At 40.6% G+C, this 104239-nt stretch overlaps 2 protein-coding genes across 4 annotated transcripts; one reads left to right on the top strand and one right to left on the bottom strand.

Annotated features, from left to right (window-relative positions):
- Positions 1 to 13220: 13220 nt before the first annotated feature.
- DMGDH (dimethylglycine dehydrogenase) lies at positions 13221 to 83579 on the bottom strand. 3 transcript variants are annotated; one of them, XM_086698095.1, is made up of 16 exons: positions 83147 to 83543; positions 81896 to 82070; positions 71828 to 71926; positions 70196 to 70360; positions 67329 to 67533; positions 59867 to 60115; positions 57619 to 57817; positions 50348 to 50541; positions 49154 to 49307; positions 47292 to 47457; positions 46228 to 46358; positions 44756 to 44973; positions 43159 to 43316; positions 40130 to 40189; positions 19546 to 19680; positions 13221 to 13864 (listed from the first exon to the last, which is right to left on the bottom strand). In XM_086698095.1, the coding sequence occupies exons 1-16, from the start codon at positions 83239 to 83241 to the stop codon at positions 13649 to 13651; spliced, it is 2619 nt and encodes an 872-aa protein (XP_086554221.1). In that variant the 5' UTR covers positions 83242 to 83543; the 3' UTR covers positions 13221 to 13648. The 3 variants fall into 3 exon arrangements, with proteins under 3 accessions (XP_086554221.1, XP_086554228.1, XP_086554236.1); XM_086698102.1 differs by having other exon boundaries at positions 50348 to 50517; positions 83147 to 83525; XM_086698110.1 differs by lacking the exon at positions 40130 to 40189 and having other exon boundaries at positions 83147 to 83579.
- On the top strand, positions 83112 to 100529 carry LOC112860571 (S-methylmethionine--homocysteine S-methyltransferase BHMT2-like). Its single transcript, XM_086698141.1, is given in 11 exon segments — positions 83112 to 83445; positions 88442 to 88574; positions 90362 to 90453; positions 91636 to 91827; positions 93897 to 93918; positions 93921 to 93962; positions 93965 to 94036; positions 94264 to 94382; positions 94384 to 94447; positions 94693 to 94921; positions 99317 to 100529. Coding segments are annotated over 11 exon segments (1080 nt in total). The 5' UTR covers positions 83112 to 83412; the 3' UTR covers positions 99399 to 100529.
- Positions 100530 to 104239: the final 3710 nt, after the last annotated feature.

Below are 104239 nucleotides of genomic sequence, written 5' to 3'. Positions count from 1 at the left end.
TTCAGTGCCGCGAGCACAGAGCCTGACAAAGGGCTCAAACTCACAAACCATGAGACCATGACCTGAGCCAAATCAAGTCACATGCTTAACCAACTGAGCCACCCAAGCACCCCTTTTCCCCTCAATTTTAAGAGTTCTTTATATATTAGAGATGTTACCTCTTTAACTATCTTCATGCCTATGATATTTCTCACATTGGGTCTGAAGGATAAATCCCTATAACTCGAATTGCTGAATTAAAGTGCATGTGCATTTTGAGAGAGTATGATACTATGATACGTATCACAAATATTTTCTCCCAGTTTGCCAGCTGTCAAATATTTTGTTATGATGTTTTTTGATATGCCAACATCATTTTTTTTAATGTAGTCAAATTTATCAATTCTTTTTGTATTGCATCTGGATTTTGAGTCATGGTTAGACTTTCCTTATACCAAAGTTAAATTCACCCATGTTTTCTTCTAGTTTTTGTATGGCTTCACTTTTCACATTTAGATCCCTCATCCATTAGGATTTATTTTTGTGTATGGTGTGAAATATGGATCTAATTTTATCTTTTTCCAAATGCTTACCCAGTTATCCTAGCACCGTTCATAAAGAAAATAAAGAAGTCCATCTTGGGGCAGCTGGGTGGCTCAGTTGGTTAAGCTGCCTTCGGGTCAGGTCATGATCTCCCAGTCCATGGGTTTGAGCCCCACATCAGTCTCTGTGCTGACAGCTCAGAGACTGGAGCCTGCTTCAGATTCTGTGTCTCCCTCTCTCTCTCTCTCTCTGCTCCTCCCCTGCTTGCAATCTGTCTCTTGCTCTCTCTCAAAATAAACATTAAAAAAGTATTTTTAAAAAGGCAGTCCATCTTTGCCCCACTGCTATGAGATGCCACATTTATTATAAGCTTAATTTTCTCATATACTTGAGTCTATTTCTTGGTTTCCTGTCCAGATAACAGTACCACACTGTTTCAGTTACAGAGGCTTTTCAATATGTTTTAATGTATGATAGGAATAGTGACTCATAACTTAATTTTTACTGTTTTCCTTGTTATTCCTGTATGCTTATTTTGTCATAGAAACTTTAACATCAACATGTCCAGTTCCATTAAAAAAAATTTTGCTGGGGGGCGCCTGGGTGGCTCAGTCAGTTGAGCATCTGACTTCGGCTCAGATCATGATCTTGTGATTCGTGAGTCTGAGCCCTGTGTCGGGTTCTGTGCTGACAGCTCAGAGCCTGGGGTCTGCTTTGGGTTCTGTGTCTCCCTCTCTCTCTGCTCCTCCCCCACTTGCACTCTGTCTCTCTCTCTCTCTCTCTCTCTCAAAAATAAATAAATAGTTTTTTTAAATGTTTTTAATTTGTTGGTATTTTTATTGGAAGTGCATTAAATTTATAAGTTAAATTAGGAACAACTGAAATATTGATAATATTAAGTTGCCATATCTAAAAATAAAGGTTATCTTCCATTTATTAAGTCTATTTTTGTGTCTTGTAGAAGTTTTAAAAATTGTCCTCATACCAGTTTTGTGCTTTGCTTGTTAAATTTATTCCTAAGTATTTTATCTTCTCTGTGGCTATTGAAATGGGGCTTTCTGTACCATTATCTCCTTTAACTGGTTATTATTTGTGGACATGAAGGTTACTGCATGGTAATTTATATTCTGCCAAATACTGAATTATTTTACTGTTTGTGCGAGTTTAATTATTGATTTTTAAGAGTGTTTCCAGTACATAATCATATTGATAAAAGCCATTCCAATCAGTTAGAAGATGCAAAAATTAGGACTGAAATAAAGGCAGCTCCCAACTCAGCAATGGGTATAAAAGTTAATTTGGGGGTAGGTGGAGAACTTGGAACTTGGGCTATGTTTTTTACACAGAAAAGATAGTATACATAATACCTGGTTTGCATTCCATCCCACACAAAACCTATTTAACCCATAGTTAAATCTCTTAACTCCTCAAGTCAATAAGAAAAAGACCAACAATCAATTTTTAAATGGGCAAAATATAGAAACATAACAATAGCCTACAGAAAAGGAAATAAAAGCGGTCATTAAATAAATGAATAGATGTTCAACCTCGCTCAAGAGGAAAAATACAAATTGGAACTTCAATAATAAGGCACTGGTATTAGTGATAACTCACTGCTTTGGGTGTGGTATAAAGAAACAAACCCTCGGGGCGCGTGGGTGGCTCAGTCGGTTGAGCTTCCGACTTCAGCTCAGGTCACCATCTCGCGGTCCGTGAGTTCGAGCCCCGCATCGGGCTCTGGGCTGATGGCTCAGAGCCTGGAGCCTGCTTCCGATTCTGTGGCTCCCTCTCTCTCTGCTCCTCCCCCGTTCATGCTCTGTCTCTCTCGGTCTCAAATAAAATAAACGTTAAAAAATAATAATAAAAAAAAGAAACAAACCCTCTAATGTATTCATCATAAAAGTGAAATTTGGCATAACCTCTAAGAGAACAATATCTACTTGCATATCTCTCAAAATGCACATACACTTTAATTCAGCAATTCCAGTTATAGGGATTTATCCTTCAGATACACCCAATGTGAGAAATAGCATATGCATGAAGATAGTGATTTTAATTTTACTTTTATTAGAAAAAGGCAAATAAGGGGGCGCCTGGGTGGCTCAGTCGGTTAAGCGGCGGACTTCGGCTCAGGTCATGATCTCCTGGTCCGTGAGTTCGAGCCCCGCGTCCGGCTCTGTGCTGACAGCTCAGAGCCCGGAGCCTATTTCAGATTCTGTGTCTCCCTCTCTCTGACCCTCCCCCGTTCATGCTCTGTCTCTCTCTGTCTCAAAAATAAATAAACGTTAAAAAAATAAAAAAAAAAAGGCAAATAAGAAGGCTTGGTCAAATTAATTATGGGATACCAAGCAGTCATTCAAAAGGCTGATATGGAATAATCTCTAAGATATATCATTAATTTTTAAAAGGCAAAAAAACATTATGCTTTGTACACCTTCATTTAAAAATATATGTATAGATGCGCATATGTATCTAAATTCATGTATTTTCATATATTGAGAGAGAGATGCTTATGCATTGATAGAGTATCTCAAGGAAACAGAAGAAATAATAATTTTGATTGTCCTTGGGTACACAGGTTGCAGAAAAGGAGAAACACTAACTTTTCACCACATATCCTTTATGCCTTATAAATTTTTAACTCTATACATATATTATCTATTTCTAATAATATTATTAATGGTAATAACATAATTTACATTTAAACAAAAAGTAAAATCCATTTTGAGAACAGAGTGCTAAGCACAAATATTCCCCAATGAACATGTTTGTAAAGCTCCAAGGTCCTGAAGTAAGAAAGTCACACAGAAGCTCTTGCCATGCCTCTTGATTTCTCCAGTTCACAGACCCCAGGTTCTTGGCATGGTACTAACTGGCTACAAGGTATGCTGAGAAGTCAGGACACCTGTGTTTTGATCCTTCGTTCAACCTGTTTCATTTTAGTATCTTTGAATATGATAAACATTGTATACAAAGGCTAAACATTTCTAAACACTTTATCTCTAAATGTGTAACGGTTGAGGTAGAGATAAGAATGCCAAGAAGTCTTTCTTCAGATAGAAAACCTGAAATTCACTAACTAAATGTGGTAAACCGTGGTTGGTATTACTCAGTGCCGCCTTATACCCCACATAGTCCAGAAGGAGATAGACTTGAACAACAGAAAGAATATCCAAACTTTGTTATTTTAGATGTCAGCTCTTTGGGGTGCCTGGGTGGCTCAGTCATTTGAGTGTCTGACTCTTGCTTTTGGCTCAGGTCATGATCCCAGGGTCATAGGCATGGAGCCTGCTTAGGATTCTCTCTCTCTTTCTTTCTCTCTCTCTCTCCCTCCCTCTGTCCCTCTCCCCCACTCATGTGCTCTCTCTCTCTCTCTCTCTCTCTCTCTGTGTCTCAAATAAAAAATAATGCTTGCCATACATTTAGTTTTGGAAACTGATCTAGAATGACTTTGTTTCTACCATATCTAATTGAGGGGGAGATGGTCTTCTTGAAGGCCTGTAAGGTCATATACCAGGCTTACAGATGACTGTTTTTTCTTTTGTTTTTTCTTTTTTTAATTTTTTATTTATTTTTGAGAGAGACAGAGAGACAGAGTGTAAGTGAGTTAGGGGCAGAGAGAGAGGGAGACACAGAATCCAAAGCAGGCTCCAGGCTCCAAGATGTCAGCACAGAGCCCGACACAGGGCTGAACCCACGAACCAGGAGATCATGACCCGAGCCGAAGTCAGATGCCCAACCGACTGAACCACCCAGGCATCCAGCAGATGACTGTTTTTAATATGTCTTCACCCTTCTTCTAGTCACCAGTACTTACATTTATAAGTTATATTAACTATTATCAGTGCTAACTACTATCACTGTAATAAGAATCATCAAGCATGTAGGAAGCTAATTATGTATAAGAAGCCTCCTCTGTTCATTGTTGGTTTCGTTTGGTGTGTTAATATATGTACATGTATTGAAAGAAAAAGGGTCAAATTTTAAAAAGAAGAAAGATTTCTCTTAGGTCTAGTATAATTATGTATATATATATACACATATATATGTATATATATGTATATATATAGTATAATTATACTATATAATATATATAATTATATATAGTATAGTATACTATATATATAGTATAATTATATATAGTATAATTATATATATATACGCATATATATGTATATGGCTCCAGATTTCTGAAATTGATAGTCTAGATAAGAACAGCTATAGCCAACTCACATTGAAACTCTCTTGACTCCTTCATCTTTACCATTGCTTATCACCTCTTATCTCCTCAAAACCAACTAGATGAAAGTAGACAGTGGAAAATAGTGCCACTCCTAAAAAAAGATTTTGGCATAGCATTTTTTTGTGCATAACACTAAGGGGTGCCTGGCTGGTTCAGTCAGTAAAGCATGCAACTTTTGACTTTGGGGTTGTGTGTTGGAGCCCCACGTTGGGTGTAGAGATTGTTTTTTTAAAAATCTTTAAAAAAAAAACTAAGACAGCACACTGAAGTGTATACAGGTCAGTGAATTCTCACAAAGTGAACACCCATGTAACCACTACACAGGATGTTGGTATTGCATTTTATCTCATTTCTTCTTTCCTTCCCTCTACCTTTCATACAGCCTGGGACTTAATGTTTGCACAATATTTACTGTATACAACAAGTGAATTGCATTCGCTTTTTCTGTACTGAACACTGCATATCAATTTATTAAGTAGTTCTAAACCAGTACTTTCTAACCATGCTTAAATACTTCAAACCAATGTGAACACTTCAAAAATTAAAAAGTCATGTTGTGTGACAACAACAACAAAAAAATAAGAACCTACTCTTACTAGATTAGAAAATGGAGCTAATTTATAGGCCTATATTAATTTTTTAAGTGAAACACGTATCATTTTTAATACGTTAAATTAAAAGGGCATATAGTGAGAAGTAGGTTTCAATCCCTCTCCGGGAATATTAGTGTTACCCTTCCAGAGATAGTCTATACATACATAAATACAATTTAAATATTAAAAGTCTTTCTGGGGCACCTGGGTGGCTCAGTTGGTTGAGCGTCCGACTCTTAGTTTGGGCTCAGGTCATGACCGTGCAGTTTCATGAGTTCAAGCCATGTGTGGGGCTCTGCACTGGCAGCCCTCTCCCTCTCTCTCTGGCATCTCCCTTACTCATTCTCTCTCTCTCTCTCTCTCTCTCTCTCTCTCTCCCTCAAAAGTAAATAAACACTAAAAAAATAATAAAAGGGGCGCCTGGGTGGCTCAACCGGTTAGGCGTCCAACTTTGGCTCAGGTCATGATCTCACACAGTTTGTGAGTTCGAGCCCCGCGTTGGGCTCTGTGCTGACACCCCAGAGCCTGGACCCTGCTTTGAATTCTGTGTCTTTTTCTCTGACCCTCTCCTGCTTGCACTCTCTCTCAAAAATAAACATTAAAAAATTAAAATAATAATAATAATAATTTAAAAACCCTGCCTCTTTTTATATGACACAATTATTTTTTAGTAATAATCATGAAATAAGACAAAAACTAACCAGAAAAGAAACGCAGAGTGAGAATTTTCTATTACACTTTGCATCATGCCAATAAAAGTAATAGGAAAAATAGAAGTTAAGTAAATATTATAGTAAAGCAAGGAGTTAATATTTTTAAATTATATTAATGTATTTTTGGAAAAGGAAAGTTGTTTTTTTCTTCCTTTTTTAATGTTTATTTATTTTTGAGAGACAGAAAAAGAGCAACGAGCGGGGCAGGGGCAGAGAGAGAGAGAGAGACACAGAGTGTGAAGTAGGCTCCAGGCTCTGAGCTGTCAGCACAGAATCCAACACGGAGCTCAAACTCACGAGCCATGAGATCATGGCCTGAACCGAAGTTGGATGCCCAACCAACTGAGCCACCCAGGTGCCCCCATGGGAAGTATTTTTTTCAAGTTTAGTTTTATTTATTTTGAGAGAGAGATAGAGAGCCAGCAGGGGAGGGGCAGAGAGAGAGAGAGAGACAGAATGCCAAGCAAGCTCCGCGCTGTCAGCACAGAGCCGGGTGAGGGGCACAAACTCAAGAACCGAACTGTGATATCATGACATGAGCCGAAGTCAAGGGTCAAAAGCCTAACCGACTGAGCCACCCAGATGCCCCTGAAAAAAGAAAGTATTTATACCAACGTATTGGTCTGTTATAATAAACTGGTTGCTATCTGTGAATAATAAAGTCACCTTTTCTGTTTTTAAGCCTTACACTTTGCAGTGACTTCACTGAAATTAATCTTCTTCATATATTAATGTTTAATCGACAGTATAACCAGATTTGTCCAGTTAACTCTGCACATAGTTGATTGAAGGACATATTTTAAGGTTTTAAATTTCAAACATTTGTTTTACATGAGCAACAGACGTACAAATAATTAGGAAAAGACTTTAACGTAATAAGTTTGACAGAAATTCATAAAAATCCCCTTTCACAGCAAACTCCAGAAATGGCAGGACTATCTCTGTTTCTTTGGGGACAACTATACTGGTTTTCAAATATCCCTGCAATTGAAAATTTTCTACTAAAATATTTTCAGCAGAAAATTCGTCATACATTTCTATTATATATATTATATATATTATACATTTTCCACTAAAATATCTTCAGAAAATTCATCACACATTTCTTTTATATATATTATATATATTATTATATTTCTATTCTATTATATATATAAGTATTATACATGGTTTTTCTTCATCTGCTAAAATCAGAGCAAACAGATGAATGATAATAAAGTTTGACATTATTTGATCTGCAGCTTTAAAACAAGAGCCCAATCATTGGTGAAAAAGATCAAGGCACTCAAATACTGCTTGGCTGATTTCTTCCAGCAATGTATGACCAATACCTTTTGTTGTTTCTCCCGACGTTCTTTGAAATGGGATTGTTTATTCTGAATAAATGACCATTTCCTGAGATTTTGTTACTGCATGGTTAATTACCTTATCCACAACTTTTATGTATTGCTGCTTTGATTAGAGTCTGACACAATAATATTTTATGTAAATAATTTGTCCAGTAACTAATAAGTTACTGAGAAGTCACAACACAGGTAACTAATAAACTATGCCACTGATGATTATATTTTCTTTTTTTTTTTTTAGTTTTTTTAATGTTTATTTATTTTTGACAGAGAGAGACGGAGCAGGAGCAGGAGAGGGGCAGAGAAAGAGGAAGATACAGAATCTGAAGCAGGCTCCAGGCTCTGAGCTGTCAGCACAAAGTCCAATGCAGGGCTCAAACTCACAGACTGCGAGATCATGACCTGAGCTGAAGTCGGACGCGTAATGGACTAAGCCCCCCAGGCGCCCCTATATTTTGTTAGTTCTGTCTTTAACTTTAACGATTAACAGTTTAAAAAGAAGAAATTTGAATTTTAAAGATAGTATTCAAAACCACTAAAGTATTTCATGTGTGAACTAAAATCCGCACTCACTCAACACGATATTGTGCCTCACAATTTGCCCTCTGTTTCATAATAAACACCAATGGAAACCCTCAGTGATCACATGGAATAACAGAATTGAAAAAACTCAACTTCTGCTGCTTTGTATTTACAAGCACTCAACTGATTCAGCATGGGATAACCAGGTCCACAGGGAATGAAGACCCAACCTGTGCGTGAAGTAAGCTTGAACGATTCCAGCAGTAAAGAACTTACTCTTGGAATGAGCACACACAGCTAAGTCTGTTAGTGGTAAGGGCCAGTGGTGTAACTGGAGCTTCTCTAAATTAATTTCCATGTGGAACACAATGTTTAAAAAGATAAATAATAAAATTGCACCGATTTGAAGTAGATAGATGATCAAAACACCAATAACTGCAACAACAAATGATTTAGCCTAAAAAAGTATTTTTAGGGGGAAGAGGATTTGACATAATGAAATAAAGAGAACTGAGATAACTAATGGTGTTATTGAGCCTGCCTCTCATCTTCTTACTGTGCAAAAAAAAACTTCTCACTATGCGATTTATTAAAACAATTGATTGCTTAAACTGCTGTTCGTGGGCTATTTTCATACTTGCAGCTGAAAGCTTCCAAACTGATACCTTCTGTACCTGAGTAGGAAACTGCTCCTAGATAATAAGAGTCTGTATTCCATATCTCCAGCTCCTTACTTCCTAGTCCTTTTTGGTTTTCTTTTTCTCTTTCTTTTCTTTCTTTTTCTTTTTCTTTCTTTCTTTCTCTCTCTCTTTCTCTTTCACTTCTTTCTTCTTTCTTTCTCTCTTTCTCTCTCTCTTTTTTTTTTTTTGAGAGAGAGAGAGAGCACTTGGGAGAGGGATGAGGGGTGGGTAGAGAGAGAGAGAATCTAAAGCACGATCCATGCTCAGCATGGAGCCTGATGCGGGGCTCAATACCATGACCCTGGGATCATGACCTGAGCCGAAATCAAGATGCTCAATTGACTGAACCACCCAGGTGCCCCGGTCTTTTGTTTATTTGTTTGTTTGTTTATTTCAGTAATCTCTATACCCAACATGGGGCTCAAACTCACAACCCCGAGATTAAGAGTCACTTGCTCTTCTAACTGAGCCAACCAGGTGCTCCCTTCCTAGTCCTTTTTCAATACAGTCAGCCATTTGCCCTCACCAGTCCCCTGAAATAGCCCAGGCCAATGGCACCAACCATGTTCTGTTGCTTAACCTTACGGGCACTTTTTGGCCCTTAATTTTATGTGACATCTGGTATCTTTGGACACTGTTTGCCCCCCTCTCCTTCTCAAAATGTTCTCTCACTTGGCTTTCATGACACCTCAGTATGTAAGTAAATATACACCTGGTTTTGTTAGTTAAATGCTTGACCTCTCTGGTCTATAAACTCCACGAAGGCAGGGACCATGTCTGTTCACTGCTTTCCCAGTGCCTGGCCTGTCGAAAGTACTCGATGAACATGTGTAGGAGTAACCCCTCCTTTTTTTTTTTTTTTTTTAACTTTTTAAATGTTTTTATTTTATTTTTGAGAGAGAGGGAGACAGAGTGCAAGTGGGAGAGGGGCAGAGAGAGAGGGAGACACAGAATCCGAAGCAGTCTCCAGGCTCTCAGCTGTGGGCACAGAGCCTGATGTGGGGCTTGAACTCGCAGACCATGAGATCATGACCTGAGCTGAAGTCAGACGCTTAACTGACTGAGCCACCCGGGTGCCCAGGAGTAACCACTCCTATGCTCCAGGGCATGCTAACACTTGTAAAATCTATACCTAGAGAATATGTAATTAAGTAATGTGTTACCCCTTTATAATTCCTAAAATAGCTTCTATAAACTACTGAAGTACTCTGGAGATTCGTTAATGCCAGACAGATAAGCAAAAGCAAGATAATTTTTATTTTTACATGACGGTTCATCAGAAGAAGAGTTTGATTTAGGGTTGTTTTTATGAGACTTTGGCTAAAAGATGCTATTTGTATAAATGAAACTTTCTTCCTCTCGCAGGTGCTTTGTTTCCTAATAATGTCAATCTTTTTGTTCAATTCAAACATGCATAAAGTCCTCTTAGTAATGTTCCAAAATCTGTTTGCTATTTAATGTGCCATACGGCATACTTAAAAATGGGTTTATCTGTCACCTTTCCCATCAATAGAAAAGGGGTGAGACATAGATTAGTTAGATGTGAACATTAGCAACATAACAACGTCCGTAAATGTTTTGATAATGTGTTGACTAGAAAGTGTTTTTGCAGTTCTAAGAAGCTCTCCTGGCTCAAGGGAAGAAAGCACCCATCATTCACCATCACATTCTTGAACATTCTTTCCTAAGCTGTAGACACGGACTTTTACACATCAGTAGCGTACTTTGAAGCATGCTGGTTGTTTGCTCTTCATGGCTGACACCAATCCTGGAACAATTCCTCTGAGGCCTCTCTCAGTATATGGTCCCATCTCCAGCAGCTGGTGGTTTTAGAGTGGCTCTTTTGAGTCAAGGTGTTCACCTACCAACTGGCTGATGGGCCGGCCATTGGGAACTGAAAGCTTCAGAATCTGGTCTTTCTCTCAGGGCCACTCCTCTTCTCAGGAGCTCTGGTTACCCCAAGGCTTCTCTTTCATCTTCTTTTCTTCATCTTTTCAGCTTCAGCTTTCAGTCCTAATCATTTTATTTGGATGTTTCACACTTGAAACTCCCATGGGATGAAGTCTGGTTAATTTGGTCCATCTTTTCACGGCCACATTGTGTTAATCGGTCATTAACACAGGTCAGCCTGTGCATTGGCTGAGGCCAAACCTGGCACCTAGGCCAGGCCCACTGGCTGGGTTGGTGTGGGAGTGCCAGGGTGACTTAATAGCACCCAACATACCACAAAAGAATGAGCACAACTTCTTAAGGAAATCAGGAAATACATTTCTTTTATACCATGAGTAGGATTTCCTTTCTTTTTTAATGTTTATTTTTTATTTTCTTTTTATGCTTTTATTAATTTTTTTTTTAATTTTTTTTTCAACGTTTTTATTTTTATTTTTGGGACAGAGAGAGACAGAGCATGAACGGGGGAGGGGCAGAGAGGGAGGGAGACACAGAATCGGAAACAGGCTCCAGGCTCTGAGCCATCAGCCCAGAGCCCGACGCGGGGCTCGAACTCACAGACCGTGAGATCGTGACCTGGCTGAAGTCGGACGCTTAACCGACTGCGCCACCCAGGCGCCCCTGCTTTTATTAATTTTTGAGAGAAAGAGAGACAGAGCATGAGCAGGGGAGGGACAGAGAGAGGGAGACACAGAATACAAAGCAGGATCCAGGCTCTGAGCTGTCAGCACAGAGCCTGATGCAGGGTTCAAACTCAACAAACTGTGAGATCATGACCTGAGCCAAAATTGGACGTTTAACCAACAGAGCATCAGGCGCCCCAATGTTTATTTTTGAGAGAGAGAGAGAGAGAGAGACAGGGCACAAGCAGGGGATGGGCAGAGAGAGAGGGATACACAGAATCCAAAGCAAGCTCCAGGCTCAGACGCACAGCACAGCAAAGAGCCCGAAGTGGGGCTCAAACCCATGAATCATGAGATCATGACCTGCGCTAAAGTCAGATGCTTAATTGATTGAGCCACCCAAGTGCTTCTGGGCAAGATTTCTTTAAACATTTAATATTCACCTAAATTTTCTATGCTTTTTATTGATCTGCTTTAGTGCTATATTAATAGGACATGAATTCAGTGTTGTGCTTTCATCATTAATTAATGCATTAAAAAAACCCTCCTGGAATTGTCTATTTTGCAGAGAAGAAATTCAGAGATGGAAAATAAGTACCTTAGTGGTTACAGGGCTACAGACAGAGAATGAGAAGTGGGATTTCCCAGGTAAAGGGTTTAGCCAGCACCTAATATCCAAACTGAGAGAGTGGATCTGGAGGGTTTTTTTAAATTGAGGTATAATTGGTTCATACAATTAGTTTCAGGTGTGCAAATAATGATTCGATATTTATATACACTGTGAAATATCCCCACCAGGTGAGCTACCATCCATCACATCACCACAAAGTTACATTTTTTCTTGTGATAAGAACTCTTAAGATGTAGTCTCTGAGCCACTTTAAGATACGCCATGCTATATTAACACTATTCACCATGATCTCCATTACATCCCCAAGGCTTACTTATAGCTGGAAGTTTGTACCTCTTGACCCCCTTCATCCATTTTGCCCCCCACCAACACCTCTTCACTGTGGCAACCACCAATTTGTTCTCTGTATCTGAGTTTTGTAATGTTTGTTCATTTTGTTTCTTAGATTCTGCATAGAAGTGAAATTATATAGTACGGTAGTTCTATTTTTACTTTCTTGAGGAACCTCCATACTGTTTTCCATGGTGACTGCACCAAGATAATATTCTTGATAATTAGGAAGTTATCAAGATTATCAAATTTTGTTACCGAGAAAATTTCCCTCTTTTCTCATATAAAATAAAGACACATGGAAGGGAAATTAATGGTCTGCCGGAATTCTAATATATGATTGCTTTAATGAAACATTTTAAACGTATGTATGCTTGGCATCTTTGCAACACTTACAAGTTAAGAAATTATTTTCTAATCTGTTCTAATTACAGAATTTTACGTCTCACATCCAACTTTAATACCCAGGAAAAGCTCAATAAATGTTTAACAAATGTGTGTCTAACAAATTTTAAGTGATAAGTTACCTTTTACAAAAAAAAAAGGTTGATTTGTTCAGTCCACTGAATTTAATTTCAAAAAATTTATGAGGGAATTATTTCTAAATGGATTTTTTTCTTGCTGTACATAGTGCTAAGGGCCATCCTGTCATCTCTTTAGCTCTTGTTTGACCTGCTTTGTCAGATGCTTCGTGAAATGATATTCAGAACGGCACATGTGATGTCAACTTGCATTAATTCTTTCCCAAAGAGAGGTGTTCAGTATTCAAACTGTGTTTTTACTGGCACAATCTATGTTTCAGCTTCATTTCAAAAGGTCTTCAAGCAATGCTTCCTTTGGAAGCCTGTTCTTTTTGCAACTACTCTTTTAAAACAACCTTTGGAAGGACAATAATGATGTCCCATAATACTGCTTACAGGGAATTCATTAGGAAAATAAGTGTTTCAGAGAGTTGAATAACAATTTATGTATCAATATTAAATTTTACTGTTTTCATTGTAATACATTATAAAAATTAAAACTATCCCTTATTCAACTACTGTTTCCTAATGAAACACATCAATGAATAGTATTGCATTTGTTTTTATGTAGAACAATTAGTTTGTTGTCAGGTAACAAGAACCATATGCAGATGCTCTAACAATTATATAATTTCCTCTAATTCAGTTATAATAGTGATTGTATATTCGCAAACACCTAAATGTTTTGCTGAATTTCATAAACAATATAGGGTAATAAAAACATTCATTTCAAATACCTTCATTTGAAAGAACAAAGTACAGCACTAATCCATTTTTCTTCCTTGTTTAGAAAAGAATTGTTATTTTATTAAGATGAGAAATCTAGATTTTGATGATTTTGAATGAATTATTCAAATTATTCATTTGAATGAACCCATGAATTATTGGTTTCTTGTATTCCCCCCCCAAAACTCAGTTATGATTTTTGGTAGTCATAGAGCAAACATAATTCAATTGCCTGCTGAGGGTCTTTTTCAAATTTTGTCCTTTCCATTTTTCTTCCGAAGCCGGTTTCTGGCTGGTTCTGTCAATACCAAGGGTTCCTGTATGACGGTTGCCGGATAATTTGTGCCTAACAGTTCAACTTCCACCTGTTGTCCTACTTTACTTAGCTCGACAGGCACATAGGCAAACGCCAGACTCTTCTGGACGCTGTAACTGTAGCTTCCAGACGTCGTGTTGCCAACCACCTGAAAAACAAGACCCAGCCATCCTCAGCAGCTTGGCCACAGCCTTGTGCTCCTCCTCTCCAGACAGAACTCTGAAAAAATAGGTTTGCCTTACAATCTGAAAGTTTTAGGGAATACTGTTTATGGGGCTAACAGCGGGCAGAAAACATTCTCGTAAGTGAATTTAGGCTTACAAATTATGAAAAATAGTTTTCAAAATAAATCATCAACAGTACTCTCACACTTCTCACTTTTAGGTAAGAACACCTGGTTTTTTTGAGTAGCTGGCACTATTTTGCTCAGTTTGGTGGCAAGAGATCTGATGGGAGGAAGACTCAAATATTTTTGCTTTAAATTTGAAAAGCATTATCTTCCAACCAGCTTGGCAATAATAGATACAAGGGAAAATTCCTAATAATCCAAATGTAAATTTACTCAAGTGTTCCTCTTGTGGTTTAGGATACAGCCTGCCAAAATAGTGGTGAAATAAACTATTGATACATCAGTAGTCAATGTGAAGCGAACTTTCTCTATGAATATATAGCATTTAGCGATTCCTGGAGATGGCGAGGCCCTTAAATTAATGTCAACTTTGCCCTCTCTAGATCTACCAGGTACAAAACATTTTGCTGGGCATTCTAGAAAATGACTGAGGTCTGGTTCCTACCCTCACGAGCTTCTAGCCTAGCTGAGAAATTAACACAGAGATGCAGGAAAATATAACCAGGGAGCCAAGAAAGTCAACATAATTAAGCCAGGATTTGTTCTACATTTTGAAGGTGGGTGGAATTAGTAGGTATATAAGGGGGACGAAACTTTGCAGGACGAGTGGAGACATGGAATTAGGCATGAGCAATCAAAATTAGGGAGGTTGAAATGGAATAAACTGGGATGGTAAACCAGAGAAAAGCACTGAGCAAACAAACAAAACCTAGGAGATGAAAACAAAGCCTTTATGCAGCAAAAAAAAAAAAAAAAAAAAAATCTCATCAGGCTTCTTACAAAGATAAGAGAAATGAGTGGAAACTAGATCTGAAGGAAAAGATGAAAGAGAAACAGTAGAATGCAAAAAAAAAAAAAAGCAATACAACAACATCAGGTTAAAACACCACGTTTGAAAAAATGTAAAAGGAAGACAACAAAAGCAAAATATGATAAATAGCCCTACTCAAAATGGCTTCTCCTGGCTACACAGCGTTGCACTAATCCTTACAGCCTCCCTGTTTCACACAGTGGGCTGCTTGTAGCTGGTGCTGAAAAATATTCATGGACATGAATCGGCCAGTGATCTTTCAGCTGCCTCAGCAAAGAGTCCACTACAATCAACAGTCTTATTATAGCATTTCTAGTCTTTGAGATGCTGACACATTTATGACAGTAAGTACAGACTCCTAGCTCTGTGGTTCCAGTTTGTAATTATCTCACTGAATCCCCAAATCAGAAACCTCTCCATATCATTTCTGAGCTTATTATGGGGAGAACTGGTTGATTAAAAAACAAACAAACATGAATGCATTCATTAGTAAAAGCTGTTTCTCTGGCAGGTTATTAACTGCCAAGGTATTGCTGAGAGAACACATATGCTTTAAAATGGTTTTTCTCTTTTAGATCATAGTTAAGTAATGTAAGGCAGGGCTTTGGGTCAGGAAGGTTGGAGTTTTAATCACAGCTCCTTGAAAGACTTTCTGGGTAATCTTGGTTTCACTTCCTAGTCTGTAAACCTGAGGTCTGTGTTTGGAGCCCTGGAGAGGTGACCTGATTTGCTTGGGCATCTTAAGAATATAAGAAGAGGTCAAACCAAGTCTCTTGGCCAAAGCCCCTAACTCAATGGGTCAAAACCCCACATCCCTCTTCAGAAATTCCCCAGGCCTTCCCATCTCTTAAAATCCCAGCAGTGATTCATCTTGCAGTTATGCCTGCATGAGTAACGTAAAGAAATAGTGTATTTATTGCAAGAGTGCCATTTTTTTAAAATATTTATTGAATGCATTGCTTTCTGCTAGATTACTTGCATTTCCCGTTTAATTTCTCTCTAATTCAATGCTGAGTAACCCAAGTATTTCCCAAGTCTGGCCTTTCCTTTTATCTCATTACAAAATCTCTAAGGAAAGGTTTTTCCTAGCAACAGTTTTATATCCTTCTACCCTAAAATATTCCAGATTCAATTAAATCTATTTCTTCTCTTTGCTCAGTGAATCACATGAACAACCTGTGCCCACCTTCTGCCTAGTAGATTTTCATATTCTTTGTTAATCACAGGCTCTCCTTTTACCAATATAAGCAATCCTCATTTATGTTTAGCCTTGTCTCATTCCTCCCTTTGTGAGAATTAAAGGCACCTCTGGCTTAGGGGAGGTAACATGGTAGATGGCCTTTGAAAGAGAGAACATAATTTAAATTAGATGATACATGGTGTTTCTTTGGCTGTCTCTGTGTGTTTTCGTTTATAAATAATAAAAAAAGACAGCTTTCTCAACTCCCCAAACTTCATTTCTACCACACATCTTTAAAACTTCCCAGCAAAGCTGCTTTTATAACAGAAGCCCTTTGCATGCCCACTCTTTTTCAAAAATTAAATCTTATTTAAAATCCTAATCTCTCCTTCCATCACTGCCCATCTCTCAATTGGACTTTACTTTTCCCCAGGGCACTCATCACTCTCAGATGTGCCATTTTATTTCATTTAGTATGTTCATTGTCTACTCTCTCTCCCCTGGGACGTAAGACCCATGGAGGCAGAGATGCTTGTCTGTTTTATGCACTGCCGCATCCCCATTGCCTAGAAAATATTTGCAAGAATAGAATACCAAATACCAAAGGCAGTACAAATCTCAACAAAGTCAGGAAGTAAGAACAAAAAGTATGTCATCTCATTTCAGAGCATAAAGAGGATCCAGGAGATTCATCTGCAGGATGAGACGATCACCCTACTGAGCAACAAAGAGCAGACAAGTGGATATCAGGAAATTCAAGGGATATTTGATTTATAAAGCCAACTACAACCGGATTAACAGCTCTGTAAGCAGATGGCATATGGGAAGAAAGATGAAAAATATAGCATGTAAACTGAGTGCACAGAAACAGCAAAGGAAGTAAAATTCAAAAAGGAACTGGGGTTTCCAGGTCCCCCCTTCCCAGCTTTGAGATATAGTTGGCATGTAATGTTGTGTAAGTTTAAGGTACAAGTTTCCAGGCTTTTTAACTTGAATTTGCGTGTCAAGACTCACCACGTTTATCAGGGTTGGTTTGGGGTTGCATACAGAACACGACGGCATAATCTGCAACCTACAGCCAAAACGGAAAGCCAGTGCAAGGGTGGGCATGGACCATATTAGAAAGCTGGATGAAAATAGAGTGAAAACAGGAAAAACGGAAGATGGGGCGGGGGAAACTTGACACAGCTCATTTTCTAGGATGAGAAAATGGAGGTCCAGAGAGGCTAAGATCAGGTCAAGCAGCTAGTTAATGGCAGAGGTGTGTATCAGTTGAAAGTTGCAGGTGAATGTGAAGTTGGAGGAAATGCTTATTAAGAAAAGAGGTCTCAGGGCACCTGAGTGGCTCAATAGGTTAAGCATCTGACTCTTGATTTCGGCTCAGTTCATGGTCTCGTGGTTTGTGTGATGGGGCCCCGTGTGGGGCTCTGCACTAACAACACAGAGCCTGCTTGGGATTCTCTCCTTCCCTCTCTGCCCCTCCCTCCGCTCTCTCAAAATAAATAAACTTAAAAAAGAAAAAAAAAAAGTCTGAACCAGAGATTTAGAACCAAAAGAAGGGGGGAGACAGTGAGGTAAGAATAGTTCAAACAGGTAAACAACCTTAGCACAATTAAAGGTGAAGAGGTTCTTAAGAAAGAACTTGAAATCTGAAAAAAAAAAAAAAAAATCTGGGGCGCCTGGGTGGCTCAGTCAGTTAAGTGGCCGACTTCGGCTCAGGTCATGATCTCGCGGTCTGTGAGTTCGAGCCCCACGTCGGGCTCTGGGCTGACAGTTCAGAGCCTGGAGCCTGTTTCAGATTCTGTGTCTCCCTCTCTCTCTGACCCTCCCCCATTCATGCTCTGTCTCTCTCTGTCTCAAAAATAAATAAAAACGTTAAAAAAAAATTAAAAAAAAAATCTTTGGCTTCATAGTGTCTAATAACATCCACCCGCTTTGGGATGTACAAGAACTGTGGGTCTATGGTTAAGTGCTGAAGAGAATACTGTGGGACAGCAGAGACAGAGACAAGAACAAATTGGCTCTTGGCTTAGGAGAAAGGGTAAGCAATTTAAAGTCCGCCTATACCCAGATCAGAAATCAGCTCTGTCAGTCACTGTGCAACCTCAAGCAAGTTAGTTGGGATCTGAACCCCAAAGTCTAAACTCTAAATTGAGATGATCATACCCATCTGGGAGGGGTGTTATAAAATTAGAGTAGTACACAAAAAATATCCAGCACATAGTAGAAACTCTGCAGATGTTAGTTCTACATCAAATGAACCCATGTCTCAGTCCAAATGGCCATTGGCTGAGAGCCAATTGATCCCAAAGGCTGAGATTTTATGCCACTGGCTTTCCTCACTTCCAGGGCTCTTTTTGTCACTGAAGAGAAGAAGAAAATGCAAACAAGTATCAAGTAGGCTGCAGTGCTTGAGAAAAAACCCAGGCACCAAATCTCTGAATCTTTGGGTATGGACCAAGCAGATCTTGTTCAATATGGAGCAGCTGTTTGGATGAGCTCTGAAGGCCCTGTGCTTACCCCGTGGTCTAAGCAGAGTCCCACATCTGCCTGCTAACACCGGCCAGAACACAGCAAAATCTTAAACCAAACTGGGTTTTACAAATTGTTGTAAAAAGTCAAAGAAATGAAGTTCAATTGGTAAGTTATCTGGTTTTACTGGATACTGAAAGAATAAAACCTAACATACCCAAATGGGAAGAAGGCACATTTACTCTTTCTGAAGAACTAAATGGTTTCTACCGCTCGCTTTACTTTCCAAGGCTCTACTCTCTGTTGTCATGGATATTTTCATTTGGATTTTTTTTTTCTTCTGATGTGCTCAGGTTAGAATTACCTCTTTCTCAAAGATGTCTTAGAAGCTAAACCATCATGCCAAATTCTTTACAAAATTCATCTCTTGCATTCACAGATATGGATGTGGAGTGAGCACGTAGATCATTTTACCCTCTAACTCATACCTTCCTCATTGCCCATTGAATTTTAAGCCCTTGGTTTTATTTTCTTTAATCAAAGCATAGAGAATTTTGTTTTTTATTTATTTTTTTTTAATTTTTTTTTCAATGTTTATTTATTTTTGGGACAGAGAGAGACAGAGCATGAACGGGGGAGGGGCAGAGAGAGAGGGAGACACAGAATCGGAAACAGGCTCCAGGCTCTGAGCCATCAGCCCAGAGCCTGATGCGGGGCTCGAACTCACGGACCGCGAGATCGTGACCTGGCTGAAGTCGGCCGCTTAACCGACTGCGCCACCCAGGCGCCCCGAGAATTTTGTTTTTTAAAATGAGTAGCATTTCATTTTCCTTTCAGTTAAATGATTTCTGCTTCTTGAATGACAGCTCAGAAATCAAAGTGTATGACCCAACCAAAAGATAGGTAAATAGCAAACAAAAACCAAAAAACAAAACCCTAAAAGGAAATAGAGACCAGGAGAGTTTCTGGTACAGAAAAGCTGCAGTGGCCCCTAGCCACAAGGTCCTCGGCACTCACCTTGCCATCATACCAGATGCTTTCATTTCCCTCCGGATCAACATCGTCCGTTGCCAAGGTGAGGCAGACCAGTCTCCGTTTCAGCCCCTTGGCTTTAATCTGTTTCAGTGCTTGCTTTCCTATGAAGTCTGCTGGCTGCAGGAATCCAAGATAATGATGATGAATGAATGCTCAGACACTGTGACAAGGTTAGAGATGCAAGCATTTAAATTTGTCTTTGCGATTTTCTCGCCAATTACACATCAAATAAAAATACAGATGGGATCAAACGTCTAGACAAATATTTCTTAGTCCTCAAATGACAGTATCAGCCAGCTTTTCCTTCAGATAGGTTAGACTGAAGGGTAATAACTTGTGATAACAATTTTACCAGAACCACCTAGGCAGAAAAACATAAGGCACGATATTGTGATGGTGGATTATGAAAGCGACCCTTGTATCTAATGGTTCTGGACAGCAGTACTGGCTGGTGGTGAGCAAAGCACTACTCAATTTCCACCTACAGTAGGACACTTACAAGAAGGAAATTCATGTTTTTGATGTGTGATGTCAGAACAACCCCAAAATGCTGTACATTTCTTTCCTTCTCAGAATAATGGTTCAAGAAATTTACCAACTGTTGAGTTGTACTCGATTCATTCAGGAATGTATTGAGCCCAAACTATGTGTGAGACATGCTTACCCCTGTGTGGGTTATAAGAGTAGATAGAGAATAAGCTCTTTGATCAAAAGTCTAACACAATGCTTTTCAAACTTGTTTTTCCTCCTTCGATGCAACACATGACAGATGACATTCCTATTCCTAATATGTTCCCCTGGTCACACTCAGAGTTATTCCTAATGCAATGCAAGTGACAGTGACATGGCTATAGGGATAACCTCCAGTCCATTCACATACCTCACAACAAACAGGTTAGTGATGACTCTTCAGTGGAGACACTTAGCTAATAAAGAAGGCACAATTCTACCTACCCAGAATGCCAGGGATACTTGGTAAGACTGAAAAGCTAGCCAGAGGCCAAGAGCAGTGTCAGTGGAAGGAGGGAAGGCTGACCCAGGAGGGGTGTGGATTAAGGTTTCTACTTAAAGGAGCCCAAAAAGCATCTCTTATCTTACGAGGGGAAGGGGGTATCTGTGATACACAAATCACATCTCTATGAAGGAGATTTAATTAGAGATTATAATGTGAGAGGGGAAATTCTCAAAAGAGTTCCCATATACAGACTAACCATTCTCTGAAAGAAGAAAGCAAACAATTTTAATTTCCTCATTGGCCAAAGAAGAAAGGAAATAGTATCTCATGCCAAAAATGTCCTCCGCCAGCAACATTTAGGATTTACACAGCTCTTTCTGCACACAAAACATTTAGGATTGGGTGCACTGAATCCCCTTAACTGCTCAGTGAAACAGTGGGAGGGGTTCTCACATACCCTCTGCCTGATGACCACCCCCCAGTTTACTCCTTTACTAGTTCAGATCTTCTAGGCTAAGCCCACAATGAAGTATGCTTTCTATAGATATTGCAAATTTAAATTGCTGACCTTCACAGGAAACTGAAAGTTTCCATTGTCAGTTTCCATTGGCCAAGGTTAAAATAATTGCAAAATGAAAGTCCGATTACCTTCCCCAGTGTGATCCAGATGGTGAGAACCAACTATAAAGCTTTATTATGAAGCCAGATAAAAATTCAAAGACAGCTGGACCCGATGTTATTTAAGTCCAGACTGGTGGGGAAAAAACAAAACCACCAACCCACAGAAAAAGCCTGATTCATTTGAATTCATATGTAAGAGAAATTCCTGGTAACAAGTCATAACAAACTGTAACAGCCCTCCAATCCATCTTAAGGGTTAAGTGGCTTCAAGTTTATGCACCCCATGCTTGCTGATTTAAGTCCCGTAGTCTGTAGCCAAACTAATCTGCTTCCCTTGAGATCTGCAGACCATAGGCCTTGAGGAGTGAAGAACCAGACTTTCCCGGAAGAGAAGGACTAACCACATTTGCAAAAAGCCACTGCTCATGCTAGCACATCTATTTGAGGTCATGTCCACACACAACTAACCACCTGGGCACCCACTTCCACTGCAGGGAGCCCACTCACCCCTGTCCATGTCCCTCACCTTCCCCTCTAAGATCCTCTGCTTTTGCCAAGACAGGGAAGGTGGTCTTTGGGACTTCGGTTCGCCGTCTTCCCAGGTTCCCAGCTTCCTGAATAAAGCAACTTTTCCTTTCCCACCATCCCTGTCTCTCCATCATTGATTTTTGAGTGGCAAGCAGCCACTCAGGGGTGCTGAATTCAGAACTGGTTCTGTCCGGTAACAAAACCATAGTTCATTATACTTAAAACATGTCTATCTAAATAGAGAAAGAACTTCAACAAATTTTTACGATCGTTTTCAAAGACAACTTGCTATCATGGAAAAATAGTGACAATATTAAAATAGTGCTTTTAATTTTTCCTATTTTTATTTGCATTTACTTTTTTAATGTTTATTTTTGAAAGAGAAAGAGAGCCAGAGGGTGAGCAGGGGAGGGGCAGAAAAAGAGAGGGAGAAACATAATCCAAAGCAAGCCTAACATGGGGCTTGAACGCACGAGCTATGAGATTATGACCTGAGCCCAAGTAGGATGCTTAAACAACTGAGCCACTGAGTTGCCACTCTTACTTTTATTTTTTAAAGTTTGTTTGTTTGTTTATTTAAAGAGAGGGAAAGACAATGAGTCGGGGAGGGGCAGAGAAAGGGAGAGAGAGACTCCAAAGCCGGCTCCATGCTGTCAGCATGGAGCCCGATGTAGGGCTCAAACCCATGAACCATGAGATCATGACCTGAGCCAAAACCAAGAGTCAGACATTTAACTGACTGAGCCACCCAGGTGCCCCAACAAGGGGTGCTATTTAGAGTTCTTGTCTATATAGCAACCAATATAAAATGGGGGGAAATGTCTCACACTTTGTGTAGAGAAGCATTTTACAACAACACTGAGAGGCAAATGGGCTATTTTGTATGATTTGTGGAGTGCCATGAGATCATACTTTCCTATAATGGAATCTGGATCTTTCCCATTAGAGATTCATTTAGATCTTGAAGGTTTTGGGTCTTCCTGCATCCATATTAAGAGAATTTTCCTTCAATTACTTACTCAACTGTTGTTATCCCCTTGCTATGTTCAGACACTGCGTCAGGCAGAAGGCATACAGAGATAAATAGATATGTTCTTGTAGTTTCTAGGAGGTCCCTGAGATGTCATTCCTTCTCTCCACATCACAACATGCCCAGTCCTGAACCACTTAAGCCAGTATCTGCTACACCTTTGGAGTGGCTGTGGTGAAAGATGGCCATGACCAAAGCTTTCAGAAATGGGTCCCCCCCCCCAGGACAAACAAGCTTGACCATGATGCAGTCAAGTTCCTCCTGATACCAAGTCAGCCATGAAGAAAACAGAAGGCAACAACACACTTGTGTTCATTGTGGATTCAAGGCCAATAAGCACCAGATCAAACAGGCTGTGAAGAAGCTCTATGACACTGACATGGCCAAGATCAACACCTTGATCAGGGCTGATGGAGAGAAGAAGGCATATGTTTGACTGGCTCCTGACTAGGATGTTTTGGATGTTGCAAAAAAAAATGGGATCACCTAAACTGTGTCCAGCTGCCTAAATATAAATAAAATTTTTTTCACATTATAAAAAAAGGGTCCCATGGGGCGCCTGGGTGGCTCAGTCAGTTGGGCGTCCAACTTCGGCTCAGGTCATGATCTCACGGTTTGTGAGTTCAAGCCCCACATTGGGCTCTGTGCTGACAGCTCAGAGTCTGGAGCCTGCTTCAGATTCTGTGTCTCCTTCTCTCTCTTCCCCTCCCCAACTTGTGCTCTGTGTCTCTATGTCTCTCAAAAAATAAATAAATGTAAAAAAAAAAAATTTTTTTAAACCATAAAAATTTAAAAAGGGTCCCTTTGTGATGCTAGACAAGAGTTCCTGAGGCATGTGCTGAGGGGTGGGAGGAAAAAGGTGTGCTAGAAGGGGCCTAACTCCACCTTTGCCAAAATCACAATTTAACCAAAGTCTAAGAGGGAACATAAGGTATCAGCTCATCACAAGAAATAGGAAAAGCGGGGAAGGGGCCTCAGAAAACTTTCTTTAAAAGAGAAAAATAAATTCAGTGAAAATAAATATTAAATACTATTTACAATTTATTAGGCACTTGCTATGTGCCAGACACTATGCTGAATGACCTCATTTAATCCTCATGACATTCCTATGAGATAAAGAATTTTATACCCCGTTTATGAGAGAGAAAGGCCCAACAAAGTTAAGGGTCTTTCCTGAGGCTCAGTTACATGGCCACACAAGACTTCACTTTTAGATTTTATCCATGTATTTTTTAAAGTGACTATACCTAGAGTCTATCATTGGAAGGTCTAGGATATGTAAATCCTCTAAAGAATGTTTCTTTTAAATTATTTCTGGGTACTCTGAACCTGTTTTGAAGGATGTTCACTACACAGTATTTTTGAACTACCAAGGAGGATTTGAAAACACTCTCAAGGTTACTATTAATGAAATCTGACATCTGTATCTGTATATCCTTAAATCAGGAACTGATCTGGTCAGCAATATTGTCCTCAGATATGAATGAAAATACTGTAATGATGAGGCGTCTGGGTGGCTCAGTGAGTTAAGCATCCAGCTCTTGATTTCCGCTCAGGTCATGACCTCACGGTTTGTGGGATGGAGCCCCACGTCAGGCTCTGTACTGACAGCAACAGAGCCTGCTTGGGATTCTCTCTCTCCCTCTCTCTCTGCCTCTCCCCCATGAGCGCATGCTCTTTTTCTAAAAATAAATAAATAAATAAGCAAGCAAACATTTTTTAAAAATTAAAAAAAAAAAGAAAATACTCTAACAACAACAAAAACCTAATTGAAAGTAAGGCACACACAGTTAAAACACAGATAAGGGGCGCCTGGGTGGCGCAGTCGGTTAAGCGTCCGACTTCAGCCAGGTCACGATCTCGCGGTCCGTGAGTTCGAGCCCCGCGTCAGGCTCTGGGCTGATGGCTCAGAGCCTGGAGCCTGTTTCCGATTCTGTGTCTCCCTCTCTCTCTGTCCCTCCCCCGTTCATGCTCTGTCTCTCTCTGTCCCAAAAATAAATAAACGTTGAAAAAAAAAAAAAAATTTAAAAAAAAAAAAAAAACACAGATAAAAGGTAACACCTCTCCCTGCAGACAATTCTCTTTTCCCAAGCTAACCTTGTGCCTGACACAGAAAGATTTAAAATAGGGCAGTGGTATTTCATTCTCCTTTACTTGGCTTTTCTTCCAAGATTGTAGATTTTATACATGAGAGAAGAAAATATGTCTGAAGATAAATGCTATGATTAAAATTGGTGCTATCAGGATGACCTGAGAACAAAATATATTTAATGAATCACTGCCAACTTAATTATATAAACAGCTGTTAATATCTTTGAGAAACACAAATTTCTGGGGGCACTGAGAATATAGCTCAAAAAGAGTCTTCGCTTATGTTTCTTAATCTACTAATTTTACGAAAGAGTAAAAGCAATTAAAATAGCTATTTGTAATATATACTAAATATAACATCCACAAAGATGATAACATTAAGATTTTAAGTGAAATAAAATTATTCATCTTATTAGCTCTACTAAAAGCACTTGTATTACCTTAAAGCATATGGAAATGAAATAAATTAAACCAGTATAGTTTTGGTTGTGATTCTTAGGTGAATGCACAGTTGGCCAAGATGTAGCTAAATCTGAATTTAACACAAGCAGTGCTAAGAAGGCTCTGATATGGAGAGTCAGGGTAGAAAATTCAAGGAAGTCATCGTTTTCATTTAACTGTCCCAAATCCTTTAAACCTACATATCTAAAGTCTCCAAAGACTAAATACAATAATTGGGGTAACATCCTGGGTCCCAAGAAAGCTCCCCTTAGAAACCAGGGGCAGCACTAGTGGGAAAATCATGTTCTTGCTTTGACAGGGATGGAGAGGGTTGCAGAGAGAACAGTTAGTCAACTGTCAATGTAAGTGGCTGAGTGGAGATGGAAATCCAGATGACAGATTTCTGCCACTTGTCCCCCAGTACTTTCTAGAAATGTTTCTTATTTTAAATGGGGCTCAGGGACCATCATTTAAACATAGTCCCGATAGGACTCCCTCTCAGGGCATGTGGCCATTGCTAACTGACCGTTTATGTAAATCTTAACTTTCTTCCATCAGGTGGTGAATATCAGGTACATCTGTGCTTGTCTCACAGTCCAACTGATAAAACTGTATATGGGTTCATTCATCTAGGGGATGAATCAGCTGACCCACCACCCCATCAAGACAGAGTAGACTATCATTCCTTTCACCTTCTCATCATTAGAATCACAGTTTTTAAGCAGACAGAAAACATAAGGGTCTTTCCTGGGGTGATAAATGTACCAAACCTTGAACCCAAGTTTCTCAACTCTTGACTCTTTTTCCACTATGCAGAGCTTGGTAACATTCCGTGTATGTTTATAATGACTACAATTTCACTATCTCTTTATTAGCAAAATGTTAGGTTATTAGTTTAGAAACTTACATCTGTTATTATTGGCTCCTACCTACACAGTTTTCATTCTTTGCCCTTGGCAACGTAAAACAAAGTAGCATTTTCTTTTTTCTTTCTTTCTTTCTTTCTTTCTTTCTTTCTTTCTTTCTTTCTGTCTTTCTCTCTCTCTCTCTCTCTCTTTCTTTCTTTCTTTTTCTTTCTTTTTTGAGACAGAGAGCACACACACATGAGTGAGCTGGGGAGAGACAGAGGGAAAAAGAGAGACAGAACCCCAAGCAGGCTCTGAGCTGTCAGTTCAGAGTTCGACGTGGGACTCTATCCCACACACACCACCCTGGGATCATGACCTGAGCTGAAATCAAGAGTCCAATGCTCAACTGACTGAACCACCCAGGTCCCCTTCATCTAGCATTTTCTCAACAAAAGTACTAATCAGTTAAGCATTCTTTCTCGAAAAAAGTATTTACTATAACTAGAAAAGCAACTCTCTTAACTAAAAGAAAGCTAGGGATAAACAGAAACCTAAAGAAAATATTTAAAATATTATTTATAATATTAAGCCAGGCCAAGAATTAGGTTACAGTTAGCAATCAAACCAAACTAAATTTTTCAAAACTGAAATAGCCCCCATTACATGTATGTTAGGACTTTTACTAGATTCCATTTTAACAAGAATATTTACGTTTCTATTTTTTTAAGTTTATTTATTTTGAGAGAGAGAGAGAGAAAAAAATGCACTCAAGTTGGGGGGGGGGGGGCAAAGAGAGAGAGCAGAAGAGAGAGAATCCCAAGCAGGTTCTACACTGTCAGTACAGAGCAGGGCTCGATTCCACAAACCATAGATCATGACCTGACCCAAAATCAAGAGTCGGCCACTTAGGCAACTGAGACACCTAGGTGCCCCCAATATTTACTTTTCAGTTTTGGAGTCCAATAATCGAAAGGACAGTCATGGAATGCAACAGACCTGTGACTTTGGCAGATGTACTTTTATCTTTAACTGTGTTACTACTAATCACGATATAGACTTTTCATGATAGTTTTCATCTTTAGACTCAAGCGAAGAACAATTACCCATCTGGTATTTCACATTTAGCACTCGAGCCTAAATGAAAAGTAAATAATTATTAAATACAACAAGAAACACATGAATAAATGAGTCCTCAATAGGGACACAAGATCTTTCTTGCTGGGGTCTTTAAAAAAATGGAAAGGCTTTTCTCTACAGCTGTTTTTCCCTAGATACTTTTATATTCACTTCACTAAGATGGAACAAACTAACATTTATTGAGATACCACATTTTTTTTACTCCTCTTAAAACGAATGAGGTCGCTATTTTCTTCATTTTACAGATACGAAAACTGAAGGTTTGTTAGGTTAAGCAACTTGTTTACTTTCAGAGCAAGTGGCAGAGCCATAACTCAAACCCTTCAACAAATACTCAGGTCCTACTAATGACCAGACACAGCACTAGCCTAAGGATTCTCCAGCTGTCCTGGAGAAGCTCACAGACTAGCTGAAGCAGCAGACATTATGGGATACGCCAAGTATCACTACACAGCTAAGTACAGCATGCTATAGAGCACGGGTTCCCAGGGGTGCCTGGGTGGCTCAGTCCGTTAAGTGTCCGACTTCAGCTTAGGTCATGATCTCCCAGCTCGTGAGTTCAAGCCCCATGTCAGGCTCTGTGCTGACAGCTCCGAGCCTAGAGCTTGCTTCAGATTCTGTGTCTCCCTCTCTCTCTGCCCCCCTTCCCCGATTCACACTCTGTCTCTCTCTCTCTCTCTCAAAAATAAATAAACATTAAAAAAAAGAAGAAGAAGAGGGGATTCGCAACACTCCCTTGGCTTTCATTACCACCTATACGTGAACAATCCAAATCCATACTTTCAGAGCAGAGGTCCCCAAACACATGTGCAGCTGTCGGTTGGCTGTCCCACAGCCCCTCAACCCCACCAGTCCTTCCAGCCTCCCAATTACACCCTTTGCGTTTCCCCATTCGTGATCAGTATCCTAAATCCTCTTCTCCACTCCCTTCACATAGAGTCCCTCACGTGGTCTCCATGCTACCTTCTTCACATCACTCACACCTCTTTCTTCTCCATCCTATGTCCGATGCCTTAGTTGAAGCCCTCAACATCACTCCACTGCATTTCTTCAGTAATTGGGAAATGCTCTCCCAGTCACCAGGCTAGTTCCTTTTTAGTCTATTTTCCGTCATCTGTGGGTCATTCCTTACACAAAATTGTTCAGTGGCTCCCCAGTGTCTCCAGGATTCACTCCAAATTCCTTAGCCTGGCAGGTGAGACCTTTCATGACGAGGTCTCAGTACTTCTCCAGCATCAGCTCTTGGCACTACTTTCAACAGCAAATTACTTGCTGGGCACCTGCTATATGCCACCCCTGAGCTGGGTGTTAGGAATAAAAAAGTAAACAAAATGTATTTTGTCCTGTCAGAACTTGTACTCAAGAAGCTTACATTCCATTCAAAAGAAAAAGGAAAAAAAATAATTGTAAGCTGTGATACATCCTAGAAAGATACTGCAGGTGCAAAATGTATTTTAAAAATGATCAATAGGGGCATCTGGTGGCTCAGTTGGTTAAGCAACTGACTTTGGCTCAGGTTGTGATCACACAGTCTGTGGGTTCAAGCCCCGGGTCAGTCTCTGTGCTGACAGCTCGGAGCCTGGAACCTGATTTGGATTCTGTGTCCCTCTCTCTCTGCCCCTCCCCCACTTGCATTCTGTCTCTCTGTCTCTCAAAAATTAACGTTAAAAATATTTTTTTAATTTAAAAATTATCAAATGAGGGACGCCTGGGCGGCTCAGTTGGTTAAGCAGCCAACTTCAGCTCAGGTCATGGTCTCGCAGTTCGTGAGTTCAAGTCCTACGTCAGGCTCTGTGCTGAAAGCTTGGAGCCTGAAACCTGCTTCAGATTCTGTGTCTCCCTCTCTCTCTCTGCTCCTCCCCAGCTCATGCTCTATCTCAAAAATAAAATAAATATTAAAAAAATAACAATAACAAGTGAAATCCAACAATATAGAAAAAGATAACCCATCATTACTAAGTGGATTTTGCCACTAAAATGAAAAGTCAGTTAACATTTCAATATTAGTAAATATCCTTCATTATATGACAAAGCAAAAAAGAAAAACCATATGTTTATCTCAGTAGATGTAGCAAAGGCATTTGCCAAAATCTGATATCCTGATTAAAAACAAAACTTTTAGCACTCAGAATAGATAGGAATGTCCTTAACTTGATAAAGAGCATCCATGAAAAACATACAACTAACATCACACTTAATACTCGATGCTTTCCACCTAAGATCAGGAACAAGCAACAATTCTATTTAACTCTGTTGAAAGTTCAGCCAGTGGAGGAACTAGTCATTGTGGTAATGCAAGAAAAATAAATAAATAAATAAATAAATAAATAAATAAATAATAAAAGGCATCTAAATTAGAAAAGACAAACTATTTGCATACAACATGATTGTCCATGGAATCTACAAAAAGTTCAAAAAAGTACTAGAACTACTGAGTTTGGCAAAGTTGCAAATTACAAGATCAATACACAAAAACCAACTGTTTTCTATATACTAGCAGTAAAATGAAAATCAAAAATACCATTTAAACATTATCAATATGAAATACTTAAGGATAAATCTACAAAAACATATGCAAAATCTGCAAACTACAAAATATTTTTGAAATTAAAGGTGACCTAAGTAAATGGAGGGATATGTGTTTTTCATGAGCGCAAGACTTGAATTGACCTGTAGATGCAACACAATTCCCATGTTTTTATAAATTCTAAAAATCATGGAAATTCAAAGGACCTATAATAGCTAAAATGACTGAAAAAGAGCACAGTTGCAAGGCTACCACAACCTGATTTAAGCCACAGTTATCAATACAACACAGGAATCAAGAAAGACATATGAGTCAATAGAGTCCAAAAAAAGAGTCCAAAAAGAGACTTCAATATTTATAGACAACTTATTCTTGACAAGGGTACACAGGTGATACAGTCCAGAATGTGCAGCCTTTCCAATGAATGGTAATGGAAACAAATCCGTGGGTATATGCGCACACATAAACTTTAATTCATATCTGGCACTAGATATAAATATTAACTAAAAATAAATAATAGGCCTAAATGTAAAAAGTTGGTAAGACCTCTAGGAGGAAACAGCAAAAAAATCTTTACGACTTTGGGTTAGGCAAAGATTTCTTAATACGACACCAAAAGCATAATCGGTAAGAACAAGTTGATAAGGACTTTAAATATTAAAAAATTTAAAACTTCTGCCCTTGGGGTGCCTGGGTGGCTCAGGCAGTTAAGCATTTGATTCTTGGTTTCAGCGCAGGTGATGATCTCACAGTTCATGGGTTGAAGCCCTACACTGGGTTCAGTGCTGATAGCATGGGGCCTGTTTGGAATTCTCTCTCCCTCTCTTTCTCTCTGCCCCTACACCGCTCGTACTCACTCTCTCTCTTTCAAAATAAATAAACCTTAACTAATTTAAGGTTTAAAAAAATAAATAAATTTATTTTTAAAATAAATAAAACTTTAAAAAATAAAATAAATAAAACTTCTCTTTGAAAGACACTATCAGATGTATTAGATGAAAAGAAGACAGAGTGGGAAAAAATATTTGCAGAGCATGTATCTAATAAAGGACTTGTACCTAGGATACATTAGGAACTTTCAAAAACAAAAAAACCAAAACCAACCCCATTAAAAATGAGTAAAAAGGGCGCCTGGGTGGCTCAGTCAGTTAAGCGTCCAGCTTCAGCTCAGGTCATGATCTCGTGGTTTGTGAGGTCGAGCCCCGCATCAGGCTCTGTACTGACAGTTCAGAGCCTGGAACCTGCTTTCTGTCCCTCTCCCACTCGTTTGTTCCTTCTTTCTCTCTCTCTCAAAAATAAATAAACATTAAAAAAACATTTTTTTAAATTAGTAACAGAGGGGCACCTGGGTTCCTCAGCACCCAACTCTTCATTTCAGCTCAGATTATGATCTCACAGTTTTTATGTTCAAGCCCCACATCAGGCCCTTGGTGGCAGTGCAGAGCCTGTTTGGGATTCATTCTCTCTCCCTCTCTCTCTGCCCCTCCCCTTCTCACTTTCACTATAAATAAACTTAAAAAAAAAAAGGAGTAAAAGAGGGGTGCCTGGGTGGCTCAGTCGGTTAAGCATCCCCCTCTTGATTTTGGCTCAGGTCATGATCCCAGGGTTGTGGGATCAAGCCCAGAGTCACCCCAGAGTCATGCTCAGTGTGGAGTCTGCTTAAGATTCTCTCTCTCCCTCTGACCCTCTCCCTGACTCACTTGTGCATACTCGCTCTTCCTTCATAAATGAAGAGATAGGAATGGTGGACAGACAAATAAAAAGATTTTCAACATCAAGTCACTGAGGAAATCAAAAGTATGAGACCCTACTACTTACCTCATAGAGTAACTCAAGTTAACAAGACTGACCATGACAGGTGTTGGGTGAGGATTTGGAGGAACAGAAACTCTCATTAACTAGTGGTGGGAATGTAAAATATAAAATGGTTCACCACTGTGTAAAACACTTCCTTACAAAGTTGACATATACGTGCCATTTTATGCAGCCATTCCACTCCTATTTACCCAAGAGAAATGTCCTAAACTAGAAACAACCCCAAAGTTCATTGAGTATATAAACAAACTGTGCTATATACATACAATGGAATCCTTTACTTAGAATTAAAAGGAACGACTTATTAATACATATAATACCACAGATGAGTCTCAAAATAATTATGCTTAGTGAAAGAAACAAAACCAAAACAAAATATATTATGAATATATTATAGGATTCCATTTATATAAGACCCTAGAAAATGCAAAATTGTCTATAGTGACAAAAAGTTCCTTGGGAAGTAGGTGAGGGTATACGGAGGGTTGGGAAGTAGGGACTACAAAAAGGCCTGAACAAATTTCTGGGAAGAGGGATAGGCTTACCATCCTCAATTGTGGTCGTACTGTCACAAGTGTATACGTGCATTAATACTTAGCAAATGGTGGGGCACTTGGGTGGCTCAGTGGGTTAAGGGACCCACTTGATTGGTCTTGATTTTGGCTCAGGGCATGATCTCACAATTTGTGGGCTCAAGCCCAGTGTCCAGCTTCACACTGACAATGCAGAGCCTGCTTGGGATTCTTTCTCTCTCCCCCACTCTCTCTGCTCCTGCCCCAGGTGCATGTGTTCATGCCCTCCCTCTCTCTCAAAATAAATAAACATTAAAAAAAAAAACAAAAAAAAAAAACCTGGGGCGCTTAGGTGGCTCAGTAGGTTAAGCCTCCGACTTTGGCTCAGGTCATGATCTTGTGGTTTGTGGGTTCAAGGCCCACGTCAGGCTCTGTGCTGACAGCTCAGAGCCTGAGCCTGCTTTGGATTCTGTGTCTCCCTCTCTCTCAGTCCCTCCCCTACTTGCCCCTGTCTGTGTGTGTGTGTCTCTCTCTCAAAAAATAAACATTAATAAATATTTTTTAAAACTTTAGCAAATGGTGCACTTTCAATATGTCCATTTATTGCATGTTTAGTTAAGCTCTTAAAATAAAAATATAATAAAAGCAATCTAAAGAATTACTTCAACTTATTCCTAGTCCTGAGTTTCCAGAGACTTCCAAATTTTAAAGCAGGCATCTAAACAGCACACTTACACTTTTAGGGTGGAAATAGAACACTGTTTCCTAACAGAAATTGGATACATATGAGGATACAGATTCAATAGCTGGTAGCTTAATATGCTCTGATAAATGTTTTAGGTATGATAAACTCTATCTCAGCCTAGGTTTTACTTCTTCTCTTTCATTTTTCCTTTATCATTTAGCAATGGAAATGGGTAAGGGAATAAGGATGGCTTAATTAAAGTGTTACAATTATGTGGCTCATATGGATAACCATAACAACGTCCTCAATTACTCCGCTAGGTGGTATTTCTTAGGGTTTTAGACATGTAAGGAGCCCTCATTTTATAGACTAGCAGTCTCGGGTGCAAAATGAAACTAAGTGCCTTTCCCAAGGACACACAGCTAAAATTTCGTGACTTTAAAAAAAACATTCACTTACTGTCCAATTCCAAAGAGACAGAGAGAGAGAGACAGAGAGAGAAATTTGGGGCAGAATGTATTAACTGTAGCCTAGCCAGAGTAGGTGACAGATTTACTTACTTGCAATTCACTACCAATTCCATAGCACCCTCCTTTAACCAAACCACTTGTTTTAAGTTCTGTTTATTTACAGGACCACACAGGCATAAAGGTAAAGAACTCAGAGAGTGGGTCTCAACCTTCATTGCATAACAAAACCAAGAAATCCAAACCCTCCCTGCAGAGCTAATCCAACCGGTTTCCGGGCAGTATTCTTAAACTTGAGGGAGCATCAGAATCACCTGGAGGGCTTGTTAAAGCAGATCACTGAGCCCATCCCCAGAGTTTCCGATTCGGGGATGGTACTCAACACCTGGCAATTCTAACCAATCCCTAGCTAACACTGATGCTACCAGTCTGTGAACCACAGCTGAGAACCACTGAGGGTAGGGCAATCTTTAAAAAGTTCTCCAAGTTAGTGATGTACAGCCAGTTGAAAAGCGTTGGTGTAGCACTATCCCTCTCCATCTGTTTTGGAATCACCTGGAGAGTGCTCGGTTCGGCAGCACATATACTAAAATTGGAATCACCTGGAGAATTAAAACAAAACAAAACAAAATTGATGCCTGAGTTCCTACCCTCAGAGGTTCTTTTTATTTTATTTTTTTTAAGTTTTTATTTATTTTTGAGACAGAGAGAGGCAAAGCATGAGCAGGGGAGGGGCAGAGAGAGAGGGAGACACAGAATCTGAAACGGGCTCCAGGCTCTGAGCTGTCAGCACAGAGCCCAATGCGGGGCTCAAACTCACGGACTGAGAGATCATGACCTGAGCCGAAGTCGGACGCCCAACCGACTGAGCCACCCAGGCGCCCCCAGAGGTTCTTTTTAAATTGACGTGGGTTGCAGCAGGAACCTCAGAAATTTTTTAATCATTTCATGATTTAAAAGAATTATACTCCAGATGATTCTAATGTTCGCCAAGACTGAGAGTCACTGAAAATTTTCTGCCTCAATGCCTATTACCATTTACCTAAAATTTCCCCAGAGTTGGGTACTTATGCCACTATAACATATTAGAAACTCCTTTCTGACTTGTCTGTGAGTAATTATTTATTTCCATTCTGGTATTTTAATAATGCTAACATTTATTGAATACTTAGAATGTAGTAAGCCTGGTGGTGCTTTGCCTCTTTGTTTTTGTGTTGTTTTACTTACTAGTTACGCCTTAAATAATTTTTCTGCAAAGACAGACTGTATTTTCTATCAACATTGTCTTCTCACTTGTGGTTATTATCACCTTATTCTGTCTCTACTGGTTAGAAGCCCATGACAGGAAAAGAGAAGCCAAGGAAGAAATTGGGAGTGGGAAGGATCTTTAAAAAATTATTGGGGCACCTGGGTGGCTCAGTCGGTTAATCATTCGACTTCGGCTCAGGTCATGATCTCACAGTTTGTGGGTTCGAGCCCCGCGTCGGGCTCTGTGCTGACAGCTGGGAGCCTGGAGCCTGCTTCGGATTCTGTGTCTCCCTCTCTCTCTGCCCCTCCCCCACTCGAACTCTGTCTCTTTCAAAAATAAACATCAAAAAGAAAAAATTCTCCTAACCTGCTTCAACATGTTACATTGTTACTTCAGTCTCTGAATCTTGGCAGAAGTTGTCTCTAAATGGACATAGACTCAGTATTTCCAGGAGGAAAATTCCAATACTTACGATTCCATTCTAAGGCAGCTGATTTTCCTTTTGCTCTTGACTAATGCATTTTATTTCTAAAACAAAAAACCAAAAGCCAGAACCACTAATTTTTCCCAAAAAGTAGCTTCTATTGAAATTATAATACCACTAATAGCAATGATGTAACTTTTTTGGGGTAAAGGGATTTTAGTTGAGATTTTAAAGAAATAATTTAATAATTTCTACTTGTATTACGCTTCTGGTTAATGCTTCCTTTCCAGGCTCTATGCTCACTGTCCGCAAGATGGCACTGTTGTGTACTGCTAGACGATCCTCCTGGATCGATATTTTTAAGAGTATTAAGAATGTTTCCTACAGTTTCAGTTCCTGAAATGCCATTTGCTTCAAACGTCATGAGATAGGAGAGCCATCAGGAGTTATGTCGTTAACTGTTAGACCTGTGTCCTAGCAAGGTATTTAATGAATGGTGCTTACTCAATGTTGACTCAGAAGGAGACTGAGCCTGTGCACAACTACTTCACATTGATGCGGGAGCGTGGGGTGGGCTGACGACAAAGTGCAAGCTAGTGTGCTCATGCACACACGCACACACACACACACACACACACACCACCACCACCACCACCAAATGGGATGTGTGTGATATTCCTCAGGCACTTCTGGCTGCCCAAGGACAAAGGAAAGAAAACAAATGGCCGATTGATAGAGATCACAGTCATGCAGAACATGGGTCTCCATCAATGCACAAATATCTTAGTAAATTACAAGAAAAAGGCAATTGTATCAATAGGCCAACCTCCAGAAGCCTGTAGACTGTTTCCTGGAGCCCCAATATCACCCCTCCATAGTGATATGGGGAACAAAGGCAAGAAGGTAAAATTAAATTTCCTTATAACCTGCAGGCCATTGACAAATACTTGAGGCAAATACAGAATATAACATTTCTCCAGGAACCCCCTAATGTACTAATGTTAATGCCTTACTAGAGGGAAAACAACCTTAGCTTGACAATAGCAAGGCCTCAGGTATCTTAGGAGCCCTCTTTAACAGATCAAAGTCCCTTGGGAGGCCTCCCTTTTGGCTTTACCTCCCAACTCCATAGTATAAAACCAGGTATTCTTCACAACCCCAGCACAGCTCTTCCTGCCCATGGGTCCTGTCCCCATGCTTTAATAAAATCACCTTTTTGCACCAAAGACGTCTTCAAGAATTCTTTCTTGGTTGTCGGCTCCGGACCCCCACCACCATCACACCAAAACCTCATCAACATCAGCCAACGCCATGGGAAGGCTGCAGCTCAAACAACTCTCAGAAGTAAGGAAAGCAAGCAGCATGCAATATCTTCCTTCGCCATCTAAGATTTCTTCAATACTCCATTTTTCTTTTCCCTACTTTTTTTTTTTTAATTTTTTTCAACGTTTTTATTTATTTATGGGACAGACAGAGACAGAGCATGAACGGGGGAGGGGCAGAGAGAGGGAGACACAGAATCGGAAACAGGCTCCAGGCTCCGAGCCATCAGCCCAGAGCCCGACGCGGGGCTCGAACTCACGGACCGTGAGATCGTGACCTGGCTGAATCTTTTCCCTACTTTTATACTGGTTTTGACGACAACGCAGTTCTCTCCAAAGAGGCCTGATGGCCCATCTCCTCAGACACCCGTTTTCCTCCTTAATGTGGTTAAATCAGCTATTCCGATCCTAACATAAAACGCAAAACCAGTTACAACAAAAACATGACTGTGGGAGGCATCAATTAATAAAACATAACCCATGCATATTTTAGGATATGTTGCCAGCAAAACATTCCTGGGTAGTTATTCAAGGTTGAAAAGCCCATGAGGAGAAAGGACTTTGTTGGGGAAAGTGGTGGGTGAGAGAGCACTGTGGTGAGGTCAGAGGTCACTACACCTTTCCTTGCTTCAGTTTCCTCACCCATAAATGAGGAAGGGGTACTGAGCCACCTTCAGGGGCCTCCTAGTGAAAGGGCGGGCCTACGCCAGCCGACTCCATCTTGTTCTGTGTCCTTCACCTTGACCACACCTCCTCCCCTTGAGTAACCCCCCCTCACCTGCCTAACAGGACTCGACCCTTCCCCAGGACCCTTCCCCAGCCAATCGGCTGAGGCCATAGCCATTACCTCACCAACTGCCCCCAGGCCCCAATAAAACCTTTGTCCTTTTGAAACTCGCCCTCTTTCCCTGGTATCTCACCGCTGCCTCGGTGCAGGTAGGGGATTGAGCTCGAGCTAGCTCGAATAAAGGCTCTTTGCTTTTGCATCGGACTCGGCTCCCTAGTGGTCTTTGGGGATCATGAATTCTGGGCATAACACTAGGTCCAACACAGCCTATGTCGTATACAATTTTTTAATATTATGGCTTATACAATTGTTGTGTAAACACTCAAGGGCCAAGCGGAGAATTCTACATGCTTGCTTCAAAGAGAAAGGAAGAAAAAGATTTTATTTATATTAAAAAACAATTTTTTTAAATGTTTATTTCTTTTTTGAAAGAGAGAGACAGAATGTGAGTGGGGCCAGGGGCAGAGAGAGAGAGGGAGACACAGAATCCAAAGCAGGCTCCAGGCTCTGAGGTGTCAGCACAGAGCACGACATGGGGCTTGAACTCATGAACCATGAGATCATGACCTGAGCCAAAGTTGGACACTTAACTGACTGAGCCACCCAGGTGCCAGAGAAAGAAAAGGATTTTAAACAATTGTGAAATGCCCAGGATTTTTTTTTTGTTTTGTTTTCATTGGTGTATTTATGGAATAAAAAAATATTCCTCTGTCTTAACTGCTGCTTCAGTTCTCATAGACTGTCATCTTTCCAAAGCAATATGAACTGGCATTACATATTCTTTAAAATGTAGTATGAAACCAGATTGGGCAACATTTTTATTTTTAGGCATAGAACGTGAAGTATCAAATTACATCGTTTAGTTTATAATGTTAATTAGTTTTTCAGAAACCTGTTTCATTTTATAGACTGCTACAAAACAAAGATAAAGTTGTGAAACCACCATACAGAATCTGAACAAAGTTGATCCAACCTATTCCCCAGTCTTGGAGATTAGCTGGCATCACAGTGACACCCATGAACCACCCAAGTCAACATAATTGAAAAAGACTAGCTCAGTTAGGTCCAGGTCCTGGTGCTACACCGCACGTCAACCAACGTAATCACTAGAAATTAACTCTGTGACACCAGAATGAAAACCAGTAATTCAGAAATCATAAAAAACGTACCATAAATCAAAATCATCATCTGTTAAACAACTTAATTCTGAGCTCAGCTTGGGTTATTGAACTAATTTAAAGGAACTAATAAATACACAATCCACACCTGCTTATAATCATAAAGAGAGTTCCAAAAACCCAATTTCAGCACGAAGAGCTCATTTATCTATGCCTTATCCCCAAACAATAATACCCAAACACTGTGAAGCAAGAGAGTCAGTTACCTATTTATCTTTTGGTGACCAACAACAGAACTTTAGTGCTTTGAAGAGTCAGGCCATTTTTATCCTTATTTTAAACAACGAAACGAAGACTTCTGTTATCAGAAGGAGCAATCTGCTGTAAGGGTCTGCCCAAATTCTAAGCACCTGCTTTCTCTGGTCTGGAGGCAGATGGTACATCATAAAAATAAAAGTCATAGGGAAAACGCACAGAAAGATATTCCCTTTAAAACCCTTAAGGAGGCTCTTTTTCCTAAAATCTAATACTATAAATATACATGTTTATGTTAATATCTCAGCTTAGAATTTGGGAACTTGATGCAGGGGCATTTAAAAAGTTTTCTTAGCCTGATTCATATGCATATGTTCACATATTTCCATAGAATGGGAAAACGGCCTTTACTTTAGCTGACTAGCACCTAAACAGGACAATTTATTTTTGAAATTCTAACAAGTATCCTACACAGCAGCAGCTGCTGTCCTATCCTTCAATATTACCACTGACTGCATCTCCGTTAGGTTCTTTTACGGTAACTAAAACACTACCCGGTGGGTATTTGAGTCAGCTTGGGCTGCTGGAACAAAATACCACAAACTAGGTGACTTTAACAACAAGAAATTATTTCTCACAGTTGTGGAGGCCGGTAAGTCCAAGATCAAGGTGCTGGCCTATTAAGCTCCCCTGTGAGTGTCCTCTTCCTGGCTCACAGACAGCCGCCTTCTCACCATAGCCTCAAGACGAGGCCAGAAAGCGAGCTCTGGTGTCTTCCTGTTTCTCAAAAGAACACTAATTCCATCGTGGAGACCCCACCCTCATCATCTGATTACTCCCCAGAGGCCCCACCTCCAAATATCATCACATGGGGGTTAGGGCTAAAACATGTACATTTTAGGGAAACACAATCATTCAGTCCATAACAAAGGGATCACTTCAGGTATAGTTGCAGGACTTGTATAGACGAAAGAGGCTGTAAGAAATTGGCTTCGTAATACACGTTTCCACAATAATTATGTAGGTTGGTGCTTCTCAAATTTAGATGCATCAGACTCCCCTGCAGCTTGTTGAAACACAGGTTTCTTGGCCTGAGCCCCAGAGACTCTGTCTTAGCAGATCTGGGGTGGGATCTGAGAATTTGCATTTCTAACAAGCTCCCAAATGATGCTGATGCTATCTGTCTGAGGTGAGAGCTCCTAATGCAGGGGTTCCCTTTGGAATGTGAATTTCAGTTATCATACCTGTATTGGCTTCTCAGTAAATACTCATTTTATGCTAAGCACTTGAAATGTGTCATTTGCTTACACTCAGATGTCGCAGTTACACATGAAAGTGCTTAATAAGCAGATGGGAAGATCTGCTGGCACGGCTGCTTTATGCTGTGAGCACCCAGGGAGAGTCAATTAATGCTCTATGTGTGATTAGCTAACGTGTGACTTCACAAATCACCAGGATTTGCAAGAATGTCTACTGACATCTTATCCTTACTAATTTTTATCCCGGAATTTAGCTTTACTCTTTGAAGTTGCTGGATTCTGCTATCTTACATCTATGAGCATACTGCAATGGCTTGAACTGATACCTAATTTTGACAAAAGCTTAATACAAAGCATATGAGCAATGCTTAGTATTTATGTTCAACTCATTTGTCCTATAATCACACTTGGTTAAATTTTAAAGCATAGCTCTGTCACGAAACAGCATCATAATTTTAAGATGTACTTCAAGTACCCTTCGGAGTATAAACATACCTTATTTAGCTTTATAAAATAGTCCAGTCCAGCTTCCAAGGGATTTGTATCACAGTTCATCTAAAAGGGAAGCACACAGTTTTTTAAAAAGCTTTTTTTTTTTTTAAGCAGGCTCCACACCCAGAATGGAGCCCAACACAGGGCTTTAATTCACAACCCTGAGATCAAGACCTGAGCTGAGATCAAGAGTTGGACACATAACCAACAGGACCATCCAGGTGCCCCTAAAGATTTTATTTGCAAGTAATCTCTATCCCCAACACAGCGCTTGAACTCACAACCCCAAGATCCAGAGTCACATGATCTACTGACTGAGCCACCTAGGTGCCCCTGGAAACACACATTTTAAATCTTAGATGAGTGAAAATCATTTCAGTAACATCACCTTCATGTATTATTTTCTTAGTGAAGAGAACACTTTTGGATTGTGAAAATAGATTCTGATAGGAAAATTACAGACTGGTCCCCAAAAGTAATTTTTTTACTCTGAAATTTAAATGTAGCCTGTCAGCAAATACTATTTGAATAGCATATTAGACACTAAAATTCAGTTTGTTTCCATGGCTCTTTTACTGATAATAATTTTTTTTTTAACGTTTATTTATTTTTGAGACAGAGAGAGACAGAGAATGAATGGGGGAGGGTCACAGAGAGAGGAAGACACAGAATCTGAAACAGGCTCCAGGCTCTGAGCAAGCAGTCAGCACAGAGCCCAACACGGGGCTCGAACTCACGGACCGCGAGATCATGACCTGAGCCGAAGTCGGCTGGTTAACCGACTGAGCCACCCAGGCGCCCCTCTTTTACTGATAATAAATATTGGAGGGATAAAATAACATGCTATTCCTCCCTGAAATAAGACTTTACTGTGTTTTTATATAATAATTTTACATAGTTAGGTTTGAAAAATTATTAAGTAATTTACTTATCTTACAATTGGCCAGAAATCAGGACAAGTAGACGAGAAAGCAGATGGTAGGAAATTGGCTTCAACAGAGTTCAGGAAAGAGAAAAGGAAACCGGAGATCACATCTCAAATCTTTTCATATAAGGTTGAGTAATTACAATATACTTTAAGCTAAAGCCTCTATTTGAGACTAGACCTGCAATTGATAGTTTTTGTTTTGTTATTATTGTTCCCTTTTGTGCTAAGAGAACTGGTCTAAACTCCATAAAAAGTAGCCAAACTTTTTAAAAGACAACACCGAACTCATACAAATTATATGAGTAATATAAACTTGTTTTATATGCTCTAAAATTTGGTCTCACACTTCCTAATCAATCTGAGCAACTGTAAACTGATTTTTTTATCTACTGTATTTTCAGATTTTCTCCAGGAAGAAAATAAAACACACCACAGAAGATTGCTGTAACGCCACTAGAGGGCGTGCTGGCACTGCTGGGAAATCAGAGGGATGTGGGAGGAAGAAACGCCAAGGGAGGGGAGGGTTCAGGGGAGCAACCTCGAGAAAATGAAACGCAGGAGAGTGGAGAAATGGCTAACTCCCAAAGGCTGCATCAGCGGTTCATTCCCTGAGGAGTTTGGGGACAGAGCTGTCCTCTATTTCTCTCCCTGCAGCGGCCTCATCGAAGGCCCCAGGTTAAGGCTGAGAATCCCCCTAGAGAGCGCCTCCCCTGCAAAATAAAACCCGGTAACTTGCCCCAGAGCCCTTGTTCTTTCAGTGACTCCAGGGCACTGCCTCTCCACCTTGTTTCTCCCACGTTTCTGCCCACAGTCTAAATGTCCCAAGGGCCCCCGCTTTCAAACCCACTTTTCCCTCCAATTAAATTCATTCTATCACATGCTAGGCACTTTATCTAATATCTACAGTAAGTCCGTAGGATAAAGATTATCTTCATTTTTTAGAATAGTAAACAGAGGCTCTGGAAGGTTAAGTCCATATAGCTAATATGTGATGGAGGACAAATTCAAACCCAAGAAACCCCACCCTGAAGTATATCTGTTACTACTATCCTTTATGTCACTGCTCAGGCCTCAAACCTCAAGGAAACAACTTCTAAGGAAACAAGTAGGAATATGAAAAAATTCAGGTATCCACAGATAGCCTGTCACTGGAGATAAAACAGAACACAGTTTAAACTATAGTTTGGCCACTTTCGTGTTATCTGGACCAAGTTATTTACTGTTTCTTAGTGTGATTATATATAGAATTGGGATGATTTAGATAGCCTCCAACTCTGAACTCCTTGCCCAAAAATCACCAATAATACCATCTTTTTTTTTTTTAGTTTTTTTTTTTTTAATCTTTATTTATTTTTGAGAGAGAGAGAGAGAGAGAGACAGAGCATGAGCAGGGGAGGAACAGAGAGAGAAGGAGATACAGAATCCGAAGTAGGCTCCAGGCTCTGAGCTGTCAGCTCAGAGCCGACTTGGGGCTCAAACCCACCAACTGGGAGATCATGACCTGAGCTGAAGTCAGACGCTTAACTGACTGAGCCACCCAAGCACCCCCCAATAATACCGTCTTCAGGAAGAGTTGAGAAGGTAAAATAAATCATGCATATGAAAATGGTGTGTAACTTGGTCAGAAACCCTTAGTTCCTGTTACCAATGGTGCAAGTAGGCTGGACCAACACATCCTAGACCACCGACCCTGCTCCTCAGAAAGACACTTTTTCTTGCTATTTCCCCCAAAAGCTACGCGATAAGAAGAAAATGGGGATGGGCAACACGACAGAGTAAGAGGAAGAATCTGAAAAGTGCTCCTCAAATACTGTAGGGTCAGCAGGCTCCACTAAAGCAGACACAGCTCCACACAGAGATGGATGTCCAGGGCTCTCTGAAACGCAGGAGGAATTAAAGCAGAATAAACAGTGTGCCATAATTCCACTGAACTTTCAACTGAGAAATGGAGGAGAAAAACATCTTCACTTAATTAAATAGGGTTATCTAATAACACATAGTTTCTCGTATAGTCAGAGCCAACGTTAATGCAATTAAAATTAGCCCTCATACAAAAATCAGATACAGTAAACGAAATTTTAATGAAGTTGCTGGCATTTCAAACCTCTGACCCCCAGGCTCTGAAAGCTTTCTCCAGTCTTAAGGCATTCATGGCGTATGTTCCGAAATTGTCAATTCCCTCCTCCTGGCCTGCATTCATGATAATGTCATAAAGGGCTACAGAATCTTCTCGTCTGTGGTACAGCTCCCAACCCAGCTCACCTGAAACAAACCCACAAGTACCACACTAGGGTAAGAACAGTGATCACCAGGTCTAATGCGCATCAGCTGAAACAAAAATAAATGGAGATTCCACGTATGCAATACAGACATTGCTGAGTTTTAAAAGACCAGTTCACAAAAAAGCTGCAACTACCATACCCACCCCTTTCCCCACAAAGGAGCCTGCCATATCACAGATGCACTCATGCCCCATCCTATCTCCCAGAGAGTGGTAACTGGGACACCTTTTCTCATGACACAGAAAGATGTTAATATAGGAATTTATCTGGACTCCTGCCTCAGCTTCATAATGTTATGTGAGTAATTACATATTAGTATGGCTTAGTTTATCATTACAAAGGGTTCAACGTTTAGAAATCTCAACCCCCAACTCCTTTCTTCCAAATCACAAGTCTTAAAAATATAGGCAACTGACAATTATTCATATGGTCTTTTTTGTGGGATAACCATTATCTCTAATGCTCCCCCATATCCCTCTTCTTCCCCACTTGGTCATATTATTCATCGTTAGAGCTGTGGGCTAAAACCAAATGAAATGAAACCCAACCCAAATAGTCTTGTTTATTTTTTATTCTGCTTATGCTTTATTCTGGTTACCATTTTGCAAGGTCAGGTGAAAGAAGGAGGGAGAAAGTGTACAGCAGAAGCCCAGAGAAGAGCAATAGCCTTCATACTTTATGCGTTCTCCTTGTTCCCCAATGTTGAGGGCTGATGGTGATGTGTTTTTCAAGGACACCACCAGAACATGAGTAACATGTAATTGAACGAACGCCTGGGCACCAAATACCCTTTCTATGAAAGAGCACGGAGGTCTAGAGGAAGTCGGAAGTGAGCCTACAGCACCAATGGGGAACTGAAGAACATTAATTCATCTCTATTTCAAATACCTACTATGTACACGATTAGGTGCTATATGAAGAATTCCCTAGTGCACTCAGAGTCTAGAATGAAAGTCTAGAAGCTGCTACATGAAGACTTCCCTAATGCACTTAAAGAGTCTTGTGGTAATGCCTTAAGACAGGTGCCTGATACATTTAAGATGGTCTCTAGGAGAGATTCTATGGGAGACCACCTTGAATGTTCCTAGATAGAGTCAGCTGACCTGAATACTCTGTCAACCCTTCCAACTATTCTAACAGCTATCCTCCTCCAACTTTTTTATCCATCATTCCCAGTAGTAAGTAGCTATGAGATTGGAACAACAACTGGAAATCTGGGAAATGACTTTCCCAGCATAGGAGTGAATAGACTGTAAGAGTTGGACAGGAGAAATCTTCCTCCAAAGTTATACCGACAAAAGTCAGTGTGTATGTGAGCATGCGCATGCACATGCATGTGCACAGGTTCATTTCTGGCAGCTTCTTTTGAATTTCAGAGACTTTCTCTTAAATTTTCGAGAATCGTTTTCCAATTCTTACCAGTATAAGATATCCTAATAGCAGTGACAGGAATGTTTGAAACCTTTAAAGACTTGGTCTGAAGAAACTTGAAAACATCATCACTAAGATCTTCAGAGGTCAGTTTCTGAAGAACCTTTCTTGCTTGGGGCCCTGCAATCCCAAGAACTCCAAGCTCATCGGTTATGTTTTTAATTTCAACATCATATCCACCATTGACTGCCTCTTCTTCAATCCATCTGCATTTGAGTCATAAACATTGTGTTAAGTCTTGCTTGAATAACACATGTTGGTAACATATTATTTCTCTGAAGACATGCTCTATGTCTAGAATTACCAGAAAGTCCCCAGAGTGTCATTTCATATAATAACCTAATTTATTAAGCTGAGGAAACTGAGTCCCAGAGATGTCAAGTGATTCTCTTTAAACCACCCACTCATAAATTTTGGGGGTAATTTTTCACAGTACAGAAGGTTCCTTCAATTTAAATAAGCTCTGCCATATAATTCTTTTAAAGAGTGACAGCCCTATTGCATTTAAACTAATGATTCAATCTTCAAAAATTAATTTAAACCCAAATTTTCTCTAATACCTATACATGGAGGCACATTTGTGCTGCTAAAAGTTAATAATGTGCCTGCCACCAGACACCTAACTGCTTTGGCAATCACAAGGAAATGATAGAAACTCTAAAGACTGGTTTCAATTTCTAAGTCTTGATGAGTTATTGGAACCCAGTCTTAGGGTTTGTTTATAGTTTATTGAGTAGTCCCTGGAGCTACATGAAATGATCATCTGGATTTACACAAAGCTAGCTACTAAGATACATCTTGGATTGGTGGATATCATTGGCATCGTTTTACAGCCAGAGTGAGGATCTCAGAGCAAGACATTTAATAAACAGTAATGTTCCAAATATTTTTGGAATACTAAAAACTACAGATTTTATAGTAGACTAAATCACAGACTAAAGATTCATGTGAAGGATTGACTTGGCAGCTCAAAGACTTAGATCTAGCTGTGGGCCAGAGGGCACAAGGCACGGCAAAGGAGGAAGATAACCCAGGGAGGCAGCTCACTGAAGTGCACTGAATGTGGGCATCAGAATCAAAAGGACTGGCTTAAGCAAGTTACTTCAACCCAAACTTCAGTTTCCTCACATGAAAATGGGAATAATATATACCTTGAAGATATGTCTATTAAGAGGATTAACTGAGATAATGTCTAAAAAGAGTTCTGACACATTGATAATGCCTAATAATCAGGAGTTAATATTAGAACCAGTAAACCCTATGGATGAATTACCTTTTGGAGGAGTGGGGACAGGGTCCCTCACTCCAAATAATTTCCTATAAAAGACACGAAGTTTATTGGAAAGAATAAGGTTTGAGAATTTAAGTTGTACTTTCAACTACTGGCAAAAGAAAAGCTCAGTGAAAGTTTAGATCAATATATAATTCATATAAAATTTTCTTATTAGCTGTGCACTTACCTAATATCATGAAGTTCGGATCCAGAACCAGTTATTAGTAGAAATTCCCCAGGAGTTTGGTGAGAAACAGTCAATTCAGCATACACTCGACCTTTTGGTGTCAACATGTGACTTATATTTGTAAAACCCACCTACACAAAAGAATTTAAAATTACCTCAATATAAAATTAAAATCTTACATATCCTTTTAGCACAACATGGAAATAAACAAGTGTCAGTGAAACGTATCTGAATCTTATCATTTATATCAATCGTGTGAACTATCTTTAAACCTAAACCCAAGATTAATTTTGGGTAATTATAATTATTTGTCATCAAAATTACACTTCAATTTTGCAGTTCTCTATTGACAGGATTTAGCAAAGTCATAGAGTCCTTGGATGACAATTCATTCAACAAAAATTGTAATTAGAAAATCAGCTAGAATATTTATTCATGGTCTGTTGAAGAGCTATAGGATTCATACAGAAACCATTAGGTGGACTAAAATAACATACTGGGGTTTTTTGTTTTTGTTTTTTTGTTTTTGTTTTAAATGAGAGGATAGATGGGGTGCCTAGATGGCTCAGTCAGATAAGCACCCAACTCTTGATTTCAATTCAGGTCACGATCTCAGGGTTGGTGAGTCTGAGCTCCACATCAGGCTCCGGGCTGACGGCATGGAACCTGCTTGGGATTCTCTGTCCCTCTCTCTGCCCCTCCCTCACTCACTCGCACACACAAACTCTCAAAATAAAATAAACTTTAAAATAAATAAATAAATAAATAAATAAATAAATAAATAAATAAATAAATAAAATTTAAGAATGAGGGTTCCCTGGGTGGCTCAGTTAAGCATTCAACTTCCACTCAGGTCATGATCTCACAGTTTGTGAGTTCAAGCCCTGCACTGGGCTCTCTGCTATCAGTGCAGAGCCCACTTCAGAAACTTTGTCCCCTCTCTCTCTGCTCCCCCCTCCCCTCAAAAATAAACAATAGAAACATTTTAGGAAATTTAAAAATGAGACGATGGAGAATTAAGCAGGCAGGAATCCTGAACCTTGTACCCATATAAGGTTATTTACCTTTGGAATGACATTTGCAAAGAGATGGTCCAACAATCTAACAGAGTCTTGGCCTTTGATGTTAAACTTGCCAAATGGTGACAGGTCAATAACCCCTACGCTTTGCATAACCTGTTTATACTCAGATCCCACAGGCTCAAACCAGTTTGTGCGGCGAAAACTTGGCCTAAAACACAATGTTTGTGGTAAAACAACTGTCATTCATTTTCAGAAAATTACAGAGTATTTTAATAAACCCTATTGATCTAGAAAATCCTATTTGGGAAAAGAAGTAACATCTAAAATTCTGTTCTCTGAATGATACATATATGATAGAAGCTGATTTTTTAAAATTACTCTTCTATTCCTTTGACCATTTTGTAGTGAAGGAAGTATTAATTAACTAGAAATTAAGATAGGACATGTGGGCTTTCAGATCTGGAGGAAAGCATAGAAGTCTACCAGCCCTGAGGTTTTCAATCTTGGTTGAATATTAGAATCACCTGGGGAGCATTTAAAAAAATACCCCTTTTCTGGACCTAGTTAAATCAGAATATAACGGGGTAGAGCTATCTTGTCCAGTGCTTCTCAAACACTCATGCAACTGTACATCACTTACAAATGTTAAAATGCAGATTCTAATGTAGCAGGTCTGGGGTGGAGACCTATATCCTGCATTCTAACAGTCTCCCAAGTGATGATCATGTTGTTACAAGCAAGAACCTGGTCCAACATCTGCATTTTTTTAGAGAAAAGGTACAAGGTGACTTCCAGGGCCTTTGTCTTAGTAAATGCCAGAGCTTGGCCTGGAACAAAAGTCTACTGACTCATTCACAGTTCTTCACACTCGGCAAAGTCAACTTCTAATGTGGTATTTTAACTGCAGAGCAGAATTCTGTCTGATAAATGAGTTTTCAGTTGTTTAATTATTCAAATAATGGAAGGAACAGGTCAGATCCAAAGAGCAAAGGTGAAGAACAGATTTGGCATTTATCCAAGTCGTTTAGGAAAAACCAAGCCAGTATTTTGCCCCTAGATAATCTAGACTTTCTACTGAGCCCAAATTCATTAATCAACAACTGGGCCTCTACTATACTTTGTACCATTTAGATCTGGTCTTAAAGTAGACATCAAAACCTGTTTAGTAAGCAAAATGACAAGTCCAAAAAAAAAAAAAAAAAGAGGTAACAATTCTGGATTTGCTATTTGTTTTCTCTTGGTTTATGGATTCTCATGAGAAAAAATATATAAGCATTATTAACCCCAAATGACAACAATGGCTCAAAATCCAAGTATAACAATGGTAACAACACTAGAAGAATTCAGAGGATTGTTTCAGTGACATGCTTTATGCTTTAGCTTAACCTAAAATGCTAAGTAAATGATCCTTTCCCCTAATTTATCAATGGTACATATATTTTGCATGACTCAGTGCACACACACTAGAAAGCAGTTGCTGTGAACTATCTTTGATAAATAGAAAATCCATATTTCTAGACTATTTCCATACAACGTGATTCGACCAGGCATCCTAAAGCAGGACACATCTTTAGGAGCCACCTGAAGCCATGTGGGGATCAAGAGGGGATGGGGAAGGTTCCCCTGAGCTCCTGGAAAATGCCAAGTGGAGGCTTCACCTGAGCTGGCTGTAGGACTCTGGAGGCCACATGGGTCCTAGAGATGTGAGCCAATGTCACGTGGGATAGACTAATGCCTCCATTGCCAGAAAATCATTTTTGTAGGAAAAGGCTCAATGCTCTTTGGAAAGGGTGGAGTGACTTCTTTGGGGGCGCAGGGGCAGCGCTTCTCCGACATCCCTCCATTCAACTTCCAAAATCGCGTTCTACATTCAGAGCCACAGGCAGGTCATGCCATTCACTTACCTATACTGAGTATCCTGGCCTGGTTTGTAGAACCAGTGTGGCTGCTCCCAGCCTGCATGGAACCCCATGGAACACTTAGACTCCAGGATTTTATAAAGCCCACTGACTCGCTGAGTTGGTCTCCCAGCAAATCGCTCTTCTTTAGGATAACCAACTGAAAAAGGAAAACTAGTATCTAAGTACCATATAACCAAAACTGTAAAAAACTTCAAAGGGATTCAGAAAGTAGAAAACATAGTTCTTAACATCCAGAAGCACATATATGTATGAAATTTATGTAAAAGATGGTAACTAGCTTTCTTGGGGTGAACATTTCACAATGTTCCCAAATGTCAAATCACAGGGCGCCTGGGTAGCTCGTTCAGTTAAGCATCAGACTCTTGATCTTGGCTCAGTCATGATCTCAGGGTTCATGGGATCCAGCTGCCCTCGTGAGGCTCTGCACTGGCATCAGGGAGCCTGCTTGGGATTCTCTCTCTCCTCTGTCTCTTCTTCCCCTGCTCCCACAGGCAACCACGTGTGCGCGCTCTCTCTCTCTCTCTCTCAAAATAAATAAATTAATTTTTAAAAAAGTCAAATCACTATGTTGTACACCTAAAACTAACATAATATCATATATGTGTACATATATAATCAACTATACTTCAATTTTTTTAAATTATGTAAAAAAAGCCAGACTGTCATTCATATAGCTATCCAAGGATAAAGTAAAAGTAAATTTAAAACTTAAAATCACTTGGGGGAAAAAAAAAGCAACTTAAAATCACTTGGGGCACCTGTGTGGCTCAGTCAGTTAAGCCGACTTCGGCTCGTCATGATTTCACAGTCTGTGAGTTCGAGCGCTGTGCTGACAGCTCAGAGCCCAGAGCCTCGTTCAGATTCTGGGTCTCCCTCTTTCTCTGCCCTTCCCCATCTCATGCTCTGTCTGTCTGTCTGTCTGTCTCTCTCTCTCTCTCTCTCTCTCAAAAATAAACAAACATTAAAAACATTTAAAAACTTAAAATCACAGAAGCACTCCACACATTACATATACAAACTCATATAAGATTCCTTCTTGTGTCTTAGAGGCATAATGCTTATTAGAATCCCTAAGTACTCCCACCACAAAGCAGAGAATAACAAAGATCTAAAATCAGAGGCACTGCAAGTCAATTCTGTACACACTTTACAGACAATAGTAAATTTGCACTTTACCTATATTGTTGAATCCATATGACTCTCTTGCTTTGGCCTCAGTGTACTGAGTTGTTGTCCATTTGCCATAGCGATTAGGATCCAATTCTATCAGATCAAAAGGAGGTTCTCCATGCAGGATCCAGTCACTGAGATATTTCCCTACCCCACCGGCGTGGATTATGCCGTATCTTTCAAATACAGAGATAAACACCCTGTTATGAACACATGTTGTTTTCCAATAATGAAACATGTCCAACTCTTCTACAGGGCCTCCAAGTTGGAGTGTTCTGTGATCTTCAGAGCAGACAGTCAACATAATGCTTATACTATAGTTTTTTTCCTCGGGAAAAATACATGTTTGGGCATCCAAATTAAATGTACCTGACTTGATAGCTGGTTTGTTTCCAGTTTCAAGAGATGCATACCTGCAAAATAGCCTACAACTCTTAGCTAGAAAAGATGCTCACTTTAGGAAAATGGAGGAAAGGAAGAAAAGAGGAAGATGTGGTTATCTTAGCAGCCCTTCTGATCTAGAATTATCCTGACTGATGGGAACCTTGCAGGAGAAACCATACACTGCCCAGTGACACATCTCTTCTCAGACTCAACTTAGTTCAGGTCCCCTTAGGCGATGACCTCTGTGCAAGGACCTTGAATCTTTATCTTAGAAGCATTCAGAGGAAGAGGCACTCACCCAGGGGCTTGTGGGGAGGAGAGAAAAGGAACACTGTCCCCTGTATTTTGCAACTAATGGGTCACTTGGTGATGAGGGTAGGCTTGTTGTCTATTTCTATATGATGATGCTTTAAAACCAAGAACATCACTGTGGCAAATCAGTTGCTATCAGATGAAGGATTCACAGTTTAACATTGGCCATGTGCAGTACTAACCACTCCCTCTTGCCTAGTGAAGGACTTTCCTATAGGTTTATCTGTGGTTTAAGTCAAGACAAGCTTCTGAGGAATTAGATGAGCAGAAAGTCATGTGGGGGATGACCAAGAAACGGAGCTACATGAGCAGACCTCAAAATGCAAGAAATTCCAGTATCCTGAATGACCACAACTTAACAGCCAGACTCACGGGTTCTGAGAGCTTGGGAGCACCTGAGCAAAGACTTTAAATGTTAACTATTTTCCCACAAGATACCAGTTTTGCTGTTTTACAAAAATGAATGACTAAATTTGTTACGAGGATATTTCTCAAGTAGAATAAAAAGGAGACAATTTATATACTTCTCCGAATAGTTAAAAAAAAAAAAAAAGACATTGGTCATCCAAATCACCCACAAACAATCTCACTAAGTTTCAAGAAAGCAAGAAAAATTATTGAATGTATGCTTAAAATTCACTTAACCAGGCCCAATGTATGATATACAAAAGCTGTCATTTTTGAGATCTAGAGATACTGTTGATAAGACTTGAAATTGTGTAAAGTTTTATTGACATTTATTGAGTGCTTGCTATTTGCCAGGCATTGTTTCCACCTAACATGTACCAGATGATTTATTCTTTAGCAATTTTATTTTACCACTGGGAAAGCCAGTCCCCACTTAGCAATTAAATAAGGTCACACTGCAATAAAGGTCAGGATACAGACTCCATCAACTGACTTCAGCATACACTCTCTCTTACTGAACTTTACCTCTTCAACAGTTCCCAATTTTCAGCAAAGGCACACATGACAGACAGCGTTCACATCCTTGACAGGCTCTTGGGAATAGCCAGGACTGTGCTTGGTTTCCTGTGGCCTCACTGCTATGCCATCATGTTCTTTCCCTTTCAGTAGTGTATATGAGCTAACAAATGGGGCTGAGTGCTGTCAATTGGGGAGAATCCTGAATCAAGGATAATTTGTTTTCAAAAAATGTTTACTTTACAAACTTCAGCTCTCTAACCATTAACAAGCTATGTGTCAAATGCCACACTACTGAGTGTTATGAAACATGCATTGAGAGCCCCTGGCTTAGTAGTTAAAAGCAAGCATAAAGTAAGAGAGCTCTGGGTATGATTTCACTCCTGCCAGTACTAGCTGTGTAACCACGGGCAAGTTGTGTGACCACCCTGAGCTTTAGTCTTCTTTCATGCACACTTCCTTTATGGTTCTAGTGGAGAACACTGGCTTGACATTGAAAGCACATAGTAGGCCAGCAATGCATGCTTGCTGTTAGGCCCCTATACAACCAGTAACAGAGTATGCCTATGCCCAATTGATAAGACTTCCATACCAAGTAATTTGTGTGGCATGGAAGTGGAAGGGAACTTAATAAGGAAAGGAGAGTTAGGTTCTTGTGTAGCTAACATTAATCTGTAGAACCTGCTTCTAAATGGCCCAGTGACTATGCTTTTTGAGTGTTTGTGTCTGCTTTTCAGGATAACTCCGTTAAACTGTCAGATGTTATATCTTACAGCACTCTCCCCTCCTTAAGTTTCCTGTTTATAATGTGCTCTAAGCCAAGAAAACTAGATTCAATTCAATACAATCCATTTAACATGCTGGTTGACATGGTGTCACCTAGAAGCAAAAAACCTTTTGTTAGAATTGTGACAAAACAAAAGTAAAAGAGTTTTGACTGAGGGTGATCTGTAAGGTAAATGAGCACTGGCATATATGTACACAGTTTGCAAGTTCCCCAAGTTCTCTGGACGGTTGTATCAGAATAACAGACACATTGAAATGCAGATCCCTGGGCCTCTCCCCAGACCACTGATTCAGAACCTATAGGAGTAGTGTCTGGGAATCCATTTGCTTATAGTTTTCCAATTCAACACAACTTCATGGGTTCTCCTGACAAATAGGAATTACACAGATACGATGTAAAGGAGGATGAAACATACGTAAGTGACTAATCACAAGGTTGAGATTCTTTTTTAAGTTGGGCATGTGATTCTCCTGCTCAGCCAGGTATGGAAACCACTGGCCTCCAGAACCAGGGAATGGATCACTGATGCAAGCCAGCAGGGGCAGCCAATGTAAGCATTCCATTTTACATAAGAAATATCTTAGCAAGATAGCAACAAGTCCTTTGTTCAGACCAAATCTGTCAGAGTGTGAGGCACTTTGCCTGCCCCCCACCTGTCATCTTCCCTATCCATCTCCCAACATCTACAACCTGGGAAAATTACCCAGAACAATCAAAGCAGGAATGCAACATTAGCCCCATGCAAGTATATACAATTTGTAGGTAATAAGTAAGTGGTGTTCTAAAGAAATCAACTTCCTAATTTCCTTGGCAAGTAGTAACAGATGCTCCATTAACATATAAATATAATAAGGCCAGGGATACTGTCTGCTTGTTCAGAGCATGGCTCGTGGTCAATGATCCACATATATTTGTTGACTAAATCAATAATTCTATGATTCAGCCAACTGCAGAATCAAAAATAATAAAGACCTAGGAATGCATTTAGCAAAAGAAGTGCAGACTTGTACTCTAAAAACTACAAATCATTGCTGAAAGAAATTTTAAAAGACCTAAACAGGGGCGCCTGGGTGGCTCAGTCAGTTGAGCGTCGACTTCAGCTCAGGTCATGATTTCATGGTTAGTGAGTTTGAGCGCCACACTGGGCTCTGTGCTGACAGCTCAGAGCCTGGAGCCTGCTTCAGATTCTGTGTCTCACTCTCTCTATTCCTCCCCTGCTCCTGCTCTGTCTCTCAAAATAAATAAAAACATTAAAAAATTTATAAATAAATAAATAAATAAATAAATAAATAAATAAAAGATCTAAATAAATGGAAAGACATCCCATGTCCATGAATTGGACTTAATATTGTTATAACAATACTCTCCAAATTGATCTACAGATTTAATGCAATGCCTATCAAAACCCTAGGTGGCTTCTTTGCAGAAACTGACAAACTGGTCCTAAAAATTGCATGAAAATTTAAGGGACCCAAAGTAGCCAAAACAATCTTGAAAAAGAGCAAAAATTCACACTTCTCAATTTCAGAACTTACTACAAACCTATAGTAATCTAAACAGTGTGGGGGTGCCTGGTGGCTTAGTCAGTTAAGCATCTGACCCTTGATTTCAGCTCAGGTGGTGATCTCATGGTTCGTGAGATAGAGCCCTGTGTGGGGCTCTGTGCTGACAGTGCAGAGCCTGCTTGGGATTCTGTCCCTCCCTCTCTCTCTCTCTCTCTTTCTCTCTCTCTCTCTCTCTCTGCCCCTCCCCCACTCATACGCAAGCAAGTACTCTCTCTCTCAAAATAAACGCTAAAAAAAAAAAAAAAAAAAATGTGGTAATGGCAGAATTGGGAGTCCAGAAATAAACCCATACACATATGGTGAAGTGACTTTTGTCAAGGAAGTTGTGGTATAATAAAAAATAAATATTTGGTCTTTGTCCCCAATTTTTGGCACAGAGCTCCTAAAACCTCTGGAATTTATAGTCTTTGTATGCTAATGAGATGACTCAAGGTGGAGTGAGTGATACCTGGGGGCTTAAATAGGGGCTGGTTCAAGAAGTTGAATCATCAATAGTCGATGATTTCATCAATTATGCCTATGTAATTAAACCTCCATAAAAACCCCTAAATGACAGACTTCAAAGAGCTTTCAGGTTCTGAACACACTGATGTGCTAGGAAGGTGGTGTGTCAAAGAGGGCATGAAAACTCTGTGCCACACTCCTCCCCCTCACACCTCACCCTGTGCATCTCTTCCATTTGGCTGTTCCTCAGTTGTATACTTTATAATAAATGGGTAAAAGGAAGTGTTTTCCTGATTTCCGTGAGCCATCCTAGTGAACTGTCAAGCCTGAAAAGGGGGTTGCAGGAACTCGCAAAGTTACAGCCAGTCAGAAGTACAGGTGATCCCTGGACTTGCAACTGGTATCTGAAGTGGAGGCAGTTTCGTGGGACTGAGTCCTTAACCACTAACTCTGGAAGTTAAGATCAGAATTGAATTGAATTGTTGGACACCCAGTTGGTGTCAGAGAATTAGAAAATTGAAAAATTGAATGTGGGTATCAGAAGTGGCGTCAGAAAGAAGATATCTCAGAAGCCAAGAGAATTCAATGAGCAAAAAACAGTCTTTTCAACAAACAGTGCTGGGACAACTGGTTATGCACAAAAGAATGAAGTTGGACCCCTACCTCACATCATATACAAAAATTAACTCAAAATTGATCAAAGATTTAAATGAAAGAATTAAAACTATAAACTCTTAGAAGAAAACATAGGTATGAATCTTTATGAATTTGGACTGGAAAATGGTTTCTTATATATGAACTACACGCTAAAAAAAAGAAAAAATACACATTCTGGACTTCATCAAAATTAAAAACCTTCATGCTTCAATGGACACCATTAAAAAAGTGAAAAGACAGCCCACAGAATGGAAGAAAAAAATTGCAAATCATGTATCTGATAAAGGTCTTATGTCTAGAACATATAAAGAACTCCTACAACTCAACAGTAGAAAGACAAATAATCAATTTTTTTAATGGGCAAAGTATATGAATAAGCATTCCTCTAAAGAAGATATTCAAGTAATGTACACGAGAAACACTCCTACATACACATGCCTGCATATGGATGCTATTGATTACCTAAACCCTCAGTTACTTTATACCTTCCAGGTCCTCTGTCTCCATCTAGTTTTCTCCCTCTAGATGTCCCAAAGATATCAACTTAACACTTCAAACCCAACCTTTCAAAAATGAAACTCATTATTTTCCTGATTCTCTGTCCCCATGGCCCCAGCATCCAACCAGGGGTCAAGTTAGAAAGTTAGCCATCATTTGCTTTTTTTCTCTTCCTCAAGACCTAATGCAATCAATCATCAAGTCTAAATAATTTTATCTCCTATCTCTCAGTCCCTGCTGCTGCTCCCTCAGTTCAGACCACAGCCCCTCCACTGTACTGGCAGAACAGCACCCCAAGCAGTCACACACCTCTGGCCGAACCTCAATGCCTTGTTTTTAGCTGTAGCCCAGTGCCTAGCAAAGAGACCTTGTACAGAGCTGGCAAACATGAGATATTAGTTGAATACATGGCCAAATAAAATGCAGAAGAAAAATAGATTATTAGAAGCTGTGATATGATAGTAAAGTGGGCTTGACATTAATATTCAACAAATTAATGGGACAAATATTAAGGATGAAGCATCAAATGGGTAACAGAATCATAAATAGTAAGCAACCTGAGGAATCATAAAGAAACAAATTATGTTGGATAAACCTGAATTATGGTGAAAAAGGCATCATATACGTTATTCATTTGATACTCGGTATTATGTTTGTCACACTGTGTTATGAAAACAGCCTTGTAAAATTGGGGCAAATTGACCAATATGAACATACACAGCATGAAAAGAGACAGGAATAATGGAAATGGCAGGAAATATGCGAAGAGAGGTTTCCAGGAAATCACTGCCCTTCTATGTGATCATCTTTAAAACCTATACAAGTGATTAAACCATTATACAGTCAGGATTTTAAAAGTGAATTTAAAAAAAAATTTTTTTAATGTTTATTTATTATTTTTAAGAGACACAGAGAGAGACAGAGAGCGAGCCGGGTTAGGGCAGAGGGAGAGGGAGACACAGAATCTGAAGCAGGCTCCAGGATCTGAGCTGTCAGCACAGAGCCCAATATGGGGCTCAAACCCACCAACTGAGAGATTGTGACCCGAGCTGAAGTCAGACGCTTAATTGACTGAGCCACCCAGGCACCTGAAGATTGAAATATCTTATTCCTCATATCTCAATGGTCATTTAAGGAAGAAAACTCTCTGCCCGTCTCTCATTTTCCATTTTGGACTGAGATTACGAGACAAGACTTATCTATAATACTTGACTCTATTAAAAAAGATACTTGACTCTATAATAAATGTTGAATTAAGTGGAGATACTCAGGGTGCTTGGTTGGCTCAGTCAATTGAACACCCGACTCTTGATTTCAGCTCAGATCATGGGATAGAAACTCGCATCAGGCTCCATGCTCGGCGTGAAGCCCGCTTGGGATTCTCTTTCTCTCTCCCTCTGTCCCTCTCCCTCACTTGTGCTCGCTCTCTTGAAAATTAAAATAATGGGGCGCCTGGGTGGCGCAGTCAGTTAAGCGTCCGACTTCAGCCAGGTCACGATCTCGCGGTCCGGGAGTTCGAGCCCCGCGTCAGGCTCTGGGCTGATGGCTCAGAGCCTGGAGCCTGTTTCCGATTCTGTGTCTCCCTCTCTCTCTGCCCCTCCCCCGTTCATGCTCTGTCTCTCTCTGTCACAAAAATAAATAAACGTTGAAAAAAAAAAAAAAGAAAGAAAATTAAAATAAAATAAAATAATAAAAGAGATACTTACCCAAAGCCTATAGCCACCCAGTAGTTTCTGACTCCCTGATGGGGCCCCACCATAGGCAGAATGTCAGGAGAATAGGTGATAGGACCATTGACGATATTGATGATATCAGCCTTTTTCAAGACTGGAACCATTTCCATGGCAGCTTCCACATGTTCCATAATTCGGTCAAGATCAGACTCAAAGAGCTCCTTTCCAAACCCTGAAGAGACATACCATTGTGGTCAGGATGCCACAATTGCCCTGACAGGTATTCCAAAGTGACTTAAGTCTGAATCAGTTTACATTTAAAGATGGTCTTATGGAAGGTACTTCTTCTTTTTTTTTTTTAAGTCTAAACTTAATATTCACTATCAACAGATAAGTACCCATCACATTTCTGAGAATAATAATTTATTTTTGTTGAAATAATAAAATCATGAAAGTTAATCCTCTTAATTAATAATAAATATAAATCTAGGTATATCAACAGTTTTCAACATGTAAACCAATCATAATTTTAAAAAACAAACAATAACTGGTTTGTCAAGAGAGAACTTTTATCTTTTAATTAACCCTAAAAGTCTGACCTATCCTCCCAGTTAAGGGCAAATGGGAGCTTGCAAAGTCATGTCAGGACACAGGGCATAAACAGAAAACTACTCCAGGATCTAGAATAATGGATGCTAGATGCCTTTTAGCTCTCAGCACAGAAAGAATGGCATGGAGGCCTCCTCCCGCACGCCCGCTCCCATACGTAATTGAGAGCTAGATTCTTAGAAAAGAGTCAGGGTCTTGAAACACAATAATTTCCTCATTCGTAAAAGGTACTATGATTGAAGCCACAGATGAGCCTCTAAAAGAACTTCTCCACCAATACTGGTGACTTTCCCACACAGCAGTCAGCCAGCTTCTTGTTCCTCCTGTGAAAAGCATGTTGGGTCAGTTGCACAGAGGCCTGCAGACCACGAGGGTTGGACCAGGACATGTACGTGCCCAGGACCAGCTAACAATCTGGCTCTCCCTCCAACTTTGAATTTGGAAATTTAAATATTTGTTCAACATTTATTTGGAAGATGGGGTGCCTGGGTGGCTCGGTCGGTTGAGCATCCGACTTCGGCTCAGGGCATGATCTCACGGTTTGTGAATTCAAGCCCCGCATCGGGCTCTGTGCTGACAGCTCAGAGACTGGAGCCTGCTTCGGATTCTGTGTTTCCCTCTCTCTCCGCCCCACTCCCTGCTTGTGCTCTGTCTCTCTGTCTTTCAAAAATGAATAAACATTAAAAAAAATTTTTTTAAAACAAAACATTTATTTGGAAGACAGGCTGCCAGCATGAGGGAAGAACAGAAAGGAAGGTTCTCAGGTGGCCATCAGCCCTCCTGAGATCAGGAGCTCTTCCATGCAAGCCCAAATGTGCAGAGCCAACTCAACAAAACAAAAGCCCTCAGCTAGCTGGCCCAACTTCTCTGGAAGGCAGTTTAGTGATCATTCATGGTCACATGGGCATATGTGTATTGAGGAGTAGGGGAGAACTTCAGTCCCTATCCCAAGTAGCTTATCAAAGTATAATTCTAGGAAGTACAATTTCCTCCATTTCTTTATATCCCCTATAATATTTCAGTGCCCCAATGACATTTTAGTATTTTCTATAGATTGTTTTGTTTACCTCCTTAGGTAACCTCCATCTTTAATTTAGCTCTGTAGAAATGTTTCATGAAAAACAAAATGGGTCCACCTCCCTTACATAAACTATGGTTCCTCCCACTTCGCATAGGGCTTTTCTACATTTATTTATGGAGTAGGAGAGGGCATCAGTTTGCAGGAGCAACCTATCCTGCTCTGTGACAGACTCTGACGCTTTCATTCTTAGTAGGCTGGATATCCTGTCTCTGCTACCTGCCATGTTTCCAACCGTCAAAGCACAATATCAGCTATATCCAAATCCGGAAACTAGACCAGGCAGGTGAGAGAGCGAGGAAAAAGTACGGAGGAAGGAGGTTGGTGCGGGCAGGTGAAAAATTACCTGGAAGCGGAAGATATGTTTCTTCAGCTTCTCCATCACCAACTGCCTCTTCTCTCTTTCCTTACTTCCTGCTGTGATCGGTGAAAGGGACATGAGAACAGAGCTGGCCTCAAACCCCTCACCTCCAGCGTCCCAGGTATCCAGTAGTCTAATGTTACGGTGTCATCTTAGTCTACAGCCAGCCCCCGCCACAGAGAAGACAAAACATATGTGCCCGACCTGCACACACTTGCATTTGTGGAACCCACCTGGAGGGACTCCATTGGTGACCCACGAGTCCTGCACTTTCATTTTCTCCTGACTTTCATAGGGACCAAACAAAAGCCCATCCCTTTCCTGTCGCAGATAATAGGATCCTTCCAGGTCACGGAGCACAGGGAGTTCTCGTTTCAAAGCTTTCACTTCAGGTATAGTTGATGTCACAACATATTGATGCTGGACCGGAATGAGAGGGTGTTCTAATCCCACCATCTTACCTACTTCACGAGCCCAAAATCCTTAAAGAAAAAAAAGTCATTTTAAAATGTTACCACATACGTAAACATACTACACCTGACACGGATATGGCAATTTATTTTCAGATAAAATATTGAGAAGACTTCAGTACTCATGGAAAGTCTAAAGAATGTGATAACAACTTTAAATTTTTTGTCATTACAAAACTGAACCTGGGGGAAGCGAGTATTTTACCTGCCCCAGCGTTTTGAAGACACCTATAATCTAACAGATACATACTTGTTTTTCAGGAGTTTGTAATTCCTGAAAAAATACTTTGTCTATAAGCAGAGGCAGGCAGGAAAACAACAACACATTTATTTGAAGGACAAACCAAACAACCCAAATATATAAAATGTACAAATATTGATAAGAAAGACAGTAATGGACTGACCCTACTCCTGAAACAGAAATGATCAAACAATAAAGGGGCCTATGTTGATCGGTATAATAATTGTGCACAAGAAAGCCTTCCAAGTCAATCCCTCTATCCCCCAGACCCTCCTCTCCCCACATTACTGATGCCTAAGATTCTACAAATACAGAATTGTTCTGTTAACTTAAATTTTGAAAATATATACTTTGGGAGAGATAGCACAGTAAGTTTTATCTGTTATTGTAAACGCTTGGCTAGAATACATCTGTAAGATCCTTGCTTGCAACGGGCATGAAGGAACCATGAGTCCAGTAAGTGGGAGTACCTCTATGAGAATGTATCTCAGTTCACAGTGTGTATTGGGACTGTCTTACCGGTGGAGATGAATGTTATTTTTACCTTTGCAAAAGAAAAAAACAGATTGTGGCTGAAAGGACCCTTGATTCTCCCCCAGCTGACTCTTCAGTACACAGATGTGGAGCTAAAGTCCAGAGAAGGAAAGAGACATGCCCATGTCACACTGGGACACCTTGGAATCATCATACCTTATTGGTTTTCTTCCTGTGGGAAGATTTTGTTTTAAAAATCCAAGACACCTTCACTTGCATAAAGGTATTTTAGAATCTAGAATGATTATTTGGCAGGGACATGGTGTTGCCTGACCCATCAGCAGATTATTTGGGGGAAGGAGGTTCTATTTGCTTGTTTGCTTCAGAATAATTTTGAGTAATCATTCAAATGATTAGAGAATCTTATTCAAGTTATTTCTTTAGAGGTTGCACTCAATTTTTTAACCATTTCTGTTTCTGCTTTTTTTAGGAATCTAATGAAGAGTTCTGAAGCCTATGTCATTATGAGGTTCAGAGCTAAATACAGGATCATCAATTATGAATCAGTCTGGGAACCCAGACTATGTACCCTATGTGTCAAAATTTATTTCTACTGGGGTGCCTGGGTGGCTCAGTCGGTTAAGCACCGAACTTCAGCTTGGGTCATGATCTCACAGTTTGTGGGTTCGAGCTCTGCATCAGGCTCTGTGCTGACAGCTCAGAGCCTGGAGACTGCTTCAGGTTCTCTGTCTCCCTCTCTCTCTCTGCCCGTCCCCAACTTGCACTCTGTCTCTCTCTCTCTCAAAAATAAACATTAAAAAAAATTTTTTTTAATTATTTCTATTTTACTATCTAAATGTCATCCTTGGGCTTTGTTGTTTTGCTTTGGCCTAATGGCTAAACTGGCCATAAGTGTTTGTTTGTTTAATATTTATTTATTTTTGAGAGAGAGAGATAGAGAGGGGGAGAGAGAAAGAGAGAGAGAGAAAGAGAGAAAACAAGGTGGGGGGGAGGGGCAGAGAGGGAGGGAGACACAGAATCTGAAGCAGGCTCCAGGCTCTGAGCTGTCAGCACAGGGCCTGACGTGGGGCTCAAGCTCACGAACTGTGAGATCATGACCTGAGCTAAAGTCAGATGCCTAACTGACTGAACCACCCAGGTCCCCTGGCAATACTTCTTTAATAGCCCCCTAACTGGATGTCTATTTGCAAACCAAAAATCTTACTTGTGGGCATTAGAGCCTCTTGTTGGTCTTTTAATAATTTAAGGATTTAATTTATTTTTGTTAGTAGGAAGAAGTGAATTTTCAATGGAAGAACTTTGTAAGAAAATATAGGAAAGCCATAAATGCTACTTATATGCACCACAGCAGATTTAAAATATAAAAAGCCAAAATATTTAGCCTAGCAATTCAAACCACTCCAGTATCCTCAATACACTTATTTCAATTAAAAGCATAAATTGAAGAAAATAAATTCTTTCCTATTCAAACATATTTATGAATTTCTGAGTCTAATTGTTTGCTTATTAATGCACTTGATCATTAAAATACAGTGGGAACATATGCGTAAGTATTATAGAACTGTATGATTTTACACTCCAAAACAAGCCCAATGCTGTTTTACCCTATAGTGGTGGTGTTTGTTGGCATTTTCTTCCTCTTTCTGTCAAGCAAGTTAACCTAAATCTGGTGTGGTTATAATTCAACTCTCGCTACATCACCCACCCACCAAGTTCAAAGGTAAGAGAGACAAATATGGAAGAATCACTAAAATCTACCATTATGACCTGAGAAACAACAGGAGGGTCAATAAAAATAGTTATTGGAAATGGCTTCTGTTTTTTTTTTTAATGCAATGATTAATAGAAATAGAGTTAAAATGAAGAGTGAAGGTTCATAGACAAGTTTACTTGTACAAGGTGGTTTATACGGTGACAGTGATGGTTTGTTTATACAGTGGCATTCTCTGATGCAGAGTGTCAGGCAAAATTAAGCAATTCTCTTTTGGCCGAACACTGGGCTTCACGTTGGCATGATCCAATCATATTTCTGATTTACCATATTAAGAAAAGTCTTAAGTAAAGTTTATAAAGTTATCTCAGGCTTAATGAGTCAAGTAGAAAAGGAGTCAAGAGAAACATTCTTCACCAGGCAGAGAAAAAACTTACGTGATAATAAAATATCTTCTCATGCCCCTGAGCAGTTTCAGGTACCAAAGGCAAGTTAGACTATTTTATCCCAAGAGGTCACAAGTGTCCAAAACTAGTTTTCAGCTCTGCTTGCTCAAGAATAAGGTTACTACAGGGTGCCTGGGTGGCTCAGCCAGTTAGGCTTCCGACTTGGCTCAGATCATGATCTCGTGGTTCCTGGGTTCAAGCCTCACGTCGGGCTCTTAGCATCAGGCTCTGTGCCTGACAGATTTGACAGCTCAGAGCCTGGAGCCTGCTTCAGATTCTGTGTCTCCCCTCTCTCTCGGCCCTCCCCTGCTTGTGCTCTGTTTCTCTCTCTCTCTCTCTCTCTCTCAAAAATAAATAGACATTAAAAAACAAAGTTAAAAAAAATGTAAAAGAGGGGCGCCTGGGTGGCTCGGTCGGTTAAGCGTCCGACTTCGGCTCAGGTCATGATCTCACGGTCCGTGGGTTCGAGCCCTGCATCGGGCTCTGTGCTGACAGCTCAGAGCCTAGAGCCTGTTTCAGATTCTGTGTCTCCCTCTCTCTGTGACCCTCCCCCGTTCATGCTCTGTCTCTCTCTGTCTCAGAAATAAATAAACATTAAAAAAAAATGTAAAAGAATAAAGTTACTATGTTCTCTCTCCTCTAGGAACATCTATGTAATAGTGTTTCTCTAAAGATGTTTTGCAGACCATCTGGAACAGACACTACAGTACCTGGAGTACTTGCTTAAAATAGAGCTTCTGAGTCCCCACCCAGATCACTTAAATTAGAATCTTTTGAAATCTGGGAAACTTTCCACAGCAATTCATACGTACATCAGTTTGAGAACCAAATGTACCAACAGAATGGGTGCTGTGTGACAGTGGAACAAGTGAAAGGAGGTGGGTAAGGTTAAAAGCCTGTGCCCAGAAGTTATAGCAAACTGATGCTAGTGTTCCCAGGATGGGGTGGTGGGAGGGGCAGATAGGCTTTCAAGGAAACAATTATAATCATAATTACTAGACGTATTTTTTCTAGTGCTTACTGTGTGGTACTGGTTCTGTTCAGGGTACTTTACATTATTAGCTACTTACCAGTCATAACAGCTTTCTGAGATGAGAACTATTCTCTCCGTTTTACAAATGAGTAATTTGCCCAGGTCACATGGCTGGCAATACATGTGTCTCTGGGCCAGAGAGCCCCATAGACCTGGACAATGCTGGAAACACATCAGCAAACGGACACATTTTTTTTTTTTAATTTTTAAAAAAAATTTTTTAATGTTTATTTATTTTTGATAGAGAGACAGAGCACAAGCGAGAGAGGGGCAGGGAGAGAGGGACACACAGAATCCGAAGCAGGCTCCAGGCTCCGAGCCGTCAGCAAAGAGCCCGATGCGGGGCTCGAACTTGTCAACTGCGAGATCATGACCTGAGCCAAAGTCCGACGCTTAACCAACTAAGCCACCCAGGCACCCCAAACGGACACATTTTTACTTTTAGACTTTCCTTTTCATGAATATACTAAAGACTCAGCTGCCTTCTGTTACGACTTCACATAAAGAAACTTCTAGCAGGTTATGGTACAGTTGAGTACCATAATGGTGGTGTTTACGTCTTTTATATTTTGGTCACATTTCCAAGTCTATATCCTGGTTGCTTTAATCAGATTTCAGAGCTAGCCTGAAGGCCTTGCCTGAATTTGTGAGACATCCTGGTCTCACTAAGTAACTCTGGGATACATCTGTCAGCCACGCATTCTCAAATCACGTTAACACAACGCTTTCTGCAGATGCTTTATTCATAAAACTGATCTCTGTTAATTTCAGTTCTAGAAGCGAGCATACCCAAACCTTTGCCCTCAGTTACTGAGACTGACCTTCTGTACTGCAAATAAGGTGTTTTTTTTTTTTAAGCAGACTTACAAATAATTAAACACACACTTCTCCACACCTTCCATGGACTACAAATATGCAATCAGTTAGATTTTCTCCAGTAACTTTTACCCAGTGGAAGAGAAGAGATCGAGGAAGAAAAGAGAAAAAAAACAAACAAACAAAAAAAAAAAAACAACAAAAAAAAACAAGATTATGGGCCAGAGATACGATCTGCATGAGATAAAGAATTGAACATTGAGACAGCACAGTTCTTCACACAATTTTCAAGAAGGAGCTGCTTGGCTTACCAAAAACTGAGGATGCGAGAGGGAGTAGATGTGGCTGGGTAAAACACCTCCGGAAGAAAGAACAAAGAAGGGCATCCTGGAGAACAATCCAGGCTGGAGAAAATTAGGTCCCATGGAGCGGTAAATGCAGGGCCACACTGTCAACCTAATTCCAGCGATTTCTTTCCCAGGCCGGCACCAGAAAAGCTGTACTCCAGGACCTCCTGCCATAGCCCTCCCCCACCCAACCACACAAGATTTCACAGTTGCATAGAAAACTTCATCTGGTAACCACTGCCCTGGGTTTAGGTCAGATGTCTTTGAGAATTATTCTATCTTTATCTTCAGTGATTCCTTATTCCTCACAGTTTATGGTTTAGAAAAAATTTATTACAGGAGTGCCTGGGTGGCTCAGTCTGTTAAGCATCTGACTTCGGCTCAGGTCATGATCTCGTGGTCTGTGAGTTCGAGCCCCACATCAGGCTCTGTGCTGACAGCTCAGAGCTTGGAGCCTGCTTCAGATTCTGTGTCTCCTTCTCTCTCTGCCCCTCCCCAGCTCACATTCTCTCTCTCTCTCTCAAAAATAAATAAACATTAAAAAAAAAAGGAAAAATGTATTACAGTGGCAATGAATTATGTAAATAAAAGCTTACCATCTTAGGAAAACATCAAAAAATATGTTAAATTAAGTTCTTCTACATTATTTCTCAAAATATCAGTTGGGAGCGTGTGGCTGCCTGAAGCACTGTGTTGAGAGACATGGGAGAACACGCCCAAGCCCATCTGAAATAAGTGCAGTGATCAATTAGTGATGTCTGGTATGGAGGTCAGAGTGTGTTTGTTTCATCTGTTTAGTTTGCTATCACTATAAAAACAGTTCAATGGATTTAGACAATAATTTTGTGAGACCATAAAGTTACAAGATTACAAGGAATCCTTGCTACATGCGGAAGAAAATATGAATGATTTCATTGCCTTAAATCTTCTCACAAAATTTAGATCAGTGGTGCCCAAGGATGGTGATGGGTTACCAGATAGGGATTGGGGTGGGGTGGGGTGAGAGGCAAAGCTCAAAAACAAAGCAATGTTTTGTTCCTTTGCTTTTACTGTGTAGGCAAGTCCTTTTACATTATTTTGAATTTCAAATAATATTAAAGAAAGCATAAGACTTTTATGCTTTTCAAATGGAGGGCATGGATTAGAAAAATTCAAAAATACTAATTTAAGCTCTTAAATATAATTTGATATGATAAATAATAAAGATTGGTTTCATTTTATAATTTAAGTAGTGACTCCAAGAACAGACCACAAGAAAATCAGTTACTGGCTCTTGCTTACTTTGGGTTTTAAATTAACCGCTATGAACTACAGGTAAATACAAATTATTAGTCCAGTTCAGACTGCATAAGCATTTTCCTTTGCACAAGAGCTTACTTTTGTATGTCTGATAATTGAAAATGACTCCACAGGTAAATGACCTGTTGGAAAGTGTATTAACTCAGGAATCAAAAGACTCAGGTCCAAAACCTGGCCCCAACATAACTCTGCTGCTTTGCCAAGTAACATGACATTTCTGGAACTTGGTCTCCACAGTGGAAAAATGGGTGGGTTGTGAGATTAACTCAAATATCCCTTTTGACTTCACTAATCTGAGTCTAAATTGTTACAGAACAATGTAAAAAATCAAGGTTATGAAATAGATTTAATAATGTTCAGAAAGGAAAAGAGTTAAACGTTTTTTTGATGGAAGTCAATGAATCAGAAAAGGATGAGAGAGCACACAAATGATCAGATCTGCTCCCAAAAGTAAACTGAGAACAAAAGGATGCTCACGAATTTGAACACTAGACTTTGGTTATTAGAATAAAGAAAGAGTGAACATAGAAAAAGCAGCATCATTAGCAAAAGATGATCTGGAGCAGAAGAAAACAGAGAATGGAGAAGAACACCAACTTTCTATGGGTAACCAAGGACAGGGTGACATCTCACACACCAAAAGCAAAGTGATGGAGGGAGGGCTTTGTAGCTTAGAAACAGACAAAATGTTCACCTTCGGAATGTTACAGTGTTCCCTAACAATGTACATAATGTAAAATATTAGATATTACTCTATGGCCAAATATCTTATTTCTTTGCCACTTGAAAAAAAACCTACTAATTACACATATATTGAATTATATATATAATGCTTACCTGCAGCATTCACAATTCTATTCGCCCTCATAGATCCCTGTGGTGTTTCAACATCCCATGTTCCATCTGACCTGGGTATCAGAGAAGTCACCGGGGCAGGATACTTTAAAAGGGCACCATATTTCCTAGCCCCAGCAGCTAGGGCCATAGTTAGAGAGTAAGGATCGATGTGACCATCTCCAGGATTATACAGTCCAGCTAAAATCTAAATCGATCATAAAAGAGTCAATATTTAAACAAATACATATCCATTATTCTGTGTAAAACTGGACTGTAAAAGTGTACCATGGCATCAGATTGATCAATCTGTACTTCTTTTCCCTTTATCAAATCTCAAACTAGGGCAGGATTCACACTGAATGTTAAGTAGACAGGCTACTTAATAGAGGTTTGCAATTGTCTCCAATATCCATTCTCGCCCCCAACCCTCATGGCAATGTACACTGAATGTTTATGTAGACACATGGCCACTAAGAACAGTTTCCAATAGTTGGCAGTTATTAGTTCCAACTGGTAGCTAAAAGTATTACTAAGTTTTGGTCAATGAAATAAAAATGAAAGCATCATGTGGCAGCTTTCATGAATTATTTTTTTAAAAGCCACTGGCATATGCCCTTTGTCCTTTCTTCTTTGCCCTTCCTCAATCCCATTGTCTGGAATGCAGACATGACAGCTGGAGCTCTAGCTGCCATCTTGGAATAAGAACACAAGAGTCACACCCTAGGAATAACAGCAATGATCCAGAAGGTGACTGGGTTCCTGAAGTCTTTGTGGAAAATAGCCATCATTCAAATCCTGCACTGCCTTACTGAGAGAGAAATTATCTTGTATCTTGTCTAAGCATTATCATTTTGGTTTCTAACATTTTCAGCTAATCTAATACTAACCGATCAGTTATTTATATTGAATTGTTTAATACTGTTAATAAATTCACTTGTTAAATATATGTAAGTGTCAGGAAAATGTATACTTGATTTAGTCATTCAACAGCTTAATACCTGAATACCTATGCTATGCTAGGAGTTCAGTCTGGGTACCACGTGGAAACAAAGAAGAATGACAGTCTGATGAACCGAGTTGATAGAAGGAACACTGTGCAGTATTATACTCAGGTTTCATCCATTCAACAGAAATCTACTGAGCACCAAACAAGGAGCTTTTGTCAAGTGTCTTTTCTGCATCTGTTGAAATGATCATGCGTGTTTGTCCTTTATTCTATTGATGTAGCACATTACATTGATCGATTTTCAGATGTTAAATCAACCCTGCAACCGTGGCATAAATTCCACTTGGTCGTGCTGCATCATCCTTTCTAAATATTGCTGAATTCAGTTTGCTAGTATTTTCTTAAGGATTTTTGCACCGATATGCACAATATGTCTTTCTTTTCTTGTCATGTCTTTGTCTGGTTTTGGTATCAGGGTAATACTGGCCTCATGGAAGGAGTTGGGAAGTTTTCTCTTCTATTTTTGGAAACATTTGTGAAGGATTAGTACTAATTCTTCTTTAAATGTCTAGTGGAATTTACTAGTGAAGCCATCTGGGCCTAATCTTTTCTTTGTGGGTAGCTTTTGATTATACTAATCCAATCTCTTGTTATAGTTTTAGTGCAAGAGACTTGTTTTGATTTTAATGGAATTCATATTACTGTAGACTTCCAAATGTCATGTTGGTATTTTATAATGGATATGTCCTCATTGAAGTAATCCTGTATTTATTTGATTTGGCACCCTGCCCCAGACCCAGAGAATATTCTTCCCACGTATTTCCATTGTCCAATACCTTTGAGAAAACACTGTGATGGTGAGGTCTTCCAGCAAAGCACTCCGAGGGTGACATATAAACACATATAACATATTCTTACATCGGTGGAACTTCAATGCAGACGATGCAATGCGACATCACTCTGCCACCACACTGTCATCACACAAAACTATAGACAAGAGAGTGCCAGCAGCCTATAAAGACTCACGAGGGCAAACAGCCCCAGCACCCCCTCAGTGATACAAGGTGCTGCTACAGTTCAAAGATGTTACAGGTAGTCACTAGGGAGAAACTTTAAGCCTCTATGTTCCTCGACAGCCTCACCTGGTGGTATACTTGAGTAGTGAGTACAAGGGAGTCTGAGAGCCTGGCTTCAAGTCTCTGCTCCAGCTCTTTCTAGCTGGATGAGCTTGGTTCCATTATGTAAACTATCTACACTGCAGTTTCCTGTTTAGTAATAATAGATACTGTATAATATTATTGTGAATATTAATAAAATTATGCCTATGAAAAGCTTAGCATAGTAGTACCTGGTACATAAATCTGTGCCATAGTGTTATGTAGCACAGTGTTAGCCATTCTTACTATTCGAATGGGAGTATTGACTAGCAAAACAAAAGCAAATAGTTAAAACCAGATAAATATCTGGTTTGGAGCCTATTGGCAGTACAGTTATGAGCTAGAAGATATTTACAGAGCAACATAGCATGGCACCTCTAAATTTGATTTTGTAAAAAGTTTCAATAAGACAACCTTTCTCTCTATATATTTATCATACCAGGTCATTGTTTTCTCTGAAGTTCTCAACAGAAACTTATGTATGGAAACCCCTAGGTCTGGGGGACATAGTAATAAAAAGGTATTGAAAATGTCTCGTTAGTTGTCCCAGGTAGAAAACATTTTTTCATTACTTTTTTATTTAATTTGGCATACGTAATAGCCCACCTTGTTACGTACCCAAATTCTAGCATTAACCATCTATCTGATTTCACCATTCAAGATGTGCGCACAAAGTTTTTCTACCTTTAATAAGCTTCTTAAAGTAACTTTTTCTACTCTTAATTCAAGTTAATGGATGGCGAAAACACCCTTAAGATAAATACCTTATTCATGTTGAGTAGCGGAAACATCTCTTGAATTTTTTCAGGCTCAATAATATACTGCTCTGTTGCATGCCAGCCAGTCCGAGTCATCTGATATTTAAATTCATCTACCCTTACAGGAGTGGTAGCGATTCTGATACTCCCTGGCTGATGGAACCCCACCACCTGTGACAATAATGCCAAGACAAACACATACATAAATCATTATTTGGCATTCAAACATGGTTCTCCTTCAGCACGATGAAAATGCAAGTGTGTAAGAAAAGAGTTGGTCTATGCCGTGCAAGAGATAACTGTATCAAATAGTTGCCTCTTACAAAAAGATGCTCATTCAGCAACTATTTACTAATTGTCTCCTCTGTGTCAGACACCATGCTAAGCCGCAGAGATGCATTACAAACAAGAAGCAAAGACCCTTCTGCATGGAGTTTATGGTCTACAGGGGAAGGCAGACAGCTGAAAGCACAATTACAATAACACGGGATAGGGTTCATGTACAGAATAAAAGAAAACTGTGTGACAAAGAGAAAGACAAAGGATTTGAGGAAGGAATGTAAAGAATCAGAATGTTGCAGTGATGAGATCTCATGTGAAGTGAAAACAACATTCATGCGACAGTTCTTGATGTCCTTCAGTTGGCCAAGGACTCAGCTAGGCCCTAGGTTACAGAAATAAAAGATCTTCTCCTTGCCCTCAAGTTTCTCATAGTCCCGAGGGAAGATCGATCAGTAAAGCAACACAACAGGGAGGAGCGGGGGGCAGGGGGGAGAGATTCGTGTTAAAGGAACGTTGTAAGAACATACATATGTTGTTAGAACCAAGGGAAGTGCCCTGAGCTGTCCTGACTGGTGGGTGGGGGAAGTCAAAGACAGCTTCTCAAAGGGGGTGACCTCAGGGAAGGGTAAAGGGTGAGTGTTGAGATGGGGCCAGAGAAAATGTTGTTTCAGGCAGAGAGCCCAGCACATTCCAGAGCTATATGTAATTAAGATTAACTGAAGCGTATGAGCATAGCAAAGAGTGGCAAGGGAAAACGTTGGAAAGGCAAGCAGGGTTCACTTGATGAAGACTCTCCCCCTCTGGCCTTTGGCTGTGGGCCATCTGATAGTTTTAGGCAAGGAAAAATAGCATGAAAAATTTAAGTAAACTTCCATCTTAGCCTATGGGTAGTGTTTGCCTGTGACTTTATTTTGAGAATACTAATGTAAGCATGAGAAGAGATAAAAATAAAAGTGAGGGGCTTTTAGTGAAATACTTTTCAAAGCTGTGTGACAATCTTCAGGCACGGCCATCAGATCCTTTGTAATCCAGTTGCTGAAATACTCTGATTTCTGAGTTTCTAGATATAGTAACTGATGAAAGATATTTTTGAAAGCTGCTTTTTATCCTTTCCTTATTTAAAAAATCAAGAAGAGTGGTGAATTGCATGGGAAATGTACTTCAAGAAATTAAACCAAAAACAGAGCAAATTCGAGGGGTTCTTACCTTACACATTCATTAGATTTCTCTACCACATTAAACATTTCACATGCCATTAATGTCACTACACACATGATAATATGTCCAAATTCTTCAGAAATCTTACACAGTTCTGAGAAATCGACCTAAAAGAAATTTCAAGTTAAATACATCTACCTGTCCAGTTTCCTCTTCCAATTTCTCATAAAGTTTGATGCTAGCATAATGTATCTTCTTCAAGTTTATTCCAGGATGAAAGTAAGTTGTTAAACCTGCCTTAAAATGAGAAGGAGAGAAAATACTTTAAAAAAACCTGTCATTCTCTAATTTTTTTATTTGGGTATAGTTGACACACAGTGTTACATTAGTTTCAGGGGTACATCGAGATTCCACAACTCTATACATTCTGTTCTGCTCATCACAAGTGTAGCCACCATCTGTCACGATGTAACACTATTACAGTACCGTTTACTATATTCCTCACACTGTACCTTTTATCCCCACGTCTTATTCCATAATCTGGAAGCTTGTATCTCTCACTCCCTTTCACCCCTTTCACTCCTCTTGCCCTCCCCCTACTCCCGCCCTCTCTGGCAACCATCAGTTTGTGCATTTGTGGATCTGTTTCTGCTTTTTGTTTGTTTACTCATTTGTTTTGTTTTTTAAATTCCACACATAAGTGAAACCACATGGTATTTGTCTCTCTCCATTTGACTTATTTCACTTAGTAGAATACCCTCTAGGTCGATCCATGTTGTCACAAATGGCAAGATCTCATCCTTTTTTATGGCTGCTTAATATTCCACTGTATGTATATATATGTATATATATATATATATATATATATATATATATATATATATACACACACATCACCCTTCTGTATCTTGGCTATTGCAAATTATGCTGCAATAAATATAAGAGTGCATATATCTTTTCAAATCAGTGTTTTTGTTTTCTTGGGGTAAATACCTAGTAGTGGAATTATTGGATCATATGATATTTCCATTTTTAATTTTTTGAGGAACCCCCATACTGTTTTCTACAGTGGCTATACAAATTTACATTCCCACCAATAGTGCACAAGGGTTTGTTTTTGTCCATATCCTTGCCAACAACATTCTTTAAGTTTTAGTACTTTATCTGTTAAGCAGTCATTTATTGCTGGCAAGAAACTGAGAAGCACGAGCCAGCTCTTTGACATGAGAACACATCAGCTCCAGTTTGAGCACACCGGGGCATAAAACTCATGGCAGAGTTATGAGAATCAATCTGAACCATATAAGCAATGTGAGAGTCAGCCAATGAACATATATTTTAAGTCCCTAAAACTTACTAAGGAAAGAGTGTTTGCAGATTCAGAAATGGGATGATTTAGAGGAGAGGCTTAGTAATACATGCTGTTAAGAAGAATATGGGGAGGGGGATATATAACATGGACCTAAACCAGCAAATCACGTGTGTTCCCATGAGGAGAAGGAACATGGACTGGCAAAGTTTTCCTTGACCCAATCCCCGCCATTCCCTTAAATGGAACAGCCCTCCTGTTCCCTTTCCCGAAATTTCCCAAATTCAAGAAAATTGGAAAAGAAAATTCAAAAGAATTGGTAAATTCCTGAGAATTAGAGCCTGGATAATTGGTGAACAGACTTTTGTTGAAGCTTAACCTGTGTGATAAACATTGATTATACCCCACAAATATTTGCTGAAAAAATCCTTATGAATTACAGTCACAAAAAATATCTAAATAGTAGCATGCCAAACCCCTTTTATTAATTCTGGCAAATGCAATGTAGTATCCAAAAAAAGAATTCTAAGCAATTATATGAAGCAGGTTCTCTCAATTAAGTATCTGGGGCCCCATTTTGCAGCTAATTTATCCTGGAAAGCTCATCAGAACACAGTCTGTTCAAAATAAAATCTGTTTAGGAAGGATTTATAAGGTTTTTCTATGATAGTGGTAGGTTATTTGGTTCTCCTGAACTCAAAAGCACCCCATTGATAGTTCATTAATCGTCCTTTATGGGCCAGAACCCTGGGGCTTCTATTAAATACTTGTTCATACATCTGAACATATGCACAGCTTTTTGTTTGTTTGTTTGTTTGCTTTTGTTTTCTTGAGAAAGATCCTGGCTGAGCTTCAAGGTGCTCTCACAGCCAAGTGCCATTCTAACGGAAGTGCAAGTCAGGCTCTTTCACTCTCAAATATTCCACTCTCCGTTACATGCTCAGCTATCTCATTTGAATACGAGACTTTCCAGATCATTAATGGAGAATCCCTAACCTTCGGGTGTCTACTAGATATGTCTTCCGTGTATCTCCTGTCAGTTGAAAACAATGATATTCATAAGCAGTGGTGTAGGGTTCCATTTACCATATACTCAAGATCCTCTGAGCTTAACCTGGGGTAAACCAGACCACCAAAAAATTGTATATCTACACTACATCAGTCCTCTTCTTCCCCACCCCAGAAGGCTATCTTCATAGAATTATAAATTAATAATCTTGCATTGGAAAGAGTCACGTGGGTTAATTTTTGCAAAATTGTTATTCAAGACATTTAGCCCAATGAACTTTATTTAGGGAACAAATTCTTCTGGAATTCCTAGTTAAGGAAAAGTTAGTCACTCTTACTAAAATGGTATACTTATTTCTACCGAACAATTCCTACTCCCTTCACTTCCTTGCTGCTGAGACAGTCAGAAGTAAGTGCTGGGCTTAATTTGTTTCTCAGGTATAAAAATTGTACTTATTTTTTTAAAGATTTTATTTTTTAAAGTAATCTCTACACCCAACGTGGGGCTCGAACTCATAACCCTGAGATCAAGGATCGCATCCTCCACTGACTGAGCCAGCTAGGAGTCCCTTTACTAATGTTTTTGTACCCTGTATTTTTTATCAGCTAGCTTTTCTCTTTTAATCTGTGTTTAAAATCTGGGGTCACAGCAATTGCATTACTAGGAACTTATCCAAAGGATACAAAAGTGCTGATCTGAAGGGGCACATGCACCCCAGTGTTTATAGTAGTGCTACCAACAAAAGCCAAATTATGGAAAGAGCCCAAATGTCCATCAATTGATGAATGGATTAAGATGATGTGGTATATATATATATACAATGCAATACTACTCAGCAATGAAAAAGAATGAAATCTTGCCATTTGCAACAATGTGGATGGAACTGGAGGGTATTATGCTAAGTGAAACAAATCAGTCAGAGAAAGACGGATATGATTTCCCTCATATGTAGAATTTGGGAAACTTAACAGATGATCAGGGGAAGGGAAGGAAAAATAAGATAAAAACAGAGAGGGAGGCAAACCATAAGAGACTCTTAAATACAGAGAACAAACTGAGGGTTGATGGGGGTGCGAGGGTGTGAGGTGGGGTAAATGGGTGATGGGCATTAAGGAGGGTACTTGTTGGGATGAGCACTGGGTGATATATGTAAGTGGTGAATCGCTGGGTTCTTCTCCTGAAGCCAAGACTACACCATACATTAACTAACTTGAGAATAAAAAAACTTTTTTAATAAAACTCCAAAATTAATTAATTAATTAGTAATAAAATCTGGGGTCAAATATATCTGTGCTTTTTATTGTAAGATTTTTTTTTCTTAGAGACAGAGAATGAGCATTCTAGTTGGAGGGGGAGAGAATTTCAAGCCCAAAAACAGGGTCTGACATGGGGCTTGATCCCACAACCCTGGGATCATGACATGAGCTCAAACCAAGAGTTGGATGCTCAACTAATTGAGCCACCCAGTGCCCTAATGTAAGATATCTGAATGTAGTATCATACATGGCATTTATTGTTAATTTATGCGCCAATCCTATGACATGGAATGTAAGAAGGGTACAATGTGTTTGTGTTCTGGGCTTCAGCAAGGATATATTAAATGGGAATTTTGAAGAAGAAAACATTGTTCTTATCCTTCAAGATGTTATGGCCTGACTGAAGTCTTGAAACTTTCATGTACCAAACAATGAAATCAAGAGCACATGATTAAGTGCCAGAGCATTTAGAGAAAGACCTAAGAACTGAGAGAAGAGAAGGTGCTAGAATAGCCACAAGTCTATAAGGAGGACAGGAAGGGGCCTACCTTTTATTTGAGGAAAGAAAATGATTATTGTTGGAAGAGAAAATAAAAGAGGAAAGATGAAACAGAGACATGAATAATCATTAGGAACTATAACTCTTTGAATAAAATAAGAATTATGAATCCTTGTTGATTAAATAAATACATACGCAAATAAATAGGGAGAAGAAAAATCTCTTCCTTATAGTAGGCTAACAGTGAATGAATATGAAAGGAAACATGGCATTAGAAAACCATCAACTGTCACTAAAGCCAATGATGCTCTATGTATTTAATAATCCTTTCTGCTCTTTCGTGAACCTCTACAACCTCAAAAAGCCCAGTGACTGACCTCAAGCCATCTCCATGCACCCACGTAAAATAAAAAAATGTTTAAGCAGGGGCGTCTGGGTGGCTCAGTCGGTTAAGCATCCAGCTTTGGCTCAGGTCGTTATCTCCCCGTTCATGAGTTCCAGCCCCACGTTGGGCTCTGTTCTGACAGCTCAGAGCCTGGAGCCTGCTTCAAATTCTGTGTCTCCCTCTCTCTCTGTCCCTCCCCTGCTCGCACTCTCTCCCTCTCAAAAATAAATAACCATTAAAAAAAAATTTTTTTAAGTTTAAGCATACCCACTAAAATACGTGTATATCTTTGTTCTCACGTGATATATAAATATGTATTACTATATTAACAGAGATCATAAAACATACAAAGACAACTTGAAATGAATTAAATATTGTAAATAATTTTTATTTTATTTATTGTGTAGAAAAGCTTTCAAATTTTAAAAATTCGCTTATTTAAGAAAGGTTTTGAGTTTTTAAAATTTATTATATGGAAAAGCTTTTTTTTTTTTTTTTTTTTTTTTTAAATTTTTTTTTTTCAACGTTTATTTATTTTTGGGACAGAGAGAGACAGAGCATGAACGGGGGAGGGGCAGAGAGAGAGGGAGACACAGAATCAGAAACAGGCTCCAGGCTCTGAGCCATCAGCCCAGAGCCTGACGCGGGGCTCGAACTCACAGACCGCGAGATCGTGACCTGGCTGAAGTCGGACGCTTAACCGACTGCGCCACCCAGGCGCCCCTGGAAAAGCTTTTGAAGAGTCAACTTACTTATTAATATTTTAGTAAATCTAGGTGACTAACATGCTTTGTTACTAAAATATATACAGGATGAACCTTGGTAAAACAGCAACTTGAATGCCTAATCCTAGGCTTGTTTTATTTTGAGACTGGTTTGAATGGCTCTGATGGCTGAAGACGCTACCTGTCAATGATACAAAGGTCTACTTTGTAGAGTCTCCTGGGAAAAGGAGACTCTCTGGGCTGTACTCTGTGCATCCTGACACCACTTCCTCCACCCCAATCACCACTCACACAAAGGTTTCTTTTGAAACTTGACTATTAACATTTCATGTTCTCTTGTCTATCAGTTGTTATAAGCTAATTGGAAGGTATTGGGTTTTTTTGTTTGTTTTGTTTTGTTTTGTTTTGTTGAGAAAGAGAGAGAGCACACAAGCAGGGGAGAGAGGCAGAGGAAGAGAGAGAGAATCTCACGCAGGTTCCATGCTCAGCACGTGCCCTCAATCCCACAGCCCTGGGATCATACTGAGCAGAAACCAGGAACCGCTCAACAGACTGAGCCACCCAGGTGCCCCACGTTTTTATATTTTAAATAAATGGGTACAAACCCCACTTAAACTCACCATTTGGGAAAATTTTAGATACATTAAAAAATTTATCTCTTATATATATGAGAGTTTTTCTACATGATGCATATCATTTTGACCAGAAAATCTATTGATGATACCAACATTTCCAAATATTCCTTTTCAAAATGTACCCTTTCCAACAGGACTATTTTGCAAAAAGCAGTCATATCTCACCTATACCATCAGCTTTACTTTGAAAGCATAGATTGCATTTATTTTCTGTGTGTGCTATGTGTCTGCTATGTGGTATGTGTCTGCTATGTGGTATTTTTTATATGTATCTCCTAATGACTGGTAGCCATCTGAATCACTATAAAGGTCACCAAATTTAAAACACTGGCCTTTTTGTAAAAGAAAAACTTTGTCTCACTAACCCTTTTAATTACTGCATGAGATAAACAACAAACCTCCATGGGGCACAACACCTTCCAGTTCATTCCCTCTTCCTTTCATCACGAATTCTATTCTTTAAAGCCCTGTCTCTATAAAATGCATAGGAACGATGATGTCCTATAGCACGTGATCTGCAGTATGTCACGGTAGACGAAAGACAACAGAAAGTACGAGGCTGCCTCTGTCGTGGTGTGCCAACCTTTCTTTTAGTCAGCCTTGAAATCATACCCAGTATGTCACCTGCATCAAAGGTAAAGGCTATTTATAAAGACAAGTAAAGCTTCATCCCTTTCTTACATTTGTAGATAAAAATAAACAGAAAGTTCTAATATTGTCTTCCCACACCCCAAAAAGATCATCCTGCATCTTTAGATCTTCAGTCCTCAGTTCTCCAAAACATTCATGTTGGCACCATCCCCAAGGGCTGCCTCTCCTGGGGACCCCATGCTCCAAAGCTGCCTCTCACTCCATCTTCTCCCCTTTCTGTCCATCCTACATGAAACGCTCTACATTGGTAGTAGTGTTATCTGCTGACAAAGCAGTGTTGTTAAAATATGGCAAAACCTCAGGGTTTTTAGATTTGTGACCCCATTTTTATTTTATTTTATTTTTAATGTTTATTTTTAAGAGAGAGAGAGAGAGAGCGAGCATGAGTGGGGGAGGGGCAGAGAGAGAGGGAGACAGAGCATGAGCGAGGGAGGGGCAGAGAGAGAGGGAGACACAGAATCCAAAGCAGGCTCCAGGCTCTGAGCTGTCAGCACAGAGCCCTATGCAGGGTTCGAACTCATGAGCTGTGAGATCCTGACTTGAACGGAAGTGGGATGCTTAACCAACTGAGCCACCCAGGTGCCCCTATTTTATTTTAAAGTGTTTATTTATCTTGAGAGAGAGAGGGAAAGAGAGAAAGCATGAGCACAAGAGAGGGAGGGACAGAGAGAGAGGGAGAAAGAATACCAAGCAGGCTCTGCACTGTCAGCACAGAGCCCAACTTGGGGCTCGATCCCACGAACTGTGAGATCATGACCTGAGACTAAATCAAGAGTCGGACGCTTAACCCACTGAGCCACCCAGGCACCCCAGTGTGACTCCATTTTTAATATTCACTTTGCAAGCTGTGCCTTCCTCACTAAGCACTTGATTCCTGCACTTGGCAGATATAAACCTTAAGTACATGTTATACTTCAGTGAGGCTGCCTTGATTTTTGTAGTCTGCTCCTTTAGCTGGCTCCCCAAACTTCTACATTCTCATATCTGCTCCAAATATTTCTATGTTAAAAATTCCCAACATGTAGAATTTCTTCATGTTGTTCCTCAGAGGTAGGCCTCCCTGACTTGCAAAAGGTCCTGGGACCGACTTCCCAGGGCAACCCTCTTTCCTTTTCCTTTATTCCCAGTGGGCCAAATAACCTGGCTTCTGATGCCCACGTCCATCTTGAGCTCGCTCTGCATGAATCTCATTTTGTAAACCATAGCGTAAACCTTGTGCACAAAGTAGGAGAATGCCTTTTCCACTCACTCTGATATCTCTCTGGTTGAAGAAGACATATTTGGCACAGTTAACATTTAACCAGAAGCTATCATCTTAAAAACTTTGCCCACTTTTCTCCAAAAAACTTAGGTTAAGAGTATGTTGCTTTTTTTTTTTTTCCTTCATGAAATGTCTAAGAAGTAATAATGCAGGGAATCCAGTAATCTATTCTAAAATGTAGGTCACATCAAATCAATGAAATCTAAATGAGCAAATAAGTAATTAAAATATTAAGGTGTATGCCCTGTTTAACAACCCAGAAGTATTAAAAGGGTATAAGCCTCCCTCTCAGGATATCTCCACTTGCCTAAATTTCCCTCTGCCTTACATGCTCTTTGCTGGACAGCCTCACCAGCACCTCATTCCCCTCTTGCTGGTCTCTGCTGAGATGTCACCTCCTCAAGGTAGCCTCCTGACTCCTGCACCCCATCATTCTTCACCCCTCTACCCCAGTTTACTCTTCTTCGAGGCACCGATTACTCTCAGGCATTGTTTGTGTGTTTTCTGTTTAGCACACCAGACTGTGGCTCCATGAGGGCAGGGACTTAGCTTTATTCACTGCTGTGTCCCCACCTCTCAGACCAGGGCTGGCCTGACACAATGTAGGCTCTCAGTGAATATTTGTTGAAAGGCTGAGTGACTGTCCACGAAGGAGAAGTGCCAGGTGAACTACAGGAGAGATTCAGGCTTCCTCTTGCGTGATAATGTGAAGCCTGAAGAGAAAGTCTAGTTCGGGGAGGGGAGAAGGGCCCGGAGTTTTGGTGGCTTCCCAGACCCCTCTCTCCAGGTAGGAGGAAGTGAGTTGAGGGACAGGGTGAAACAAGAGACAGTATGGCTGTAAAGGCTCCGAAATTACATTCAGGGAGGACCAGGTGCCTGGACCTCCCTCTCAGACCCAGAAATGAGGGGACTGGAGGGAAAGGAGACAGGGAAGAGGAACTGGGCTTGGTGTGACTTTTCTAGGAGCTTCCATCCAACCATAAGTGTAGTCTGACTCTGAGACCACCACGACCCAGTGGCCAGGGGGGCTTACGTCTGGGCTGCGGTGTCCCCTGATCTCCGCAGGACACAGGCAGCCCTTTCAGTGCTTAACACCCCCCAAACCTAGAGCAGGCTCTAGATTCTAAAGTCCCCGGAAAGCAGGGTTTCCTCCTGACTTGGCAGAGGAAAACTCACAACAGAAAGGGACAGTGAGGGGCGCCTGGGTGGCGCAGTCGGTTAAGCGTCCGACTTCAGCCAGGTCACGATCTCGCGGTCCGTGAGTTCGAGCCCCGCGTCGGGCTCTGGGCTGATGGCTCGGAGCCTGGAGCCTGTTTCCGATTCTGTGTCTCCCTCTCTCTCTGCCCCTCCCCCGTTCATGCTCTGTCTCTCTCTGTCTCAAAAATAAATAAATGTTGGGGCGCCTGGGTGGCGCAGTCGGTTAAGCGTCCGACTTCAGCCAGGTCACGATCTCACACTCCTGAGTTCGAGCCCCGCGTCGGGCTCTGGGCTGATGGCTCGGAGCCTGGAGCCTGTTTCCGATTCTGTGTCTTCCTCTCTCTCTGCCCCTCCCCCATTCATGCTCTGTCTCTCTCTGTCCCAAAAATAAATAAAAAACGTTGAAAAAAAAATTTAAAAAAAAAAATAAAAAAAAAAGAAAGGGACGGTGAGCAGTGGCTAACACTGCCCAATTCCTTCTCCAAAAGAAATGTGTACCGACAGTCACAAAAACTTCCTCTCTCTTCCTTAACTGACTTCAGAAATCATTGATACAGCATAATGCTATGAGAGCAGTGTCAGTCACTTCATTCACCTGAGTAACTTTCCATTTAAGCCCAATTATTGTGTAGTGCTGGAACAATTGTTTGTATTATTAAGTCTGCCCAACGGAAGAGGCTGCATGTTAATTTACTACAACACAAAAGCAACATCACATGTTCTCGGCCCTCACAGTTCTCAGCCTCATGACACCAAGCTGTTGTCTCACAGGGCTGCATTAAAATCATAAATGAAACTAAAAAGACCACAAAACCCAGGTGAGGGGAATTTAGTGCAGGTCTCTGGCTATATGTGCCATCATCCAGCTACATCCTTCCAGACAAAAGCCAATATTTGCTAAACATTTACCATGTGTTTAATACCTTTACACATATTAACTCAATCTTCATCACAACCCTGTCAGCGAGGTACTGTTAATATTTCCTTTCTGCACATCAGGAAATGGAAACTGACCAAAAGTCATACGGGTAGAAAATGGCAGAGCCAGGAGTGAATCCAGAAGCTATATGCTCAAGATAAAAATATTATCTATTTTGATCACTAGACTGCAATTGCACTTTCCAACACTATTGAAGGGACACTCACTCTAAAGAGCTCAAAGTGGGGAGTTGTGATGGGAAGAAAGTTGATTGCACTGGTTCACACACTTCAGGGCAGGTGACGGTTTGGAGGGGCTTTTCTTTCTTTCTATTTTTTTTTTTTTTGAAATTTATTGTCAAATTGGTTTCCATACAACACCCAGTGCTCATCCCAAAAGGTGTGGAGGGGCTTTTCTTACTGCATGCCAGGTAGATCCAGCAGTGAGCTCTGATTTTTCCAGGAGGACCACATCCTTCATCCCTGCTTTGGCCAGGTGATAAGCCAGACTCACACCAATGCAGCCACCTCCAATTATCACAGTTTCTGCTCTGTCTTTCCATCTTGTTTCCGCAGACAAAGGTGCGTTTTCCTCTCTGGAAGACAATTTTTGTAAATGGTAGTTTTATTAGGCTATGGCAGCTGTAGTTTTTCTGACTTGTTTCCTGTTTCTTCTCCTTTTTTCTCTAGTATCTTAACAGTGCCCGTGAGGGTTGCATAGCGCTGATTTAGTCATTGGGGCATCTAAACCCTGATTGAAGCAACCTGGTTAAAGAAGGAAAGAGGAGGACTTTGAAACCCGTTCCATATAATTCTGGTCCATTGTAGATAACAAATATAGCTAAAGAATTGAACATGACTTCTATTTTTTTTTTCCCAAAAGAGTTAAAGAGTAGTTTTTTTTTTTCAGTCTACTTGGAGAACACACATAATCATTCTATTCCAAGAAAAACCATTATTATGAACTTTAGCTCCTGTAAGTCTTGGATCATCTCCTCCATCCAATGCTTTCCAGGCTGCGGAGAGCCAGACGGAGTAAAATGTTCTTCTTTGTTTAACTTCCTCACCACGTACAGCCTCCTCTAATTTTATAGTTACTGCTCAGTGGTCTCATATATTTATTTGTGTGACTTTCTACCTAGCAGGATCATGGGCCTCTCCAGGACACGTTGTAAAAAGCAAGGTGTAAGTAAGGCAAAGAGGAATATATATCTCTATATACCATAGGAAGATATACACCATATATATATATATATATATATACACACACACACACACACACACACACACACACACACCATATATATATAGGTGTATATGTATAGGTGTACATATATATATACCTATATATATATACACCTATATATATGGTGTATATCTTCCTATGTTTGCTTACACATAGACAATCTCTGGAAAAATACAGAAGACACTGTTAACAAGTTGACTGGGAGATGGGGGTAGGAGTAACTTCGCACTGGGAACCCTTTGATACTGTTTCACTTTGTCCACCAGCGCGTGTAAAAGAAAACACGTACATCTAGAAGAAATCCGAATGCCCATTTCTCAGAGGCCCAGGCTCCCCCGACCCGGCAGACTGCCTCAGGCCCTGGCTCCCACCCACCCAGGCAGCAGCCCATCCGCGGGCCTCGGCGCCGGCCGGGCCCCCACTCACCCTTGGCGGCCGCAGGCTGAGCGCGGGCGGCCGGGGGAGCCCTGCAGCCGGAGACTCGACAGCAGGAGGCCCCGCTGCGCGCCCGGGCGGAGCATGGCGAGGCCGAGGAGGCCGAGGGCGCGGGCGCGGGAGCCTGCTCCGAGGCCACCGGACACCCTGGGGCAGCGGGGCCGGCGGCTCTGCTGGGGGACCCTCCCCCGGGCGAGGGGCGGGTTCCAGAGCTTGGCGCGCTCTCGCGGACCCGGCGGCCGCACAGCAGCGGCGAGATGGCACCGGCCGGAGGCCCCGGGGCCAAAAAGGTGAGTTTCCGGGAGTCGGCGAGGTACTCAGCGCTCCCGGTCGCGGGGCTCCCGGCGCCTGAGTTGAGACCCTACTTCAACCCTTGAATGAGCTCTGCGGCCCTGGCCGGGCACCTGGAGGGCTCTGTGTCTCAGTACACGCGATCGCCACTTGCCCGGGGCGACAATACCGCCTTGGCGTGAGGATTAGATAATTTACTGAGCCCGGACTCGGTGCCCCACACTTCGCGGACTGCGCACAATTATTCCCATTTTTCAGGTGAGGAAACTGAGGCCCAGAAAGGCCACTAGCTCAAGGTCACCCATCTAGTCCAGGGTGGAGCGGGGATTTGAAGTCTAGCTCCCGACACAGGCGCCGCGCTCACATTTTCTGCCCTCAGCCTACCTCAGGTCTTGGGCTCAACTAGCCCCAGAGCTTGGTTCTCTGGCGTTTTGGGAAGGGTAGCAGCCTGGCCCTGCAACTGATGGGCCTGCCTGAAACCAGGGGTGCAAGATGCTCCCAGACCCCCACCGCGGAGTGGGGGCGGGTAGGGAAGTGCGCAGGTTAGTGGGGTAGCGGCGCTCTGCCTAGCCTTTTCAGTAGGACCGGCTACCTGGTTCCTTCTCTAGGCCCCTTTCCCTCTCTGTTCACCAAGTGTCAGCTTTGTCCCCCTACCCCCCAACGTTTCTTGGTGAAGGGAAGGGGTGACAAAACAAAATTAACTTGCGTCCATGAACTTGGACGCAGAACATCTCCAGGATCCCTCAAAGCAACCCAGCTGTGCCCTGAAACTCAGAGGGGGGAAGGGAGAAGCTATATAGGCATGTAAGTATGCACCACTGATCTTTTTCTCCTAAAAAGTTAGCAACAATCAAGATGCCCAATGATGGTGCGCTCCCTAAATAAAGGTGCATCCACTTAATAAGTTATTAGGCAGCCAATTAAGAAGCTAAGTATGAGAACAAACAAACTGCTTTGACAATAGTTAAGTTACAAAAGGAGTTATACTATACAGACCGACCCCAACTGTGTAAATATTTATATATGCAGTGAAAGGAAAGAAATAATAATGGTAATAGTTGCATAAGATGTGGAATATGACTTTAACAATTAAAAAAAATCTTTGGATATGTTTTATAAAAGGAAAATATGGGCATTGAAGTAAATGAGCTTAATAAAAGATAAAGACATTGTGCTGATTTCTTTCTCTAAATTTTCTGTATTACTGTGTTCACCTTTGGCTCACTTTTTAAAAGGTTTTTAAAATATGCTGTCCCTGTTCAATTTCTTCCCAGCCTCTGCTCTTGCAACGCCAAGATTATCGTATGATAACCATGTTAATGTGTACCTGGGAGTTAAAATGTTACTGGGAAGCAGCTAATCTCACCTCTCCTGTCAGCCAACAGGTACATTTTAAGAATTCATTTAGTTGCCACAGGGGACACTTCCAATCGCTTCATTAATCCCCAAGAGCAGTCCTAGTGGCAACTTCAGGCATATTGGATCTCTGGCAGCGTCTGGCCGAGGGTGAATGAAGTTGGTCTACTCATCTGTCTGATCAGAGGTGCCCTGAAGCCATACCTTAAATCCAGAAGTCTAGATACTGACATCTGCAACAAGGAACCATAAATGCCTCTCAGAGCTCACTACCAGATCCAAGGCAGATTCACTGCCAAACTGAAAGGGAGGATGGACTGAAAATATAAATGTACTGCAAATTAATTTACATTGCTCTTTATTTTACAGAGTCCCCTGTCATTCTGGAGCTGTCTTTAGATCAGCTGGTGTAGTAATTAACTAGGGTGGTAGATAGAGCAGTGAAGGAGAGGCTTAAAGGTGCTCTGAATTCAAGTCTTGATAATATAGCTATTTTGCTAATGGCTTTTTAAGAAAACTGGCAAAATTTTAAATTTTGGACAAACGTCTAGATAACAGATCAAAATGGCTTAACTTGTTATCGTGAAGATCACAATCAAAATAGGCACTATAATTTTCTTAAAACCCTAGCTAGCTAATTTTCTGTTAAAGAGTGTCATTTTTTTCTCTCTCTCTCTCCTCAGGACTAAACTTGTAGCACATAAGACACAAGTGACAGTTTCAAAAATCTTATCTGTCTGCTGACTCTTGGCATAGTTTGTTAAGAGCCTACTCTTTGTTAGGTGCTGTTTGAGGTGGTAGGGATACAGACAAATGAGATTTGTCACCTGAGCCTCAAGCATTTTAAAGCCAAACAGAGGGGACAGGTAAGTAACCAGATACTATAGCTACAGGTGACAGATGCAGGAATGGAGGGTGTTTGACCTGAAGCAGAACACAAAGGAGGAAGTAATTACAAGTAAGAGTCAGACAGGCAAGGCTTTGGTCTGCAGCAGTGGAATATACAACAGAGTGGGCTGTGGGAGCGAATTGGAGGTCATTTCAATAATCCAGGGACAGTAAGGATGTGGGTACGTATCTAAGAAGTGTTAAATAGATACACTTGGCATAACCCTGAGACAGGTTGAATGTGGTAGGTGAGATACTGACCTATAACACCTAAACTGTATGCCAGTGTTTTTCCCCTCTAGAATTGTTTGGTGTGTACTATTAAATTTGAATCTTAGCTTATAATTGAAGTGTTAGATTTCCAAGATGAGATTTTATACAGATGACTATATCTCTCATTTTCTGTTCTGTATTCCTCTGCAGCATTTCTTTATTACATATATTGTGATGATTTTTTGACCCATCAGCCTTCCTCCGGGTGGGCAGACTTTGAGTTTCTTGAGGGCAGGGGCCTTGTCTTAGTCCAATGTTTATCCCTCTTGCCTGGAAATGTACCTGGCATGTGGAAAGTTCGCATGAAAATTTAAAGCTGAAGTCTTTTTTTATGTTTCAAAAGTACAACATTAGAAGAGCAAATTGCATATCTTGGAAGGAATAGAGAACTAGGTGAGAATCATAATAAATATTAACATTTCTTCCACATTCAACTAAAATTCATCTTTAGATATAAAATATGGAAAAAATAACCAGAGTCAAAGCAGTGTTTAAGGTTAATATAGCTAACACAGCTTGTATTCCATTTCACTTCCCTCCACACAAAAATGGAGATGCTCTAGATATGGTGGCCTCCACTGCAACTCTTTCTAATGTACCTTCCTGGGCTGCAGATATGGCTGGTTAGAAGGGGCAACTGAAGGCATTTCTCTCCCACTCATGCATTGCTGTGTGTCTAGCTGTAGACAGGGCTGAAGTGAACTGGCCTTGTATTTTCAATAAAAGATTATATCTTCAGCTAATGCAATCTTTACAAGAAGAGTAGGGGTCACCATGGGAGTGTTTGCAGTTTTCCTATAGGATGGTCAGGGAATGCCTCCCTGAAAAGATGACCCTTGACCAAAGCCCTGAAGGAATGTGACGGTGAGCCATGCAGGTATTTGGGGGAGGCAGGTATTTAGGGAGGCACGTTTTAGACAATGGAAACTGTAAGCCCTTGGAGAACTGCTCTGGATACAGCCTTTTATTCAAGTATGGGTGGGCCAAACAGAAAAGTGGGATTAGAAAGAGAGTAGATTAGGAATTTAGAAGATCTGAAGTCCACTTTAGCTTTGTAATCTTTCTTAGCTCTGTGGTCTTGGACAAGTCACTTAGTCTCGTTGAACCTCAGTTTCCTCATTTATAAAATGGGAATAAAAACCATCTGCCCTGCCTAGCTCACAGAGTTGTCGGGAGTACCAAATGAAAACATATATGAACATGCTGGAAAATGTAGGGGCATAGTTATGAAACTTTCTGTCCCTTAGGATTATGTTTAGTGGTTTATGCAAAAAAAAGAGGCTAGTTTTCTCCCCTAACGTGAGGCCTAACAATCCATGGCTGCTGCAGCTACGCAAAGATGCCGTTAAAACCCTGCGGCTGTGAGTGACAGCAACTATTAGTCGGCTCCACCTGCCTTAGTGTGTGACTTTCAATGGCATGGCTGCAGGATGACTGGTATACCTCTAGGGCTTATATTGACATTCTAGTCAGGAAGGAGAAAAAGTGCCACGATGGAAGAGAGTGCCCATCTATATCAGGAAAGCAAAACTTTGCCAGAAATCTTTAACTGGCTTCTGCCTGTGTCTCACTGGCCAGCTCTATGTAATATACCCACCTCCCCGCAGCGGAAGGGAGCCTGAGAATTTTTTTTTAAGTTTATTTATTTATTTTGAGAGAGAGCAAGATAGAGTGTGAGCCAGGGAGGGGCAGAGAGAGATGGAGAGAGAGAATCCCAAACAGGTTCCATGCTGTCATTGCAGAGCCCAATGCAGGGATCAATCCCACAAACTGTGAGATCATGATCTGAGCAGGAACCGAGACTCAGATGCCTAACCAACTGAGCCACCCAGGCATCCTGAGAATTTTTTTAATAAATTTTCTTTTAATGTTTGTTTATGTTTGAGAGAGAGAGAGAAAGACAGAGAGTAGGAGGGGGCAGAGAGAAAGGGAGACACAGAATCCGAAGCAGGCTCCAGGCTCTAAGCTGTCAGCACAGAGCTCAATGTAGGACTCAAACCCACAAACTGCGAGATCATGACCTGAGCTGAAGTCAAACACTTAACCGACTGAGCCACTCAGGCGTGCACTGCCCCTCCGCCAGAGAATTTTTTTTAAGTTGAGGACATTGTCTCCCCAAATGAAATAATTAACAAAGAAGAGAAGAGGAAATACATACTAATTAGGCAACTATCAGTGTCTGCCACAAACATGTTGAGAAAACAGTATATCGCAGAATCAGCACTTTCACTATAATTTGACTCAGTGTAAACATTATTTGAGAAAAAACAGTCACAGCACTTTGCACAACACAAGTACCTGGAATGTCCAGGAAATATAGTATACTCTGTCTTTCTAGAATATTGTTAGACATTGAGGATTTTGACAGAACTGGATCTATAAGAACATAGGACCACATTTCCTAAAATTGGAAACTGCTTTAAGGGGAAAAAAAAAAAAAAAGAGGCATCTTGGGTGATTTTTCTTTCTTTTCTTCAGGGTATTTTGGAACGTCTGGAGAATGGGGAGGTTGTGGTTGGAGACGGCAGCTTTCTCCTAACTCTGGAGAAGAGGGGCTACGTGAAGGCGGGGCTCTGGACTCCAGAAGCGGTGGTGGAATATCCCAATGCAGGTCAGTGCCAGCAGCCCCGACGGCGTTTATCTGGGTGACAGTTTGCTTAAATCTGACTGAGAGAATATAAAGGAATAATTCTCAGTGTTTTCTAAGGACTGTTTCCCTTGCCAGAATCACCAAGATGTAGACGGTGACAGTATGTGGCTGAAGCACATAGAATAAAATGTCCTCTCCCTCCCCCCCGCCCACTACCACACGCTTGCATCTTCATATATAGGAGGCGTTAAATTATACACCTTAATATTTGTTCCATGAATATTCACCTTGTGGATAGTCAAGAGTTTCCTGAACCTAATGTGTTATGGCTTCACGTTAATCCTTCTGGCTAATTTGCTTATTATACTAGAACCGTGTTTGGTAAAGATGATTAATGGTAACCACCAGATTAACAGAGCATAGAGAGTAGACATTTGGGGTTTGCTGGGGGAGAGGGGTGTGAAGAAATAAACAGTTTCACCTCATCCCCTTAGCTAGAAAAAAAAACCAAAAAACAATAAGAGTTGGAGGCAGAAACTGGGATGGGATTGGTGAGTAACATCCACTGGAGCTTTAATTCTGCTTTTACTCTTTATTGAGAGCAAGGTCCTAAATTAAAGGGGAAGATAAAGTGAAAGAATGAAATGGATACAAGCTGGGAATGGAACTTTCAGTTTGCTCTGATTTTATTCATATATGCACGGTGTATCTGAGAAGCCTGGGATCCTGTCCTGGTTCTTCTGCCGACCAGCCGTGTGACCTTGGACAAGTCATTTGACTTTCCCAAGGGTCAGTTTCTTGATCCATGCCACATGAGGGTGTGAGATGGGCTAGTTGTCAGGACTTGTGAGTTAACCGGTGTGAAGGGTCCCACGTGTCCTAAGTCCCTGATGGCATTTGCATTGTTTCATCCAACACCCAGAGTTATGTGGTGGGACCAGGTTTTATTTCTCTGGTGCTTAGCATGAAGTTTTCATCTGGCCCAAGGAAAACTTGTTCTTCATTTTATTTTATTTTTTTTAAGTTTATTTATTTTGAGAAAGAGAGAGCACGTGGTGCAAGCACATGCAAGCAGGGGAGGGGCAAAGAGAGAGGGAGAAACAGAGTCCCAAGTGGGCTTCATGCTGTCAGCACAGAGCCCGACGAGGGGCTTGATCTCACGAACCTGGGGTTATGACCTGAGTCAAAATCAAGAGTCAAACACAACCAAATGAGCCACCCAGGTGCCCCTGTTCTTCATTTTAGAAGATTCTTCTGCTAAACCAGAAAGTGTTGAAATAACAAGGATGAAGAGAGAGAAGGAAAGGGTGTTCTGATAGGCCAACAAAAGCTCTCTGATGGCACCTTAGCAGCTGCTTGCTGTTGAATCAGTTTGATGGGGGCACAACCCACATACACTCTGTCCAATTTGAGAATTTCCTCATCCTTTTTTGAGGGCTCCCAGTGCTGACTATAAGTAGACCAGCCACATCCCTCACAACACAGGGAAATGAATAAACCCTCTCTAGACCAAAAGATCGAGGGAGCAGTTGGCCAACCAGGCCTTAATCTCTGCCTGCGACTGCACCAGGCTGTTGAGGCCCATCGACAGGGCAACATGAGGCTACTCCAAATAGCCCCAGTTTGGTATTGGCTCTGCCTTGTTCTGTCCTTGAATTCTACTGACCGTAATCTGCAATTTTTTTATAAGTACAAGGTTTGAAATGTGTCTGATTAAAAGAGATGTGAGTGGGTAAGCTACTTTTGCTATAAATGAAAGCTCCTATGGTTTTTATCTTCTTAATTTTAATTCAAAATCTACCTTGTAGTTCGTCAACTTCACATGGAATTCTTGAGAGCAGGATCAAATGTCATGCAGACTTTCACCTTTTCTGCCAGTGAGGACAATATGGAGAGCAAGGTAATTTTGGTGTGGGGGCAGGTGTGAAGGGAGGGAGGAGGAAAGTGTCAGGGATCATCTGTAATAAAAGTAACCTCTTGGGGAGCCTGGGTGGCTCAGTCGGTTGGGTGTCCGACTTCAGCTCAGGTCATGATCTCGCGGTCCGTGGGTTTGTGCCCCGCATCGGGCTCTGTGCTGATGGCTCGGAGCCTGGAGCCTGTTTCAGATTCTGTGTCTCCCTCTTTCTCTGACCCTCCCCTGTTCATGCCCTCTCTCTCTCTGTCTCAAAAATAAATAAACGTTAAAAAAAAAAAAAAAAGTAACCTCTTGACGGGAAGCTATGGAATTGACCTGATGTGTTACTATACTTTGGTACAAACTCCACACAAAATGTCTATTAAAGAATTAATTATTATGTAAATGAATATATACTAAATAAATGAGCTTTTTTTTCTGCCTCTTTAGCTGGAGTATGTGGGGAGGATAGGACTGGGAAGGAATTGGCCATTGGAAGGACATGGTCATCCTTCTGTGCTGTTATTTTATAGATGCCTTTTTCCCTTATTTCACTGTCTTCTCTTCTGACTTGTCCATCTGGAGACAGGGTGGTCCTTGGGAATATGGCACTGGCCTAGGAATGAGAAGAATTGGGTTTGATACTCAACTTTGCCATGTGTTGGGTGTGTGACTTTTTGCAAGACACTTGACTGCAGGGAGCATTGGTTTTCTCTCTGCAAATAGAGATAATTTATGCTTAAATGCATGGGGTTGTTGAGAAAAGTAGATAAGGAGAAGAATGTGGAAGTATTGTGAGATATTCCTTACGTGAAAAGTGTTAATACTTGCAAATGTTCATGCCCATGTATTCAACCAACCAGCATTTCTTGAGTACCTGCTATAGTCCAATCTCTATGCTTGAAACAAAGATGAAAGAAAGCCACAGACCGGATTCCTAAGTGGCTCACAGTCAAGTGAGGGAGGCAAACAAACATTTACTAAGATCCAGTGTGGCAAGTCCAGTCATGGAACTATAAGCTCACTGGTAGTAGAGGAGAAGGTACCCAACTCTGCTGGTCTTCCCAACTTGCAGTTTACCCCATACCTTGAACTCGTCTTACTTGCTCATTGCCCCTTTGGTTATTTGTAATATTTTACCTCTAAAACACCAGGCTCACCATCTGAACTCTTGCTCTCCAGCTTCAGTGGGAAGATGTGAACGCCGCTGCCTGTGACCTTGCCAGGGAAGTGGCTGGAAAAGGTGACGCTTTGGTGGCAGGAGGGATCTGCCAGACATCGGCGTACACACACCACAAGGATGAAGCTAGAGTTAAACAACTCTTTCAACGCCAGCTAGATGTTTTTGCCAGGAAAAATGTGGACTTCTTGATTGCCGAGGTAAGGCTTGTGTTTTAGGGAAACACTATTTTGACAAATACAACTGCATAGTCTTCAGCTTTCAGGAGGGTATTGGATTGCTTTGTGCCCTCGTTTCCTCAGGGTACAGGGTCAAAGGTTTGTTTAAATGCACTGTAATCAAGGCAAACATCCTCTCAATTGTGTGCTAGGTTCTGTGTGAAGCCAAAGGGCAGACCCAGGACAGGCCTACCTGTAGCCTTCGTGTTCTTTTGGGTGGTTGTAGCAGCTGACTCATAGGGGACCGTGCAATGTTGGGTGAGAAGGGGATGGTGATTCAGGAAGCAGTCTCTCCTGCGGGAGGGGCAGGGCAGGAAGGGGCTGTGTGCGTGAGCTAGAGGCTGTGAGAGCAAAGCTTAGGAGGTAGATGGTTGCTCGGGCTCATGCAGGCCCCACTAACAATACTCAGTACCAAGTAGTTTCGTTGCCCTCCTCTGTTCATGCTGTGCTTACCCCAATCCCTCGGCTTTCCCTCAAGCTATGATATGTGAGTGATATTTTGAAGAAAAAAATCAATAAGAATTGATAATTGATTGGACATGAAGGCCCAGAACATTCTCTTCCTTCCACTTCCAAAAATTAAAAAGCCCTCATTCCTGGGGCACCTGGATGGCTCAGCTGGTTGAGCATCTGACTTCGGCTCAGGTCATGATCTCAAAGTTCATGAGTTCGAGCCCCACATTGGGCTCACTGCTGTCCGCACAGAGCCCACTTTGGATCCCCTCTCTCTGCCCCTGCCTGGCTTGGACTCTCTCTCTCTCAAAAATAAATAAACATTAAAAAAAAAAAAAAAGCCCTCATTCCCCATTTCCCACCTTTGTTACCGTGTAAGGTCAAGCTCTCAACCCAAATCTCTACCCTCAACAAGGACAATAGCCTCCCAACTGCTATTTCCCTAACCACTCTCTGAACCTATTGAAGACCTTGCTTGGTCAACCTTCCTAAGGCTCAGGGCCAGCCAAGCCTGACAGACACACCTGGCAAGAATCATCTGCAGAGACGGTCACAAACCCCACCTGATAGGTTCTCCAGATGGATGAGGACACCAGTTTGTTTTGCAAGAACCTCTCTGTGGACTCCCTCTGCCATTCCCCACACACTGATTCTGCAGAATCTAAGTCAAGAAGGAAGAAGACAGGGAGATTTTTGCTGACTTTTCTTCACTTACTTAAGGTCAGCTTTTCAGTGATGGCCCTTAAAGACATTCCTGGGAAGCACCCCTGCAAATGGCCTGGGTTTACCAGACAAGGTGTCTTGTCCACCCTCGGCAAAGAAACTCGGTAGCTATTCCTCCCTGCCCTGTGCCTCAGCGTTCTCGCCGGGCAGAAATCATCATATTTCTCCCTACTTCATGGAGCACTTATGAACGTCTAACTAGAAGTGAATATAAAATCACTTTGAAGTATTAAGCATAATACACTACTCATAATTTTTTTTGGAGATTACCCCAATTCCATAAAAGAGTTTATTAATAAAATTCCTTCAAAATTATGAATTTAAATACTCAATTACTTTAAAAACCTTTGTGGTTTTTGCTTCTGTTTTTTTCCTAACAGTCATCATCTTGCTGAATCAATGATCCCCGAATGAAAATCTATATATTATTGTTAAAGGAATTAAAATGTGTACTTTAGAAAAGCATTCTTTAGGGGTGCCTGGGTGGCTCAGTTGGTTGAGTGTCCAACTCTTGATTTTGGCTGAGGTCACGATCCCAGGGTCATGGGATCGAGTGACGTGTTGGACTCTGTGTTGAGCACAGAGCCTGCTTAGGATTCTCTCTCCCTCCCTCTCTCCTCTCTCTCTCTCTCTCTCTCTCTCTCTCTCTCTCTCTGTTTCTCCCCTGCTCGCACGAGCTCTCTCTCTCTCTCTCCCTCAAAATAAATAAATAAACTTAAAAAAAAAACGTATTCTTTAGTCTGCTAAATACCTGTTCCTAGCAAGTTTTACCACATATATTTATTTATTTTTATAACTATTTGGCAACACTTGCATTCCACCTTTCAAAATCTGCTTTACACTTGGACCAATAGAAATGGTGAAATTTCTCTTAGTATTTTGAGCATGCTGAAGAAGCATGTGGGCTGTGGAAGTCTTAAAAGCGTTGGGTAAACCTGCCACAGGTGCATAGGCCCAGACGGAGACATGCATGGCGTATCACCTGGAGAATGTGCCATTAAGCTGGTGAAGGCAGGTAATCTGGATGCATCGTGTGATTAGCAGTTCAGCTATTGTTTATAAAATTTAACAAAGGTTGCTTAATACTGTGAGAGCCGTTCATTGCTAACAGAATTAACTGGAATTGGTTTCCTTATTTGTAAAACTTGGGCGGTGGAGAAGGATAGCTAATTTCTAAGGCAATTTCCAACTACTAAAAAATAAAATAAATAAAATATATAAGTCCTTTATTTCTTTGCCTAGGGGCTGCGATTGTGGGCGTGAACTGCCGATTTGGACCCAGCACCAGCTTGAAGACGATGAAACTCACGAAGGCGGGCCTACAGGCTGCAGGGTCGAAGGCGCATCTGATGGTGCAGTCCCCTAGGCTTCCATACACCGGACTGTGGCAAAGGAGGGTTTGTGGATCTCCCAGAATATCCCTTTGGTAAGCCCAGCCACATATTAGAGGTCCTTGTGTTTTCTTGTGCTGACAACATGGAAACGGCCATAATAAATAGCTATGGTACGGTCTTACAAATAGAGACTGCATGAGACAAAAATGTTCAATGTTAATGAAAAATGAGCAGAATCTAGAGTTCGTGATTTTCTAATTGTAAAAAATGCCCATCAGAGCACCTGTGATTTGAATACAAGGACAGTAACAGCAATGCTGTGATGGTTGTGTTGCAGGACTGGAGCCCAGAGCTGCAACCAGATGGGATATTCAGAAATATGCCAGAGAGGCCTACAAACTCGGGGTCAGGTACATTGGCGGGTGCTGTGGATTTGAACCCTACCACATCAGGGTGATTGCAGAGGAGCTGGCCCCAGAAAGGGGCTTTTGGCCTCCTGCTTCTGACAAACATGGGAGTTGGGGAAGCAGTCTCAATATGCACACCAAGCCCTGGATTAGAGCCAGGTAGGAATTTTCTAATTGACATTACTATTTTGCTCGAATCTCATTTTATTTATTGTTAGAAACACTATGCATGCAGTAAAAAATCAAAAAATATACAAGTATATAAAATTAAAACTAGAGGCTCCTGGGTGGCTCAGTCAGTTGAGCATCTGACTTCGGCTCAGGTCATGATCTCACAGGTTTGTGACTTTGTGCCCCATGTTGGGCTCTCTGCTGTCAGCATGGAGTCTGCTTCAGATCCTCTGTCTCCCTCCCTTGTGTTTTGAAATCTTATACCTTATTTCTGGTTTAGCAATTTTAAGCTGTAATTACTGCTAACCCTTTAAAAAACTGAGGCATTTAAATCACAAAATATTCCCCTTTTCTTCCTGATCTACTTTTCCCAATTTTGATGTATTACATTTTTATTTCTTCTTTTGGTTACCTTTATAAATTTGAATTTTCTATTTAGCCATCTATTTCTTAATCCATTGCCATAAAGCAGTATCTCTTAATTCCACTTTGTAAAACAAGAATTAACTCGGGGCACCTGGGTGGCTCAGTTGGTTGAGCATCCAACTTAGGCTCAGGTCATGATCTCATGGTTTGTGACTCTGAGCCCCGCATCGGGCTCTGTGCTGACGGCTCCGAGCCTGGAGCCTGCTTCGGATTCTATGTCTCTCTTGCTCTTTGCCCCTCCCCAGCTCATGCTCCATCTCTCCCTCTCTCAAAAATAAATAAACATTAAAAAAAAAATTTTTTTTAACAATTAACTCTTTCTGCTCCCCTCTACTCTCTCTCCCTCATCTACCGCTTGGCTTCTTTAAGGTGTTCCATGACAGTTACATCATTGAGTTCTGCTCGATTGAGTTCTGCTGTAAAGCTGGGTGCCTGGGTGGCTCTGTCGGTTAAGTGTCCAATGTCACTCAGGTCATGATCTCATGGTTCATGAGTTTGAGGCCTGTGCCAAGCTCTGCACTGGCGATGAGGAGCCTGCTTGGGATTCTCTCTCTCTTGCTCTCTCTCTCTGCCCCTTCCCCACTTGCACTCTCTCTATATCTCAAAATAAATAAACTTTTAAAAAAATGTAAATCTAGTAAATAACATTTACACTATTATTGTAATTGTCATACTAAACAAACAGGATTCATGAAATGTAATAATCAGAGTGCAACTTTATTTTTGTCTCCCTCTGTCTCTTTAAACCTGCTCATTGGGTGAATTCTTTTCTCTGTCCCTATTTAAAAATACGGACATGCCCCAGGACTTTGTTGGGTAGTCTTAGGCAATAGAAAGCCCTGCGACCACTTTATTTAGCAAACACAGTCTTAATTCAGTAATTAAAGTGTACAGTTCCATGTAAAATCAAAACTTGGAACACATGAAGCTTACATCTCCTCCTGTTTTCCATCGGTTGCCTTCAATAGGCAGGAAACTAGGGAGTGTCAGGCTGGTCCTTCTCTTTCTCTCTTAGGCTTTCAATCCTCCCTTCCCGTCTTGCTAACCATGATTCCTGACCTCTTCAGATTGAAAGGGAGAAGAGAGAGGATGGAAAGGCGACTTAACTGTTCCTCCTTGCCCAGCAGCCTAACAGGAAGACTGCATTTTCTGGGCCTGGCAGGTCTTCCTGAGCACTGCCATGGTTCCTCACAGCCTTCCCCTGGGATGCCACAGGCATCGCTTTCTCTCACTGCCACTTCCCCCTTCAGATCCTGGCTTTTTCAGCAGGTCACTCCAAATAACACCCTGTTTCAGAGGTCTCATCATCCTTTCTGGTGATTCTAAATACCTCCGGATTTTGAACACCTCCAGGCTGGCTCTCTTTCACTTGGGGGCCAAAACTGACTAGGGGACCTTTCACTCTTCCCTCATGTAAACAAACTATGAGAGTGTGGTCTGATCCCAATTTAATGGCACCCTCTTTGCTCTCAATCAGAGAAGCTGGCCCTTTGGTCTGTGAGTTAGATTGTCCAGGGTAGAGTCAGGTGAGCTATGGGACTGGCTCTTGGCCACCTCCTTTGAAACTTCTGCAGAGTGTCTGTCTTATGACCTTGATACCTCATGTCTGCCATATCTTGGTGCTGCCAATAAGATTTCTAGTCTAATATCCTGATACATTAATGATTCTCTAAATGTTCACTTAGAACTAAGACAAAAGCATGGAACTATGGAGAAAGAGAAATAATTCTGTTTTAAGACACTTGAGGGGCGCCTGGGTGGCTCAGTCGGTTAAGCGTCCGACTTCGGCTCAGGTCATGATCTCACGGTCCATGAGTTCGAGCCCCGTGTAGGGCTCTTGGCTGACAGCTCAGAGCCTGGAGCCTGTTTCAGACTCTGTGTCTCCCTCTCTCTGCCCCTTCCCCGTTCATGTTCTGTCTCTTTCTGTCTCAAAAATAAACATAAAAAAAAAATTTTTTTTTAAAGACACTTGAGCCTCTTGTGGGAGAATGTTCCAAGCATCAAGCTCAAATCAATTCCCTTCTGTCATATTTCATTTCATCTGTAGTCCACATGTATGCCATATCTTAATTTGTTTCATACTTAGACTGTGACTTTCTTTGTACAACATTTGGTTTTCTAGGAACTTCTAATTAACTTCCTTTGTCATCGTTGAAAGATGAACAACAGGCCTTTACTTTCTCTAAGGTCTAACAACTTCTAAATTATACTATTTGTTATAAATTGTTACAAATCATGCTTTTTGTCAATGCACTTTGTTATTGAAGACATTTTTCTGAGGACCTCTTGAATGACTGTTGTGTTAGGAATCACTGCATCTCTGACTCTCTCTCATCTATCTCTATACAATGCCATCCCGTTTCCCTCTTTTAGAAACCAAAGTCTGCTATCTCCTCGTCTTTCTTCAGTGCTGTTATGTATTTAACCCATTTTTTATTTCTTTATGCATTTCAGCGGGATTTTTTTTTAAATGTTTATTTATTTATTTATTTGAGAGAGAGAGAGAGTGTGTGTGCACGCGCGAGCAGGGGAGGGGGAGAGCAAGGGAGAGAGAGAATCCCAAGAAGGCTCCACACTGTCAGTGCAGAGCCCAATGCAGGGCTCGATCTCACAAACCATGAGATCATGACCTGAGCCGAAATCCAGAGTTGGCCACTTAACTGACTGAGCCACCCAGGCGCCCCTTCAGTGGGATTTAGAACACTCTTCGTTTTTTACCTGAAACAACATCCCTAACGTAAATTTATTTAGATTGTAAAAGCAGGCAAGAAATCATTTAGCCAAACATTTCTTCTGGGAGATATGGATGCTTATCAGAGAAAATTGATTTTATAGGTATCATACTTAGAACAAAGTAATACAAATATAATTAAAAGATGAGGAGAGCAAACTTTGGCGATGATTAAAATAGTTCAAATAAGTGAGATATGGCTTTAATTATTATCTAGGGATCCTTAAAATTCATTACCAGGTAAAGAGAAAACATTTTTCTGTAGAACAAAGCCAGACATTCCTTGTACCTTGAATTCCCAAACATACTGATGTTCACAACAATTTGTGATTACACCAAAACCCATAGACATCCCAGATTTCTGACATTTTCATCATCCAAAAAATGTCAATATATTCATTGCTTCGTAAATAAAGTGGAAAAAACTGTATAAATATATTTACTACAAAGGTCTGTGACCAGGAACCTTTGTACGCTTCTTTCTTTGTCTAAAAACAAGAACAAATATTAACAAAATAATTTGTATTCGGTTTCTGGCTACTTTTGAAGACTTACACTGTGTTTTTACATTAAAAACCAGCTTCGGGGCGCCTGGGTGGCTCAGCCAATTAAGCGGCCAACTCTTAATTTCAGCTCAGGTCATGACCTCACACTTCATGGGTTGGAGCCCTGCGTCAGGCTCTGCACTGACCATGTGAAGCCTGCTTATAACTCTCTCCCTCTCTCTCCCTGCCCCTCTCCTGCTTGTGCTCTCTCTCTCTCTCTCTCTCTCTCTCTCACACACACACACACACACACACACACACACACACAAAATAAATAACCATTTTTTTAAAACCCCGTCTTCATATATTTGTCATTATATAAAAATATTGAGTAGAGCTAGAAGGACCCTGCTAGAAATTTCAGAATACATGTAGTTCACCAAAACATGTAAAATTTAAACACATATTCTTTTTCTGAGAGGTGGTATGAAACCCAGTGATTGTTTTTGATAGAAATGTGAGAAAAGCATTGATGGACATAATTTTTCAGTCTGTGTGCTAAAACTGAAGTTCTGCCTGATCATCTACGAAACCTATGTGTATTTGGCAAATACATACATGCATACGTACTAATTTATTTTATATTCACATATATGTATGTATATATATATATATATATATATATATATATAAGACTTATGAAACAGGTACGCATTTTTTAATTATTTTTTTTAAACACAGGGCCAGAAGGGAGTATTGGGAAAATCTGCTGCCAGCTTCAGGCAGACCTTTCTGTCCTTCACTGTCACAGCCAGACGTCTAAGGAGTAGTGCTGTTTCAGAATAACAGATCGGAAGGAAGTCCCCCTCCACCCCCGTCTGGAACTCTTCCCCGCCTTTACCCCCAGCCCACCTTGCTGTCTCCAGTTGCTGAACAGCTAATGTGCTGCTGGCCCTTCGGTTCCGTCCAACATACACATCTTATGCTCCCATTGTGGACAAACACCCAGCTGGATGCTGCAGCAGATGCAGAGGTGATGGGAAAGGGCCTCTGCATAGAGGTCCTCCAGCTCCTTACTGTCCAGTAATGCTGTGCTACATTCTTTGGAAGGTCATCAAGAATAGCAACACGTGGTGCACCTGAGTCGTTCAGTCAGTTAAGCATCTGGTTTTGGCTCTCATGGTTCTTGAGTTCAAGCCCCACATCGGGCTCTCTGCTGTCAGTGCAGAGCCCGCTTCAGATCTTCTGCCCCTCTCAAGTGTCTGTCTCTACTCCACTTGGGTTCTTTCTATTTCAAAAATAAACGTTAAAAAAAGAATAATAGAGAAACTTGTTTTTAGGGTGAATTTGAGATTTTAAAATAACCAGAAGTCACTGAACACCAAACCTAGTGATTCATTCAGGCAACCAAGCTAGGTGCTTGAGGAAGATGGAACAATGAGTCTGCTTCTCTTACATGATTTGTATGATGACTCCAAGGGCAATCCCAAGGGAGAGAAGCAAAAAATGTTTTGATCAATGGCAGGGTTATTGAAGTAAGTGATTACTTTCAAAAATGATTTTACTTAAAGGTGTTAGGTCCTTAAAAAAAAAAGGTGCTAGGATCTAGAATGTTCTTAAATGTGTCTTTATGATCACAAACAGCTAAATTATAAATTACTTAAAGACAAGGACAATTTGCTGTGCTTCATATATTTTTCCTTAAAGTATTTAGCACTGTGCTAGGCATAACAATGGATGCTCAATGAAATTCTTATTTTTGATTGTTAAAATGAGTAAAAATAAATCAACGGTTTTAGAAGACTTTTGAGAAAGTCTGTTCTAATCTGTCTTGGTCTAATATTTTCTTGACTTATGTTTGTGTTAGTTGCCATGTGCCAATATCTCTCTGCTTTTTCCAAAACAATGTATCAATTTGTGACAATTAGTAAAATTAAAAGTAATGTACCTGTGATAGTGTTTGAATATTTAAAACATCATGGACATTCTTTGGAAAATAATAGCAAACATTTATTCCTTATTATGTTCCAGGCTATTGCTTCACTCTTGTTCTCACACTTTATCTATCTATCTATCTATCTGTCTGTCTATCCATTCATCCACATTCATTTGTCCTTTACAGGGATTAAATAATGAGATCATGGTTTTAACACAGTAATTTATGTAGGAGGAAACTAGAGCTAAGTTAACTTGCCTGAGGTCACACAGTTAGTAAACGACAGAACTAGGATTTGAACCTACGTGTGTGGCTCTGGAATCCATGTTCACAACTACTATACTTCACAACCTCTATCACGTGCACAGTGGCTGCTTTTATCAGATTTTTATCCAAATTTTTCTGTTGTGAAGTTTCATGTATTTTTATCAGCTTTGCTTAATATGAATCAGCCTTTCAATCCTATTTCTGTAAAGTAGATAACCTGGAACTCATTAAAATGTTGCCATTCTAGGGCACCTGGATGGCTCAGTGAGTTAGCATCCAACTTCAGCTCAGATCATGATCTCATAGTTGGTGAGTTCGAGCCCCACATCAGGCTCTCTGCTGTCAGTCTGGAGCCTGCTTGGGACCTTCTGTCCCCCCTCTCTCTCTGTGCCTCCCCTGCTCCCAGTCTCTCCTTCTATAAATAAATAAATAAAATGTTGCCACTCTACCCATAATACATAACACCAGCATGCTGAAAATTAAAAGGTGAACCACTTACCATCATCTCAAGGCCCTGGGGTTCCTTGAGGATGACTAATAAAAATCACTAAATATGTGCCTGAATATTTTGCTGGCATCCCCAACCAGGACCAGCCAGTCTCTGTTTGGACTTTTCCAGTAGTAACTCACTACCGTGCAAGATCACATATTCTTTCTTAAGATATATTTCATTCTTTGGAAATTATTGTATTCATTAACCAGAAACCTATTTATCAACAACTTTTGCCTGTTTGTCCACATGTTAGTCTCTGGGCACCCATAAACAAATGGGTGGTTTCTTCCATGTGATAGCTCTTCAAAAATTTAAAGGTAAGTGTCATGCTTCCCTATACTTACTCCTCCTCATTTCCTCCAACCAAAGGCATAGACTTGTAAGATGTGCCTTGCCATACTAGCACTGCGATAGTGGACAGTTAACTTTTCTGTCTTAATTTCCTCCTCTGTTAAATGAGGATAACAATAGAACCATCCTCATTGGAGTAGTATGAGGATTGAGTGAACAGTTAGGATTGAGATAGATAGGAACAGTGTCTGGAATATAGTAAGCACTCAGTGTACATTGTGTAGTGTAATATAATTACGTGACTTTGTTTCCAATCCCTTCATCCTCATTGTGACTCTCTTCTGGCCACACTCCAGCATCAAAGCCTCTGCACAAATTTAGTGCCTGGTCCTGAACACCACACTCCGGGAGTGGATGCTTGGACAACAGCTTGTTTGACAGATGAAGTTTATGTGAAAAGGAAAGTGGATGGCATCGGGCAAAAAGCAAGAACTGAGAGGCTACATCTGGAAAGGGAGCTATCTTTCACTGTAAGCCCCTTCCTTGGGTCTACACCCGTACAATTAAAACCTTCATTTTGTTTCAGGCCACATGGTTTAGAAGCAATGTAACAAATAGACATGAATTATATATGGTAGGTGGTAAAGAGGTGACATTAAACCTGGGTCCCTCAGTCTGTAACAACTAAAAATCACTTAAGAACCATATATGCTAAGAGCAGTCCATTTAGGCTTTTAGGAAGAGGAAAGTCATTCATCTACTTTGCAGATTAATAACTGTGGTCTATAGACCAAATATACATAAATATGAATAAATCTACACGTGCTTATAAAGAGAAAGACACAATATTGTAAGAGGCATAGTTGTTCTAAATTGACTAATGCCATATAATCCCAGTGAAAAATATCATCAGGATTGAGGGGAAATAGACATGCAAACTCTCAGGTTCATATTAGGGGGAAAAAATAGGGGTTATGGGAAAATTAGAAAAAGATAGGTAGTGAGGAAGGTGTAGCCTTGCCAAATAATCGCTATATGTAACATAGTTGGATATGTGCATTAAAAAAAATAAAGATCTGGGGTGCCTGAGTGGCTCATTTGGTTAAGCATCTGACTCTTGATTTCAGCTCAGGTCATGATCTCATGGTTTGTGAGTTCAAGGACTGCATCAGGCTCTGTGCTGACAGCATGGGATTCTGTCTCTCCCTCTCTCTGCTCCCCTCTGCTCACGCTCGCTCTCTCTCTCAAAAATAAATAATTTTTTTTAAAAAAAAAAGATCAATGGAAGTTAATGTATGATAAAGAGGGCATTTCAGGTCAGTGAGGAAAAGCTGGATTGTTTAGTAATGATGGATATTTGGTCAATCATATGGAAAGAAAAAGTTGGGACTCTTAAAACAAGTTCATGCTTGATCTACATTTTAAACATAAATCCATAAAAGAAGAAAAACATAAATTTTACCAAACAAAAAATTTAAATGTATGCACAAAACCCAAAATACTTTATAAACAAAGATGAAGTCAAATGGGAATAATGTGTAACAAGGATTAATAACTGCTATTCCAGGACTGGGTCTTGAACTGTCTTAGTTCAACCCTCTCCCCATGCATGCAGATAACATGAAGGTGGGGCTCACCTATGAGACTGGCATCCAGAACTCCATTTCACCGCATTTTCTTGCACTTGCAAGAATTATGAGAGGGAGATGTATGCAGCTGGGGGCCAAGCAAAGCCTTGGGGTCAGCACTAGCATCATCACCATTGCTTGACAATCACTATTCCAGTGTAGGATAGGATATGTGAATCAGCTGCCCCAGGAAGCACAGTGCACCTGGTAGAGGTGAGGTTCCAGGCAGTGGGTCTGCAGGCACTGGCCGAGAGTTCAGACAGCTCTGAACGTTGACACATTACCTCATAACGTGGTACCTGGCAGGACCAACTTGACTCTTCCTTCCCCAGGCAGCAGATCCTCTCCCTTGCTGGGCAACTTGTGGGGATCAATTCTCAGCTCCTGCCCTGCCCACTTGCTCATCATATGGCCTCCTCCCCATTTCCCTCAATGCCCACACATTATAAGGTATTCAGAGAAACGCTTTTTTCCTCTTGCTCTATGGGTTATAATAGGACTGTAGACCAAAATCAAGAGAAAAATGAGGTTCATTTTCCTAAAAGACATCTTTATTGAAGGTAGGAAAATATTTGCCTTATATCTTTGCAGTGCAGGAAAAGGGAAGGGGGTAATAAATTTACAGATTAAAGCAATCTGAATGCTAATATCCTGCCACAAATATTGCATACATTAGATAAACTAGGCGAGAATTTCCTTACCCTGTAGATTAGGAAATACATTTCCTTCACCTATGAAATGTTGACGAAGATATACAACACATTCAAAATTAGATAAATGCATATTAAAACAATGAAATATCTTTGTCTACTTACCATTGGTAAAAAACAAAAAATTGATAATACCTTATGGTTATGAGGGCATAGTGAAAAAGACACTGCCACACATATGCTTTTTGTAGAAATGTAAACTGATACAAACTGTTTGAAAAGATTGACCACGTCTATTAAAATTTAGAATTCACATACTCTTGGGGCACCTGGGTGTCTCAGTTGATTGACTGTCTGACTTGGGCTCAGGCCATGATCTCATGGTTCATGGGTTTAAGC

This window comes from Puma concolor, chromosome A1 (assembly GCF_028749965.1).
Source record: "Puma concolor isolate L17-30 chromosome A1, mPumCon1.1.hap2, whole genome shotgun sequence".
NCBI classification, from domain to species: Eukaryota; Metazoa; Chordata; class Mammalia; order Carnivora; family Felidae; genus Puma; species Puma concolor.
Note: the sequence above shows the minus strand (reverse complement) of the source record. Positions and strands in the feature narration are given on the sequence as shown.

Coding starts and splice junctions, on each gene's coding strand:
- DMGDH (XM_086698095.1), bottom strand. CDS start 83,241: ATGCTCCGCCCGGGCGCGCAGCGGGGCCTCCTGCTGTCGAGTCTCCGG. Junction 71,927..81,895: donor CTGGATCTACCTGGCATGCA/GTAAGAAAAGCC, acceptor TCTCATTTTAAG/GCAGGTTTAACAACTTACTT. Junction 47,458..49,153: donor GGCCAGGATACTCAGTATAG/GTAAGTGAATGG, acceptor ATTGTGTTTTAG/GCCAAGTTTTCGCCGCACAA.